This window comes from Stylophora pistillata, chromosome 3 (genome assembly GCF_964205215.1).
Source record: "Stylophora pistillata chromosome 3, jaStyPist1.2, whole genome shotgun sequence".
NCBI classification, from domain to species: Eukaryota; Metazoa; Cnidaria; class Anthozoa; order Scleractinia; family Pocilloporidae; genus Stylophora; species Stylophora pistillata.
This window is the reverse complement of record NC_142521.1, coordinates 32,503,968-32,630,131: the sequence shown is the minus strand read 5'-3', so window position 1 is coordinate 32,630,131 and position 126,164 is coordinate 32,503,968. Positions and strand designations below refer to the sequence as shown.

The 126,164-nt window shown below is 39.4% G+C and overlaps 7 protein-coding genes and 2 long non-coding RNA genes across 15 annotated transcripts; 4 read left to right on the top strand and 5 right to left on the bottom strand.

Annotated features, from left to right (window-relative positions):
- The first annotated feature begins 11,848 nt into the window (after positions 1-11,848).
- LOC148735677 (uncharacterized) lies at positions 11,849-36,993 on the top strand. The gene is made up of 8 exons (XM_088752147.1): positions 11,849-11,955; positions 13,324-13,427; positions 15,401-15,478; positions 25,504-25,713; positions 26,186-26,305; positions 28,787-28,996; positions 29,468-29,725; positions 35,365-36,993. Exons 2-8 carry the CDS (start codon positions 13,400-13,402, stop codon positions 35,526-35,528), a joined length of 1,068 nt encoding a protein of 355 aa, XP_088608273.1. The 5' UTR covers positions 11,849-11,955; positions 13,324-13,399; the 3' UTR covers positions 35,529-36,993.
- LOC148735678 (uncharacterized) lies at positions 23,541-25,140 on the bottom strand. Its single transcript, XR_015998438.1, has 2 exons — positions 24,718-25,140; positions 23,541-24,429 (listed from the first exon to the last, which is right to left on the bottom strand). It is a non-coding gene; the product is annotated as an uncharacterized LOC148735678 (long non-coding RNA).
- Positions 36,994-39,449: 2,456 nt separating the features above from the next.
- Positions 39,450-40,631, top strand: LOC148735676 (uncharacterized). The gene has a single exon (XM_088753581.1). It carries the CDS (start codon positions 39,591-39,593, stop codon positions 40,482-40,484), a length of 894 nt encoding a protein of 297 aa, XP_088609707.1. The 5' UTR covers positions 39,450-39,590; the 3' UTR covers positions 40,485-40,631.
- A 1,753-nt stretch (positions 40,632-42,384) lies between these two features.
- LOC111340568 (rho GTPase-activating protein 5) lies at positions 42,385-60,848 on the bottom strand. The gene is made up of 19 exons (XM_088753580.1): positions 59,008-60,848; positions 56,860-56,968; positions 55,994-56,132; positions 55,320-55,527; positions 54,549-54,716; positions 54,102-54,274; positions 53,667-53,751; positions 52,849-53,030; positions 50,726-51,780; positions 49,839-50,061; positions 49,276-49,503; positions 47,775-47,881; positions 46,913-46,963; positions 46,427-46,474; positions 45,665-45,944; positions 45,386-45,463; positions 44,397-44,528; positions 43,971-44,076; positions 42,385-43,458 (listed from the first exon to the last, which is right to left on the bottom strand). The coding sequence occupies exons 1-19, from the start codon at positions 60,747-60,749 to the stop codon at positions 43,278-43,280; spliced, it is 5,295 nt and encodes a 1,764-aa protein (XP_088609706.1). The 5' UTR covers positions 60,750-60,848; the 3' UTR covers positions 42,385-43,277.
- Positions 60,849-67,220: 6,372 nt separating this feature from the next.
- On the bottom strand, positions 67,221-77,698 carry LOC111340573 (uncharacterized). The gene is made up of 10 exons (XM_022947434.2): positions 76,965-77,698; positions 75,775-75,883; positions 75,177-75,326; positions 74,151-74,256; positions 72,050-72,105; positions 71,874-71,956; positions 71,161-71,281; positions 70,496-70,557; positions 69,851-69,938; positions 67,221-69,432 (listed from the first exon to the last, which is right to left on the bottom strand). The coding sequence occupies exons 1-10, from the start codon at positions 77,351-77,353 to the stop codon at positions 69,316-69,318; spliced, it is 1,281 nt and encodes a 426-aa protein (XP_022803169.2). The 5' UTR covers positions 77,354-77,698; the 3' UTR covers positions 67,221-69,315.
- Positions 77,699-86,879: 9,181 nt separating this feature from the next.
- Positions 86,880-93,016, bottom strand: LOC148735674 (uncharacterized). Its single transcript, XR_015999495.1, has 2 exons — positions 92,861-93,016; positions 86,880-87,910 (listed from the first exon to the last, which is right to left on the bottom strand). It is a non-coding gene; the product is annotated as an uncharacterized LOC148735674 (long non-coding RNA).
- On the top strand, positions 87,822-92,363 carry LOC148735675 (uncharacterized). Its single transcript, XM_088755684.1, has 2 exons — positions 87,822-87,942; positions 88,444-92,363. The coding sequence occupies exons 1-2, from the start codon at positions 87,851-87,853 to the stop codon at positions 91,379-91,381; spliced, it is 3,030 nt and encodes a 1,009-aa protein (XP_088611810.1). The 5' UTR covers positions 87,822-87,850; the 3' UTR covers positions 91,382-92,363.
- A 25-nt stretch (positions 93,017-93,041) lies between the features above and the next one.
- Positions 93,042-97,478, top strand: LOC111340574 (ubiquitin-conjugating enzyme E2 T). Its single transcript, XM_022947435.2, has 6 exons — positions 93,042-93,277; positions 93,744-93,813; positions 94,379-94,484; positions 95,073-95,171; positions 95,347-95,448; positions 96,697-97,478. The coding sequence occupies exons 1-6, from the start codon at positions 93,169-93,171 to the stop codon at positions 96,871-96,873; spliced, it is 663 nt and encodes a 220-aa protein (XP_022803170.2). The 5' UTR covers positions 93,042-93,168; the 3' UTR covers positions 96,874-97,478.
- A 776-nt stretch (positions 97,479-98,254) lies between these two features.
- On the bottom strand, positions 98,255-125,784 carry LOC111340572 (uncharacterized). 7 transcript variants are annotated; one of them, XM_088755682.1, is made up of 17 exons: positions 118,381-125,784; positions 117,734-117,805; positions 116,900-116,957; positions 116,483-116,494; positions 115,034-115,084; positions 113,595-113,734; positions 110,026-110,133; positions 109,146-109,288; positions 107,347-107,451; positions 106,400-106,551; positions 105,653-105,809; positions 104,863-104,944; positions 104,416-104,530; positions 103,312-103,422; positions 100,743-100,819; positions 100,405-100,516; positions 98,255-99,680 (listed from the first exon to the last, which is right to left on the bottom strand). In XM_088755682.1, exons 1-16 carry the CDS (start codon positions 125,388-125,390, stop codon positions 100,429-100,431), a joined length of 8,481 nt encoding a protein of 2,826 aa, XP_088611808.1. In that variant the 5' UTR covers positions 125,391-125,784; the 3' UTR covers positions 98,255-99,680; positions 100,405-100,428. The 7 variants fall into 7 exon arrangements, with proteins under 7 accessions (XP_088611808.1, XP_022803163.2, XP_088611809.1 ...); XM_022947428.2 differs by having other exon boundaries at positions 105,653-105,812; positions 118,381-125,782; XM_088755683.1 differs by lacking the exon at positions 116,483-116,494 and having other exon boundaries at positions 105,653-105,812; positions 118,381-125,782.
- Between the last annotated feature and the right edge of the window lie 380 nt (positions 125,785-126,164).

Genomic DNA, 126,164 nt, shown 5'->3' with positions numbered 1-126,164 from the left:
TGTAGTTATAATCTTACTTTGTCCGCTACTCATTAGTTGTAATTTTACATAAATGTAAAGTACGTCAGTTAGTTACAAGTGGTAGTGACCAACTCGAAAGCTTAAGGCGGCTCGTACTAGTTTCCACGCGCGGGGAACAAATAGCTCTTGCGTCACGCGCGAGAGAAACATGCGAAAGAAGCGCGAGATTAAAATACGAAAATTTAAAACAAAGGTGGCGGCGCGAGGAGTTTTTCCTACTTATGTGAGAAGTTTACCTAAGAGCTTGTATTTGATGCGTTGAGCGGCCACTGTGAATGCAGGAGATAGAAACTAAAATAAAGAAGACTATTTTCGGAGAAGTAAAGGTTGCTTCACTTCACATTTAAGGTGGCTCGTAGTAGTTTCCTCGCGCGAGGAACAGATAACTCTTGCGTCACGCGCGAGAGAAACGTGCGAAAGAAGCGTGAGATTAAAAGACGAAAATTTACAACAAAGATGGCGGGGAAGGATTTTTTCTACTTTTGTGAGAAGTTCACCTAAGAGTGCGTATTTGATGTGTTGAGCGGCCACTGTGAATGCAGGAGATAGAAACTAAGATAAAAAGACGATTTTCGAAGAAGTAAAGGTTGCTTTACTTCACATGTAAAAGAAATAATCAACCGATATGAAATCTTGCGACGGCGAAAAAAGAAGAACTCAAGTGAAGGATAATCTACCTGAAGTGGAAGAAGACTTTGAAACTTAAAGTAAAATAATATGATATAGCCAGAAGTCGTGTGTAGGATTTTTAAGATGAGCCCGGGAGGCTGTCTTTGACAGCCGTTTAATGATTTTCTTAGCAGTAAACGTCTGTAAACATCAGATCGTAGGCGCTCGCGCGAGCACACGCAATTTTCAGTGGTAGCTATAACAGATCATGAGCAAATGTCGATCTTATAGAATCCAGATTTTTAAATGCGCGAGAACGCGCGTGGAAATTGCTAAACTTACGAAAGCTATTGCATGAAAACCAGTCCGGTGACCCCTTCTTTTTATTGTTCCAATATGATAATAACGTCGAAAGGAATCATCAGAAAAAAAAAAATATAAAATTCTACGGAAGGAAATTTGCGATGTGTAAAAATTGCCTTTTTTCTAGATTTTTTGAAATTCCGCTCCGTAGAGTTTTTTAAAAATCTTTGTGCATTTTCCTTTTCAAGTGCCAAAAGCAATCACCGAAAAATATCACGGTGTCACCGGATTAGTTTTTGAATTAATTAAGCCACAAGCAAAAAATGCGTCTCAATACGCCTATGAGAGCGTTGCCATGGAAAATGCTAGTGACGAAATGACACCTATTTTTGGATAACCAATTATTATATAATTCAACCCCGTAAAAGTGTTCATCTGGCCTTGGTTAGTCTTTCTGTTGTATTCTTTCAAAGTTACAAACCATCAAAAAGATGAAAACCGGTACGAGCCACCTTAACTGCTTTGGTCACTGCGCACTGTTTATTTTTTTATTATTTATGTAATTTCTTGTTTCTTGTTTATTTTTACTTTTGTAATCTATAGTAATCTTTAAAGGCTGATAGTTTCGAAAGAAACTGTTTGGGGCTGCGTCGGTGGGAGTAACGAAATAATTTGGATATATCAACAAAGTTGAAATGGTAAATTGGCCACCGTAATGATTACAAAAGCTGACGTTTTGAGCGATAGCCCTTCGCTCCGACGAAGGGCTAACGCTCAAAACGTCAGCTTTTGTAATCATTACGGTGGCCAATTTACCATTTCAACTTTGTTGATACATCCAAATTATATAGTAATCTTTGTTGCACTCTCTTGAGATAGTGCAAAATAATTCTGTTCTGTTCTGTTCTGTTGTTTACTTGCCTTCACGGCCAGAAATTGCGCAGCGTTATGTTGAAAATTCTGAAAAAACTTCGATTTGACGCAAAATCTTCTATTAAACAATACTTTTTGAACACATTGTTACTCGAAAATAATGTTTACCGGGCCATCGAATCGTCAAATTGTCGCTAGGCCCTGCTTGAAGTCCGAAAGTTCGGTTTTCAGTTTGCGTCCATAATTCGCATAGCCTTAGAGGATCGTAGTGTCGATGACTCGAGAGCTTATTTTGTCACCTTTAAGACCTTGATATCCATTCTTTTCCAAGCAGAGTATTCTATAGCATTGTAACTTTACATTCTGAGTCTCACAAGGTCTAACTCGATCGCAAATAAACGAACAATCCGACCTGAAAATTTTGAGAGTCGGCCGCTTAGAAGCCATATTTTTAAATTTGATCACAGGCTTACCATCTTAAATATCCGTGGTTTCGGGTTTTTATGGTAACGGGTCCTGTGGCATTTACATGGCCGTTATAAATGTAGTTCAAATATATTGCCTCTAGAATCTTTCGCTAATAGTCAGTCTTCAAAAAAACTCAGGTTCGAATAAAGCTTAATAGTTCATTACTTATTTGGAAGTGTTTTTTTTCTGCCAGAAAGCCTCAAAATCTCTCGTTTGGGGCTTTCAAAGTTTGGCGGTTAATTCGGCTCGCTCTCCATAGTTTAAAAACGCGACAAGGCAGGGAGCTTCTGTATCCAGATCACACACCACCTCGTACTCGAGACAAAAATGTTTTACCTTCTAGGTCTTATTTTCCCACCGAAATTCAACAGGCCACAGCAGGATTACCCAGCTGTTACGGTGACTCGGTTTTGAATCATTCCATTCATCGGTTTACGAGAAAATGGAACGCAAAGTCGTAGATTTGGAGCTCTTCTAAAGATCCGGACATTAGAGGTCATCAAAGGAATTCCAAACATGCGTTTCAGTTATCGTATCCAACACTTAAAGGGTTTTCCTGAGAATGTTTACTAAAAATTTCTCGATTCTTATTGGTCGATCTTGGCTACGACATCCGCCGGAAGTACAAAGTAGCGCTTTTGGGGTCCCGACAGGGGTTACACTTTTGTACAATTTTCACATTTTTGTACCTCGGGCAGGGTGGCTGGGTCTGAACTTCGATAACCGAAATGCAGTACTGGGTACTCTATGGCAGGGTTCGACACTTGGCTACCTGCATTACTAGCCACCGTGCCCGTGATTTCTAAAATTTACTAGCCCGAAACACAATTAACTTGGTAGCAAGGATCAATTTCCCTCGAGGTCTACTTCAACCCCAAACACGCAAACCTTCCTCTAAACTTATTGGCAAATTTTTACTAGCCTCGGGCTACCGGGCAAGCGGAGATGTCGAACCCTGCATTACATGGTAGGGTGTTAAGACTTGGACGGTCTACAGGGTGCAGGTACAGATACTTCACGCCTACATGATGAGAGGAAAGCGAAGGATAGAGCTGTTGAAGTCCTAAATGTATTAACTTTCCTAAATTTAAAAGTCCTAAATGTAATAACACTTGGTCCTAAATGTAATAAAGTCCTAAATGTAATAACATTTGGTCCTAAATGTAATAAGCCTCTAATACAATCGTTCCACTGCGCTAATGCATTTTAGAACATAGTTAGCAGAGTCGCGCAATCAAATTCATTATACGTAAGCGTGCTCAAAATCCCGATAGTGCACGCTGATAGCGTCAGCAAATCCGACTTCGCCAGAAATTTTTTTTTCGCGCGAGCGGCCATTGTTAGTGCGGGGAAAAATAAGACATTTCGCGACAATAATGGATACAAACAGAAACTCGGCCTGCTAGTCCGAAAACGAAGACAATGTTTCGACCTTTGCCCATGGGCTAGAGTTCTTAAATGAGGCAGAAAAAGAGAAAAACAAAGGAAAAGGAGACTCGGCATCAGCGCCGTCACGATTCGCTTCAACTGATATTGTTGTCCGTTTTTCGCGTCGCATTTGATGCACAATTCCACCGGCTATGTTCTAAAACAATTGGTTTATGCTTTCAGCTGTGCATTATCGAGTTATGGAGCACGTGGGAAGTTTGGAGAGCACTCAAGAAGCTAGAGTTGCCCTCGGCTATCGCCTCGGGCAACTCTTACGCTTCTTTCGTGCTCTCCAAACTTCTCGCGTGCTCCATAACTCGATAGTGCACGCTAAAGCATGAACCAATTGTTAAGTTGTTAAAGCGGACATCCATACTGAGGTGTTAAAGTGACAGCTGTTGCACCAAAATATCCTCTGACCAGTATTCATGTAACATTGCGGGCTCGCTGATATCAACCAGCATCTTTTTAGTTACTATTCGCAAGTCGACTAGCATTGGCTGGAGTCCGTTATACTGACAGCATCCAATGACAGCTGGCAAAGCAATGAGTACGCTGACCAATACCACTATGTATCACTGGCTCAGACTCTTAAGTACAATAGATTTTGGAAAAATGTGATAACGTTATACTTGTGTGATTAGTAATGGAGGTACAAGTCATAAACCAAATTAAGGTTACCATGCACCTTCAGGGGTGTCTCAAGTGTAAGCGATGTAGCGCGTCCGGTTTAAACAGCTGTAGATATCTAAAACCCTATATCAAATTAAAGCTTATAGGACTGGCTATCAGACTATATCAAAAATTTTGAAAAAAAATGAATCGTCGAGTTTTTCACGACTTCTAAATGCGAGCGCCCGAATCACCTTTTAAACGTTACATGTCACTGAGCGAATTTTGTTTTTCGCTTATTTAATGTCTTCCTCCGTTTCCGGGGCCAAAGCGCTAAAAAAAACGTGTCTGCGATTCGCCATATTCAATTTCAGTGAAAAGTTACAGAACATTTTTGAAATAGGATTAAAAATATGTGGAATGATCGTACAATAATCGCTCTTGAAAAAAAGTATTTAGAAATAAAAAATTTGGAAACACATTTTTGTTGTTTATATGTAAAACTAGTTACTGTCAAAATCTGAGAGCAATCGAACAAATTCCCTTTGACTTGTAGCTCTCAAAGGGTGATTCGGGCGCTCGCATTTGGAAGTCGTAGGACTCGTAGGTCGCACAATTTGCGGGATTTGATATGAATCTTTTGCCTTTACTTTTTAGACCAGGACTTGTTAGCAGGCACATTTTTTTTCCCAATTCGGACCTCGTGACAGCTCTCCAGAAAGTTATTGTTTTCAAATCGTTGAATATTTCTTTCGTTATATGATTAGGGACGCGATAATTTTTCTCCCCGAGCGAAGATAATTGGGAACAATTGTGTTTTCTTGATCTTGAAATGCATGCAACAAATCCAACAAACAAAAAAGGTACTGCGTGGATCTGCATCAAATTATATACTCAGTTACTTACATTTAACAGGTGTAAATGTGCTGACCAGCACATTCAAAATGCTTGTCTATGTCAAAGGTTGTTGATAATGTACCGATCCCCAAAAACTCACGCAAAAAATTGTGCTTTTGCTTTCTCTGAGATGTGAGTAAAACTAATCGCATGAGCCGTTTTTAATGGTCTAATAATTGATTTCAAGAAAAAATAGAGAAACATGGTTCTCTCGACGCGCTGATCTCCTTAACGATCAAGCATTAAATAAAACAGCATAACCTGACCCTGAAACGGACTTTTCGTCCACTGAATCGGCACCGTGAGAGTGACATGCGCGTAGAGAGCATAAATTTTCCGTTTCAAATTACCTGGCAGTAACACAAAAGACTTGCCCATTAACGTTTTATCGACTGGTTTAACTGACTTTGAAAAGATTCTTGAGTTCATGTAGCAACAATTGATTGGTGATGATAAAAATAGTAATAAGTGCGAAAAACATTTCAAGAGCCTGTGAAATATTTCCGGAAGTTTTCTTTGAGATCTACCTCGAATGTAATACGCTAATACTTGCTTTGATTTAACATAAGATTGAATATGTTAGCCGTTATGGTTTTAATAGCGTTACAAGCATTATTGCGGGATAGGTCTGTGGCTCATAAAGATCGCGAAAACTCCGAAGGGAACAGGAAACCCTCTGCTTTAGCAGACGACGTCTATGAAGCCCTGCTCGACCTTGTTGAATACGTGTAGCTGCCCTGCGATACTGGAAAGCCGGCGAAAGGATATCAGTCAAAGAACTGAGACCATGGTGATAACGCACAATATTACGAGGGGCGTCGAATGTTAAAATCCTCTGAGGTGGACAAAGTAGAAGTTGAAGAATTTGAAAAGGCGAAAGAATCTGGTGCGGGGATGCTGGCTTTCTCTCTGTGGGACAATAGATAGACAGATAGACGTTTATTAAGAAGAATACCTTGATAGCAGCTGGAAGCTGAATTGCAAAGGTGTACAAATTATGTAATAGAACTATACAATAAAATCAAACCTAAAAGGGAAATAATTTACATATACATTTGTAATAAATGTTAGTTAAAATGTCTTGCGCTTGCTGGAATGAAAGTATCTCTAAACCGATTTGTTTTAAAGGAATTCTAAATGATCAGCGTCCTCGTAACTCCATAAGTTGATCTCGGTTATCAAAAGGCAGTAAGTGGTACAAACAATCCAAGGGATTGGAGACGATGTTGTTAAAGAATTTTAAGCAAAGGTCTTCTCTCCGATCCCTTAGGGTTTTCAGTTCTGCCATCTGAAGCACTTCTATATAATGATTATCATAACTGTATGTAATTTTCAAGGCTCTTTTTTGGACACGCTCTAAACTTAAGCTCAAATAATTGGGGAGACTATAATGGTAGACCTGACATCCATAAAGTAAGACAGATTGAATACAAACAACATAAAAATTTACTAATTCTGCTGATGGTATCTTAGCTCGCTTTAACTGAGTTAAAAAGTAAAGGCGCTTAGCGGCCTTTTTAATCGTGTCAGTAACGTGAGTGTTCCACTTGAGGTTGTCTTGAAAATATACACCCAGTAATTTCACGACACTAACGGCACTAACCTTAGAGCCATTAATTTCTATGAGATCGTAGGAAGGAGGGGAGCGCACAAAGGAAACTCTTAGCTCATTACATTTTTTCGGATGGAGTTGAAACGAGTTGAGTGTTGACCAGGTAGCTACTTCGTTTATTATAGACTGAGCATTGCTAGGACCACCCTTGCTTATGATTTCATACGCTGTCGTGTCATCTACATATTTTATACAATCACTAGCTGATGGTACTTTCAAATCGTTTATCATAACCAAGAATAGCCACGGTCCCAATTTTGTTCCCTGCGGTACTCCTGCTCGGACCGATCCCCACTCTGAGAGACAATCATGTGCAAGTTTGACCCTTTGTTTCCTATCTTTAAGAAAGGCTATTATCCAATTAATGATGTAAGGGTTGATGTTGTTGGTCGAGAGTTTCGATAGCAAGAGGCTGTGATCTATCAGATCAAAGGCTTTTCTATAGTCCAACGCAAAGATCCGCACGGTGTTCCCTGTTCCGTCTGTTGCTTGCGCCCAATTGTGCATCAGATTGATCAATACGTGCGCAGTGGAGGATCCTGGAATACACCCAAATTTATCGGGCTCCAGGCGTTTCAGAAGTGCTGGTTTCACGTGTATATGGACGACGTAGTGCTCGGCAATTTTTGACAACGTTGGTGTCAATGAAATAGGTCTCAAATCTTTCGCCGCATCCTCAGCTATCTTTTGTTTTGGAAAGAGGGGTGATGCTTGCACATTTCCAAATGTCCGATAAAGTCCCTTGACTAATAGAGGAATTGATGATACAACGAAGGGGTTGAGCGAGCTCAGGAGCGAAGTCACGCAAGACCCAGTTTGGGATATTATCTGGGCCCCCAGCTTTGGAGGAGATAACCGTACTAAGGCATTTGAAGGTAGCTTCCAGTGAAATAATGGGAGTTTTAAAATCCTCAGTGCTCAGAGTTTCGATATTATCTAAAAGTGGGTTAAACGAAGCTTGAGGTTCTAGCAGAGCTGTATTGATTTCATTAGCCAAGATCTTAAGGTTGATTGAGGTAGCTGGTTTACTTGTTAGGAGCTGATTTGTGACACTTGTAGATGTTTTGTTCATTCCACATAACCGCCTACATTCGGACCACCACATTTTAGGATTGTTTTTGGTCAAAACGCTGACTTTAATGTTGTAATAAGAGCGTTTGCAGAGCTTCCGTTCCCTGTTTACTGTGTTCCGGTGGTGGTGGAACAATGGTTTGTTGTCTTGGTAATATGCTCTTTGACGGTGTGCTATAAGTGCCTTGAGTTTGGGAGAAATCTAGGGTGCGTCGTTTCGGTGGAACTTAACTCACTTTTTGGGAAGGATAGAATCTAACCCTATGTGAATTAGGTGACTGAAGTGAGCATACTATTCTTGGACCCTATCTATAGCGTCGATTAATGACCTGTCGAGCCCCGTCATATAACGACCAAAAGCCTGTTTGGACTCAGCGTTAACAGCAAGTGTAGTAACCATTCTGTTTGTAGGAATATTGGCCTTCGATCTAATTTTGGAAACAAACTAACAGTACAATGATCGGATAGTCCGAAGGGCGGGAATGGAGAAGGTTTCTCGTAGTGTTCTGTAAGATTAGTTAACACTTTGTCGAGTGTACGATCCCCTCTTGTTGGAAAAATGGACGACTTGCGTGAGGCGGAACTGCTTAATAACTGGTGAAACATTTGCCCTGTTCCAGTCGCCAGCGAGAATTATACCTGCGCCAGGGATATCACTCTCTATCCTAGAGAGAGAATCCATCATGTAATCAAGGAGGGGCTTATCTTTGGCAGGCGGTGGAGGGTGGTATACTGTACCAATGATAAGGCAGCTATAACCCCGGGGCAATCGGTTGAGCGTGACTCACGCGTGACTCTTGGCCCACAAAACCTCAGGGCCCTCGGGGTCGGGGAACTCATAGTCCCGTAGAATTGAGAATTTGATGGAATCTTTTACATATAGAGCCACACCCCCATGTAGCCTGTGGGTCCTATCTTTGCGTAAGATGTTGTAGCCGCTAATGTCAACTACGTATATGTGCACGATCCTTCGCAGTAAAGCACTATTTAAGCAATAGTGAAAATCAGACCTGAAAAAAATTCAGGCCTGTACGGGATTCGAACCACTGACCTCTGCGATACTAGTGCAGCGCTCTACCAATTGAGCTAACAAGCCAACTGGGAGCAGGCCATCAAATTAATTCGACATAAACCCGTAGATGATAAATCAAACAACAAACATATGAAATACATATATATGAACTGCGGTTATGAAACGTATATGTGCACGATCCTTCGCAGTAAAGCACTATTTAAGCAATAGTGAAAAATCAGACCTGAAAAAAATTCAGGCCTGTACGGGATTCGAACCACTGATTTTCACTATTGCTTAAATAGTGCTTTACTGCGAAGGATCGTGCACATATACGTTTCATAACCGCAGTTCATATATATGTATTTCATATGTTTGTTGTTTGATTTATCATCTACGGGTTTATGTCGAATTAATTTGATGGCCTGCTCCCAGCTGGCTTGTTAGCTCAATTGGTAGAGCGCTGCACTAGTATCGCAGAGGTCAGTGGTTCGAATCCCGTACAGGCCTGAATTTTTTTCAGGTCTGATTTTCACTATTGCTTAAATAGTGCTTTACTGCGAAGGATCGTGCACATATACGTTTCATAACCGCAGTTCATATATATGTATATCATATGTTTGTTGAATGTCAACTACGCTGTCATCAATAGAATCTTTCAGCCATGTCTCCGTTATACAACAAAGATCAAACTTGTGAGTGTTAAAAAAAAAATACGAAGTTCGTCTATTTTTGGCGCCAAAATCATTACATTAGACACAGCTATTGACCGTACGAACTGCAAGGTGTTTTTGCTGGCGTCGATGTTTCTCTTAGGCTTGATAATAGCCAGATTATTGAAATTGACGGCTCTTTGTTCTCTGTAACGGCTGGAGGAGACACGCGTAGTTACACTCACGGGGATTGTTGAAGGTCTTGGTAAAGTGTAATTATTGAACCGTAAAAATTCATTCAAGGTGGAAGAGTTCTAGCAATTAACAGTTCTTTGTCTTATGTAACTATTGGAGATGACGCGTGTATTTGTTCTCACGGGAATTACTGAAAGCCCCGGTAAAGTGTGATCGTTCGACTGTGAATAATTATTCAAGGTGGAAAAATCATTCGTTTCTGAAGAATATTTGCTTCGGCCTGTATTTAATTGTGTTTTAGTAAGTCTTCCAGACCGTTTTCCTCGGTACTTAAAAATTCCATCCGCTCGAATGTTCTTAAATAAAACTGACCGTCTTTCCTGAAGGCTGTAATTTTTCCGGAGCGACACCAGTTCACGCCGAGAGTACTGTAGGGTCGTTGTTTGGCGAACTGGAGAACCAAGTTGCCGAATTAAATCTCGAGTGGCTCTCTGCCGGCTACAAATGGCGATAATAGATTGAGCAGGACCGGGGTTGGTCGAAATATCACCGTATACCGTGATGTCCAATGGAGGGTCGTGGCCAGGGATGACTAAGGAGACAAACCCGTGTTTAGTGTGCTTCTGCATTGGAATTCTTGATCGATGAAAAACATTTTTGACGATACAAGTGCATTTCTTCTTGAGTTGAACACAAGTGTGCAGGGGTTCCCACCTTGATTTAAAAGTAGCCACGAAGGATAATGAATGGCTTAGAAATACAGCGTTTAAACAGGATAAAATAGTGATAGAAACTAGAGCTACTCTAAACGCGGCCGCCATGATTGGCGCCGAGAACTAGACAATAAAGCCGACAAAGGCATAGCCAACGATGGTGATGAGCTAGTAGATGTTTAGTTTATTTTAGACGCAGACATCGACTTTTTTGGGGCGAGAAGAGATGTGGAGTGTCACATTGCAATTATGCTTCTTTCTAATTGCAGTCGTAAATGTGGGGCTTGGTGGTAACTAAAATTAGACGCAGGTGGGGCGGTAGGTCCCGAGTATTCTGACTGTACTGCATAACTGCACAACAATTGAAACCAGCGGTCAAACGTTGGGCATGTGCTAGGGGATCGATCTGGCCAGCCGCGCACAAATTCTCCGCGCAAAATTTTCAACGAAAATATTAAGAATCAACCGCTGTTGCCTAATAAGTACAAGAAAATTGATAGAAATCTGCAAAAGGAATTAAAAGAAGGGAAAAGAAAAACTGGAGACTTTTCAAACGCAAAGCTTATTTAAATACTTCATCCTAAGCTTCACTATCAAAACGCCTCTGCGCTTCTAACACACAATGACTTACTCGCTTGTGTGGTTGATTGTAACTTTTGGACAATGTCTGCGACGAAGTCGCAGAAAGCGGGAGAAGGGCTAGACAGTCAAAACAAAGTAAAAATTTTAAACGACCCTCTTGGGTTTATTGTGCTACAAACACAGCTGCCTCTCTTTCTCGATCCTCAAAATAAACAAATCATTTTTGGTTCTTATTAGAGCGAAATCTTTTTGCTTTATATTAAATCCCTCATTGACTATGCCAAAGATAAAATCTATCTTAACTCGACGTCGTTTACCGTCGTTTCTTTCAATTTTGGCTAATTTTCTCACGTTGAAATTATCATACCCACTCAAGCGTTAATCTGAAAAAGAATACCTTCCCCACCCTCAAAATCATCTGTTCAAAACATCAGGAACATTAGTATAGCGGACGGTGCTTATTTATCCCGGTGATGACCTAGTGTCTAAAATGTTTGGTTTTTACTTTTCAAACTATATTTTTGCTTTGTAAACGGCTCATTTTTAAACCCGTGCTAAGACTGAAAGGTTTTAAAATAATTTTTTTCTTTGAATTTCTGTCTGTCTGTTCTCAAGGTCATATTTCAGAGTATCCGACGCGGATTGTGTAATACCGCTAGGATGAATTGTCTTAATTCAAAAGGCACATCACGCTACCTTTACTCTTTCTCAAGAACAATAGAAACCAATGCTTCTCGGTCGGAGCGCAGCCTCAGTCGCCTTCCTATCATTACGCTAATCAGTCTCATTGTGCGCCGCAACAACAATAGTAGCCAATGCTTCTCGGTCGGAGCGCAGCCTCAGTCGCCTTCCTATCATTACGCTAATCAGTCTCATTGTGCGCCGCCAAGAAACTTGACTTTCAAGGTAGGTATATAACAAGGCTAACCACCATTTAGATGCATCTTTCTTGACAGAACAAGAAAGATCGCTACGTGTTGTCGCTTTCTGATCGATGTCCCTTGCTAGTCCCTTTTTAAACAATCTTAATAGAAAAGAGAAAGCAAACACCTTCACCAAATATCGAATGTGACGATGGCTCATCGCGGAAAACAAGCACATTTTCCAACCTTTTTCACACAGTAAAAGAAATATCTCTCGAAGTCTAACAGTAGAGGCAAAGAGTTGCAGTTAAGACCATTTAATGAGTTTTAAGACTAAGGAAAGTAAATATACTGCAGGACTTTTCAAAAGCCCTCAGCTGCCAATATTCCTGCGTCATCACTTTCGATTTCTTCCAACATATGTCCACCGCAGCTTATGGTATATTTTGGAAGACGGTAAGGAGAAATTAAAATATAATGTCCAATGTATTGAGAAGAAAATGAAAAGAATACGCCTTTATCTGCTGTCGATTAACGGGTTGTATCCCTGAATATAGGCAATGTTGAAGTTTATGTAAATTCTGTTTGGAAACAGCTTCCGCTTCAGTTTTTTCACACGTCCTAAATTGTTCCTAGTCTGAATGGGTAAACTACACTAGTGGTAATATTAAATTAACTACATCGTTCGTTTATAACTGCTACAATGCATCCGCAAATTCGGATTTGTCTTCTCATAAATTTCTTAAGGATCCCAAGGTTAAGAGTTTTCAGTTTTCATGCTTGATTCTTCGACAACTAGTCGCAGGTTTTTGTCTTTTAAATCTGCATATTTAAATGGTCAGACAAATAATTTCGTCTCGTCCGTCTCGTTTCAATTTTTAAATGTAAATGTGGGAGTTTTCAGAGAAACGTGATTGGCTGTTTTTAATTGCCGTGACTCGTGATTGTAGAAAGTTAAAAGCTGCGAACTGTGAATGATATGCCAGTCGCGATATGTGAAACATATGTGAAACATATGTGACACTATTTTCCGTTAACCGTTATTACTGAAAAGAAAACGCACTTTTTTCCATGAAAAATTACTTGCCGAAAATACAAAATCTCTTCACCAAGCGTGTTCGGTCAAGATGGTCGGATTGCTCAGCGTTCTATTGTTTTGGGATCTGTCAATTTGATGTCAAAAGCACATCAACATGAAGGTTTGTAGCCAATGCTTCTGGGCTTACATCTCAAGCAAAAAAAGACCCTGATTAAAATCAGCAAGAGAGCCCACAATACACCATGAATTTTGGTCAGAGGATTCTCTGGTGCAACATTTGTCACTTAAACATCGCAATTTGGATGGACAAGCACAGTTAAACTATTGCATTGGAGGCTTATTACATTTAGGACCAACTTTTATTACATTTAGGACTTCAACAAGAGCTGCGTGGACGAATTTGATCGGGCCTAAATGAAATAGTCACTGTCGCCCCTGACAGACTACTATGATGATGATAATGACTTCAATTGCAAGTAAGTCCGCACATGAAAACTGGGATAATTTCGTAAATGTCCCTTTTAGTAATTTTTAACTTAACCACTCGATATTCACTTTAACAAGTCAAGATTTATTTTATTTTCATGTCAGAAAAACACGATCACTTTTCAGACAAACAAGTTTGTGTAAGAGCTGTGATGAAAAGTTAATTCAAAGTCGGCGATAGCTAAATAACTCATCATGTCTAATCTGTATTGATCAGTTGATTAGCCTATTGTTGAAGTTTCAGCGCGCTTTTAGCGAGATCTGAGGCACACAGGAAGTTTGGAAAGCGCGAAAGTTGCGTTAGAGTTTCTCGAGCCACAGCTGGAGGTGACTCTAACTTCTTTTGTACTCTCTAAACTTCCCAATTGCCTCATATCTTTATGAAAGCACAATAAACACATAAACTAATTGTTTTACAACATTCTTAGAACGGTAGTTCTAATGTGGTATGAAAACAAATGTACTTTGATACACTTCAATACCTACGAAGGTCAGCACGCAAAGCAATTTTAGTTGCACAATTTCACAGGCTGTGTTGGCGCTTTAATCCTTGACATTAATATCCACATTCTCCACACTCTTCTCTTCACATTTCCTATGGTAGAGGAGAACTTGTTTGACTATCATGAGCTTCTTAAATTAGTGACCATTTCCTTTATTTTCATGGCCTCCACAACTGATTCAAGGGTAAAACTGAATAATGGTAAGGGTAAGATAAGAAGCCAGTCGCGCTAAAGGCTAAAGCTATTGAATGAAACTTTCTTTAACTATACATACTTCCAATTAGGTTTATCATCTTCTTGGATCATTAATTTTCCAACGATAGAGGGCCGTTATAACGAGCTCTATGATTGGTTAAAAAAGAGAGTGCTTCATCGAAATATATACACAATTGGTCATGAAAGACGATATTCTCAGTTGAATCCAAGAATTCGATTCTTGAATGCGAGCAGTCCCTCATTTTCCGCGAAGTCCTTCGTATGAGGCAAAAAGAGAGCGAAGCAAACGCAAACGAGGCCTCAATCTCGGAGTTCCGAACGATTCGCTAATGTTATAACGGGATAATGTTGGCTCACTTCAGCGTGTGCTCTTGCAACGTTATCTTTTAATCCTGTGGCAACAATGCCGCTTCAACACTTGGACTTAAAGAAATTACTTTTTCAAGCAAATTCGTTGACTCTTAATTATTTTTGCGCATTCGCATCCCACAGACTTACCATAATCACTTTATTAATTCTGATGAATCGTTTTCATCCTAGTCAATTACATTTCTCATGCTTGTTACCTTGGTTACCATAGTTACAACCACAGTTTACGTAAACAAAGCCGCATAGGGTCCCTGGAAATAACCCATTTGCGAATTACCCTTGGCCTCATTTTCAAAACGAATCTTTGTGCTAATCCTTTCATATGATAATAAGTTTCCATTCACATGCAAATTAAACTCATTTTCACAAGGATAGTTGAGCACGAGGACTCGTTTTGAAAATGAGGCCAAGGGTAATTCGCAAATGGGCTATTGGGTTTCATTAACTTTTCGCTGATGGCCACAAAAAGCCGGTGTATTTTTGCTCAGCGTTAAGAAAACGAAAATTTTGCTCAGGAAGTAATTGAAATACTCAGTACACACCTGCATAGAGTCTCTCCGCTAACTCAGGGTTTATCAGTAAAAGGGAGAAACGAGGCAGAAAGGAAAAAAATAGGTTAAGCCATTCAGTGGGCATTTAAAACGCACGACATGTTGGATGCCAAAAAAGGTATGTGTAACCTCTTCGCGTCCTGTATTTGCCTCTATAAAGTATCTTGTCATCGTAAAGTAGACACATTGAACCTTTATCAGTAGTTTATCTCGTATCTAAAAAAAAAATGTTTAAATATATTATTTAATGTTTCATTGATTCGTAACGCCGTATCATGGACATAATTGCTGAAGGAGAAAAACTTTTGCCTTTCTTTATTGTAGTTCTTCCTCTGTCGCTAATGGTCAAGATATGGATTTTTAACGCCCTCTCATCTACGGCAAATGGTGACAGCTCTTCGGGTAGGTATTAAAAGGTTAAAGTCCACCATACACCGAATGCAAATACTGCGTCCAATGGCAGATATTAGATCTGAGCCCGCGTAAAAGCGGTTTTGTTTAAAGGTGCATGGAATCGAGGCACTTGAGCCAAATGCTTTGTAAATTCTCAAAGGTATCACTGTATATTTCAAAACAACTCGCATTTTCCGCCATTTTTTTACTTTTATCGACAATCTGAAGCATTCAAAAGGTAAAGATAACAACGGTTAGAAATTGTATTGCATTCGGATGCAACAACCGGAGCGATAAACCACATTGCAAGAATCTTTCGTTGCATTCGCTGCAACTGAACAACAAGAAGCTTCTGGCGACTTGGCTAGTCAAGATCAAACGGGAAACCACGCCCGTAAGTAAAAAAATTCCTTTTATACAGTGAACATTTTGAAAAGTAAGGCTTTTCCAAGTCATATGCTGGCCGGAAAGTAAGTCTTAAGTCAGACTCAGTTCCGACAATATTCAGTTTCTCCGAAGAGAAAACCAAAAGGAAGGCTCCGAAGAAAAGACGTTCGATTGATGATGACTTTCCGGCCAGAATATGACTTGGAAAAGCGTTCCTTTTCAAAATTTTCACTGCATAAAAAGGCATTTTTACTCACGGGCGTGTTTTCCCCTTTGATCTTGACTAGCCAAGTCGCCAGAAGTTTCTTGTTGTTCAGTGCATAGTTAGTAGAGGGGACTACCTCTACTAACTATGTTCAGTTGCAGTGAATGCCACGAAAGATGCTTGCAATGTGGTTTAGCGCTCCAGTTGCTGCATCCGAATGCAATACAATGTCTAACCATTGCTATCTGTGCCATTTGAATGCTTCAGATTGTCGATAAAAGTAAAAAAAAAAGCGTAAAATGCGAGTTGTTTTGAAATATACAGTGATACCTTTGAGAATTTACCAAACCTTTGAGCCAAGTGCCTCTATTGAGTGCATCTTTAACCAAAACCGCTTTTACGCGGGCTCAGATCTAACATCTGCCATTTGAGTTGCCTTTGTTCTGGACTGACTAGCCTCTCACACATGTAATAATCCTTTTGTATTTTCACGTGAAGACGAGGCTAGTCAGTCCAGAACAATGGCAATTCAAATTGGACGCCATATTTCCATTCGGTGTATACTGAAAGAAAATCCACCTTTCATTTAAACTGTAGTCACTCAGTCAGACTTCCTTTCTCACTTGCAATTTATTCCTGAGTTTGCAAATATTTGTTCTACCACATTCGAAGCGGAAACTTGTCTTCTGAAACGTCTTTGCCCAAGGATTGATGATTCGTCAGAATTTATCGAAATTCATTTTTAAGTTCAAACAGCTGCCTGCGTAGTATATTCATCAATATGTTGATTTAGAGTAGTCACTCAGTCAGACTTCCTTTCTCACTTGTAATTTATTCCTGAGTTTGCAAATATTTGTTCTACCACATTCGAAGCGGAAACTTGTCTTCTGAAACGTCTTTGCCCAAGGATTGATGATTCGTCAGAATTTATCGAAATTCATTTTTAAATTCAAACAGCTGCCTGCGTAGTATATTCATCAATATGTTGATTTAGAGATATGTCTCTATCTTTTGAAAATAATTTTTTTAACAGGTTATATTTAGATGCGTTTTTTTGAACTAGAACCTCCCCTAATGTTTCTTCTTTTTCTAAATCTTAGCTGAGGCTGTTATTCGGTTGAACTCAACAAGCGAGAAATGAATTGATAAAAAGGAATTGAGCACCAAAATTACGCTTATTTCAAATTCTTTTTAATCAAGGCCATAAGAAACTAATGGATCATGAAATTAATTGTGGAAAGCAGTCAAAATAAGGCAACTGTGAAATCGGCGCAGCGAAGCAGTTTCCGCACTCAGTCTAATTCAAAGAATTACACAACAATTCAGCAAGAGCTGTAACCAAAAATTAACACGACACTAGAGTTGATTGGCAAAAAAATGTAAAATTAAAAAAAAAGAACCGTGAAAGATACACTTGACCAAGTTCTTACAACTGCTCGGTAATTTGAGTCAGTTACTACAGTTACCATGCCCTCGCATTTCGTCAATACTATGGGAAATGAATTAAGAGGGACTTTCTGTAAATACCACGGATAGGTGTGCAAGATGGAAAAAATAGAATCTCCCAAACTATGTCACATTAAAGCCCCTATCAAACTATTTTAGAAAACGCAAGATTCAATTTCTTGTGATTGATATTTTCCAAAAAAATTATTTTTTTGGAATTTTCACCTCCGAGAGGTCCTTAAACCACCGAAAAATGTGCTTCGCATCCTCGCTTCGTGAAAAGAAACGGAATCAAATAACATGACTATCGTGATATAAAATGATTTTATGACCCTTCCTTTGTATGAAAACGTTGTTGCAATTTCAAAAGATTTCAATCTGAAATTTTAATTGTTTTTCAAAATTACCCTCTAAAGCAGTTTCATCTCGACTATCAATTTTGCCATTTTTCAACGGCAAAAAATCCTTGCTGGTATATGGCTTTCGTTGTGCAAATGCTATTTAAAGGAAAGAGCAATCCTTTTCATTTAAATTTATGAAATAAAATTTTGGGGCAATTCAAACGGCAAGTTTTGAGAACTGAAAACATCAACGGTACTTGCGTGAAATTTACAACTTTTGAACATGCAGTTGCGATGACGATTACAAGCAGTACGAGAGTGAACTTGGACAGCAGTTTAAATACTTCGAGAATTCGATCCTTTTCGACCAGTTGAAAAACGAAACAAACGATTATGACTCCGTAGTGGCAATTATCTGAAAGGAAAAACATTTTTATTGCGCGAAATTGAGCTGCAAACCTCTCGACAACACTTCCCGTATCTGAATATGAAAAATATTCATCAAAATGTTTGCATTTCGTCTGAAAGAAATCGTACAAGCAATGACGGAAGAATAGGACAAACATTTACTCACCTCATATGCATATATTGTTGAAAAAAGTCCAAAATCCCTCAGCTAAACTAGATTGCGTGACATCCTCTTTGATTAAACCCAGGTAGGAGGGTGGGGGTGGAGGGGGGGGTTGGGCTTGGGCTTGGGCATGGGTCCAAAGCAGACAAAAAACATTCCCTAGTAAATCCGGTAATCGCAAAAAAAAAAAATAGAAAAAAAGCTGTGTAGGGTTTTCGAAAAAAGAAAAACAAACAAGATCAATCTTGGGACAGGAGCCGATTTCTTGTTGGGAGTTAAAATAGTGACGATGATTTATCTTAACGCAACCCTAGTGCGGACACGAAAACATAGCGCTAAGGTTTCGGTCCTTTTCCATCTCATGGGTTTTGGCTTATGGAACGTCTGAGATACTTCTATGAATAAAGGCTGATAGTTTCGAAAGAGTCTGTTTGGGGCTGCGTCGGTGGGGGTAACGAAATAATTTGGATATATCAACAAAGTTGAAATGGTAAATTGGCCACCGTAACGATTTCTCAACACTGAGAAAATATCGGGACCCAAACGATCCATTAAGATCACCGATCACTTCACGTGCCCCTCCGCCAATGTAATCTACTGCATAACTTGCACTTATTGCAAAAAGATATACATCGGCGAAACAGGCAGAAGACTAGGTGACCGATTCCGAGAACACCATCGAGACGTGGAAAGGAATGACAGGGACACATCGAAACCAGTCGCTAGACATTTTATCTTACCTAACCATTCTAAGCAACACATGACCATCTGCGGTCTTTCCTTACACTTAGGTAGCACTGAAAGCCGTAAAACTCTTGAACAAAAGCTCATCTTTCAAACCGGCAGTCTAAATCCCACAGGTATCAACGAACACTTTTCATTCCACTAATTTATTCGTGTTTTTCTCGTTGCCATGTTCCCACCAATAACGTAGCTCCATTTCCTGCCTTTAAAAGCACATGCAACCCGGCACAATTCCTCTATTCACTCCGACGAAGGGCTAACGCTCGAAACGTCAGCTTTTGTAATTGTTGCAGTGGCCAATTTACCATTTCAACTGTGTTGATATATCCAAAACAGTTTTCGGAGGTTTAAGGGCCTCTCAGAGGTGCAAATTAAAAAAAATATATTTTTTTCGGAAAATATCAGTCACAAGGAACTGAATCTTGCATTTTCTTAAATAGTTTCATAAATATAAGGGCTTTAATGTGACAAAGTTTGGGAGATTTCAATTTTTCCATCTTGCACAACTACGGTGGTATTTATAGAAAGTCGCTCCTAAGTGTTAAAAGAAATTGGCCCTTGGTAAGATATTTTGCACCATACCATGATTTTAATTTTTACTCAATTAGACAGATACGTGGTACGTGGACAGAATTTAATAATCATTTCATGTCATGTCAAGAACAAAAGTTTCATAACGCAAGCGACTGTCTGACAATTTTTGTGTCATCGTCTAGGGGTAAAATGCTGAAGTATTCAATGTTTTGATAAGATCTGTTTGTACAAACATTGAAAATTGTTGGTTTTATTCAAATTAAAGTTTGGCAGATTCGCTTTTAAATTTGTACAAATCTCAATAAAGGCTTGGCAACATTTGGACTACCTTGGCAACGCCAAATTTTTTCTTACACAGAGTTTTTAATGAATAGGGATAGCATATCAGTAAATAATGCGAAGGAAACTATAGCGAGAGGCAAACGTTATGTCGGGATGAAAAGCTCTCCAGTTTAAACCAAATCCGCTAGTTTCTAACAAATAGGTGATCACTAAAGCCGTCACTTGAAATGCAAGAGATATCGGCATTCATTTAATTCGCTTTGAAATCTGTTTTAGACGTAAATTTGGAATTCACAAATCTTTTCTTCAGTGCTTTCAGAGAAGGAGTCATTGTAGAGTTCATTAATACAACGTTTTTGAATTGTCACCCAACTCTATGCTGCCACCTTGAAATTGTGATCGTTTCTCTTATTTTATTACATAAATCTTTAAAGAAAATTTCCTTGCGCTCGGTAACAACCTACCCAAGCTCGTAATACCAATTAAAATGGAAGAAAAGAATTACAACCAGACTTTAAACTACCACTTCTCCTCACAGAGACCCAAAAAGTGAAATAATGATTTGATGCTTTACCTTGATGAAACTCAAACTTGGATTGACGAGAGCTTGCACACTAAATTGGCTTTTACTATATCCTAAGCAATAATGAAAGATCTGAAAGGCCAGCTGTGAATTCACTAGGGTTGAAATAATTCTAATTTCTAAGGAAAAATTGTGCTGACAAACAGTGTGTCATGAAACTTAAGTTCTCTAAAGTACCGAGTCAATTCGAAGAAGCATCGCCCTTGAATCTTCATGCGGTGCTCCAGCTAGCAATCGGTTCTTGTTCAAAAAGTCAGAAATTGATTGATTGGAAGGAATTGAGTAACGAAATTACGCTGATTTAAAATTCTGTTTAATCAGTGCCTTAAGAAACTAAAGGATCGTGAAATTAAAAAAACCCAGTGTTCAAATGCCTGTTTCAAGAAAAACTGCTTTAAAGGGCTCGAGAAGCAGATTTTCTTTCTAAGTAGCCTGCAGTGCCGGCGTATTTTGGGCGCACGAGTGCACATTTTCGTATTAGGCCGCCATCTTAGATTTGGTAACTGTGGAGGATTGGGGCGAGGAAATATTTGCCGAGGGAGTAGGTGTTAAGTGGAAAAATGGGCAACGGGAGAGAGGGAGGGGAAGGAAAAAATACGCCTGCCCGCAAAGCCTGTGAGTTTGCAAAACCCGTACACCAGATGGACGGGGCCTCTGATTGGTGCTCTAGGTTGAAACTGGATTGATGCCTGTCATCTAAAGTAGTTTTCTTCCTGTTGTTCTGCGATTGGGAGCGGGAGTGATTTGGAGAGAAAATGGCGGATACGCTAAGCTTTGATGCCGCTCTCACAGAAGCGCTTTTATTTCTCTGTGAACTGGTATGTCACTTGTATTACGGCCGGAACAAAAGGAAGCCATTTCTTCTCTTGTTAATGGAAGGGATTTACTAGCAGTTCTTCCGACGGGCTTTGGTAAAAGCCTCATCCAGTTGTTGATCCGCGTGAAGCAAATATTATCGTTGAAAGCTGCGTGTGTGATTGCTGTCTGTCCGCCCAAAAGCATCGTGCAAGATGGCGGAAGCATCTTTAATGGGTTTGACAGCGACATCCCCTGCTGGTGCTAGTTTACAAGATGTTGAAAACGGCAAATAGCAACTGATATTTGCGTCCGCAGAAGAAATACTAGCGAAGCCTTTTCTCTCTTCCCTGAAAAAGAGCACTTCACCATTGCACCAAAACCTTGCTGCAATAATTGTGGACGAGATTTTCTTGATTTGCCAGCTGACTGCGGCGATAGCGTCTTGGCTGTTGGCGAATTAACCCTACCAAGTTTTGATTTTCTCCATGAAGGGCTCGCTTTCTCCGGAGTTGCCAGTGTGCGTTTCGTGCTTTTAGATACGGAGTTTACCGTTGGAGTCGTGCCCACTATGACAAACTCGAACAACTGGCCAAGACTGCGAATTTTCCGACCACACGGGTTGCAAACGCGATCAGAATATGTTGCAGGATCGTGCAACAATACTAATCCGACACGACTACAAACCTCTGCTAAAACAATTCCAAGGCTGTCCTTCCTCTGCGATGTCTAAAAAGGTTTTCCGGAGACGAGTACACTTGTTTGCCGGGAATATTCCCAAATTTCACTTTAAAAGAGCTTTTGCAAATCCTACAGCTGTCGTTAGGACGTCTCTCTGACATAACTTCTCTCACATACTCTCTCGCTCGATCGATTCTGTTTCGCACGAAGTTGACAAATACACTTGCGTCAATGTTTTTGTCGGAAGTAAATTTTGGCTTCCATCCGGTAAAAGCAAAAATCGATGTTCATTGGCTGCTTGCACATTTCCGGAAAGGCGGTCAAGCGCTGATAATTAGGGGGCGTTTTGCAAAATCACAGGCTTTGCGGGCAGGCGTATTTTTTCCTTCCCCTCCCTCTCCCCCGTTGCCCATTTTTCCACTTAACACCTACTCCCTCGGCAAATATTTCCTCGCCCCAATCCTCCACAGTTACCAAATCTGAGATGGCGGCCTAATACGAAAATGTGCACTCGTGCGCCCAAAATACGCCGGCACTGCAGGCTACTTTCTAAGTTGAGATTTTAACAGATCTGAAACTCAAACAATAAAGATCTCGCACAAAAGAAGGTGGGATGGACTGGTGCGGAGATAAGACTTGCATTCATTCCTTAAAGTTATTGCGGGAATGCGGGACACTCGAGAAACGAACATATCGTATAGGTAATACAATGTCCCACGCTATTTCCTGGGCAAGTAATCCTTTGCAGCCGTAATGTGCAAGGCCGTGGCTGGCGGTGGAGCAAAACTATTCGAAAAACTTTTTGTCATATCTTTCAGTCTCTTCCTTTATTTTATATTATCTTTCGAACTCTTCGCTAACAAAAAGTTCGTCTTCACCAAATGACAAACAAAAGCAAAGCAAATACAAGGAAAATCGTCCTTTCGTAGTTCATTTTAGTTTTCCAGTCATTTGCAAGACCCACGCCTCCTTGATTGAAAATTCTGGACGAATCTGGGGACTGGGGAGAGTGCCAAACTCCAAGAGCTCCGGCGAAGGAATTATAGCTCTCGCTTCATTGTTTCTCCTGCCCCCTAGCCAAAAATTTCAAGTTACGGTCATGAGGTGTATACTAATAGCAGAACGTTTGAATAAGCAGGAATAAGTCGTCAAATAAAATTATTTATTTCGATCTCAAAACATAACAAATCTAAGATGGCCGCTACAGTAAAAAAAAGAAAAAGTATCGAAGCCCGCGGTCTCCAGCGGAAGACCACAAAAGGGTGGGAAAACGAGTAACACTTCAACAAATCCTTCTTTTTATGAGGTGTATGACTCCACGTAAGGACTCTGTATGAGGTGTATGAGTCCACGCAGGATTCCACTTAAGGCGGGGGTAAACCTGAAAAAATGCCCATTTTTCTACCATTTTTCATGGCTATGATTTAATTGAAAATTTAGGCAAACTAAATAATCTATGGAAAGCTTATGACTCATGAAAAAAATATTTCACACTCCACATGTCAATTGCAATAGGATACCACTCGTTTTATTGTGCCACCTGCTGGGTTCTACCAAGGGTTACTTAAGAAAAGATAACTCCTTCTGGAATTAATGAAAAAAAATGTTTTTAGTGTCAATTCAAAGAATACATGTTGCTTATTGTTATAAGTGATGGATTTTTGATATGTTGAAAACAATTCAAATGGTGATAGATTAAATTTGACAAAGGAAATCGAAGTAGTGTTTCACTTCATAACTTTGAGTACATATATCATGTGGAAAATTGCTCTGCTCATAACACAAAACTTATCAAGAGGAACAAATGCTGAAAGTTTCAGATCAATCGGATAAATTGTTCTCAAGATATCTTTTCTTGAAGACAAAATTATTGCGTAATGAGAAAATAGCCTTTAAACTTACAAATAGCAATCACACTTAGTTTTTTAAATTATGCAACCATTCTAGTGGCCCAAGTGTCCATATTTTGTCCCGAGTGTCTAAAAGTAATTTAAATCACTCCTGGTTCATATATTACTCCTTCTGCTTCTTGAAGGGCTTCCTACTGACGAGTCCTCAGAAGTTGCTCCCCTTGATGCTCTCTCTTTTCCTTCTACGTAGCCTGTAAATCAGACTCCATCAATCGTTTACTGTCTTTTGCATGTGCTGCCTCTCTGGTGCTTACACCACCAAGGATAGATATAGCCTCTCCATAATTTTTAGCCTACTACTGTCTTCCATGCTACAGCATGGAAGACAACTCAGTCGTTAATATCATATTATTCCCCTCACTGGGGGTCACACAACTGGATGTTGGAAGTGGACTGGATTCTTCAGAGGAATTGCACTGAAGGGAAAACTGTGACATCAGCCCTGCTCTAGCACTTTTATCCTCCTTAAGAGTTAAGTTGCCTAGAAAGACAAATCAAGTAAAAATTTTAAGATAAATCAGGCAATTTTATCATAAATAGAGTAAAGACCTCAAGTCAGAAATATACATTCTGTGATTTTCACCCCATAATTTTTTTGTTTACAGTGTATATGCACAAAACCTAAAAATCTTTCTTGTACCTGATCCAAGATTTAATATATAAATCAGTGAAATTGAGCAGGGAAAACTGGAACCAAGGGCCGATATGGTATGGGAAATAGGTCATAATCAATGACAGAGAACGACATAAACTTCAAAAAATTTCTCACCCATCTCACACACGTGCGCGTTTGAGACCGCCGTGGATAAATTTTTCATGTCTGTTAATCTATATCCCTCGCTTTCCTTGGTATCAGAACTGTCTGAAAGAAGCTCATCGGCATATTTCATTTTCTCTCTGGAGGAACCAACAGTTTCTTTAGAGTTCGAGTTGCAAAATTTTTCCAATTATTGGAAAGCTGATTTTCATCCAGGGAAGTGCTCGGAGTTAAGTGGGCGATTTGGTTCTTCAAACTAATCTTCCTGTTTTCGTCTTCCAGAAAAATGTCTTTCTTTTCTTCCAGTAGACAGATCTACTTCTCTCTCCAGCCATTTTCGATAACTTTTCCTTTGATTTCCTGCTCTATGTACGTTGAACATCACATTCGACTGAAACCCGGACTACAACTGCCTCTATCTATTCCTTAATCGTTTTGTCCCAGAAAAACTGTTCAAATAAGACTAAATAAAGTGTGTCTTGTTAGCTTCTGCCCGCTTGGCTTGGTTGCCAGAACACCAAGGCAAAAACAACTAATAAATTTTGAAAAATACTATTCTCGTTACCATGGTAACCAAGCCATTAGCCAGAGCGGGAATTTTAAAATGGCTTAAAAAGGTAAAAATAATGAAAATCGATAGAAAATTATTTTTCCATAGTAAAATTAAATACCCAAAGCTACAAATTCTAAGGAAAACAAAAACTGAGTTTTGGAGCAAATTTCAGGTTTACCCCTGCCTTAAGAATAGAAATCTGGTGAACTCTGTCTGAACTGATAAACTTGTTTTTTTTTTTTCAGTGAGTTACTCCATGTCTAAAGGAAACTTTTCTACGGTCACTGATTCAATCCATTGGTCAGTCAATGGGTCGGTCAATGAATATTACACTGCTAACATTTTGAATGTTACAAGTACAATGTCCCACGTCATGAGCAACTCTGTCCCAGTTTCCTCTTCGTCTATGCTGCCACCACACTGTTACCATGTATGCAAATGCAACTATTCCGCTGGTGAGTAGTGGAGAAATACAACTGAAAGACAACGATAGAATCCAAATTCAGTTTTTCTCCTAATAATTCGACCAAAATGATTTGTTTTAAGTGAGTTATTTATGGAAAAGAAATGCCAACTGTTGTTACAAAGTGGACCTGTTGCCTTAGGGAGAGAGTTTAAGAAAGTAACATTTTACTGTATTTGGTGTTAAAAAACTCTAATGGACTGAAACATTTACGCATAACGAGGTTCTTAAAATTCATAGAAAACCGTAAACAGTTGAGATAAAGAAACTGGAGGATTAACCGATACGTAAAACAATATTGCGAATGCAGCAGAGAAGAGGAGTGCGAAAATATTCTTAATAAATGGAAAATTGTATATTAAGTTGTGTTGGAGACTCTATTAAGCAAGGCCGTTCTCCTCACAATAGAAGCGTGTAATATCCGCCATGCGAAAGTATTAACAATTAATTTCTTTTAATTAAAGGATATGCCACTTCTTCCAAGATGTACAACATGTCGTCAATGCCCTCCCCAGTTCATTACAACATGTCTTCAGGGTCCATGAGTGTATCACTTCACGTGAACCCCTCCCCATCTGGTTCAGGTATGGCGTACACGCAGAGCGCAAACATCACGCCAGTGAGCTACTCTTCGACTCCATGGCTCGCACCGAGTTCTTCAGTGTCTGAGCCTTTTTATTGTTCAAATGTGCCTTGTTGGGTGGAGATTGAGTGCATGAACCATGAGTAAAACTTTTTATAATTATAGTTTGGAATTCCTGCCTCTAATCTCTTCAGGAATGAAAATGAGCTTTACATTCTGTAGATTATCTAGCTTTTATTTCATTTGAGTAGATCTTAACGATGCCGTTTTGGTCAATTTTCAGATAACCATAGCATCTCTAATCTGAAATATACCTGGGAAATTTCTGACAATTCTTTATCCTTTTTAGACATCAAAGTTTCCATTGAAGGCAACGGTTTATGCACTAATGTGTATTACAAACCTACCGACTAGCATAATTACTTGTTGTATTCGTCTTTGCATCCATCTCAGTTCGTAAGACTTTGTCGTTTATGTAGTGATGACTCTGATTTCCACCACAAACCAGAGTCAATGTGCCATTTTTTCGATAAACGTGGTTACCCCGATTCTGTCGTTCAAGCGGGCTACTACCGCGCCCAACTTATTGATCGACATTCAGCACTACAAACGTCATAAAAGGAAGACTCCAACCGCATTCCATTCACTCTCACGTTTCACCCTCACAACCACTCAGTTAAATCCATCATTCTTAAAAACTTTCAATTACTTCAAAACGATACAGAGACAAGCACTATCTTTTCGCAGCCTCCGCTCATTTCATTGAAACGCGACTAAAACATAGGCAATGTTATAGTCAGAAGTTCTTTTCAGACTAATTACCAAAAAGACACTTTTAAATGCGCTCGTGCATGATGCAAAACGTGTCCTTTCATTCACAACACTGAAAAAATATCGGGACCCAAACGATCCATTAAAATCACCGATCACTACACTTGGACCTCCACCAATGTAATCTATTGCATAATTTGCACTTATTGCAAAAAAATTTACATCGGCGAAACAGGCAGAAGACTTGGTGATCGATTCCGAGAACACTTTCGCGATGTAGAGAGGAATGACAAGGACACATCGAAACCAGTCGCTAAACACTTCAATTCACCTAATCATCCTAAGCAACATATGGCAATCTGCGGTCTTTCCTTACACTTAGGTAGCACGGAAAGCCGTAAAACTCTTGAAAAAAAGCTCATCTTTCAAACCAGCAGTCTAAATCGCACAGGTATTAACGAACGCTTTTCATTCCACTAATTTATTCGTGTTTTTCTCGTTGCCATGTTCTCACCAAAAACGTAGCTCCATTTTCTGCCTTTAAAGGCGCACACAACCCACAATTCCTCTATTCGCTCCGACGAAGGGCCAGCGTTCGAAACCTCAGCTTTTATAATCGTAACGGTGGCCAATTTACCATTCCAACTTTGTTCATATATTCAAAGCATCTCTTTAGAAGACGTCTTATGTATGAACATCATCCATTCCACCCACAAATTGTCCAGGGGAACTTAATTGCGATGGTAGGTGCTACATTAAGTGTAGGAAAAGTAGAAACTATTGCGTTTTAGACGGTTGACAATTAATATTTTGGTGATTTGATGCTTAACGGTTTTATCCGGCATTGAGACCCTCATTCATGCCTATCTTGCAAAGATTTTTTCCGTTATTTGTATATAACAATCTTCACGGTGGTTTTCTTTGTTTCATTCATTCGCTTGACAGCTTCGTGGCATAGTTTTCTATGCGCTAAACTCGCAATTTGGATCATTTAAAACAGAACTGAACGGCAAGTTCGTAATTAGTAACGAACTGGTTAGCGTTCAGCCGTGGCTGGCAGTGGGGCAAAAATATTCGAAGAAATTTTTGTCATATCTTTCAGTCTCTTCCTTTATTTTATATTATCTTTCGAACTTTTCGCTACCAAAAGGTTCGTCTTCACGAAATGACAAACAAAAGCAAAGCAAATACAAGGAAAATCGTCCTTTCGTAGTTGATTTTAGTTCTCCAGTCATTTGCAAGACCCACGCCTCCTTGATTGAAAATTCTGAACGACTCTGGGGACTGGGGAGAGTGCCAAACTCCATGACCTCAGGCGAAGAGACTTTAGCTCTCGCATCATTGTTTCTCCTGCGCCCTAGTCAAAATTTTCAAGTCACGGCCATGAGGTGTATACTCAATAGCAGAACGTTTGAAAAATCAGGAATAAGTCGTCAAATAAAATTATTTATTTCGACCTGTAAACATAACAAATCTAAGATGGCCGCTACAGGAAAAAAAAAATAAAAAAAGTATCGAAGCCCGCGGTCTCCAGCGCAAGACCACAAAAGGGTGGGAAAACGAGTAACAATTCAACAAATCCTTCTTTTTATGAGGTGTATTACTCCACGTAAGGACTGTGTATGAGGTGTATGAGTTCACGCAGGTTTCCACTGAAGAATAGAAATCTGGAGTACTCTATCTAAACTGATAAACCCGTCCTTTTTTTCAGCGAGTTACTCCATGTCTAAAGGAAACTTTTCTACGGTCACTGATTCAATCCATTGGTCAGTCAATGGGTCGGTCAATGAATATTACACTGCTGACATTATGAATGTTACAAGTACAATGTCCCCCGTCATGAGCAACTCTGTCCCAGTTTCCTCTTCGTCTATGCTGCCACCACACTTTTACCATGTATGCAAATGCAACTATTCCGCTGGTGAGTAGTGGAGAAATACAACTGAAAGACAACGATAGAATCCAAATTCAGTTTTTCTCCTAATAATTCGACCAAAATGATTTGTTTTAAGTGAGTTATTTATGGAAAAGAAATGCCAACTGTTGTTACAAAGTGGACCTGTTGCCTTAGGGAGAGAGTTGAAGAAAGTAACATTTTACTGTATTTGGTGTTAAAAAACTCTAATGGACTGAAACATTTACACATAACGAGGTTCTTAAAATTCATAGAAAACCGTAAACAGTTGAGATAAAGAAATTGGAGGATTAACCGATAAGTAAAACAATATTGCGAATGCAGCAGAGAAGAGGAGTGCGAAAATACTCTTAATAAATGGAAAATTGTATATTAAGTTGTGTTGGAGACTCTATTAAGCAATGCCGTTCTCCTCACAATAGAAGCGTGTAATATCCGCCATGCGAAAGTATTAACAATTAACTTCTTTTATTAAAGGATATGCCACTTCTTCCAAGATGTACAACATGTCGTCAATGCCCTCCCCAGTTCATTACAACATGTCTTCAGGGTCCATAAGTGTATCACTTCACGTGAATCCCTCCCCATCTGGTTCAGGTATGGCGTACACGCAGAGCGCAAACATCACGCCAGTGAGCTACTCTTCGACTCCATGGCTCGCACCGAGTTCTTCAGTGTCTGAGCCTATTTATTGTCCAAATGTGCCTTGTTGGGTGGAGATTGAGTGCATGAACCGTGAGTAAAACTTTTTATAATTATAGTTTGGAATTCCTGCCTCTAATCTCTTCAGGAATGAAAATGAGCTTTACATTCTGTAGATTATCTAGCTTTTATTTCATTTGAGTAGATCTTAACGATGCCTTTTTGGTCAATTTTCAGATAACCATAGCATCTCTAATCTGAAATATACCTGGGAAATTTCTGACAATTCTTTATCCTTTTTAGACATCAAAGTTTCCATTGAAGGCAACGGTTTATGCACTAGTGTGTATTACAAACCTACCGACTAGCATAATTACTTGTTGTATTCGTCTTTGCATCCATCTCAGTTCGTAAGACTTTGTCGTTTATGCAGTGATGACTCTGATTTCCACCGCAAACCAGAGTCAATGTGCCATTTTTTCGATAAACGTGGTTACCCCGATTCTGTTGTTCAAGCGGGCTACTACCGCGCCCAACTTATTGATCGACATTCAGCACTACAAACGTCATAAAAGGAAGACTCCAACCGCATTCCATTCACTCTCACGTTTCACCCTCACAACCACTCAGTTAAATCCATCATTCTTAAAACTTTCAATTACTTCAAAACGATACAGAGACAAGCACTATCTTTTCGCAGCCTCCGCTCATTTCATTGAAACGCGACTAAAACATAGGCAATGTTATAGTCAGAAGTTCTTTTCAGACTAATTACCAAAAAGACACTTTTAAATGCGCTCGTGCATGATGCAAAACGTGTCCTTTCATTCACAACACTGAAAAAATATCGGGACCCAAACGATCCATTAAAATCACCGATCACTACACTTGGACCTCCACCAATGTAATCTATTGCATAATTTGCACTTATTGCAAAAAAATTTACATCGGCGAAACAGGCAGAAGACTTGGTGATCGATTCCGAGAACACTTTCGCGATGTAGAGAGGAATGACAAGGACACATCGAAACCAGTCGCTAAACACTTCAATTCACCTAATCATCCTAAGCAACATATGGCAATCTGCGGTCTTTCCTTACACTTAGGTAGCACGGAAAGCCGTAAAACTCTTGAAAAAAAGCTCATCTTTCAAACCAGCAGTCTAAATCGCACAGGTATTAACGAACGCTTTTCATTCCACTAATTTATTCGTGTTTTTCTCGTTGCCATGTTCTCACCAAAAACGTAGCTCCATTTTCTGCCTTTAAAGGCGCACACAACCCACAATTCCTCTATTCGCTCCGACGAAGGGCCAGCGTTCGAAACCTCAGCTTTTATAATCGTAACGGTGGCCAATTTACCATTCCAACTTTGTTCATATATTCAAAGCATCTCTTTAGAAGACGTCTTATGTATGAACATCATCCATTCCACCCACAAATTGTCCAGGGGAACTTAATTGCGATGGTAGGTGCTACATTAAGTGTAGGAAAAGTAGAAACTATTGCGTTTTAGACGGTTGACAATTAATATTTTGGTGATTTGATGCTTAACGGTTTTATCCGGCATTGAGACCCTCATTCATGCCTATCTTGCAAAGATTTTTTCCGTTATTTGTATATAACAATCTTCACGGTGGTTTTCTTTGTTTCATTCATTCGCTTGACAGCTTCGTGGCATAGTTTTCTATGCGCTAAACTCGCAATTTGGATCATTTAAAACAGAACTGAACGGCAAGTTCGTAATTAGTAACGAACTGGTTAGCGTTCAGCCGTGGCTGGCAGTGGGGCAAAAATATTCGAAGAAATTTTTGTCATATCTTTCAGTCTCTTCCTTTATTTTATATTATCTTTCGAACTTTTCGCTACCAAAAGGTTCGTCTTCACGAAATGACAAACAAAAGCAAAGCAAATACAAGGAAAATCGTCCTTTCGTAGTTGATTTTAGTTCTCCAGTCATTTGCAAGACCCACGCCTCCTTGATTGAAAATTCTGAACGACTCTGGGGACTGGGGAGAGTGCCAAACTCCATGACCTCAGGCGAAGAGACTTTAGCTCTCGCATCATTGTTTCTCCTGCGCCCTAGTCAAAATTTTCAAGTCACGGCCATGAGGTGTATACTCAATAGCAGAACGTTTGAAAAATCAGGAATAAGTCGTCAAATAAAATTATTTATTTCGACCTGTAAACATAACAAATCTAAGATGGCCGCTACAGGAAAAAAAAAATAAAAAAAGTATCGAAGCCCGCGGTCTCCAGCGCAAGACCACAAAAGGGTGGGAAAACGAGTAACGTCTTGTAATCATACATATTCATGACGATAGGCTATGTATAACCTACATTTGATAGGTGGTCATCCATGAGGGTCTGAATAGGAGGGGAGGAGTTAAGTCGAGGTTGACAGTTGAAAATAAGCCCTTTTGACGGTTGACGGTTAAATGTTAGGTCATTTGACGGTTGTGACGGTTAATTTTTGGAAATGTCGCCTATAAAACAAACTAGACGCGCGAATTTGGCTGTAATTTTTCATGATGACGCATTTGTAAAGAACTGTTAATTTATGACACCTTTTATTAATAAAGTAAGTAAGTAAGACCTTTATTTAAGTGTCAATGTGTTTAGCCTGAGAAGACTAATTGGGGACACTATAATTAAAATACGCTTACAAAAATTATATATTTACACGAAAATGAATAAAATTTAAAGCTTAGAAAGCTAAGATAATCCTATTGACTACAAAGATTACAGCAATGCTGCGATTAATTACAATCTCGTCTAGGTTCAGTTTTCTTCTTTTGTTTATGAAAACACGTAAACTTGGCGAATCCCTTTGATTTTAAGTGAGTTTTGACCTCAAAAACGGCCCGAGATATCTGACAGAGGGCTTGCCATAGCAAATAGTTTCAAAAAGTGGTAATACAAAGTCACTATTCCGTAGCGAATGTGTAGAGCCTTTGCGAACAAATAATTCAGAAACGCAGTCGGGTACAAGACCATGTTTGACTTCGTACATAAGTACTGTGATATCCTGAAGCCGTCCATTATATAAAGAGGGTATATCAGCACCCCTTAAGAGTTCTTCATACGTAGCAGAGTGGGATTTATAAGTAACCCTTAGGGCTCGTTCTTGTAATCGTTCTAACTTTCATTTGTCCGATGATTTGCAAAAATGTCAGGTTAGATGGCAGTAAGTTAAATATGGCAGTATAAAAGATTTATACAATAGTAGCTTGGCCTTGCAGGGTATTAAGTTCCGAAGACGTGTGAGTACTCCAACTTTCTGGCTTACCTTGGTACATAATTTGCTAATATGTTCAGTAAAGTTGAGATTTTCATCTATATGAACTCCTAGTAGTTGAATTGGTTCCGTGTTTGCATTAGCTAGATCGTTTATACTCAGCATTTTGTCGCTCTTATCTTTAGCGAGTCTTCGTGGATTGATGTTTAGAGACTGAAACTTGTCTGGATTGGCCAGTAGAAAATTTTTCGAATGCCATGACAGTGCTTTCTGGCCCTGTGTTTTCATTCTGCATCTTACTATTTCATGTTCCCTTCCTTTGACGTACATTTGATGGTCATCAGCATACATTGTTAAATTTACGTCTTTGACATGAGCTGACATATCGTTCTGGTAGATGTTCCATAGTAAGGGACCGAAAGACAATCCTTGAGGGCATCCCCGTTCCATCTTTATGCAGTCGCTAGTAGCATCACACATTTTTACTCGGTTTAGTCTGTCCGCAAAAAATGATCGTATAAGGTTAAGTGATCGTCCTCCAAATTCATAAGCCTCTAGTTTCTTCACCGTCAGAGAGTGGTTGAGAGAATCAAAGGTCTTACTCATATCTGTAGATAGTACTGATACCAGTTGCTTACTATCAAGAGCCTGTTTCCGGTCCTCAATCAGCATAAGCAAGGTTGTCTAGCAACTGTTTTTTCTGTAAGCTGTCATTCTGTAGTACAAAGTTTCTTCATAATGGCTTGTCACCTGATTACTCAACAGGAGTTCAAATATCTTGTCGACAGCTATAAGGGAGGTGATAGGGCGATAATTTCTAGCATCCTGTCGATCTCCCTTCGTTTTAAGACACCGGAAGTGTTCCCACATCGGTAGTCAGTTCTGTCGCTAACCAGTTTTACCCGCGACTAGAAGTTTTTAAAAGGACTTGCATAAATGTATTTTTATGATATATCAAGGCTTTTAGTTATAAATAACAGAACTTGATCCCAATTAAGGCAATCGTTTAGTTCTTAATTAAGGATATCTGAGACATTTGACGATTGAAGCAATTCGATGATTAAAATTCGCATTTAATCCCTTTGTGTCTAGCTGAAAAGAGTCTCACTGCAACTTTTCGGTGGAAGAAAGAGATTTACACACACCATTGCAGAAAACAAACGAGCAGACTGACAACTCCAAAACAGACATTTGCATTCACCGTTACAATTTGACTTTCCGTGACGTTTCAAAACGAAACAGGGGTAAATCCTCGAAGATTAACCGTCGTTGGACATAAACAATACTTTCCGTAAGACCTCTGAGTGTTTTTTTTTTACGACAAGATCGGCGCATGGTCATTTCACTCGTGTGTGTTTGTCATACCAGTACTATTGTTTATTCAAAACCGTACATACGATTTTATTCTCCTTAATCGACAGCTGTCACATCATGACAGTTACTTAACAAGAACTGTTTCAAATTTTGCTTGGAAGCCTTTTAAGTTACCTTTACAAATAAAAAAGTTTCGTTGAAAGTTTTCTCTTTATTTTGAATAACGTGTTTTCTTTATCATCCACTTGCTAAAAAAATGTCAAGTTTATGGAGTATTTTCCGTTAATTACCTCGTGTGGTAATTGGTGCCTTACAGGTTCTTGGCATTGACTTAAAAGACCCAGTTTCAAAAAACCCTCTTCCAGTTGAGGGCCTTTCACAACCTCTTGTCCTGAAATTTACCGTGTCGGCCCCGCCGGTCGGTAAACGAAATGGCTGCAACTTCTTCAAAAAGGGTACAAAAACCTGGGACAAAAATGGAATGACTGCCGTCGATGTAGGAAATAACACATTAGATTGTCAGTCAACCCACGCGACATTCTTTGCTCCGTCCCATGATGCAAGTAACGCGACTAACGCGACTAACGCGACTAACGCGACTAACGCCACCACCACGGCAGCACCAACTGTTAAAGGTAAAAAAGGATTCTGCTTTCTCCTCCCCCCTAACAATAAAATTCTCACACACAAGTCATTTCAAGTTCCTCGCAAGGATCTCATTCACCCTCTTCTCCAGTTCCCTTCTCATAATGGGGTGTCAATAACCTTGTAGGTAGGGAAATAGATTACAATGCTAAGGGCATATTTGTATGGTGGCGGGAGACACCAGGTGGGTGAGTTAATCCGCCTAGGAGGGGTAACGAACCTGTCCTTATAACATTTCATATGACATTTGTAAGCGCGTCAGGTGTCATGTAATCTCACCACCTTCATGTAAACAGCTTCTAGGTCGCGTACTTATCGAATCAAAGACCGCTGTGAAATCCAGAAACGAATTTAACCGAAGACAACTCCTTTAGCAACGTGCATATCAGATCATCAGATGGGTTTGCTTGTACTCCTGTAGGCTACAATCATCTTAGAAGGCGCTACTGAGAATAATTTTCTCTTGTTTACAAGCGAACGAAGTTTTCCGATTTTCCTTATCTGACCTTAAACATTTTAACGTTCTTGTTTTGCAGCGATATTAAAAGAAAAAGAGGACAAAAGCATGACAGGGGCTATTGTGGGCGGTGTAATAGGCGGCCTTGTGTTTATCGCTCTCGTCATTGGTGTCGTATTGTATCTCAAGAAGAGGAAGAATAAAAACTCAGGGAGGATATCCGCCGAGGATCCATCTCACTAAGTGAAGAAATATTTATAGGTCTCTCACCATTTACTGAAGAACACGCAAACTATTTTGCTAAAATATCTTCTGCAAAATAAAAATTGATTATTGCGACAAAACGGCAACTCCAGACATAGGTTGACAAGGGATTTTCCATTAAAAAAAGCTGTCGCGGGTCGGAGGGAAACTCTGCAGGATCCGCCAGTATGCTTCGACATGAATTACGAATAGATTGAGTACATATGCATGAAACCGAATTAAAAACAAAACTAATCATCGACACAAGCAGTATAAGTCATTCAAAGAAATTTCCATCAGCTTTTGGCTATATTTTTTTTGGAGGCAGTTTATTCTAATTTTTTTTTTCTAACTGATCAGCATTTTCAGCTCGGTTTAGATTCGTAACTGACATTCATAATAGATCACCAGAGTTATCTTTGGCGTTCAAAAACATCCACCTTACTCTGTAAATAGTTAAATGTGTGTATCATTTACACAGATTTTTTAATTCGCTAGTATTCCAAGGCTTTCGAGCCATGTTGGTGGAAGTCATGCATAAAATGTTTCTATAAAGTCAACAATTTATAGTAAAACAAGACTTAGAGAGGATTGTAAATTAGGGAAAAAAGATGAAACGGATGCCTCAGTTGAAAAAAAATCTGCGTTAGGGACCGGTCGCCTGGGGTTCCCCTCTCAAAATTCTGCACCCGAGAGGCAATAAGAGGGTCTCAATGGATTGATAGATTTTACAGCTAACGGTTAAGGTTTTGGCTATTTTACGCCTGGCAGATAATATCTTTCCATTGTGATCACCAGAAACGTTTTTTTTTTTTCTATTGTTAACTTTTTTCACGAATAACGGTTAAAACTTGTCAATTTTTACGCCTAACAGCTGGTTTTTTGGCCGTTTTACGGCTATCGGTTAACCATATTAAGACTCTCATATAATGACTCAGGGGCGGATCCCTTAATTTTTTATTGGGGGGGGGGGGTCCAAACTTTGGTTCCGAAAGGACTGTTGGGCTCTTTTGAGGCAAATTACTTCTGCCCCACATCCCCCACACCCCCTCTCACCAGTCGCGGCTGCACGTTATAATTTCTTGGCCGCTTATCGTTTACTTGGATTCATTAAAAAGATCAGGCAGTTAAAAAGTGATATACGATCCTGTCGATGTAAGAATTTCAATTTCAAAGTTGTAAGCGTCAGGTCTGTTAATGGGGGTCCGGACCCCCGGACCCTCCCCCTGAATCCGCCACTGTGACTGGTCCCTTGTACGCTGATAACTTTAGTCAAGATTTCACTAGTAGGTTTTAGCGGTGTGAACAAGAGAGTTAAAGCCGTTTCGACCATCTGCATTACATGCAATCACCCTTAAACCAAGCATGCGAATATGAAGTGATCATAACCTTGAAGTTCAATAGACGTGCACCCTGTGTGTAAAATATCATTAGAAAACCTTTGCAATAAACTTTCAATAGTGTGGTTTTGCCTCTGTGATATTTTGCCACCGTGTAGCTTTATTATAATGGCCGTGATACGAACGGTAACATCAAAGAAATGGTGAACTGAAAGGGACTGAATCGCTCTTAAGCTCTAGGCCGCAAAATATTTTGTTGCCTTTACCGAAAACCAAATGCAAAATCATGATACTACCCGTTGTTGCTTGAGATTCTAAAGACTGAACTGATCGACTCTGCGGAAATAGTCTTAAGTTTCGCTAAATAAGACAACGGCGCTTTGAAATTGCTTAGCTTCCTGGCCACTTACCATGACGTAACGTCTTTCAGCCCAAACCATGGCTGCACTTAAATCATATCATTTCGAACCCAAGGGCGTCCTAAACTTAAATAGAGAGGCAATTACCAAGGTAGCAGTCATTTGAGAATTGTGTATTGTGTTTCCCAACATTTGAGCTGAATTTCGGGGAATTCTGCCTGTGCCGCCAGAATACATAGTTAGTTTCATAATGGCGGCGCCCTTTTTCAAATTGTTGGCACAGTTTTAAAGTAATTCTAAAAATGTACGATTCTTATTTGTAACCTCAAAATGAGGCATATTGCTCTTTGATTGAATAGGAATTTTTCAATGAAAGATAAAAAATTGTTTGGTTATTAAGAAGTCCTCTCCTTCAAAGTGGCTCACAATTTTAAAACAATTATCTCATACTTCAAATAAACATTTTTTCATTTATCTCATACTTCAAATAACTTTCATTTATCTCATACTTCAAATAACTTTCATTTGAGGTCTTGAAAATGGAATCCAGACCATCATCAAGTGAACCTAAAATATCATGAATACCTCCAGATTTCAGTTTTGTCGTTGTTCGATTTAGGAAACAACGTACTGAGAAAGTGAACAAAAAAATAGTGATGAAAACATTTAATAATACTTGAATTAATTGTTCTTATTTTTTTCTCAGAGGGCACGGTAACGAATCCTGCAATCTGATTGGTTCTTCGTGCGGTCCGTAATTTCCTATCTCTGCTTATGGGTGCCGTAACCCTTTCGTGAGTTGCCGAGAACATCCTTGCCTTCGTTACCATTTTTCATAAATGTATCAGTTTCGCTTCGGCTGGACAGTAATTTTAAGCAAAGAAATGGGTCACTACCTCAACCTGATAAATAACTTGTTAATCATCTTCTTTCTCTCTCAAATCAATTTGGTTGCCAGCGAAAAATTGGAAAAACTAATTGGTGGTAGGAAATGTGTCAATATCGAATGGGTTCCTACGCGGCCTGAAAACTGTTTTTAATTAATTTTGATCTTCACAAAAAGTAACTCAGAAAGTTATACTTGCAGATATTTGCTAACATTTGAATTGATGGATGGAACTTTCATTCGTTCAATATCTGAATTCAATTGCAATTCTCCCAAAAAAAAAAATAATAATAATAATAATAATAGTAATAATAATAATAAATGTCTTTATTAAGCACTCTAAACAACAAACGTGCTTAGTTACAACGATATGAACTGAGCAAGTATAAAACTATACTTCCTTGTAAAATGATGAGCGAAGTTTACTTCTGCGAATTCGCTTTCAGTCGGCCTTTGCAAATCCGTTCTCACAACTTCAAAACATACATTTGAGTTTACTTACCATTGCTTTCCTTGCTATTTATTGACTGGGCAGAGGTAAATATTCGTAGATTACTCGTTAGTGCAAGGGGATTATACTTTCTAAATAAATAAAAGTGTTTTTCATCAGCCTAGGTCGGTCCCTGTTGGGAAATGCTCTGGGCACTGTTGTTGCGTTGAAATGCCGAAAGCCCAAAACTCCAGGCTACTCAAGCCGGTTTTGGTGCGCACACCTTTGTTTTTCATGTACACAGATGACCAAATCTGCGCCCACAATAGTTCAAGAGGGCCTGGAAAAGGATCAGCTTCTAGGCAACCGCCGCGCATGTTCAAACGAGCAACAACAGGATGTCGGCAGAGCCTTTTTCCCTTTTCGATTCGAGGACTGGTTAAAAAGGCTCTGCTCGCAGGGTTTGCACTCAAGACCTTGAGCACGGCTTTTCCTAATACAGACCACCCGGTTGACGAATAGCATGTATCCACTTGGCCATGCATTGTTGTCGTAACGTTCTCGTCGGGTTGTTGTTGGTCGTCGTCACGTCTTCGTTGTGTCGTGTCATGGCAACCAATGACGAAGCATTTAATCCGAAGGGATTTGCCCCAAGTTCATTGCTTTTCGAAGCATGACAATAATGGCGTTTCTGGTTCGCTTTTTGTGGTCAAGATGTGACGATCAAAGACAACAGCTTTAAAGGAAATCATAATGCGTCTGTTGCCATTGGTTAATTAGCGGGACTGAAGCAAATTCAATTCTTATTTCATAACAAGATTTAAAGTTAACACGTTTTCCCCGCTGACAGCAGGTGCCGAGCAGGTGAATGGTCAGTTGATAAATAATGATAAATACCCCCACGTGCTAATAACCACAAGTCAAATTAGGATACAGATTTGCATTTGAACCTAACTTTGTGATGCATTTTCGTTCCATCAAGCGTTGGAGAACTTTCTCTTTGGCTAAACAGCTGCAGAATTTCTTAGCTCATGTGGCAAATCACAGATGGAAATCGTCCTCTGCTTGACACAGTCCTGTCTCCTTGCTATAGCTTTATTCTTTTCTCTTGGAGAAGAGCTGGTTTTAGATCCAAAAGGTAACGCGCTGTTTCCGAGGTTGATGCCAGTGCTCGATGGAAAAACTCGGCACCAGCCCAACATATCGCAATGCTTCGTGTTGGAGAAGCCAGCAAGGTGGCAGATTTCATTCGGTGTTCTCACCGCCGCACACACTAGTTTCATACTCATGCGTTTTGGACTGCGAAGCCGCAGGAAATCTCCCCAGCCTATTTTACCTGTTCTGTGTGTCATCAGCTGGTTAATGGTTGTGTTGCTTTTGTGCGCAAAGATCGTTATTTATCTAATAACGAATGTGACCATTGAAATAGACCCAAAAGGTAATTATATCACCATGCTTCTTACTATTTCCTGGGAGGCAACAAGAGCCGTTTTCGAGAGGTGCTGCCATAAGATTTTTCACGCTGTTGTACACTCGATACCTAGTAATTATATGCAAGAAGAGTTGCAAATGGATAAATTTTACATCTGCTTGCCCGAAGCTATGGCAATGGAAGAATTTGGGGCGAGTATACCTCGAGCTACCTTCATGTTGGTTTTAACATACTGTATTTCTAGTGGGTACGTGATATTTCTTGTCTTAAATTACGAGGAAAACAGCGTAAAAATGAACTGTGAGCAGTACAATAACAGTACACGAAACAGATCCTCAAAGCATAGAGGTTATGGATGTGATAGTTTAGACATGGAAGGAGAAGAACGGAGGCAAAGAAGAACAATAATGTATGAATCGAAAAATTGCCTTCGGGGAAAAGAAAAATTTAGTGTTGCTTTTCTGGAAGAGAGTGACGAGGAATCTTTTGTTTTCGGTTGGCGGTTGTGAAGGGTTGGGAAAATTTTGTCAACACAGCGTTGACTCACTGCGTCTCGTGAAAAACATCTCCGAGATGAGACTACTTCACACTTCTTGTGATCGAGCCAGGGTGATAGGGTGGGAAATGGAGAAAACACACCAGTCAATTTTAGCTAGAAGCCAGCTATGGCGGTTTTATTTTAGGAGTAAAAGCACTTTCTCTTCCCCCCCCCCCCCCTCCCCCTCCCTAATCACGTGACACCCGGTGGTGTGAGAGCGTTTTAACGTTTGACTAGAAACCGAAAAACGGAATTGATGGTGTGCCTGTGTAAGCTTAAGTTTTTACCTACCCTCAGTTTTGTATTGCCGCTTGCAAGGGATACACAAGAAATGATGATGATCCTTGCAAACGAGCTGCAAATGAAGAAATTGCAGAAAACAAAACCCTGAAAAAAGTTCATGCTTCGATGATTTCGGAACCGGCGCCTGTCAGAGACTGGTTAGGCGCAACAATTATCCGAGCTATGAAGCCACAGGCAAATGTTTTGAAGATTCTCCTTTGTCGCGAATAAATCTGATCTTAATTAAATAAGACGGAATGTATTTTGCTTGGAATTTTACAGCGTAAATGTGGAACGCTGTGTATGTCGAGTTCCAGCATCGGAATAAAAATATAAGGTGTTGTAGATACAAACGTCCAAAATGATCGCTATCACTTATCTAGGAGCCTACTACGTATGACAGCGTTTCTCGAACGTAAATAAGCTGAAGGATGCCTAAAGTTGACCTAACACAAAAAAGGGAAGGATAAAATCTCACATTCTAAATTATCACCTCAACAACTTTGCGAATTCTCGAGTTTTATTTTCCCCCAAAGTTAATTACACGTACGAGGAACCGTCTAAATACGTGCAGAGAATATCTACTTCTAGCAAACGCAGTTGGCACAAAATTGTCCCAAAGAAAAAGAAATATAAAGCCGGAAAAAGATCGAAACTAAGACAAAATGGAGAGTGTGCAATGATCTCAAGAATTTTACAGAAAGTTACGAATCAATGCCGGTTTCTAAGCAACTGCACACTTTCCCTTCCGTTCCCCTAACCCAAGATTAACCTAACATTGTAGACTTTCTCAAAGTCGTTCGCTTGGTTTTCTGTTCTGGTGTGGTAGGATCCGCTTTCGCTCGCTCGGCTCGCAGGCGCTTCGCGCTCACTGTCGCGCTACGCGCTCAAAAGCGCGACTTGTGAGCAAGTCTACCTACATTGTTATCAGTTGATTGTCATTGTGATGGGGGGGGGGGGGGTAGGGGAGGGGGTGGACGCGCCGTTGCTTGGATACTGACAAAAATCCAAAGATGCCAAAGAGAAAGTTCGACCGAGCTTCTGTTACATTGTGCACTAGGCATAATGAAACATTCTAAAACAATAGGAGCTGGCAATTGTTACAAAACTATCTCTCTATTAAAATAGTACTCTCTTTACTTCTCCTGGCTTTGAATTACCGTAATTCCTCTATTAACCCCCCCGGGAGCTTATTTATTTTAAGTATGGGGCGGGAGGGGGGGCGGGGGGTAGCCCGATGTTCACTACCAGGATACAATTGGATATTACGTACCGTATTTATTCAAAAATTGTTCTAATTTTACATTTTTTCATTTACCAAATGGGCAGATTCAAAATCCTCAGTAAAGTCTGATGAGTTGTATGTCATATCATCTTGATAACATCAACCAATCAATCCTCATAATCAATTTTAAGTGACAAACTAAAAATTACAGTACTTGTATAAATTTATCGTACTCATTGACATGAAGTGTTATTTTGAATTTCTGTTTTTTGAGGGGGAAGGGGGAAGGGGTGGGGGCCTTAACCCTTAAGAAATTTCTTTCTACAGAGCGGGACTGCTTATAAGAAGGGGGTTTAATAGAGGATTTACGGTAAATACAAATAATGTTTATTCCTTTTTTTTTTTAAATGAAAACAAACTTTAATTATTATTATAAAAAAGAAAATCATAGAAGCAGTTACCGATCAAAAGGTAACGCACTTATAAAATCATTTACCTCTAGGATAGCAGAATGAGAGAAAAAATTTCAACACCGTAATTTGAATTCTTACAAAAATGCTTAGCCGACAGCTTGGTATCCAGCGGAAGAGCTTGAGAGCGTCCAAATGTTTTCCAATTTTAATTTCAGCCAGTCAGCAAATAGCAAGATCGTTCCCAAAGTTGTCACTTGTAATGAAATCAAGTATTGCTTAGCAACTACGGAAACCGCCGACTCAGTCCAATTCAACCCAAACTCTTTCTGTCATTTGGAGAAGAAGGCATTCTTGGAGAGTAAACGTTTCTTTTACAACATGTTATTCAACATTGATAAACTAATTCTGAACAACTATTTCTAACAAAACAGGATACACCAGCGAGACATGTCCACCTTTAAAACGCTAAGACGTGTTCATTCTCGGAATATAGGCCAATATTCTTCACATCAATAACCGCCCTTACATATATGTATCTCCCATAATACACTGCCTCCGTCACCTATTTCGTTGACATGTTCTTCTTCTACCTCTTGGGTAGCATTGCAACATGGAAAAGCCATTGAGTGGACATTTCATGAGAAAGACATGACTGTCAAACCTCACTCGACGAAAAATCCTTGGCATCTTCACGGTTTACATCGAATTATTGAAGCAGTGGCATTCACACCAAGCCACGCTGTCGGATCGGCAGCAGAAGGACACTTCTTCCATTCCCATACCACAGGCATGTGGCAGGCACGTGGCTGTCAACTAGGACTTCACCGAAGTTTCCCAGTTTTTCTCAATTGTCGTCGGTGGAGAAGAGGTAGTCGCATTTTTCTATACACGTTTGAATGAAGAACAGCAAGTACATGTGTGTAGACATCTCCAGGCGGGTGAAATCCGGACGAATGATGGTCGGGAATAAAACCAAGGCTATGTTTCTCGATTCCATGAGATTGTCCTTGGAAAACTCCGTAACTCTGTAGGAAAGTGTTAAAAAAATTAGGTACTGTATCTACCTTGGCTTTATTGGATTAGCTGATCACGTTTTGTCCAATTCCCAAAGCGTAAAGTACAACTCTGAATTTTAAGCACATTGATCTTAGAGTCACCAAGCTAGATCGTGAACCAACAATTTAAGAATATTTGTGAAACTAATCTAGGAGAGGCGAACAGTATTCCACATTTTTAACGCTAAAATATCCACGATGGCAACCTTTAGGAGTGGAGGTAACGGCAGAAAGATTGCGATCACAATTAGACCAAGAAGTTTCGGTACACGATGATGTACATTAAATTCCTCTGAAGAGGAATCAACTGTCAAATCGCGAGGTAGCAACCCGCGAAAAGGAGTGCATTTAATTTATGTTATTGTAGCAAAACCAAAGACAGAAGCAAGCAAAACAAAATATAAATATGAATAACCATATTGAAGATATTGCCTGAAGGTGAGAGAAGAAAGGTCAAAACTCCCGCTTACAGTTCAACCTACCGATTAAGATGGAACATGATGCGTTTAAAGACAGCCAGGTTATGGGGTGGTATATCTTGTAGCAGCTGCTTGAGCCGAGCTAAGCGGCTGTTAGCATCAGGGTGAACTATATGGCAAGGAGAGACACAAAAAGTAAATAGGCATCATGACGAGCCGTTTCTTTTAACTGACACGCACGGACGAAAATTCTTGAAAAGCGCAGAAAAACGAGCGTTTCAAACCGTGGGCAAAGAAAGAAAAGTGAAAAGAAATGTTCCCCACCCTCGAAAAAGGAAAAGAAAAAACATAATAATAATTAACATTCTGCCAGAAAATCTGCACAATTTAAATGTTACTCTAATAGTTTTAGTTTCAGTTACCACACATTAGAGAAGGGTTTATCAGCATTTCCACTTTGTACTCTGTTAAAATTTTTGTTCCACTTACCCATGGCATCATGGAACGAGCTCTGATAGGCTCCAGGGATTATTGGTTCTGGGAGGAGCTTTAGGAATGACTTGAAGGCACCTGTCACTGCGTGGACCCCAACACCCAGCTCGGCCAACTCTAGGTTAGGATCTGGTTCAAAGAGAGAGGAGGGAACGTTTCCTTAATTTATCATAACCAAAAAACTCGATGAAATAATAATAATTCTGACACCAGAGATTGGACTTGTTTCCGGGCACTTAATAGTTCAACTCCTCGACCAAACGTGTATACGTAAAGAGATTATGTTTCTAGAGACACCGTGGTGCTCTGTCAGTTGAGGATATAGCAAGATAAATTGGTCTTAACAACAGACGGTCGATAATGTAATTTAGCCACGTAATGAGTTTCTGAAACTGACGTTTTCAGGGTTAACCTTTCGCCAGTGCCCTAATGAAGAGCTCACGCTCGAAACGCTAGCTTTAGAACCTCTTTGCGGCGGCCAATTTACACCCATGTACACAGCCAAAATGGTTTGCCGTCTGCCAATTAGGATTCTTGTTGAACTTGCGTTCGATTTGGATTATTATTTTTGACTAACTGTAAACTTGCTGGAGAAGCTTGGTGAGTTTCTTCTCCAACATTACAAAAATACCGCAATAATCATTACAATTATCGTCACCAACACTATCAAATCTTATAATGGCTGATAGTTTCTATAGGCTGATAGTTTTGATGGAAGATACTGATTGGGGCTGCGTCGGGGAGTGGGGGGGGGGGGGGGTGTAACGAAATAATTTGGATATATCAACAAAGTTGAAATGGTAAATTGGCCACCGTAACGAATACAAAAGCTGACGTTTCGAGCGTTATCCCTTCGTCGAAACGTCAGCTTTTGTAATCGTTACGGTGGCCAATTTACCATTTCAACTTTGTTGATATATCCAAATTATTGTTTTTATAGAATTGTCAGAAATTTCCCAGGTATATATCAAATCTTGACCACTTACTCTCTTCAACTTTCTGTTCGATGAGGTGTATGTCCGCTGAGTTACCATTTACTCTGTAAATTCCCTCTAACTGCATTCCTTTAAGATGATGAGGGAAAAAAGAAAAGTTCATTTTCTCGATTGTACCTGTTGATGGACGATTTATCAAGTACACACCTTTTGAAACAGCTGGTCAAAGTCTACACCTGATACTAACACACGTAACTTTCTCATCTAATAGCGAGTAAAAAGCAGACAGAACGCGCTAATGTGATTGCGTGACGGGTTTGCGTGACTCACCTGTGTTCTCAACAAATTCTATACATTTATCCAAGAATGCGGGAACAAGTGTTGTTGGATCGCAGATTGACTCGAGCGGCTGACCAAAATAAGTGTAATTGCTGATATTTTTCTGTCTGCTTTGAAAAAATTTGTCGATTTTCTCTCTATCCTTTCTCTTTTTCTTCTCTTCGCGTTTCTGACGTTTCTCGTCTTCTCGCGTCTTCTTCTCTTCTTTCTTTCTCTGTTTCTGAGCTTCGCGTTCCTCTCGACTGGGTTTCTTTCGGGACGACGACCAGGGCTGTGACAGTACGAAAGAAAAAGGTTAAAATGTTTGGAGGGAGGGTAAAAAAAAAAACAAAAAAAAAAAAAAACAACAACAACAACAACAACAAAACGAAAATAAAACGATATCTCTGAGAAATGTGAGCCCGTAGCCTTCGGTAAACCCTGGCCCTTTAAACGCCAAGAGTGACCAACATCTTATTTCTCCTTTCAATAATACTCCTGAATCATTCATAAGATCACAAGAGAATAGCGTTAATGATCCACAACTTGAGAAGCTTGGATTGCTAAACGAATTCTCCTGGACAGGACAAAAAGAAATGCGTAGAGAAAAGTACAGAGAGTGTGGATACTGACGGCAGGGTGTAAAGGGTTCACTTTCTTTTTGTCTCAGCCATTAGTCACATCGTCTTTAGTCCAATTCATAAACAATAAAAAGACATATCCTCCTACATATTAAAAAAAAAAAAAAAAAAAAAAGAAAAAGAAAGAACTCACCGATCTCCTCGGTTTATGACCAGGCGAACCAGGGTCATCCTCTGTTTCCTATGATAAGTAAATAAAAAATAGTTAAAAAAGCAAACGAACAGAGCTTGTTGGAGAGTACACCCAAACCGTGTACTCCTTTGATGAGCAATGGTCTGTTCTCCAGCCAAGTGCCCCATCCGGGCGGAGCTCAGCCTGGTTTCCATGGCATGAAGCGACTAGGAACACTAGGAGCAATATATGCACCCACCCCTCCCTCCCATATACCAAAACCAGTCAAGTGATAACAACTTAAGGTTAATGTTGGGTTAGGAGAGGGGTGGGTGAACAGGTGCTCAGATACTGACATAGATCCGAATATTACTACCACCCTTGGACAGGATGCCAGTTCATCGCATGGACAGAACCATTTTCAGCACAAACAGTGCAAGAACTGAACCGAACAGCTGAACCTTGTACAATAGTAGAAGGCTAGAGTCAGTCAAACTCTTTGTTTACCTCTTCAGTACCAGGATCTGACTGCCTTTGAGGTAAGTCTAAGAGGGCGGGCTGAAAGGAACAAAACATAGCAAATTATTTAAACAACTTCATATGTGTAAAAATTTGAATGTATCAACAAAGTTGAAATGGTAAAGTGGCCACCGTTACGGTTATAAAAGCTGACGTTTCGAGCGTTAGCCCTTTTCGCTCCGACGAAGGGCTAACGCTCGATACGTCAGCTTTTCTAACCATAACGGTGGCCAATTTACCATTTCTACTTTGTTGATACATTCAAATTATTTCGTTACCCCCACCGACGCAGCCCCAAACAGTTTCTTAGAAACTATCAGCCTTTATTCAAACGTGTAAGTCTAATTTCATCCCAAGGCACCACTTTTAGGCCTACGTACCGTATCAAAAACAACTATCACAAACTACATGCAGACTGAGATTTTTTCAAGTTCGGTTTCTTTTAACTGGGTCGATTAAGCTGATGCTAAATGGTAAATTTTCCTCGTAAAATGGAAAAAAAAAAAAAAAAAAAAAATCTCACATTATGATTTGTCCTGGTTGACCTTTACTGTAATTAATTAATCCCAAAGCAGTATTTCCTTTGTGCAATAGCGATTTTTTAAAAACATCAGTTAAGAAAAGACAATTTAATTGTTTTACATTATTTCCCCCTCAAGTTTTTCTCTGAGCCTCGAAGTCATTTTTAGTCTAATTTTTCTAGTTTGCTTCCGAAGAGGAAAGAAAACCTTGGGTGATGGTTGGCACTGTATTACCTAAAGTTGTTTGGAAGGGCTTTATCCCCTTCTACGAGCCGTTTGCAACTCTCGTCCTTAAGGAAGCACTCTTAAACCTCTTCCTATATACACACCCTTGCCAGTCGTTTATTTTTTCCTCTAGCGTCCAAGGTGCTACCAAAAGAAGATTCGTCTTCTTGACTGGAAGACATAGTTCCACCTTTCCTTGAGTCTTTCTTGCCTTTCAATCATAAAACCAAAAACACATATAAATAACTTGCCGCTGGAAATTACACGATTTCTCGGTTTTGTTTCGAAATGCAGTGGAACTTCTATTGAGGGGGACATCCTTAGTGCTAAAAAGCGTCCTTTTCTCCTTCAATGATGATAACAAATACAAAGGTCAAGGCAGTTTTTTTTATTGTAGTTGTTAATTAAAAACTTCCTTGTGGGACGTTTCTCCCGATGTGGCCGAAACAAGAGGTTCCACCCAACTACGAAGGCTTCTTATTCAGAGGATTAATAATGATAATAGGACCGAGTGGAGCCTTGATTCGGTCTGTTATCATACGAGTGGAGTCTGATTCGGTCTGTTATCATACGAGTGGAGTCTGATTCGGTCTGTTATCATACGAGTGGAGTCTGATTCGGTCTGTTATCATATGAGTGGAGTCTGATTCGGTCTGTTATCATACGAGTGGAGTCTGATTCGGTCTGTTATCATACGAGTGGAGTCTGATTCGGTCTGTTATCATATGAGTGGAGTCTGATTCGGTCTGTTATCATACGAGTGGAGTCTGATTCGGTCTGTTATCATACGAGTGGAGTCTGATTCGGTCTGTTATCATACGAGTGGAGTCTGATCCGGTCTGTTATCATACGAGTGGAGTCTGATTCGGTCTGTTATCATACGAGTGGAGTCTGATTCGGTCTGTTATCATACGAGTGATAAAAAAAAAAAAAAAAAAATCGGGCGAGCGAGAAGCGGGAGTCCGATTTGTTAATCACGAGTATGATTATTGACTGAATTAAACACGAGGTCCTGTTACCAATTAATTACAACAACAACAATTTTCGAGAAAAAACGAAACGTATAGACCACTTTTATAAATGGTTGCTCGATTAATATTCTTTTGTTTAAATTTAAATTAGCCCTACTGGCCTTGTTCTCCAGTACAAAATTGAAAAGAATACATTATCTCAAGCGAGGCCAGAAGGGCTAATTTAAATTTAAACAAAAGAATATTTATACGGCAGCCATTTATGAAAGTGGTCTATTCATTGAAGGAAGGCATTGTAATTCCAATCTTAAAACAGTTAACCATTACAATCTTAAACAAAAGCTCTCTAAAAGAGCTTCAAGAACAGCTTCCTATAGTTTGGGAAATCCCCAGTTTGGAAGGCTGGCCGTTGCTAAGGTTACTGTTAGCAAAACTGTGATTGGTAGATTCATTTCAGTGCCCTCAGTATGATTGGCTGATGTAACTGTCTGATTACAGGTATCTGAATTCAGCCAACTGTCCATTTGCACCGTCAGATTACAAATATCATTTCCTAACGGTGTGAAACAAAAAAGCAGTTCACCCACCAAACACATCGGAGGAAATATACCCTGCCCCCATCCCGTGTGCTCACCTGATTTCCTCCCAGAGAACAGCTGTTTTTTGTGTACCTCTGTAGGCACGTTAGGCGTGGACGACTTGTCGCCTCGTGTAGTACTCCGGGATCGTCTGATGATGATTTTCTTCTTCCCTGGGCGTTCGTCAGTTCGAGGCAAAGTGGCCTCGTCCCCAGTTCCTTGATCAGATGTGGCGCTATCTCCTCGCTTATCACGTCTTCCATTTACTGGTCGACCAAAGGTGTCTAGAAAAAGCCACAAATGTGCTATAAACCTGTTTACTCCGAGGAGTGATAAGCGCTCACAATATCGAGACAGAAAAAAAGCGTATACACATCGACACCGGCTTCTGAAAGAGGGTGTTGTTTTAAAAAAGGGAGTGTAAATTCTTTGAAGTTGTTGTTAACCTCCTCCTTAAAAATCAGCAGAAGATCCAGAAGAGAGTTGAAAGTAATTAGGAAGGTTTATAACCCTGGGAATGCTATTGGGATATGGAAATAAATCTTCCGATGTTTTCGTAAAAGAGAGAAGAAAAAAGACACCAAGTTAAGTGTACAATTATCTTTTCCATTACACTCACCTCGCCTGGATTTCCTCTCCAATGTACTAACATCTTCAGCCGAATGTGCCAGCCTCAATGAACTTTTAGCTGTGATCTTTGCATGTTGTTTTGGTTTCTTGTCAGAATCGCCGGGTTCCTCGACTACAGCAACAGCGTAAATGGTCGGCCGGGGTTTTACTGGTACTTTCAAATTATTTTTCAAAGCTTCCTGAACTTGGGCATATTCTGGGTCGCTGACGTCCTGAAATGATAAGAGAACCAGACAGATAACTGATGTGCTAAGTCATGAGTCACCCTACAGCCACGAGATGACCAACATGTCACTTTCGTCTTGACTACCGCACATGTGATAGGATGTAGGTTTCTAAAGAAACTGTGGTCCTTCGTCAGTGGGAGTAACAAAGTAATTTTGGTTTTATCAACTGCTAGAACGAATGACAAAGGGCTAACGCTCGAAACGTCAGCTTTGAATCTCTTTACGGTGCCTAATTTACATTATCAACTCAATTGATGAAACCAAAATTACTATCGCACGTGTAGTTCCCGCCAATTGCATGACGGACAAACATTCTAAGCGTCACACTTGTCACCCCCGCTAAGAGGAATGTAAGTCCGCTCCACGCAATTGTTTTCTTGTGCAGGATCAAAGTGGATAATCCCGAGCAGGAAAGATTGCGTAGCCAATCAGAACACACGGTGCACATAATGACATATATATAGCTTGATGATTTCGGGTTATTAACTCGCCTTCCATACTTATCTGCGTGTATTCTCACCACTACCAACCTTGTTTTGCGCGAAGGTGCCGCGCAGAAGAGATTCCACCTCGAGTAGCTACGATGCTATTTTGTAGTTAGCGTTAAGTGAAATTCAATTGCATTAAATTTGTGTTGCAAAGCTCTCACCTCTTGCTGAGCCAGAGGTGCTCCTGCATCTGGCTCTTTCCTTTGCAGATCAGGCACAGATGAGTGCTTCTCATCCTGTCTTGCATTCATCTTCACCCATACGTCTTGTTTCGGTGTGGCCATTTTGTTGTTAAAAAAGTTTATCTTTTCCTTTACTTTCATATAGTAAGGATCCTCCGCTGCAATAGACGAAGGCCTGGGTTGTACTTCGACTAAAGCGGCGTACGGGTTTTCTTCCTTAAGGTCCTCATTCTTGAACGTGTTATAGCCCTCATCATCATTGCTCCTGAGAGTGTCCATTCTGGCATCCGCGGGAGGGACCACAGGAGGGACTACGGGCGGGAAATCCTCGCTTAAATCGTAATTCCTCTTCGGGACGGGTGGTGGAGTTTCGCGAGCCGTAGGAGGGGTCTCTCGGGCAGATTTTTGCGACTGTACCAAGTTATTGTTGGCGTAGAGAGTGTTCTCGATCAAGTTGACCTCACTGTCGTTCATGGCGAGATCTTTGGACTTCCTGAACGAGCGCTTTCGAGACAAGTCAACTTGAGCGTAAAGGTCCTCCGACTTATTCTCTCTCTTCTGCCAGACATCACTGCTCTGCGGCGTATTATTGGGAACGCTATTCTGCTTCAGGCTCATAAATAGAGCATTCGGCGTCGAAGTAGCATAGGGTTGTAGCTCGCTGCTTCCTCTAGAATCCCTCGCCTCGCCGTTTTTCATCGCATCTACTGGCTTCCTGACGGAATCAAACACCGCGTAGGGATTAATTTCGGAGTCATCCAACGTCCCATCGGAACTGCGGTGGACTGACCTGGGGGAGGAAGGATGCTGTTGCTGGCGCTCGCTGAGACTCTGTCTCCGGTTGAATTCGTCTTCGCTGTTAGCCGGCCTCTTCCTTGGTGGCTCCGGTAGAGGATCGTACTTTGAACGGAATGAATTATTGTGCTGTTTTTGCGTGAGGCGAAGTTGTTGTTCGGCTAAGAACTTCGTGTAAGCTACCTCGCTCTCTCTCTTCTTTTCCCAAACTTGATTGAAAAACGCAGCGAACGCTCCAGCTGAAAATCAAGATGAACACGATTCTTTTAAACAAATCGTTTTACAAAGAAAAACCTTTGTCGATGAAAGCGCCAACCTAGTTCTCGCACTGCTTACAAAAACCTTCGTCGCTGCCACAGATTTTTAATGAGTTGTCCTACAAATATTTGAAAAAAGAGTTACTCTGAGAAGTTTGTTTAACAAAAAGAAAAACAAAACTCCGAGACAAGCTGCAAAATTGTTGCCTAGAAAACCAAGACATCAAACCATAGCAGTCACCTTGAACCTTTCTTTTCAAGTGTGTGCGCTGGTTTAGCTCTTCAAAGACCGAATCGTTTCTGCTTCATCGCATTCTTTCTGCGACAGGAATACGGCTAAAGTATTATCAAGCTTACTAAAGGTTTAAGGTTTAATCATACTTTGTCATGCTAACACAAGTAAATAAAATTACGGAAAACAGAAAAAGTGCGTTACTGGAGAATAACTGGGGGAAACTAAATTCTCATAAAAAGAATATTTTCCAATATTAAACACAATAAAAATTACGAAGTAAAATTCAAATGCGGCTCAAAACTAACCTAATTAAATTGCATACTAAAATTGACACTAAAAGTTAAGAGGTAAAATTTAAATGAGGCCCAAAGCTAATCTAATTAAATTGCATACTAAAATTGACACTAAAAGTTACGAGGTAAAATTTAAATAAGGCCCAAAGCTAACCTAATTAAATTGCATACTTGTTAGTAGATAGGACTTAAAACTGCTTAATGAAGGTGCACGCATAATGTTAGATGGAATACTATTCCAGTCTTTTAAGTAGCGATTGAAAAATGAAAATTTAAAGTAATTTGTAAGCGTCTTTTTAGGTCTTATCTTAAAATTATGATTCCTACGCGTTTTCGCTGATACATTAAAATCAAAAAACGTACGAGGATCTGTCACAGTGTACGAAAATAATCTTATATTAAATCAAAACTACGTCTATGAATTAATCGATGCCTGAGCCATGTTCTCTCTCCCGTCCACTCGGTAAAAGACACGCCATATAACACATGCTGCATTAGGTTTAAGTCGAACAAAAAACAAACCTTGGTGCTGAAATTGCGAGGAGGTGGTCTGGAACTTTGCAAACAGTTTACTAGCCAGGTTTGTGCCATCAGCCAACAGAGAAGCTGCCACATGGCTGTGAAACACTACACTGGCGCCAGATGCGCTGCCTGTTACTGCAAGCACCTGTATCGGAACTTGAGGGATAAATCCTGAGAAGCCACTATAGGAAAGGAAAAGAGCAAGTCAGAGGTTACTGACATTGCTGGAGATCTGTTCCAAAGTGCTAAGTACGTAGCAGATTGGGCGAGGATTTCTCTTCATAGGACTTTTCCGATCTTATCGTTTTCATTCAACCACTTTTTTCTTGTTTTTAAATGGCGCAGAGCGCCCACCTACAGCCATTTTTGTCGCCATAGCGAGTAATAATTAGCCGCCGATATGGTGACACGTGTTCGACGGTCAGGTAAAATGGCACAATGTTTTGTATTCCTCAATATTAACGTTATTAATTAAAACTGAGATAAAAATTTGCTTAAAATAGTATTGAAGCGCCGTCGATTTCTTCAAAAGAAATTTGCTTTTTGCATTTGGCCCTTTGTGGTATCCTGGCGCGCGTTTTTTTTGTTTTTCTTGATTCTAGCGACCACACTTCATTCTAGGCGGCCGTTTCACGAGATTAAGACAAAATATAGTGACCTTGGGTAAAGTGGGCAAGGATTCCTATGGCTTCTTAAGAAGAGGTAAAATTCATCTCAAATAACGTAAAAGTGGGTGAAATAGGGACGAAATTATTCCCATAGTTACAAGCTGCTTTTCTGGTATTAATTTTTACAAATAGTTTTATGTATCACATTACCTCAGCGTTCCTAGCGAGGCTTTTCGTATGGCTGAGTACACCAAGATGTAGCCATGATACATTTGGTAATTAAGGCTGTACGCTCCTACAAAAAAAAAAAAAAATATCAGCACTTGTATTCAGGCTTCCAATAATCAGAACCCTAGAAAAAAAAGGTGTTTCGTTGGGTAGAAAGCACCACAAAGGTGAGGGGCAAACGAAAAATAAGTGAGGAAGGGACATATCGATAAAGATCAGATGCTTTGCTACTCTTACTTTCAAATAAAAAATTAAAATAAACAAAACAGATCACAAACGGAGAGGAATGAGAGCATTCACAGTCTTAAAAATTTCTGGCTTCAATTTTTAAACAAGCACAAGCATTGACCTCGCACTGTCGAAAGGGTCAATGCTATCTGCACACATGTTCCACACAAGCTAAGGGTTTTTACTTACTGTGATAAGAAGTCAGAGTTATCTGCACCCGTCGCTTATCAAACCCAAGGTACGTTTCGAGGATAATTGTGTCCGGCCGGTTGGAACTTCTCCAACAGTTTTGATGATGAAGAAGAGGGCCAAGAATCAGCTCCACTGGATAAGGATCACCGCACATGGCACACAGCATGATCCTAAGATAGCAGTATTGGAGCTCAGAAAAACAACTTTCAACTGGGTGTGGGAAGTATAAAATTAGGATTCGGGGCTTGACACTAACGGTTGCCAACTAGCCACAGACTAGTAGAAATTCAGTTCTGGCTAGTGGTTTTCGATTTCCAGTCACCAGTTCACCCGAGTTGATAAAACCGAATTGCCACATCATGCATATCCATGAAGTAACAAACCAGGTAAAACGTTGGTTATACATGAAAATATCAACATAAAACTGATGACGAAAGCTCTTACTTCAAATCTGGATCACTGTCTTTCAGATCTTCTATAGACAGATTGGTACGAGCCTGTTGCTTTAAGTTCTCTACCAGTCCTCGCATGGCATCCACAACTTGTGTCTCATGAATCATTTTCCCGTGTGAGAAGCGAGCCACTGGTAAATCAATGAATGTTGCATTGTACCTGAATCACAAAAGAACAAATCGGAAACAAGAACATTAGATTGTACTCCCAAAGGATCCTGCTCGATCAGCTACACTGCACAGGGCAGGAAACAATCTTGACAGTTGTGAGACATGGATAAAAAGAATGTATCATTTTACACTGAACATCTATATGTGGAAACTACCACCGAGAAAACTTATTATTTTATGAACTGCTCATTAACTTGATTCAGCGTACTACATTTTCAAAATCAGATTACAAAAAACCCAGTCCACAGTTGTCCAAGTCATTGTTTAAAGTAACCAGACTCAACCTTATCATTAAATCAAATGGCCAGTGGTGTGGTTGCTTAGGGTTTATCCTGATATGGAAATTTTCAGATCAAGCTTTTCAGTTGTCTAAACCTTATGTAAGTTGACACTAAATTTATCTCACTGACACAAAATGTTCTTAGCTGGCTGAGGCTTGGATGAAACTCCACCAAACTTTACAATTGTTCAATAAAATAATTTCTAAACTTTCTCAAAAAGTGATGTCTATATAAACCCTGGACTCTTAAACCAGTGATTACCCTGGTACTTAGACTTTTGGTGAAATAGTCAAGACAACCATATAACATACCTGGAGGCCAATTCTTGACCTTCCTTTCTCAATTGATGGATAATATCATCATCACTAAGATTCCTTGCCAGGACAAGGAATGTTGGAGGAGGAAGCTGTACTGGGTTTGAGTCATCCACACTGTCATACTTACATCTCTCGCCCATTTCACTCAGACAATAGCGAATAAACTCCAGAGAACTGGGAGAACCATAGACACAGAAACAGCCTGGATAATAGTAGATGCATTGTAAACAGTATAAGATATACCGGTACATGTAAGTTGCAAAATAATTCTTAACTTTTCAGACACCATTTGTAGTATGCATAACGAACTCACTTGACCCTTTTGCCCCCGCGATCTTATTAGCAATTCTACTTACTCTCTGCTACACCACTCTTATGACATTACTATGAAGAATTGGGTGCTGGATCAATTAATAATCCCCTTGTTGATATTTTTCTATATTCTCATCACTTGTCTGCTTGATATCATATTAACATTGTTAGGAGAAATTCTGTCTCGGTCACTCAGAATACATGTTGCCATGGGTCTGTCCAGTTAAAAATCACAGCCAATGTCAAAATGTGGTTTGAAAATAAATATGGCACTCCAGGTGCCTTCTGTTTTTTAATTGCCTGCTTCTTTCTTAATTATTAGTAGCCCTACAAACTGCTTCACTCTTACTATTCACCTTGTGTAGTCAAGTCAGTCCCAGCGAGTGCATACTCTGGTCGATCCATGTCACCATCAACCACATGATAGTCCAGTTCATACATGCGCCCGTCAAGGGCAAATTCTAGATTGTCTGGATCTCCATATGAACACTGGGTCTGTAATGTCAGACAAATAAACATAACTAAATGATGGAAATAAATAAAATAATATACGACAGACCAGGGCTTGACACTAACTTTTCAACTTACTTGCCAAGTGGCTAATGACTTCTTGGATGTTACAACAATTTCAGTTTGTTTACCAGCCAAACTGGCTAGTGGAAATCAAAAATCACTAGCCAAACCTGAATTTCTATTAGTCTGTGGCTAGTGAGCTACCATTAGTATCAAGCCCTTTAGACTATTGAATTCCCCTAATATTAAGTAAAAAGCAGAGGCATAGATGTACAAACTTCAACATTACACTGAGGACCGTTCAGCTTCAATAAGAGCAAATTTTGGCTTTTTGAGAGCAAAAGTTATGCAGGACACTTCACACTTTAACCCCTAAGAGCGATAAACAGCTAATTACTCCCAACAGAATCACCTCTGAATCAAACAATTAAGGTCAGGAGAATAAAGGAAATGACTGCAAACTCAAAAAGCTCTTGATTGTTAGAAAAATTCTCCTTGCAAGTACCATAACAATGTATTAAGAACAGTATGGAGAAGATGCATACTGATGTTACAGTGGAAAAGGCTAAATGGTTTCAAACTAGGAATGAGTTATGGGTAGTTCTGTTTTTTTTTTCCCCCCGGTTATTTTTGTTCTTTATGTTCTTATTGTGACACACTGCAATCTGTTACCATGGACAATCAGGGAAGGAGGGCAACATGTACATACCCGAATTTCACTTTCCATGGCCTGAGCAAAACCTCCACTGCCAAGAATAAGCAGGTTAATTTGGCTGTCATCGCTGTCCAGTGTCTCACTGCTATCCATGAATGTTGGCCTATCAAAACAACATTACAAAATAAGAAACTAACCAAAGTCTTACTATCATGAAAAAACTCATAACTAATTACAAATATATTTGCTCAATCTCGTGTTGTATCTTCTAAAACATGTTAACAGGAGTGTATTACTCAGATAAACCCACAGAAAGACGATATCAGTGATGCAAATGAACAATCTTTGTTGTGTAAGCAAAAACAGATCCACAATGTTTACAAAGTGACGTTATGTCCATGTTAAAATTTAACACAGCTTGACTGATCTCAACAGTTACATGGCTCTCTGTAAAAGAAATCCATATAAAAACTGACAAAAAACAATTGTGATTCATGCTTTAGGCATTAGAAGAGTTTTCAGAATAATCTCCAACTTTCACAGTTAACCACAATCAAATTCCATTGTGATAAGATTAATTTAAGATCCTTGAAAATAATTGATGAAAGCATGTTAGTGGAATATCTAATAATTTCATCATTCTAGAAATTAAGCTGCATCAACCTTCAACTGTTTTGTTGACTTTTTTTCCAATCAACAATGAATCATCTACATGTAAATGCATGATATCATCTTTAACTCACTCCCTGTATCGACATTTTTTATTTTAAAGATACTCTTAAATTTAAATGAGACAAACACGTAGAGACTAAAAATACAAACTACCTACTAGTAAAAACAAGATCTGCATAATAACTGACATTCTAATGCATTCTGATTTTCCCTAGTTTTGGTAAAACAAGGATACCAGCCTAAACTTGTTTCAGACAAGTGTTAGGCATATAAATTTTCACACAATTATGTTCAACTGTTCAAATGCTTTTCAGTGACCTCAATAACACAGCACAAAAATAGCTTCTTAAATTAATTACTACTTGCTCCAAAACAGTAAAATAATGTTACTTGAATATATAATTATCTTAAAAGATTTTTGATCGACTTTGCTTTTAATAAAATTTTACTAGAAAAACAGATTGCATGCATAGAAATGCTACAACAGTATCTTGCTTTGTGTGATGAAAGGCAGGTGCACATGAAATTACATGTAATTTCGATAAATATCCCTGAAACAGCCAAAACAAAGATTACACCAGTCACTTGAGAATCTCAAAAAACAAATATTCAGCTCCAACAAAGAAGCTTATAAAAATGATAACATAATTTATTTGTCGGACTTAATTAACATAAGAAAGAGAAAAAAGTGAAGCACAAATTTAAAGAATTATTGAAGGACCATAGAAAATATAATTCTTGACTAGAAATTTAAAACTGAAATACGTGTAACTTGGATATTGCATCAACCAATTTTCTTTTTAGTTGCCTTTCTGCCCACATTTCAACTGCACCTGATCACTGAATTTCAAAAATCAACTAAAACAGTGCAATAACTCTCAACTCTGTTAACAACTTGGAGGTCAAAGTTTTCATTTAAGATAAAATGAAACCCTCAAAAGAGCACAAAAAAGGAAATTTCCGACCAAAAGAGAACAGAGAAATATTTTACATTTGAAACAGATTTTATTACATGCATGAGAAATCTCCAACTCAGAAATTATGTGCATATAATTTCTGATTATACAAAGGCCTTTGGATGAATGGACAAGTGTGAAAAGAAAGCAGACAACAAAACATTCTCCCTGAGGTTACAAACGTTGGAATGTTTTCTGTTTCGCCAAAATAAGTGCAAATATTTTGAAATAAGACCTGACAAATAAAATAAGCGGCTCCAAATCTCTGTGTACTTAGCTGAAAATTTGAAGCACGAGCAGAACGCTTGACTTGCATAAAATTACGACGATGAGCTAGGTGAGGGATATGTCTTCAGTGTTACGAGGAGTGAATAAAAGCAACTACTGATGATTTAAATCCGATTAAAAAAAAGCCAGCAAAAAAACAACACCCCAAGTGCAATATTCCAATGTGATTAAGCGTTACTCGTGATTACCCAAGTTAAAATTGGCCCCAATGGAACTTACAACCTTATATTTCATCAATTATTTGCGAGGACAAAGCAGACGATTCTAAAATAGATAAAAATTATACCTGTATGTGGTCGTTGCTACAATCTCTTGCATGAGTCGATCGCGGCATTTCTCCGCTCCACTAAGGCATCTAGTAGGGCTGTACAGCAGAGCAATATGATTTATCAAGCCAATTTCGCGATCGCTGTCCAATTTATCGAGCCGTTTGAAACGGTCGTCCTCGCTCAACGCCTCTTTGATTACCCTTATGTCTTCGTGAGAAATCGAGGGTCGCGTATTGGGTTCAAGTTTTGAAAACAACCCTGCTGATTCGAATAACAACTCTTGAAAATCGGCTTTGGCTTTCTCGGTTATGTCACGACGGTAGGTGTCAAAAATTTTTGTTTTGTCTGTGTCGTTCAAGTACTGAAAACTTTCCTCGTTTTCCAACAGCACAGCCGCGTCTACCCACGTTGTACCCGGCCGAATTTGCGGCGTCAACTCTAGCAGTTTACGAAATTCATTCATCATACGGAGCCGTTTTTCCGCGGCTTTTAACTTTTCGGCATGGTTCTGAAATACTTTCTCAGCCCGTGGGAGAGACAAAATGTCAAACGGAACACGTGGATCGTCTTGGAGTAGATGATCGCTTTCATTCCAAGCTGTCTCCTCCACTATCATCCACTTTTCAAACTGTTTGTGATTTCGAATCGCCTTTTGGCAATTTTGCCAGTTCCAGTGGCATAGTTCCATCGAAGATGCACTAGGTATAAGCTCATCTAATGCACTTGGAAGTCTAGACAAGTATCCATTCAGCTTCCTTTCTTCGAATTCTTTCCTCAACTTTCGAATGTGCTTATTAAAAAGTCGCTTGCAAGCTTCCAGCCCACAAAGATCGCGGTGGATTTGAAACTCCCTTTCATTTTCCACCAACTTTTTCGTGTTTTTCCAGATCACACGAAAATCGATCACTGTTCTATCAATAAGCCTTTGAAAATCCTGAACGGCTTTCTCTAATAATTCTCGTTGAGTTTTCTGCGCCTCTGTGAAAGGAATAACCTTAGAACGCGCCCGTCCGCGTTCGATGAGTTGTGCCAAAACTAAGAACGCCAAGTCCACATTCACATTTTCGTGAGCTGAAGTTTCGATGATCGGAACATTCAACTTTTTAGATTGAGCAAAACGATGAACCTCCTGTAGTAAATTAAGTTGTGTATCGTCGCATTTTGTTGCCACAAGCACAAAAGGTTTTTTACTTTTCTGCACATAAGTGAGAATGGAAGACAACAAACGCTCTTGTTGCTCCTCGAGTCTCTTCGACTGCGTCGCTTCGGCGTCGTAAACGACAAGAAAACCATCGATAGCAATCTTTCCTCCGGGTAGAATGACTTGTTGGTAGTCGCTCTGTAAAGCTACTTGATCTCGGCTGATATACATCAACTTTTCAGGGGACGAGAGTTTTGAAATTGCACACCGTTTTGGGTATGGTGTAAGCTGCCCTCCCCGAGATAAAGGCATAAGAGTCGCATCGTCGATAAACTCGGTCTGCTCAATAACATGAACAACAAATTCGCTGCCATCGTCTGCTGTCTTTGTCGAATGTCCCCAGTACAAAAACTGATCGGTGTTCAACACTCGTCCGCCAAAATCAGAGGAACTAAATACTGAAGAATGTTCTGTGAGATAGTCGTCGGCCAAGGGCCGAACAAAGCGGTTACACAAACACGACTTCCCCACTCCGAAAAAAGCTTGATCTCTGTCTAAGCCAGACAAACCAACAACAGCAACGTTTACAATTCGTGGCTCGTTCCCCTTCTTGGACATGGCGTGGCTTTCGAGCCGGCCGAAGATAAAAATGTTTAATGGCGCGACCTCTACCGCCAACAATTGGCCGCCATTTTTGAATTTTTGTGACTGATTACGAAGTCACGTGACCAATGTTGTAATATGAAGGCCGTTGCAAAAATATCGCTGAGGTAAGTTGAGTCATATTTCCCCACTTGACAGGCTATTGAAATACCCTTGGGCAAATCTCGTCAATGAGTCATTCACAAAGGACAAAAAAATAAAAGTGATTGCTTATCAATCCACAAAGTGCCATTCGCTCGTCAAAGAACCGGTTTGAATTTTCCGGAAGTTTACGAGCATGGCGCCACACTGTGTGATGATGGGGCGTCGTAGCACGGGCGAAAGCGGTATTTAGTGCAAAGGCGCGTGGTTTTTCTAGAAATAAAGTTGACTCTGACCTTTAGATCTGTGTCCCACTCTATGCTCCTGAACTTTGTGTGTTATTAATTAAGATTCCGTTCGTTATTCAATAGATTAGGGTCCATTTAATCAAATTTGAAATTCCAATACACTTGAATTGAGGTGTTGTGCTGTAAATCAATTGTTTGCATTATCGGTTTTGGGTTGCAAGGACAACGAACCGGAGTTTCGGAATATTGCTCTTTCTTATCATGTTAATCATGTGGTCAAAATCAAACATTTATCTTGTCTTCCGAAAAATAGGATACTTGACAGTGTAGACTGGTAGCTAGCATCTCCAAGTAAGCTAAGTAAGACGGATCGATGGATCAGATAAGTTCGCGGTCCAATAATCATAATCTACGTTAATCATAATTATCACAAGGGACTCCATTCGTTCGTATACAGTTCCACCGTCGCTCTTCTGGATGCTGATTAATTAATAGTTCTAGGCATTTTTGGAAGGATGTTTTCAACGCTATGTTTGTGAGATCCTATGACCCCTGGCTATATCAATAACTCGTTTCTTTACCGTGAGACTATTTTAGTAATGTGCAATCGTCACGTTTTGAATTGGTCATAGATATCAATTCAGATAACTGCAATTCGATGAAAGACAAAATGATGTATGATACGGTGATTTAAGTGAATCGTTCCTCTGCCGGCCATTCTGAAATTGAAATTTTTGAGGCGACTCGAGCTTTGCTCTGACCATTCAGGCCCGCCAAGGAACAACGGCATGTAAATAAAACGTCAACTGTTTTTTATTTTTTTATTTTTTTTATTTTTTTTTATATATAGATATACAATTAAACGTTATATATTGCTGTTTACATCGATCACTGGAGGTTAGAGAGTTCTGTTCGGCATACAAGGTATTCGGCTCGCTAAATGACCAAAACTTTTTTAATTATATATTTTTTCCCAAAAAGTAATGGTTATGCTCCCCTCAATAAACGTTCTCTTGTAAATATCACATATCTGTCAGTTATCTCTGATCTAGTGATAGCATATCAATGCGGAGGTTACTATACTCAAGGCCAAACTTCTTAGCTTTAGTAGTACTTGGATGCATTTGAACTGACTCTACATTGACTCAATAACTTAAAAACAGGAAACAGTAGGGGAAAGTTTTTCCGTTCGACTCAAAGCCATTTCCCTCATTACGAAAACTCTGGTGGACTGGAGCACTACCAGGGGGTAGTGCAATATTACGCTGAAAAATGAAAAAGGATTGGGACCAGCTAGCGTAGGAGTAAAGAAGCTCCCATATCTTAAATTACTTTCCAAACGTACAGGTTTACCCAGGCCTGAGATCGCCTGTTGCAAGCGAAGCTCTTTTGTATTTTATTTTATGGAGGAGCCGATTCGGTTTCTATTTTTGCCCCTATGGAAGAATATATGGGAAAAAAACCGAAGCATTAAACAATACCCTCGCTGTGTTGTCTCTTGGAATCGAAACATCGAAATTCTTTCAAAGTGTTATCTAACATCTTGACAAGAGAAGTATTTTATTGACTTTCATATCCAGCGATCATTAAATCCGCATAATATACGATGGCCTTACTTTTTGTATGCTTGGACTGTTTTCGTGAAAAGAGATAATATATCACATATGCCCAGTTTGAGTCTGAGGGGAATAACGCGTCCGTTAGCTTTAATTTTTCACTCTTACATACAGATTACGTTTACAAACGGCCTCGAACTCAAAACAAAAAAGTTCTCTGCTTGTGAGCCCGAAATAATTCCTCTCTTTCGTTTAGTTACTGCGATTCCAGTGTTAAATTTTTCTGTCAGAATTTCCTATCACCTACACCTTTTTGACAGTGTTAGGTAACAGTCGGGGTTTTGTAGCTTGATAACGTGGCCAGGACAAACCAGCAAGTTTGCTTGGCCAGCTTTACGCAGCCGACCTTTAACCGATAAAACCCTCAAACTATGGCACAGAAAGATAGGGCAGAAACTCTATGCTAATTCAATCTCGTACCCAGGACCTTTACCCTTAGTTGTGGGAAAAGGCCCTGGGAACAAGGTTGTGCATGACAGTTATCATGCAAAAGGAGGGCGCGAATGTATGGATTATCGCGTGCTATTATAAGGAACCTTTTGTAGCATTTTATCTCCAAAAAAATGTAAGGTAGAATTGCTTGAGATCTAATCCACTTTATAAGTCATGCAATATTTCAAAGAAAGAGCAATATCCCTGCAAGAGTTAAAAGCAATTTCGCTCTAACCTGCACCTGGTCAATGTCAAGCTTCCTGGGTGCCGGTGCTTTAATAGCATAAAATCTCATTTTGATCCTGACAGATTTTATACTGACTTTGTAAAATAGTACAAGTGTACTAGTGTATGGATATTAGCCTCAGACATAATTAGCGTAATTTCCATTCCACCTTATTTTCGCCTTTCTTTATCATTGTGCAAATTATCTACATTTATTTTGGTCGAGCGTTTTGGGTCTGGAGACTGGGCGACCCACATTTTCGACTTAAAATAATGTTATTTATTCCTATCTCACGGTTAGCCAGTCTTTCGCCAAAGATAGATACATATTATTTGTTCTTATTTTTTCTAGATCATATCATTTAGCACTTGACAAAGCATGGCTCAATATTTTTCTCTATGACAAACATTGATCATGAACATTTTTCGCTCGACCTCGGCTCAGTGACCGAGAGCCATCACCGGCTATAACTTTTAGTCTATAAGCATTAGTACATCATATCACTAGCTCCTAAATTTTCTCCTAATTTTGAGGTTTAACACGCCGCAGTAAGCTTGTTCTAGTTACTGGTTCACTCGCGCAATCTACCCGCACACCCCTTTATAAGAACGTCGGGGTATGACAAGACAAGATGGAAGAACGCTTGCTTGCACCGCCTGCGTGAGAACGTGCTGAAACTACATATCACTAAGTACTGAGAAAGCATTAAAAACCCTCCAGCATACAAATGTACATATTTTTCCATTGTCCAGTCATTATTCAATGTTTTACATTCAAAATACAGTTGAAGGAAGACGATGCCTCTGGAGGTCATGGACATCGTAGAGCCACAACACGTGCACCCCCACCCTCAGGGGATACTTCAGTATAAATCCTACGACGATGAGGACAAGGGAAATCCGTCTGATCAGTTTCCACCCCCTCCCTTTACACCTGCACGTCCTCCTGGGGTACAATTTGAACAGCGTTTGCTTAGGGGTAAGATGCAAACTGCTTTCGAGTTCTTTAAATTATTTTTTACTGTTGAACTGGCGAATGATGTTGTTGAGCACACCAAAACAGCTATGCTGTTCAATGCATTACTGAACGTTCCCATGAAAGTTACACTCAAGCGGATGGATGATGGAAGGACACAACACCGGATGAGATATACCGCTTGATAGCCCTTCTGATCTATTTTGGTATAGTGGAAGTTGGTATGACTGCAGAAAAGTATTGGAGTACTAAGACCCTCTACCATGGTCTTTGGGCAATGTCTATCATGTCCAGAACCATCACGATTTCAAGGGTTCATGGCCTTTTTGCAACTTGTATCTCCTGCAGCTGAGACTGCCCGTAACAAGTTACATAAAGTAGAGTCCTTTGTTGATTATTTTAAATCCTGATGTGTTGCTTTGTATCAACGTAGAAAACGGGTGGCCATTGATGAGCTTATGGTCAAGTCACGTCACAGGTGTGGCATCAAGCAGCACATGAAGAGTACACCAATTAAGTGGGGAATAAAACTGTGGGTACCGGTACTTGCTGATAGTTCTAATGGTTATACCATAGACTTCAACATTTACATTGGGAAAGCTTGTTTACTTCTGTTTCAAATTACTGATAGCTTACTTCCCTGGTGTAAATACTTGGTGAGGAAAATTTTTTTCAATAATCTGGGTCAATTTTTAAGGTTTTGGGGTACAGTTTGACAAAAAAATTGTAATTCTGTATCTGTTCTTTTTCAGAAAAATTATCTGGACGTATTGCCAATAAAATAAGAAATATTTTTCTGTTTTTAATGGTCCTTGTAACTCCACTCCATTTAGGCCCAGGCTGTTTCAAAGTCAAAAGTTGTATGATATGTTATGCAAATTTTATGCCATTTTCTGCGCAGAAATTAAAATACATGCATTTTTGGAAGCAAAATATTTTTTCTGTAAAGCTTATTTTGTCTTCTTTTGATTGAGATATAGCACCACTCGCCAGTGTGAATACCTGTAGACAAAAAAAACTGAAAGAGAAAAGGTTGTCGTTACGTGTCACTTTTTGGGCTGTTGGAAAAGAGTGCGCGCGTTAGTGACGTTGTATCAGCCGAAACATCGCGACTTTATTTTCATAATGGATAAAATATGACAACACCCCTAAAGACGCTCTTAGACGTGAGATCTGTTCCGGAAACATATAGGGTCAGGTCAGAATTTGTTTCTGAAGTGTTTGGAATTCGGAAACAATTCAAATCCTATTAACTACTAAGACATGAGAATATTTCAGTTTATATTAGGGTTAATCTTGCATGGTGGTAATACTGCTTTCGCTATACGATCTTCAAATTCGGGACTGGTATTAGTAGTCCAGCCGAAAAAAAAAAATAGATCCGTTCGAACAGCACAGTCCAGCTTAAAGTAATCTTTGGAAAGAAACCTAAAACGCTTTGAATATTAAATAATCTGTCGTTTGATAGGTTTCCAGTTACACTGATGATTAAAATTTAATTGGTGACTATTTGTGGTAGACAAAGGAGGTTGACGAGTCTAAAGGTATGCCGGCTTCTTGAAAACGCTAAAATTTGCAATTCAAAATCTGCAAAACACAACGGTTATGATTCCTTCCTAATCCAAAGTAAGTCGCAGTCTTATCTAAAAAGTTGTTTGTTGCGTGCAACTACAAGATTGACACAATATTATGACCGGATTGTCGCTCTTCACGGTAAATCCGTTATTATTTATATTCTTCTTTCAAGAACCTACCTAACTTTATTATGATTCCCCAATGGATTGTTTTTCACCGATCGACATTGTCAGTTCTATGCTGAATATCCCTGTCAAAAAGGTTTTTACCTCACGTCTTCGCGATATAACAGATTCGGGTGTTCTAAAGAGAGGAAATGAAAACTAGCACCTTTTTGCAGAATAATCATGAAACGTGAAGTTGTTTCTCGGTAAGGTGAGATGAACTATAGCAGCATAATTTTGGGTATGATGCTATAGCCAAGGCATCGAGAAAAATGCCGGCATAATATTACCATACTTCTTCAAAATCCCTTGATGTTACAGTTCGACAAAAGCTAAATTCTCTGGTCTGAGTCACGGTCTGAACAGAAAGCCTGCTCTTAATTAATTTTTCGCTTGCACTGATCTAGTAAAATGTTGTTCTGAACTTCGATTAGCCTTTTCAGTTCTTAAGAAGTTTTCCCTGTTGGTAATTAAAATGAAAAGGGGAGTTCAGGTGCAATGGAAAGCTATCATTCTTAATTATTGAAATAAGCAAAAGGAAAAAAAGTTGAGCCTAATTTTGGGCATGGTGCCATATTCTCAGGGGTGACACTCAAAGATTATATTCCAATTTTTGAGCCTAGTTCATCTGACCCTTCCTAGTGTCAAACGTGACGAGATAAAAATACTTGTCAAGAGAAAAAAAACTTGATATAATGAGCAATGACCATCAAATCGTTTCGACAAAGGTCGGTAAAGAAAGGGACAACCTAAAAGCAATAAATTTCATGAAAGTATAAGAAGCGTCCTGAAAGAAATCTTACGAAACCCGCAGCACGAGAGAGTACAGCGGCACTTTCGTTTTACTGAATTACCGAATTAATTCCGTTGAATTTTGAACGTATTGTACACTAGAAGTTTCTTGATTTGGCAAAGACCTTCTAACACAAAAAATTGACTGCTAAAAAAACTTCCTGGGGGTGCATGCCCCTGGAAAATTCGGGTAGGCGTCTCCGGGATATATCTTCAAGCTTGGGTCCTAAGAAAGCGTCTTCCCATTCTACTTCACACCTGAATAACAACAAAAAAGGAGAGACACAGCGTTCGCTGAGAAACATACACGATCGAGGGATTGTAAAGCGATTATAATTTCTTGACCCGATTAGAAACCCAGAAAGTGGGTGAAAAGATCTTGACCACATTACGAGAAAAATGATCGCAAACATCTGTTCTGAATATTTCAGACCAAAAACGACGAAACCTACGACAACTAGCCCTGTACACTGCAGAGAAAAAAATTACCCTTTCGCTCTCGCCGGCAATCTAAACTGCAAGAGTTCCGAAAACTGTTGTCTCGAGAGTGTACTAAACTTTTCTAAACTTTTCGCAAGGAACAACTGTCAATAATTAATGATCCCCATGAAATTTTATTGTTCTCTCTCTGCATTAAATCAACGATTGTAGTCTTTAAGATGACAAAACAACTGCATGAGGAAAACGGAGGTGGCTCTTTTTGTTAGCAGGGAAATTATCAGGGGTAATATAATTAAACGCGCTAAATAAGCATGCTGCAATATTAAAAATATTGAGACTGATAGTAGTGGAATTAGTGCTAACAACCACTGACTGATTACTACCCTCTTGATCACATTTTTCCGGACTCACTACTTTAACCTCTCGTGCAGTATTATTTTCCCCAGCACCGTTTTCTTCCTTTTTCTCGACATCAATTACAGCCTTTTTTGAAAGAAAACACTGCAAAATTTCGCTTGCTTCCCTTTTGAGTGCTGATGAGGTACATTTATATGCTCTGACACCATCGGAAGACCGATGACCAGTCGTTTCTTGGATAAGTTGTTCTGAAACACCACCACCATACAACCGTGTGGCAGAAGAACGCCTGAGAGTGATTAGTGCCCTTCGATTTCTGCCGAAATATCTGCCTTCGTGGAGCTCTGTGTAATAAATAATCCTTCGTATTCCGACGAATCCATCCTCTTTCTAAACCTAGGTTCGCACTAAGTAAAATGACTGAATTCTCTGGCTTATAAAGTATGCAAATCATAGGCAGCCCAAGCTCACTACAAGAAAAGCGGACGTGACTCTTACCGTGTTGCGCAACGTTTTATATTTATAAAGGTTTGTATGGGATGTTATCGGTTTGCCTTAAAAGAGAGAAAAAAATGTCTTGTTTTGAAATAAAATGGGCTTACCTTATTGCTTTGTTGTTTTCTTTGTTTCTAACTCGCCGAAAACGCTTCAAAATGGCCTGAGACGCTCGGAATCAACAAAGAAAACAACAAAGCAATAAGGTAAGCCCATTTTATTTCAAAACAAGACATCTTTTTCTCTCTTTTAAGGCAAACCGATAACATCCCATACAAACCTTTATAAATATTAAACGTTGCGCAACACGGTAAGAGTCACGTCCGCTTTTCTTGTAGTGAGCTTGGGCTGCCTGTGTGCAAATTAGCAGTGTTACACGCCTTGCACGAATTAATTCCATTATTAGAACTGTTTTGAACAACTATAACAACGAGCTACAATAACAACCCTCGGCACAATTAAAATCTAAGATATATTCATCACAATAAAGAACAATTATAGCAATGAGCATCACAATTATCACACATAGGTGCGACTAAAATCGAAGATCCAATACAGACACAGAACAAAAGGATTTCATGGGGATCAATAATTATATTAGATAATTACTTCGGCACATGGCATTATGGCATTAATCATCCATTAAAGAGCAGTCGAAAGAGAAACAGTTCCCCTTTAAAGATCGGTTTTTCTGCAAAATTCAAAACTTCAATAATTAGTTATACAGTTACGCTTACTCTAATATTTCTGACCCCTTTGTTACCTTAATTATAACGTTGATTTTCCTGCTTATCACCGTATACTTGTAGTAATCCTAAAAAATTTTCTATTTACAAATTTGTTCTTCAAAAATGTGCAGATCCAAGAATAACCACATGCAAAAAGCGGAAAGCAATCTGCTAAGCTTTTCAGAAAGTTCCGACAAAAGACTGTTTGATTTTCCGACTTTCACCGGCCAATATCAAAGCCATCTCGAAACCCCGAGGGACCGCCACGTAATTGGCGCAATCACATGATTTCGCGTGGCTTGGCGACACATCAGTGAGGTGAGCCTTACGTGCAATTATTTCCATGTTCTTAGGGCAGGGCATTTTCCTAAAAAAAATTTACAAATAGCGTTCATTTATTGCGTTGTTTTGTCTTCCCTTTCCATTTTAGTTGATCCAGAATGTTATCTGTTACTCTCTTCCCTTTTTCCATTACGTCCTTAGGAATAGTCTTCACGACCGCTTCAACCTGGAAATGGAAAAAGTATACTCTGTGTTTTAGGACAATTCCTATCCGTAACACCACCCCGGCCACTAGCCTAAGATAAATTATGTCTACCTCGATATATATTGTCGAATGGCTTCCCGAGCGGTCTAGATAAAGGGAATTCTTAAGGTGTTGTGATCAACACAAGTTGACCAACTGCGGGTGGGCAGAGGAGACTAATCTTGTCCGCTCAGGAAAACTAACAGATTAGCCCCTTTTATGTGTCATTTCCTCTCTCTAAGTGTACAAAAAAGTCCAATGTTTACCCCTTTAAACCATTAAGTCAAAGACCGCTTTAGCCACATCATTCATTCCAGAAGATTCCGCTGGATAGAAATTACCTTATCGACGTCTCGTTTACCTAGCAGCGCAATATCAATCCAATATATTTGTCTTTTACCTGTTTTAGCGCAGATAAATTCTCGAAATTTCTCGGTAATTTCCGTGCATCTATTTCTCCAGCTTTGTAAATCTCCTCTAGCACTAATCTAATTAAAAAAAAAAAAAACCAAAAACAAATAAACAAGCTTATTTAAAGTCCAAGTTTTATGTCCAGAGTCCAAAGGCTTGCCAGATTAAGAAACAAAATTGCCGATATTGAGTGTCTGAAGTACGATTTAATGTTCATGTGGGGGCTGTGTGAGCAGATTCTTGATTATTCTCTTTCCGTTTTGGTTCAATTTTCCCATTTTGGTATTTCATAACTGTACCAAACCAATATTTTTTGGTTTTATTCAAATTTAAGACCAGTTTGCGTGTTACATCAGGAGACTTGAAATATCGCTTGCTCAGCTCTTCTGGTATTTGAAAAGCGGGGAAGGTCTAGTTTGCTAAACTATACCATGATCGGGTTTTGTTTGTTTACACGAGTAGGAAACTAATGGAGGTTTCTGCAAAGGGAAAAGTAGCAAAGTACCTCCCAAATGGTTTATGATAACAAAATGGAGATAATCTCTAACACAGTGGGTTGTCTGGCTTATATGACAACTTAAACTTTTACCTGAGCGTAATATCAATATCAAATTATCAAATATTGACGGCTTACTTGTAATTTTGGGAATTCATAACCTGGCTGCTAATGGCCATAGTTTCAACAAGGTTATATGCCTGCAGGATGAAAATAACATGAATAATAATAATAATAATAATAATAATAATAATAATAATAACAATAATAATAATAATAATAATAATAATTATTATTATTATAATTATTATTATTTGTATAGCGCAAATTCCACACAATGTTCAAATGCGCTTCACAATCAAATAACACAGTAACAATTAATACAACTATTAAAATAAAATAAAATAAATACTAGAACTACATACAAATATTAATGTTATACTACTGCTATAATATCGTGTTCAGGCTAAGATAAAAATGTTAAATGAAAAGGTATGTTTTTAACTTTGACTTAAAAATATCCAATGACTTAGAATTTCTAACTTTGAATGATAATGCATTCCAGAGTTTAGGTGCTGCGCAACAACAATGACGACAACAACCTAAAGTGTATTACGTTATCCTTGAAGTACACATGATTTTGTTTTTAACAATGGATGATCCTCTTCTTTTTATTTGTTTTGTTTTCTTCTGTTTCCTTTTTTATTTTTTGGATTTGGTTTTTTGTCTTGCTGTTCACAGTTTTGTTTTGTTTGCCTGATTTATTATTAATCAGAATTATGCAATATAATTATTGTGTTTACCTGATGAAACCAGCCAGTTGGAATTATTAACAATTCTCCTGCCTCCTGAGTAAAAGAAATAGCTTTTGCTCTCTGGAACTTTGGATATTGTTGGTAGTCAGGGTTAAAAGCATCTATTGGGCTAATAAGTAAAAAAAAGAACAAAACAAAAACAAAAACAAACAATATTTGGGATACAGAGCTTGACAAAGAACAACTTGAGGTTTCACAAAGCCTCCAAATGACTCTAGTCAATCAAATTGCAAACCTCAATGTGAGCCATCATTTGGGACTAAACTAATAATGCAAACTACCACGTAAGAAAAATCTCCAACACAATTGGATATTAGCAATCCAAATATAGAGCAGGAACAGGCAGTGATTCATTGCAATGGTGACTCCATTCTTGTAAATGGACAGCTCATGTGTTAAAAAAAATTGTGAAAACGTTTTATTTGTATCTGATCAAGTCAACTAAGATAAATTTAAAAAAAAAAGAAGATAAATTATATTTGCATTTTTGTGCCTATGGGCCTTCCCTCTCGGAAGGCCTTAAGCATCATGCACTCGTTTGATTTTGTTTCTCCTCAGCTTGTGATGATTAATATACGATAAACTGAATTGCAACATGATTAATGGCCAAATAACATAACTTAAATATCCTGCACATAAAAATTTATAGGAACCATAAATCTATTACTAGTAATAAAACATTTATTTTTTGTAAATTGTACCTGTTGTATTTCCAACAGTCCAGAGGAAACCCACATCGCTGATTTCTGACATATAATAAGTCATCTTGGCCTGGAGGAAAAAGCTACAGGGAAGATGAAACATTGACAGAAAATGAAAGTTACAAGGGGTTCCAACAGAAACTCATTGCCAATCATCAGACATAACTTATAAGTACCTTCCACATTTTCTTTCCACTCAAGACAGCATTTGTACCAGTCCAGTTGTAAGGATCTAAATGAAAACCACATATGCTTTCAAATTAAAAATGCAGCCATCTTGGGTGTTTACTGTTGGGAATGTCGACTTCTGTGAAAACATTGAATCAAGTTCACTGACTCATAATCGACTGGCCTAGTGGCAAAATTGATGTATGCAACATTCTTTCAAATGTTATGATTTTTCTTATTGAGTACTCAAGCAAGAATTCCTAGGGCATCAAAGTCTTGTGACATGTACATGTCATTAAGGCAACCAGGACCTCTCAAAAAGGCTTTTTAGTAATCTGTCAAATTAAATTCCTAGGCTCTACTGGGTTGTCATTTGGAGCCAGTAGGCACTGGAATTCCATTGGCTATCAGCTAGACAATTTTTCCCAGTCTATTTTTTAAATTGCCATCAAAGGCATAAAAACGATTTTTGAACTAGTTCTAACATCAATGTCTGGCAAATAAAGTTTACTCTTTATGTCCCAGAATGCTGAAAATATTATGTCTCAGAGAGCATGCTCCTCACATCCCCATAGTAGGGTATGCTTCTAATGCAACACACCATGCTTGCTAGGCAAGCAGAATTCAGTTCAACCACCTTACCCTGTTCAGATCATACATCTATTAAATTTCCTAGAGACAACCCTGCCACATATTGCATCTACACATATCAGACAAGGAATGTGATAAGTGCCATCCCTAACACATCACATATTTTGTAAATACAAAGGAAAAATGAGCACCAAACAGTTGTACCTTGTTTTAATTGTATCTAAAAGTAATAACAGTGTTGACAAAGAATAAAATTTATGATGATTGAAGGGGGTAAGTTTCTAATAAAAGTAACTGTGGCACTGTGTTGTTGGGGCATTGTAAGATAATCTGGTTTTCACAACTGATTTCACTGAAAAAGTAAGTTGACCACCATAAAGAGCCTCTAACTTAAGTCAGAGTGTTGCTAAGCTTTAAAATAATAATAATAATAATAATAATAATAATAATAATAATAAATCAACTTTATTTAAAGAGGGTAGACACATAACAGCTTGCGCTGATGTACCAGTGGCCCTCAAAAGGAGTCAATCAGTAGTTATCCTCAGTATTGTTACCCTCATGGCACTGACTTAGGAAAAATTAAATTAGATTAAATCAAAAAGGCTTGAAATGTCAGCTATAGAAACTTTCTACGGTGGCCAATTTATTCAATCAATTCAGGGGCATTGTAAGATAATCTGGTTTTCACAACTGATTTCACTGAAAAAGTAGGTTGACCACCATAAAGAGCCTCTAACTTAAGTCTGAGTGTTGCTAAGCTTTAAAAGGTGTCAATCAGTAGTTACCCTCAGTATTGTTACCCTCATGGCACTGACTTAGGAAAAATGAAATGAAATGAAATTAAAAAGGCTTGAAATGTCAGCTATAGAAACTTTCTACAGTGGCCAATTTATTCAATCAATTCAGTTGTGACGTCATGAACATGGCAGCCTGACATGAATTTTGCTCGTCTGTTAGATCAGCTCATAAACATTTACTGCTGATTTATTCATAGTATAGGCTGCTGTTGATATGATCATTATGGTGTCCAACTAGAGAGCTCCTGCTACCTCTTATCAACCCAATTGTGACGTCATGAACATGGCAGCCTGAAGTGAATTTTGCTTGTCTATTAAATCAGCTCATAAATGTTTACTGATGATTTATTCTTATTATAGGTTGCTGTTTAATAATATGACCATTACAGTGTCCAACTAGAAACCTCTTGCAACCTTGGACAATGCGCACATCTCAACCTTATTTTTACAGCCAAATATTACCTTAGTTTATTTTTTTCTCTTTCTCTTATCTTTAATATAAACCCTGTAAATGTCATTTATAGTCACCGTGTGAAATAAAGGATTGAATTGATAAAACCAAGTCATCAATGATGCAACCTTGGTCAACCTAACCAAATTGCTAAGCTTGAAAAGGTGCCAATCAGTATAATTGTAACCCTCATGGCACTGCACTGACACACGCAAAAAAAATTAAATTAAATCAAGAAAAACAAAACAGAATTTAATATCTTCATACCAATGTGAAGAGATGACCTTGAGTAGGCTGTACCCCAAAGGAGCATGGCATTCCATGGCCGAATCTCTTTCGGTAACAACTGGAAGAAGTCTTCTTTCAAGTACACCTAGTTAGTGAATGTATTTGAAGTTAAGAGATTCTTCAAAAACAAAAAAAAATTGTCATTACTCACACATTTCTTACTGTACTCACAACTGTACAGTCTAAAATAGCAGGCAGGTAGCTCAGTCTATTAAAGGCCTGGAAGGCCTTCCATTTCTGGGGGAGGGGATCATGATCTCTGGAAAATTTAAAATTCTGAAGTTTTGTAAATCTGTTTTTCTGCATATAGAAGTCTCAGGTGACATAATGTTGCATGCCTTGTTTTTCCAAGAAGTCAATCTAGACAAATCTTAAGAGAATTATGTTAACGCCAGTGCAACAGCATCAGTGTACAGATTTCAAGTGGAGAGTTCACTCAATACAAACTAGAAGATCTACCCACTACCCAGCTACTACTCAAACCCCTGATTTAAATATAATTTTTTTTCTATAATTCCATCCTTAACAGAGGCCATGTTACATTCACTAAATAAACAATGAAAAAGATATTAGCCTTTTTGCTAGTTAATAATTAACAAAGCGACCGTGGTTTAGCATGGTCTGCCCTCTTAATGACGATAATATTCGTCATCAATGTGGCTGCATCTCACGAGTCCACAACATTCTGATCACTGTGATTGATGTCAAAAAGAGAGCAGACCCTGCTGAACCTGACTGTCAATTTTTTTAACCACAATATCAACGTCAAATAAAATAGTTCTTTACCACTGCATGACACATCGGCGCAATCAGCATTGTCTGTACTCTTATCAACTACATCAAATTGGCCAATCAGATTGCAACATTACTGCCAATGATGGTAAAAAAATTAATCTAAAGATGGCTGTAGCATTAAGCCAATACTGCTGATACACTTACCTGCCACAGTGACTATATATCAACAGGAAAGTTCAAATTCATATATACTACACTTAAACTACTCACTGGCTGACCCAGGTCTTCTCTCAGTTCTGGATTCATCTCAATAAACAGTTCATCTTCCAAGTAAGTCCACAGCTCAGGTTGGCCTTCATGTACATGTTCAGCAAAATTCTTCAGGGGAACTGCAAATCCCTGGGCTTTGTTCAGAGGACCCTGGAAGGAATATTCAGAGTGAATAATTCAGTATCAGTTTTTTCATACTTGTAAGCAAGTGAGTGGAATTTACTAAACCCTGGTCCATGCAGCAAGTTGAATTTTTCTCACCCAACCTTGTACACAGTTTTTATCAAAATAGTATGTATTCAATGTTCATGAAGATATTGTGGAGATTTAAAGGGAGTGGCTGTGGTAGATTATGAACCATTCTCCACCCCTCCAAAGTGGCCTTGAAAATGGTTTGCTTTGAGGGGAACACAGTGTTTCAACAAAACCAGTGAGGGTTTGTAGCATACTTTCCAAGAGATGTCCACACACTTCTTGTGACTAAGTGGCATAGAAACTAAGGATAGCAAAGCTGTAAGACTTAAACTTCATCGGGTCTAATTTTGCACCTATACATGAATTGCATTCATTTGTGTTGTACAGCCATACACCTCCTCACCTCAGTGCCTTTCATTGACACTCTTTTGTCTCCATAGCTGCTCACAAGGAATGATTTTGTCCAGTTCATTGCTTTCCAGTTTTGCAATACATCAGTTATCACAACTGGTCTGAAAGTAAATTAAATATATAAATATTAAATAGATGAATATAACTAAAGTCAAGTCAAAATGACTCAGACCTCAGCTCTCTCTTAGACGATGGCTGCAGGGGCTGTGCTCTATATAATTCTTAATTCATGCATGACATGACTTAATTTTATTTTTAAGTAGGTAATATTCTTTGTAAATATGTTTATACATTTTATTTGTGTCACCACATTAGTATGGGATATCTCCCAAACTAGAAGGTTCTTTGACACGTTAATAAAGTTTCTATCTGTCTAATGCATCATAGTGAGAAAAAACAGGATGGAATGTACATATAGCCTCTAAGGCTTTTTTAAATCTGAAAATTGAGGATATGAAAAGGGGATCCAAGCTGCACTCTTTATTGAGTCTTAACCCTTTGAACTTACTAGGTGACTAGCATGTAATTTCTCCTCACAGTATCCCCCCTGAATCACACATTCAGGTCATGAGAATAAAGAAAATGATCACCAATAAAAGAAGCTCTTGATTGTTCCACAAATTCTCCTTGCTAGCACCCCAGGAAATGTATGAGAACAATAACAGTAGGGTGCAATGGGTTAAGGGCTGCTTGGTCCTAAAGCGGATAGTAAGATGTGACTGCTGCTCCACCCTCAGCAGAATGTTAGCTAATAACAGACACATGCACTCTCCTGTGATTTCTGGAATAAGTTACCCCAATCTAGTGCCGGTACCCATACACAATCGTGGGTTGGTAGGAGGCTGTCAGAATTAGGTGTTTTACCATTATGAACATGGCACAATGAGTCAGCTAAGGGTTAAACAGACTCCTAGTATCTCAAACACTAGATCATTAGGTCTCTCCCTAGCCCCCCCCCCCCCCCCTTAAAAAAAACAACTGATGAAAATGAATCACAATGACATGCAACCAGAGTTGCCCTTCCATATTTCTCACTACACCTCGAGTTCGTGTCATGGTCGCATATAAATATATCGATCGAAAGCTTTAGGAGAAAAGCTGCCTATATATATATATATTAATGATCAAGTTTCGGACACGACTCTTTTTCATTCTAATTTTCTCTTGACAAACGAGGCGTACCTTCTTGCGTCATAACAACGAATAAACTCCACTAGAGTTAGATTTGAACGGTGATCGATGGTAAAGTCGTTCCCAACGGAACACGGAAGTTCCGCATGTTGCTTTAAAGTTCCAGATGAGCCCGCCATGATGGAACTCCAAGTTCGCGAGAAGAATTTACTATTGCTATCAAAACACAACGAGACTATTCCAATCAGCAACAGAAGAGTAAAAATAAAACATCCCCAAAGCCACTGATTGTGTAGAATTTGGCTGGTTTTCCCAAGTGTCGACGATAGGTCATCATTCAAAGTTGTAGACGAATTATCAAAATTTGATTCTTTGAAATAGGTCGACGAGGAAGATTTCTTTTTCTCCCGATGTCGAATAGATGAACCCTTAGCCATCATGCACAGCAAAACAAAACTCTAGCCATTACATTCTGTTCAATAGGACTTCTTCTCGTTGCCCTCCATATTAAATCTAACTCGATATTTTTGAAGACAAGGTAAGGACGAACCCTCTGTCAAATTACGGCGATGTTGATTTCAGAACCAATCGTGACTGGAACCTAGTCATATGACTACAACAAAAAGTTGTGATTGGTTCAAATTCTCTCCTAGTTTTAATCTATTTTCGCGCTTATTTTCAAACATGGCGGTGTCACAGTGATATGTGTACCCCCGTGATATGTGTACCCCCGCACACATATCACTAGTGATATGTGTACCCCCTCCAAGATGGCGGCCAGTGATATGTGTATCCCCCACCCCCCTCCCCTCCAAAAAATAAATAATTACGGCTAACTTGTGTTAATGGACGCAAATCGTTCACTGAACCATCTTCCACAATCAGAACTGTAAAGGCACGACTCGCAAGTCCGACAGTTCTTATGGACCAGTAGCAAACATCAAACAATCTATTGGAAATATAAAGGAATCGAAATTGTCATGTAAACAAAAATATATCTTGGGGATACACATATCACTGGTGACTGCAATCGTATCGGCTTTGTCGCCTGTCTAGCACTGAAATTACTTGCTACTAGCTCCTTTACTGGCTAGTACGCAAGTGCATGAAATATTTCACCAACTGACAGCAAGTTTTATTGATTCCCAATGGGAATATATATAATGACATAATATGTTACTATCACGGTCTGTTTATTGTGAGATTTTAAGCCACTATCCCGGTCGGTATGATAATTTCGTAAATAAAAAAATTAATAATATATATTTTTTAATATATATAATAAAAAATATTAAATAACTATATTCTTATTGTACGATTTTAAGCCGTTAGTTAACGGCCTAAAATCGTACAATAAACATAACAGACTGAACGAAATTAAGCCGTTAGTTAACGGCCTAAAATCGTACAATAAACATAACAGACTGAACGAAGTTAAGCCGTTAGTTAACGGCCTAAAATCGTACAATAAAGATAACAGACTGAACGAAATTAAGCCGTTAGTTAACGGCCTAAAATCGTACAATAAACATAACAGACTGAACGAAATTAAGCCGTTAGTTAACGGCCTAAAATCGTACAATAAACATAACAGACTGAACGAAATTAAGCCGTTAGTTAACGGCCTAAAATCGTACAATAAACATTACAGACTGAACGAAGTTAAGCCGTTAGTTAACGGCCTAAAATCGTACAATAAAGATAACAGACTGAACGAAATTAAGCCGTTAGTTAACGGCCTAAAATCGTACAATAAACATAACAGACTGAACGAAATTAAGCCGTTAGTTAACGGCCTAAAATCGACAATAAAGATAACAGACGGAACGAAATTAAGCCGTTAGTTAACGGCCTAAAATCGTACAATAAACATTACAGACTGTAGGAAATTAAGCCGTTAGTTATCGGCCTAAAATCGTACAATAAACATTACAGACTGAACGAAATTAAGCCGTTAGTTAACGGCCTAAAATCGTACAATAAACATAACAGACTGAACGAAATTAAGCCGTTAGTTAACGGCCTAAAATCGTGCAATAAAGATAACAGACTGAATGAAATTAAGCCGTTAGTTAACGGCCTAAAATCGCACAATAAATATAACAGACTGAACGAAATTAAGCCGTTAGTTAACGGCCTAAAATCGTACAACAAATATAGCAGACTGTAGGAAATTAAGCCGTTAGTTAACGGCCTAAAATCGTACAATAAACATTACAGAGTGAACGAAATTAAGCCGTTAGTTAACGGCCTAAAATCGTACAATAAACATAACAGACTGAACGAAATTAAGCCGTTAATTAACGGCCTAAAATCGTACAATAAACATTACAGACTCAACGAGATTAAGCCGTTAGTTGACGGCCTAAAATCGTACAATAAACATAACAGACTGAACGACGTTACGTAAGTAATAAAAGAAGAAATGACCTAAAACCATCGACAACACCCATCTAGGACCACCGAAAACCCACTTCAGAAATCAATTTCAAGCGTAAAATAGCGCACGCTGAAGCTTTATTAGGGCGATTTTCGTGGATATTTATTTACGGAAATGCGTGACAGCAGTTTCTCAAATCATTAATATATCATCAAGTTACAAACCAATCACGATACGCCAATTTGGCCACATCTGTGCGTTTAGAATCCCCGATGAAACAATGGACAGAAGGTTTTCCACTGTACTTTGATGAAATATCAAACCCTGGGGCTTGCTAAAATGTCATACCCTGTGACGTTCCCCAGGGACTTGTGACACTGCTAAAATATTTGACAACAAAGGCCAATAATTACTAAAAAACAACAATCCCGCTTACGCTGCCAAAATCTTGGCTAATGATGCACGATTGAAAAGCAATTTCAAAAAATCGTAGTGTGCTTCGTGTTTCATCGGGGTTTTCCCGTGTTTGGAAACCCCGATGAAACACACGCAATCGTTTTTGCAATATTACATGCAAAGCGGAGCGGAATTGGCGCGTTGTCCCTTCGCTATTTTCTTTAATTGAGTGATGACATTTCATAGTCGTCTAACGGCTTTTTTTCATTCCATTAATCTCATAAACTTAAGTCAATATTCGTCAGTGTCTGCGTTTTTTGGCTCTCAGGTCAAAAAGACACCAAGGAAGACCCTCATTAGTTGAAAATTTGATGAGGTTGGGTAAGGAGGGGGGCACTGGGGCCTCTGGGAAACCTCAAAACCGGAGGAAAAAACCTCCAAAACCGGAAAACCGACGGAAAAAGCAGCAAAACCGAAAACCCATGCAAACCTGACAAAAGCGCTACATTTTCACCGTTAAGAGGGGTCAAAAAGGAAAAACCGACAACCGCCTCAGAGTTTTCGTGAAAACCAAATGCAAAAACACGTAAAATCCGCAAACCGCTCTGAACATCAAAACCGAACAACCGAACCTTTTTGGCCCAAAAGCCTAAAAAACGATCCAACAAACAGTGAAAACCGCAAAACCGAAAATCCCAAAGCCCCCCTCCTTAAGCTAATATCTTACCCTTTGCTAACAAATCGAAATCAGAGCCACCATTTTACATCATGACTGCTTCAAATTGCGCTGCTTAGTGAGCTTATAACAAAGCCGAAAAAAGAGAAACAGGGTGAAATGAGATGCTATTATTCAGAGAAACATGCATGATTGAATTGCATCAAAACAGGAAACCGCGAAAAATTAATTTCCTTCAGTCTGTTATGTTTATTGTACGATTTTAGGCCGTTAACTAACGGCTTAATTTCATTCAGTCTGTATGTTTATTGTACGATTTTAGGCCGTTAACTAACGGCTTAATTTCGTTCAGTCTGTAATGTTTATTGTACGATTTTAGGCCGTCAACTAACGGCTTCATTTCGTTCAGTCTGTTATGTTTATTGTACGATTTTAGGCCGTTAACTAACGGCTTAATTTCGTTCAGTCTGTAATGTTTATTGTACGATTTTAGGCCGATAACTAACGGCTTAATTTCCTACAGTCTGTAATGTTTATTGTACGATTTTAGGCCGTTAACTAACGGCTTAATTTCCTACAGTCTGTTATATTTATTGTACGATTTTAGGCCGTTAACTAACGGCTTAATTTCGTTCAGTCTGTTATTTTTATTGTACGATTTTAGGCCGTTAACTAACGGCTTAATTTCCTTCAGTCTGTTATGTTTATTGTACGATTTTAGGCCGTTAACTGACGGCTTAATTTCATTCAGTCTGTTATCTTTATTGTACGATTTTAGGCCGTTAACTAACGGCTTAATTTCGTTCAGTCTGTTATTTTTATTGTACGATTTTAGGCCGTTAACTAACGGCTTAATTTCCTTCAGTCTGTTATTTTATTGTACGATTTTAGGCCGTTAACTAACGGCTTAATTTCGTTCAGTCTGTTATCTTTATTGTACGATTTTAGGCCGTTAACTAACGGCTTAATTTCGTTCAGTCTGTAATGTTTATTGTACGATTTTAGGCCGTTAACTAACGGCTTAATTTCGTTCAGTCTGTTATGTTTATTGTACGATTTTAGGCCGTTAACTAACGGCTTAATTTCCTTCAGTCTGTTATGTTTATTGTACGATTTTAGGCCGTTAACTAACGGCTTAATTTCATTCAGTCTATATGTTTATTGTACGATTTTAGGCCGTTAACTAACGGCTTAATTTCGTTCAGTCTGTAATGTTTATTGTACGATTTTAGGCCGTTAACTAACGGCTTAATTTCGTTCAGTCTGTTATGTTTATTGTACGATTTTAGGCCGTTAACTAACGGCTTAATTTCCTTCAGTCTGTTATGTTTATTGTACGATTTTAGGCCGTTAACTAACGGCTTAATTTCATTCAGTCTATATGTTTATTGTACGATTTTAGGCCGTTAACTAACGGCTTAATTTCGTTCAGTCTGTAATGTTTATTGTACGATTTTAGGCCGTTAACTAACGGCTTAATTTCGTTCAGTCTGTTATGTTTATTGTACGATTTTAGGCCGTTAACTAACGGCTTAATTTCCTTCAGTCTGTTATGTTTATTGTACGATTTTAGGCCGTTAACTAACGGCTTAATTTCATTCAGTCTATATGTTTATTGTACGATTTTAGGCCGTTAACTAACGGCTTAATTTCGTTCAGTCTGTAATGTTTATTGTACGATTTTAGGCCGTTAACTAACGGCTTAATTTCGTTCAGTCTGTTATGTTTATTGTACGATTTTAGGCCGTTAACTAACGGCTTAATTTCGTTCAGTCTGTTATTTTTATTGTACGATTTTAGGCCGTTAACTAACGGCTTAATTTCCTTCAGTCTGTTATGTGTATTGTACGATTTTAGGCCGTTAACTAACGGCTTAATTTCATTCAGTCTGTTATCTTTATTGTACGATTTTAGGCCGTTAACTAACGGCTTAATTTCGTTCAGTCTGTAATGTTTATTGTACGATTTTAGGCCGTTAACTAACGGCTTAATTTCGTTCAGTCTGTTATGTTTATTGTACGATTTTAGGCCGTTAACTAACGGCTTAATTTCGTTCAGTCTGTTATTTTATTGTACGATTTTAGGCCGTTAACTAACGGCTTAATTTCGTTCAGTCTGTAATGTTTATTGTACGATTTTAGGCCGTTAACTAACGGCTTCATTTCCTTCAGTCTGTTATGTGTATTGTACGATTTTAGGCCGTTAACTAACGGCTTAATTTCATTCAGTCTGTTATCTTTATTGTACGATTTTAGGCCGTTAACTAACGGCTTAATTTCGTTCAGTCTGTAATGTTTATTGTACGATTTTAGGCCGTTAACTAACGGCTTAATTTCGTTCAGTCTGTTATGTTTATTGTACGATTTTAGGCCGTTAACTAACGGCTTAATTTCGTTCAGTCTGTTATTTTATTGTACGATTTTAGGCCGTTAACTAACGGCTTAATTTCGTTCAGTCTGTAATGTTTATTGTACGATTTTAGGCCGTTAACTAACGGCTTAATTTCCTACAGTCTGTTATATTTATTGTACGATTTTAGGCCGTTAACTAACGGCTTAATTTCGTTCAGTCTGTTATTTTTATTGTACGGCCGTTAACTAACGGCTTAATTTCGTTCAGTCTGTTATCTTTATTGTACGATTTTAGGCCGTTAACTAACGGCTTAATTTCATTCAGTCTGTTATCTTTATTGTACGATTTTAGGCCGTTAACTAACGGCTTAATTTCGTTCAGTCTGTAATGTTTATTGTACGATTTTAGGCCGTTAACTAACGGCTTAATTTCGTTCAGTCTGTAATGTTTATTGTACGATTTTAGGCCGTTAACTAACGGCTTAATTTCGTTCAGTCTGTTATGTTTATTGTACGATTTTAGGCCGTTAACTAACGGCTTAATTTCGTTCAGTCTGTTATTTTATTGTACGATTTTAGGCCGTTAACTAACGGCTTAATTTCGTTCAGTCTGTAATGTTTATTTTACGATTTTATGCCGTTAACTAACGGCTTAATTGCGTTCAGTCTGTATGTTTATTGTACGATTTTAGGCCGGTAACTAACGGCTTAATTTCCTAGTCTGTTATCTTTATTGTACGATTTTAGGACGTTAACTAACGGCTTAATTTCGTTCAGTCTGTTATGTTTATTGTACGATTTTAGGCCGTTGACTAACGTCTTAATTTCGTTCAGTCTGTTATGTTTATTGTACGATTTTAGGCCGTTAACTAACGGCTTAATTTCGTTCAGTCTGTTATGTTTATTGTACGATTTTAGGCCGTTAACTAACGGCTTAATTTCATTCAGTCTCTATGTTTATTGTACGATTTTAGGCCGTTAACTAACGGCTTAATTTCGTTCAGTCTGTAATGTTTATTGTACGATTTTAGGCCGTTAACTAACGGCTTAATTGCGTTCAGTCTGTATGTTTATTGTACGATTTTAGGCCGGTAACTAACGGCTTAATTTCCTTAATTTCATTCAGTCTCTATGTTTATTGTACGATTTTAGGCCGTTAACTAACGGCTTAATTTCGTTCAGTCTGTAATGTTTATTGTACGATTTTAGGCCGTTAACTAACGGCTTAATTGCGTTCAGTCTGTATGTTTATTGTACGATTTTAGGCCGGTAACTAACGCCTTAATTTCCTACAGTCTGTTATCTTTATTGTACGATTTTAGGCCGTTAACTAACGGCTTAATTTCGTTCAGTCTGTTATGTTTATTGTACGATTTTAGGCCGTTGACTAACGGCTTAATTTCGTTCAGTCTGTTATGTTTATTGTACGATTTTAGGCCGTTAACTAACGGCTTAATTTCCTTCAGTCTGTATGTTTATTGTACGATTTTAGGCCGTTAACTAACGGCTTAATTTCCTTCAGTCTGTTTATTGGGAGATTTTAAGCCGTTAGTTAACGGCTTAAAATCGTACAATATACAGACTGAGTTAGTGGCCTAAAATCTCTCAATAAACAGACCGAGATAGTCGCTTAATAAGCCGTTATCTGATCGCCCGCCGTTCAGTGATATGTGTATCCCCAATACATCTTGGGGATACAATGTGGATACGCATATCGCGGCAATCGCAGTCAATATGTGTATCCCTTGGTAAAGCAAGTGCTTTTGTCTGTCCAGCAAATTACTAGCTAAGCTTATATATGGCTAGTAAGTGTGTTATTGATTCCAAATTGACAGACGATAGCGAGTTAGTCAGGGGATACACATATCACTGTGATCGCCGTTCAGTGATATGTGTATCCCCAATACATCTTGGGGATACAATGTGGATACGCATATCGCGGCAATCGCAGTCAATATGTGTATCCCTTGGTAAAGCAAGCGCTTTTGTCTGTCCAGCAAATTACTAGCTAAGCTTATATATGGCTAGTAAGTGTATTATTGATTCCAAATTGACAGACGACAGCGAGTTAGTCAGAGGATACACATATCACTGCGATCGCCGTTCAGTGATATGTGTATCCCCAATACATCTTGGGGATACAATGTGGATACGCATATCGCGGCAATCGCAGTCAACATGTGTATCCCTTGGTAAAGGAAGCGCTTTTGTCTGTCCAGCAAATTACTAGCTAAGCTTATATATGGCTAGTAAGTGTGTTATTGATTCCAAATTGACAGACGATAGCGAGTTAGTCAAGGGATACACATATCACTGTGATCGCCGTTCAGTGATATGTGTATCCCCAATACATCTTGGGGATACAATGTGGATACGCATATCGCGGCAATCGCAGTCAATATGTGTATCCCTTGGTAAAGCAAGCGCTTTTGTCTGTCCAGCAAATTACTAGCTAAGCTTATATATGGCTAGTAAGTGTATTATTGATTCCAAATTGACAGACGATAGCGAGTTAGTCAGGGGATACACATATCACTGCTATCGCCGTTCAGTGATATGTGTATCCCCAATACATCTTGGGGATACAATGTGGATACGCATATCGCGGCAATCGCAGTCAATATGTGTATCCCTTGGTAAAGCAAGCGCTTTTGTCTGTCCAGCAAATTACTAGCTAAGCTTATATATTGATTCCAAATTGACAGACAACAGCGAGTTACTCGGGGGATAGACATATCACTGCGATCGCCGTTCAGTGATATGTGTATCCCCATTATATCTTGTGGATACACTTTGGATACACATATCACGGCAATCGTAGTCAGTATGTGTATCCCCTTACTAAAGCAAGCGCTTTTATCTGTCCAGCAAAACACTAGCTAAGTCTGGCTTGTAGTGTATTATTGAGTCAAAATTAATAGAAGTGTGATCTAACATCACTGCGATCGCTTTCTGTGATACGTGTATCCCCTGATGTTTATTGATATATATCACTGGACGGTGATTGTAGTGATATGTGTATCCTGGCCTCTCTAGCCCAGTGCAATTTCTAATCAATAAAATATTTCAAAATCGCACTCATAGGCACAGTGGGAAGCAAACGTTTGTGATATGTTGGGATACACATATCAGTGAACGTTGATCGCAGTAAAATTGGTATCCCTGGCCTGTAAGCGCTTTTGTTTGGCTAGACACTTCACCAAAAACAATTTCTAATCAATATATCAATTCCGCACCCATGGGCGCATATTTATAGAACCAGGAACCCTTTCTTAAATACAACAAATTATTCCATTAGGCGTAGATGCTACGTTGATTTAACTGTTCTCACGCAACGCTTCTACCCACCGGAAATTCCTCTATTAAACAATGCCCAAATTAGGAAGTTGGACCTTGTATACTTCTATTTATGACCTTTCTTTCGCGGGAAATTCGCATCTTACGAGAATTATTAAGATGGATGCCACAAAATATTCAAATCTGGTTCATTATTTGAGAGATAAAGAGTATCCAGAGGGCGCAAGCAAGCGTGAAAAAGGAGTGTTACGGAGACTTTCGAAACAGTTCACGTTTGATGTACAATCAGGCTCGCTTTTCTACGTCGACCGTGGTAACGATGGATTAACCTTTAACCGCATGGTCATTTAAGAGGAGGAAAAGGCAAGGGTTTTCGATGAGTGTCACTCTTCACCTTTTGCGGGCCACGCCGGGCGGGACAACACCATTCAAAAAATTAAGGAGCGCTACTACTGGCCCTCTTACTACAAGGATACTGTTGAATTGGTGAGTTTAATAAAATGTATACACGTAGAGGCATTGGTGTTGCGTAACATTTGATACCATCACGGTCTGTCACAATTCATGCATCTTAACACTAGCGTTTCAGTGGCAATTACTATTTTGGATTTTTTAAAGCTGGCACTTACTCAAATCAGTCTGTCAAGTTTATTGGTCTTACTATGTAGATATTTGCAATGTAAAGTTGATAAGAGTAAATAAAAATAATAAGATCGGCGAACGGGAGAAGTAACCCATGCAAAGTGCAACCCTGAAATGTAATTATAAATCTAAAAGGAACTATAAAATTTAAATAAAAATAATAAGATCGACGAACGGGAGAAGTAACCCATGCAAAGTGCAACCCTGAAATGTAATCAAACATCTAAAAGGAACTATAAAATTTAATGTATCGCGATAGATCAACTCAATAACTAATTAGATCAATAAAATTAAGAACGATGGCACCTCAGAGGTAGCATTTGCAGGGCATGTCAATATAATAAGTGGTGACCAGCAAAGTTAAATCATAGTTCTACTAAGTATAGTTAAATAAGTGACTAGTAAAAAAATTTTAAACGAACTTAAAACGAGACAACTTGTCATAAGAAGCTAGATTGCAGATAAAATTCCAAGGTTTTACATTTCTATTTAAAAAAAGAGGCCTGAAAAGTCGCGGTTTTGCAAAAAGCGGGCTCAAGTAAAGAGCATGATTCTTTCAGCGAGATCAGCCATGTGAAATAATCAGTCAAATTTGTGAATTCGGTAGTTCCCAGTACTTGTGAGACACAGCCATATAATAAAAGGCATTTAACAACAATAATGGTAAAATATTTATAAAACAATGACTTTTCTTTACTTCCAATAGATGTTGTAATAAAAGAATCTGAGGCTTCTCTATGTTCTCTCAATGCTTCTCTAAGTGTGGCCTTCTCTTACACAAACAGATTCGAAATTGTGACCGGTGTCAACGTAATACCAGTGAAAGCAAAAGTTACGACGTGCTGCATCCCGTGAAGGTGGTTTCTAAAGTTTGGTACCTAGTCGGTATTGATTTAATAGATGCCGGCAAGGTTTCTGCCCAAGGAAATCGCTATCTTCTGACAATGACGGATTACTTTAGCAAGTATGTAGAGGCAATTCCTCTGCCAGACAAGAGTGCCGTAAGCGTAGCAAAGGGCCTTTACAAAGCATATTGTCGCCATGGAGCCCCAGCTCACATCATTTCAGACCAGGGTAGAGAATTCGTTAACCAGGTAGGTCAGCGTTTTATACAACGGAAACCTTTGACAGACATCTGTGTAGCGGCTTGCATGACGTTGCTGCATTGTCTCTGTTGCAGGTGTGCGAGCGCTTCATGACAACATTTGGTGTCCACCAGAGGATCGCGTCAGCATATCATCCGGAGTCTAATGGCCTAGATGAGAGATCAAACCAGTCAATAAAGAAGTGAGCGTTGCAATCATTTTCTGTCTAAAAATAACTCTTAACTCCTATCAGTGACATGAAAGAGGGCATGACATGCTACCTAAAATATCATTCAGCTAAGCTAGTGCTTTCAAAGTTTATTTCCATTCGGTAATGTGCTTGGGATTCCAGTGTTAAAACTACGGACTGAAGCGAATGCAAAGATGTTAAATATTACATATTATCTGAATTACAAGAGGAGGTAATACATCATCTAATGTTCTTACCTACCTAATGTTCTTATTCCAGTTCGTGTAAAATGGTTGGTGCCAATCATTTTCCACGAACTGGAATAAGAACATTCTACCGACAACAATCATTCACTTGACTCTGATGATGACTTCCGCACAGATTGTCGAAACGTCAGTCACTGCCACCGACAACAGTCCTTCTCAGGACCACACTCACCCGGACGATTAGCCTCCACTTTCACATGTTACCCCTGGGTTCAAGCCATTTACTGCACTTGTCACTTTTGTTTAGTACCCTTAGGAAGATTGCGGATGACCACGATCGGGATTGGGACGAGTACACGGATGGTGCTCTTTTTGCAATTAACACCAACAGATCAAACACCACCAAGTTCAGCCCATTCTATTTAATGTATGGTAGGCATCCACGTTTGCCTCTTGAAGTCCAAAAGTATGTAAAGCACGTCGATAACGACCCCAGCGAAATTGAAAAACTGGCAAGGGAATTAAACTCAGAGGATGTCCTCCAGGAGCATGTGCAACAAATGACAGCCACAAGAGATGCACTTTTCCCAAGAGTGCAGGGAAACATAGAAGCTGCACAAGAAAAGCAAAAAAAGCAGTTCTTAAAAAGAAAAGGAGGCTTCGACTGCACACTGAAGAAGGGTGATGCTGTTCTACGCCGCAATATGCTCCAAAAGACAAAAAAGGGGCACAAAATGGAAGACCAGTGGACTGGCCCATACACCATAGAAGAGGTTGACTTACAAAAGGGAACCTGCAGGTTACGTGGAAAAAGTGGCGAGAAACTAAGAAGGATAGTGAACATGAAAGACCTCAAAGCGTACAGGGTTCAATCCACAGCTCAGCAGACAGCACAACCACCATTGCAGCATCCTCACTGTTCTTCTCAGCATTCAGCGACAGCACCCCAACATCAACAACAGGTGCCATCGCAGCAGCCAGTACCATCTATGCAGCCTGCAACACCATTGCAGCAGCCAAAACAATCCCAGCAGCTATCGCCAACCAAAACGGCCACAATACAGCAGTTAATGTCATCCCAACAAGCACCATCCAAGCAGCCTACACCACACCAACAGCCAGCACCACACCACCGGCCAACACCAATGCCACGGACAAAGGTACCCCAACCAAAAGTACCACCCAATCAGCCAACACCAATGCCACGGACAAAGGTTCCCCAACCAAAAGTACCACCCAATCAGCCAACACCAATGCCGCGATCAAAGTGCCCCAAACTTCAAGCACCTTCCAAGCAGCCAAAAGAACATCACCAGCCAGCACCTTCCAGCCAGCCAACACAACCAAATCAACCTACACCTTCCAGCCAGCCAACATCACCTAATCAGCTAACACCTTCCAGCCAGCCAACATCACCTAATCAGCTAGCACCTTCCAGCCAGCCAACATCACCTAATCAGCTAGCACCTTCCAAACAGCAAACATCACCTCATCAGCCAGCACCTTTAAACCAGCAAAAATCACCTAATCAGCTAGTACCTTCCAAACGGCAAACATCACCTCATCAGCCAGCACCTTTAAACCAGCAAAAATCACTTAATCAGCTAGCACCTTCCAAACAGCAAACATCACCTCATCAGCCAGCACCTTTAAAACTGCAAAAATCACCTAATCAGCTAGCACCTTCCAGCCAGCCAACATCACTTAATCAGCCAGCACCTTCCAAACAGCAAACATCACTTAATCAGCTAGCACCTTCCAAACAGCAAACATCACTTGATCAGCTAGCACCTTCCAAACAGCAAACATCACTTAATCAGCCAGCACCTTCCAAACAACAAACATCATTTAATCAGCAAGCACCTTCCAAACAGCAAACATCACTTAATCAGCAAGCACCTTCCAGGCAGCCAAAACCACCTAATCTGCCAGGGGCTCAGCAGCCGGCAAAATACCAGCCCTTTGAACCAAACAAAAAAATACAGAACATTTCAAAGAGGGACATTGCTTCCTGCTTTGACAAAGTAATCAAAGATCACCTTTCAGAAGTACTCAGTGGCACCAAGGAAAGCTGGCGACATGAAATTTTCCATGGAAGAATATTATCAGACAAAGATAAAGAGATGATCGAAAGGGTAGATCTCAAGTTCAATGTGCCATTTGGGGACTTTGAGGAAAATCAAACATATCACATGGTAACTCTAATAGCAAAGCACTTCCCAAAGGTCAGTCAAAAGTACTTAATGGAGGTACTTTTACCAGAGGCTCTAATTACCCTATGTTATCAGCAATTACAAATTACACACAACCAGGCTGAGGATCTCCTAGAAAGTGGTGGAAAGCATGAGGCAGATGCATTCCTGCAAAAAATACAACACAGAAGTAAAGGAAAGTTCTTGAAAAAGACAAAGGCCCCGAAAAGAAAAATGCAAGGAGCCGAAGAAGCTGAAGACGAAGTTAAGTTTTTGAAACAGGCTAGGATGGACGAAGCATCTATTGCTAAAATGCAAAGGCCTACATTTAAACTGAATCAAGAAGATGTAGACATAATTGGCAAAAATGCAATGCTTACAGACCATCAAATACAAATGGCCCAAGAACTGTTGCATCGCCAATTTCCTTATATCGAGGGGCTGCTGTCTCCAACAATTGGGAAGGCAGAACAGTTTCCAGTGATGCGGAACAGCTTCATTCAAGTGCTACACACTGGTGGTAATCACTGGGTTTGTGTCAGTAATATTGGATGCAGCCACAACAACCAAGTGAAACTCTATGACAGTCTTTATAGTGGAATTGCGCCATTCACCAGAGAGCAGATTGGTGCCCTTCTTTTCAACCAAGACAGCAATGTCATTGAAATTTGTGTCCCTCCTGTTGACCAGCAAACAAATGGGACAGACTGTGGAGTTTTTGTGATTGCGTTTGCCACAGCACTCTGCCATAATATGGACCCCACATCACTTAAGTTCAACAGGCGGGCAATAAGGGCACATCTCTTAGATTCCCTTAAAAATGGATACATTGGCATATTCCCCTTTGAGGAAAAATCAAGCGTTGGTTATGAAGAGACTGTTGCCATGCCAGTGTACTGTGACTGCCGCCTCCCATACAATCCAACCAAAGACCAGATGGCAGAATGCACCAATTGCAAGAAGTGGTTCCATCAAGCTTGCCAAAAAATTCCTGACAAAGTTTTCAAGTATAAAAGGTTTCAATGGAAGTGCAATAACTGCCAAATTGCTTAGATACAGACATCTAGTTTTTAAGGCAAATGGTTATTGAAAAGATTAGGGACTGTCAATTTTTATGTGGTGGGGTGGTAGATAGTCACTATAATATGTGATGACTTCCCCTTTTCATCAAAATTTTTCCCTGCCCCCACCCCTTGTTACCATAATTGTGTGATACTTAAGAGTAGTTATTTGGGTTAAACCCCTTCCTCTCCAAACTGACCATTTTTATTTGGTTGGCTCCACTTTCAAACCAACTGTTCTGGCATGACCCCCCTGAAAACTATTAAACCCCCTACCTCTTAAAACTGAAAAAGTCTCACCACTCAACAAAATGTCAGGCCAAAACACTTCAATGTCAACTCGGGCTAAAATACTAGTACAAGAAAAAGGAAAAGTAAATGATTTTGGCAATGGTAATTCAATGAAGCCATTGTGCTAATTGTCAACTACATAAAATACAAGAGGTTTACAGATGAAATCAATACCATGGAATAAATCATTAAAAAGTATCACAATTTGAAAAAGAAAAAAAATCACCATTTGTTAGTCATTGTTAACAAGCCTATCCATAAATGCCTTTTTCCAGCGGGTACTTCCCTTCTTGGAGTTTGTTGATATTTTTTTGCATTGTCTGATAGGTTTCACTTCTGTAACAAACCCAGTTTTAGAGTTTGCCCATTGATTTACAGGTGGCTTGTTCACAAATTAATCAGCATTATTAGGCTTTGAAACAATGTTAAGTTTTTTTGTAGTTTTACTGCTATTTTACAAGAATATGTGACATTTATAAAGTAGAACAAAAGTTTGCTCTGAAATATTTATTTTGGATAGTACATATACATTTGAGGAACACTGAAACATTGCAAGTAGATATCGCTTACCATGCAGTGGATATCACTTTACTAGTAGATTAATATTATCAGTTAACAATCATTTTCATAATCTATGCAGCCATGTTGACTTATCAATAAAATTACCTGATCTTTCGCATGTAGTTCAAATTAGTTGGCCTGTTGTTTTTATGAGCACTTATTAGACACAACAAAAACAGTGCAGAAAAATATCCAGGCTGTCCATACTGGCAAACACTGGAAAAGCAAGACTTCGGTTACCATGATAAGGACTTGGTTGTCCAGGGCCGTACAGATTTCAAAACAAAAACAAACAAAAAAAAAAAACAATATCAACAACATAGAAGCCCCGTTTAAAAATGAATTCAAATGGTTTTGATGTATAGTGAGTGATTGATGTGAACTACGGAACGTGAACACGAAATAGTTTCCAAACGCGGTAAAGTTCTAGACCTTTAATCCACCAAAACAACTTATTGCGCAAACACACTTTTCAGTTGTCGCAAACGACAGGACAAACGCTAGTTTCGAGCAGTGGCTCGAGCGAACTAATCGTTGGTACTTAAATTAAATGCTGGCGAAACGACTGAAATCCATGTAACTATTTTAAAGGTTTTGGAAATATAAAAACACCTCTTACCTTGTTATTCAGTTGCATTGTGATCTTCTTCCGTTTATATTTTGGATCGGAAACTTTAAAATATAAAACCACAAAATTTGTTCCTCGTAGCCACCATGTTTTCTTTGAAGCTCTAAGAGGCCCGGGTGCAAAGCTTCAGTGTTTTGTGTATCCCTACCAGGGGTACACATATCACTAGTGATATGTGTGCGGGGATACACATATCACGGGGGTACACATATCACTGTGACAGCGGCTTGAAGAGGCACAGAGATCTTAGCCCACAACAACAAAAGTAGATAGCTTGTGGATAAATTCACCTCGACGACATGCAGAGATCTTCTCGTATGCAGCGTGAACTGAGCATTCTAACGAAGGAGCCACCGCCAGGAATCTCTTGTTGGGCGGTAGATCATCAAATTGACAAACTTAAAGCAGGTTTTTGAGCTGAAGTCTCTCTCCCTTAAGGCGGCGAAATACGAGATACAAAAACCCTCAACTTGGCGCGCAACATTGTTTCGTTGCAAGTTTTGGTCGATGTTTCTCGTTTTTCACCTTGCGTGATCAACTTGTCTCGCAACAAAAACATTTTTTGCAGGTTGAAGAAATTTTGTCGTTCAAAGTTGACCCGCGCTCTACTTTTCGCAACAAATTTCTTCAACCTGCAACAAATGTTTTGGTTGCGAAACAAGTTGATCACGCAAGGTGAAAAACGAGAAACATCGACCAAAACTTGCAACGAAACAATGTTGCGCTCCAAGTTGAGGGTTTTTGTGTCTCGTATTTCGCCGCCTTTATGAACAAAAAGCTCCCAAGCCTTCAAGATTTATACAATCCTGAAAACTTGACGCAAATGTAAATTCCCTACGAAACATTTGCTAAAAGACGTTTTTTCTTTTTTCAGAAATTTTAGGTTCAAAAGACACCCCTTATACTGGAGGCTGCTTTAGGCTGGAAATACAAATTCCCGAGCGGTTAGTGTGTGGAAGTGGTATTATTTCTTTAAGGCCAGCAGTGTTCTCGTCAGAAGGGGGTCCCAGCACCAGGATACGCAATTGTCAGTCCCTTCCTGTCTTCACATGGGACATTAAGGTGTTCACTTTCAGTTTTAATCGTTTACACCCTAAGATTGGCATTTATATTGTCCAAACTTCTCTCTTTACATTTCCTATGGCAGCAACAAGGAGAATTTGTTAGACAATCAGTGGCTTCACTATATACTCATGACCTTTACATTTGATCCAAGACTGATACTGTAAGTAGAAATTAGAAGCCAGTCATTATTAGGGGATAATTTTCACTTGGCTACTTTCTTAAGAATGCTTTAGCACTTAAAAATGCAGTGAAACCTCAGCACCAGACTCTTGCACAACACAAACAATATTTTGGGCCTTCTTGTGAAGCATCACTTTTTCTAATTTTTCTATACTCAAAATCTTGCACCAGGCAAGTCAAAACTACGCACTTTGTGACTAATTGTGCCACAATGTAAAGGATTTGATTTGCTGATGATAATTGATTGACCTACATTACCTATAGGTATCCGTTTCAACCTCCTAAAGTTCGCTTTGTCACAAAAATCTACCATCCCAATATTGATGGAAGCGGTAGGATCTGCCTGGACACTCTTCAGATGCCTCCAAAGGTGATTAGACAATAGGAACAGATTTATCTTAACCATGATAATACCAATTTAACAGTACCACTGAAGCTCCTCCCTAAAAGAGATGCAGCGTGAAAGATTGTGAAGCTAAAACCATATAGGTTTTATCTCTTTCATAACAATGCATACTTGAAATTTTGATGCCTGCATTTTTAGACCCCAAAACTTATACCCCATTCACACCAGAAAACTTGTTTAGTTAAACCAGGTTTAACTGAATAAAAATCAGAAGCAGAGAACTGAAAAACTAAATTTTCCACAAGATTCAAGCAATTGCTAAATTGTATTTTCAATGTGCCACATTTGAAGTCAACCAAATATTGATTTGAGCAGCTTCTATGGAGCTGTTGTGTTAAACCATGTTTAACAAAACAGCTTTAAAGCATGTTTAGGCTTTGGTGTGAATGGGGTATTAGCTAGTCATTCTAAAATTGCTCTTAAAATTGCTGCTTATCTGTGTAGTAACGAAGTCTCATTTTGAGAGCCACTTGTAAGGTTAGCTCTTGGTTATGAGTGTTTCATCAAGAAAGCTGGATATTTCATCATTTATAGCTTTAAAATGTTTTTCAGGGAGCTTGGAAACCAGCTTGGAACATTTCTACTGTGCTGACATCAATCCAGCTTCTCATGGCAGAACCAAACCCAGATGATCCTCTTGTTTCAGAAATTGTAATGAGTGTTAATTGCTAAAATACACAGTTTTTAATCAAATTTTTGTTACATGAATATCAATCCAGCTTCTCATGGCTGAAATGAATGTTGCAAAATACACAGTATTTAATCAGTTTTTTCTTGTAGAATTGTACATATCATTTACAGTGGCTGTTTTGGTTCACTTTTCTAGTCTGATGAATACAAGTACAACAGACCACAGTTTATTAAAAATGCAAAGGAATGGACTCAGAAATATGCAACTGGTCAAAAAGTAACTGCTGCATCAGTTAAGGTGCTTGCTACCAAGAACATGTTAATACTGGTAATAGTATCAAGCAGAGTCTCACTCAGTTTGTAATCTTAACAGTGATTGACAAAATAAGAACAATGGAAAAGGGGGAGTCTGATAATGACAACCATGGATATTTGATTACTGACTGCATTGGACTTCATGAAATTCTGTTACCAATTAATTTTAGGTCTTGCAATTTCTGAGAAAAACGAATTGAAAGAAGGAACTGTGATTACAATTACAATCTTTGAATAATTAATCATAACAATATCGCCAATGAAATATCAATTTAAAGGAGAGATGGAAAACAATGGCATCTTTTCAACAATCCTGTTATATTATCCTGTCTGATCTCAGGAGCAACCAATGAGTAATTTTTTGAGAACAATATCAGTATTTTGCCAAGCAGACAGGTGATGACAGTGAAGAAAAGAGTGCATGGACTATGAGGCAGTATGGTTAATTACTCTGACACTAAATTATCAGCACCAACATTGTAAGAAATATCAGGCAGAGAGTAAAGAATATACACCGAATCGAAATATGGCGTCCAATTTGAATTGCCATTGTTCTGGACTTACTAGCCTCTCACACATGTGATAATCCTTTTGTGTTTCCACGTGAAGATGAGGCTAATAAGTCAAAAACAATGGTAATTCAAATTGGATGCCATATTCTGATTCGGTGAATAAGTGACAAAAAGTATTTAGAATCCATTCCATCAATAGCCACGGCACTGATTTTATGCTTTGAAATAGTGATCGCTGTTTTAGTGTTGTTCCACTGATCACTGAGGGCCTATTGTGGTAAACACCTAAAATTAGAGATGATCTTGGCAGGGGTTTCATTAAGGGCCTGGGCACCAGGCAAATTAACTGGTCTTGAGGACAGTTTTGCCCATCAGGAGGAAAGTTTTTCTTATGAAGAAGTTCAGTTCAAAACGTTTTGCCTGCCTGTGAAAACCAGTTGCCCTCCTGGTTAGAGGGTTATCATCACTGATGTTTTTTTTTATTTGGCTATTAATGTGAACATTTTTGTACCAGTTAACACACCAGGCTTGATTTATTGTAGAAAAGCTTTGTGGGAATCTCTTGAGGTTATGTTTGTGTATTGCACTGTTTTATTTATTTTTTGGATCTGTCTAATTCTTCTTGCAAGCAAAATCCTAAATAATCAGCTGCCTGAAGAATCCTTAATGTATTTACCTCAATCCAGAAAGAGTGCCTTAAAATACTGTTTTATTTACAGGATTCCCTAAATCAAGCAAACAAAGAAGCTGAGAAAAACAGTGACTCGGAAAGTGACACCAGTGATGAGTCTGAAAATGAAAACAAGCCCCATACCCACCCCACCCAGGGTGTCAAGAGGGCATCAGCTGCACAACTCCCTGGAAAAACCAAGGCACTCAGACCAAATAATTATTAGACAGGCTTGCAAGCTTACAAAAAGGAAAAAGAAAAAAATTGAAATGAATGTTGAACAAAATTATCAATAAGGGGTTACATGCCTTTGCTTTTGTAACCCCATAATAATGCGTGGTTTAATGTACATGTAAAGTGTGGTTTTCTTGCAAAAAATACAAACCAAAGTTCAGCTGAACAATGGAGATTTAGTTATTTTATACTGCAAAAAAGTAGGCCACAGATAAGGACCAAAACCTTGGAGAGAAACAAGTGACCTTTCTGTTTACCATTTGATTCAAACTGCTTGTAGTGTCGCAGTTTTTAATTGTACTGGCACAGACTCAAATGTACAAGTAGAGTTTACACCGAAAGTAGACAGATCCAACGTATCCAAAAAGTCTTTAGGCTAAGCAGCCAAGCCTGAAATATCCAGGGATACCCGGATATAACACTGCTTGTCATGAAAATCAAGTTAGAGAAAAGTTTTCTTGTACATACTTGAAGAAGTTGCTAGAATGCAGTCATGAAGACATGAAATGGTGAAGAGGACTGTAGTATGCTCAAAGTTGTACAGAGGAATCCTGTTCTGATGTTGTAGTAACTAAAGAAAGAAAGAAAATGACAAAACGCTGTTGACTCGTGTGTTCACTGAAAAATTGGAGAAGCAAAGTACATTTTGTGAAATGCTATATACTGTTTGTTAGTGTTGATCTGATAGTGTAACTGAAGTGGCAAGAGTGTACTCGTTAGTTTTAATGGTGTTTTAATTGAAGTAAACTTGCCTCACACCAGCCTTTGCCAACTAAATCTTGTTGGCAATTCACAAGGCAGAAGCAGCTTAAAGACTGCAATCACTATTGAAAGTGGTGGAGATTTTTTCCAAAGGCTAGGTTAAATTTAAATCTTAAGGGCAAAAACCAAACTTAGGTCCATTTTTTTCCAAAGGCTTTGCTAAATTTAAATCTTAAGGGCAAAAACCAAACTTAGGTCCATTTTGAGGGTAGGCTCTCTCCTCCAGACTTGTCTCTAATGTCCTGGGCATGGTTGTTCAAAAAGTGGATAACACTATCCAACGGATAAATCACTATCCAGCGGATAAGTTTTACCAAAACGTACTGCGCTATCCACCGGATAGAGATTTTTCCATTGTATAGCGTTATCCATCCTTCGAACAACTGGGGCCTGGTGGGCAAAGAAACATTTGTCCTGATAAGGGCTTGCTTGCAGGCTAGTTTGATGCAGCACATTTCTAATTGTTATGATTCTATCTTGTTTTGTTTTCAATTTTATTTTCCTTTTTCTGCTTGCCATTAAAACATTTATGAGCTGTAAGAGGTAAATGGATACAGCTTTTTATAAAGATGCACATGGCCATAAATACCAAAAACTAGACGACAACAGACTTTAATTTAAAATACTTCTTTATTGTGATCTTACTGATGTTCCTTATCGAAGATACACCCCCGCGGAATAATTTATATCTACAGAACGCAACGCTAGAAAATATGACAATTTATCTCTCATTTCAAAGTTTTTCAGTTCAAACCAACTAAACTGAATTCTATTTTCCCCCAAAACCAGCCTCACCTCATTCAACTCTCCTATAGAAAAAAATTGCTCTTAAACTGAGGTTTAAATAATATTATGATTTGCATTTCCCCCTTGCAAATATGTCCTGAAATTTCTCAAATAAGACAATGCACAGCCAAAAATCTGTACAACTTTGCTAATTTATCGGATACATAACAGCTCTATACTTGCAAACAAACTCAAGTGCTAGAAAACAAAGAAAACGTTTTCAAATGCCATTGTAGAAAAACTTTTGCAGTTGTACTGCTCTAATTCGACTATAGTTATGTCTATAAAGATGTGAAAAAAAGTACAACTTAGCTTCATTTTCACCTTGTAATTCTATGCTAATTCTTCGCTTCATTAACCAATCAGAATGCGAGATTTTATTTAACTGTGCAATTCTAATTTGAACTCTCATTGGCTCTTGAAAGTATGTTCCTTGCTTCTGATTGGCTGTTGAGGTTGCTTTGGTTTTGCTTTCATAACACTTACTTGAAAAGCTCTCTAATGAAAAGATAATTAAAAACATAAATTAAACATAAATAAACTCGACTTTCCTCCATGACAACTTGATTTGCACAATAATTCACTATCACTTTCTTTGGTTATAGCCCCTTGCGGGCTTATCCAGCACTTGTAGACAGAAATTTATTTTTGGGGTCTAAGACCCTAACAAAATAAGATCGTCATGAACAATCAACAAACGAAACGTTTTCAACATTCGTCTTTACAAATATAAACGTACAACGCTATTACCTCCTCAATTTGTTCTAGTCGATATCTATACTATTGCTTATTTTAAGTTACACTATAAATAATTATAATACTTATTAGATAAATAAAACATTAGTCTTTTGTCGTGGTTTGATACCAAATTTGGACATTTTTTTCCCTTGGTTTCCGTAATGGAGATGGTCACATTTTTATCGTTTTGTACATCACGAAAGTGTGGCGGGACGAAGAGCTAACATGCGTAGAAATTGTCCCTGAAAGGAGGCAAAACGATCATTGGTCTGGCATCTGGCATCCAATCAAGTACTTTGGCTTCTCATAGCGATTCACAACGGCTTTCAGCACCAGTCAATTGTCTTCGCCGAGGCTCTACCAATACTGAACTTGGTTCCAATTGGGTCATGTTCCCCAACTGCGACTGAGAAATAGTCAGGTGATCATCGTTTGTACATTCCAGCAAGGGACAAGGATTTGACTTCATCATGGATGGAGTCTGATCTTAGTAAGAATCGAAGGTCCTTATACCTGTGCACACGAATTGGAAGTTGATAAGAAAAGAAAAGAAAAAAGGAAAAAAAAACTCGTGTTTTACACTTAGTAACGAATGGTTCACTTGAAAGAGTATTCTTGCCCTTCTTCAACAGTACGTTAAGCAAATTGAAAATAATGACTCCACGTAATATTTGCTGACAAAATGGTTACTCGCATTAACCACTCGTAAATCCAAAATGGTCGCTCATGCGCATCTCGACTTCTCTGGCATGACGCAAAAACTACTTCAAACTCCCACACTTTGACAGCGATATTGGTAAGTTGTAGGATTCGTCGATTATTCAGAACGTTCACGTTTACAGGGTTAAAGGTTTATAAGGTTTGAAGTCAACTAATTATCAAAGATGTCAGAATTGGGGGCACAAAGGCGGACGGGAGAGCTCGCACTTCACGCCCTAGTTTCAAGGTATACGCAGATGACACTGCCCAGGCGAAAGCTTGGGGAGGAGGCTACAAGTCATACCGAATGCAAAAGCAGGATTATGAAGTCTTGGGTATTCCCCGATTAAAAGTAAGAGACCATCAACAGAGCCTAACAAACCGATCTCCTGGCGTATGATTCAACCAAAGAAAGTTTGAGAGAGGTATTTCAAATTACAGGGAATAAAATTGTTCCACCACAGAAATTTTGACAGAGAAATTTCAAATTACAGTGACAGGAAAAAATATATGAGTAAGGGTTTGAAGATTAGCATACCTGACGACACGACACCAAGAACTATTATTTACAGCATTTCTTTTTCCCAGGTTTTTCTTCCACGAGATTCAAAACACTCTGCATTAATTCGTCTTCCCTTACTTGCAGCATTCTAAAGCAAGAAAGAGATGCAAGGGTTATTCGAGACAAGAAAACGGATTCAGAAATCAATACGATAACGAAGATTCCAAACTCTCCACGAGATTCAAAACACTCTGCATTAATTCGTCTTTTCTTACTTGCAGCATTCTAAAGCAAGAGAGAGATGCAAGGGTTATTCAAGACAAGAAAACGGATTCAGAGTTCAATAAGATAACGAAGCAAACTGGTGTACTCACTTGGAAAATTCCGCCATGGATTCTGGGATATTATACCCCGTTTTAGCGCTTGTCTCAGAATACAAGGCTTTATATTCCTGTAAGGTAAGTGGATGAAGTGATAAGGCAAAGGATTATTCTTTAATAATTTGTAAATAAGCTGGTTGTTAGGACGGATAAAATGATGGACGGCCGGTCAATCAGACAAAGTGGGTCAGCCAGGCAGCAAGTCTGTCTGTCACTGACTCTGTCAGTCAGTCAGATCATAGTCTGTCTATTGTTGACTCTGTCAGTCAATCAGATCATAATCTGTCTTTCTATAACATCAAGAAATTGTTTAGATATTCTAGTCATCTCAGATAGGGACGAATAAATGGAGGTCCCGTCTCCTGCAGGGTTGGGGTCATCCTCGGAGACCCAGGGGCTGTGGGTCGATTTCAAGTTAGGGCATGAAGAGCCCCTGGGGACATTGTCTTACAAGACTAGTTCCAAACGGTCGCAATCGTTCTGCCATCTGATTGGTGCCAGAAAATCTTTGTGTTTTTCTGCCCAATCAGAGTGAAGTGTACTTTAGAGTCCCTTCGTGTGTTTTAACACGGGCAAATTTGTTTGGGCTGTGTGACGGAGATTTGCTTCAGGTGAAAAGTTTCAGTCTCAGCACACAATGTAAGAGAAATCGATCAGATTATCCGCGAAAACCTTACCGGAAATTATACTGAGTACTTTCGCAGGTATCACTAGAGAACGTGTTTTAATGTTTGCGAGGTTTGTATACAACACGGTGGTTGCAGTCATTGAAATGTCGCTTTAAACGTTAAACGAGATTTAAGCTTAAATCCTAGATTTTTTGCATAATTTGCTGTGACTGAAACGTTGCCAATCCCGTGAAGTTATTTCGTCGCACGGGCCACACAGGTATGTCGAGCAACTGGCGCTTTCGCCTACGTAGCTTTCTGCTTTCTGTGCGCGCCAAAATCTAATCTTCGCTTTGAAGTAAAGTCGTTCACGGTACGGCTTAAGTTCGTGGACGACCCCCAGCAAGCGCTTAGATAAAGCTTAGCAGTGTTTGCGGTTAGCTAATTAAAACCTGAACAAAAACTTATTAACGAGTACATAGTGAGAAGGAGAGATTTTTTCGGGCAGTTACCGAAGGGGTTTGGAAAGAGTTTAATCTTTCAACTGCTGCCTAGAGTGTTGAAATTCTTGAGCTAGGAAGGCCACGGATTCTCTTCTAGTCCCTTGGTCATTGTCATTACCCCTCTTCTGTCGATTGTTGAAGACCAAGTTAAATACCTTTGATCATTGGGAATCGATCCGATGCTGCTTTCAATGGGAAAAACAAACCCAAAGACCAAGAAATATTGGATGGAAAGGGCGGGTTTGCCTTATTGCAAATGTCAGCTTAATAGTACAGGGTCATCTACCCACATCTAATGAGCAAAAGCTTCCACGCTTAGCTTTTCTTTTCATTCAAGCGAAGATGAGATTAGATTTTGGCACGCACAGAAAGTTGCGCAAGTACCAGTTGCTCGACATACCTGCGTGGCCCGTGCGACGAAATAACTTCACGGGATTGGCAAAGTTTCAGTCACAGCAAATTATGCAAAAAATCTAGAAGGATTTAAGCTTAAATCTCGTTTAACGTTTAAAGCGACATTTCAATGACTGCAACCACCGTGTTGTATACAAACCTCGCAAACTTTAAACACGTTCTCTAGTGACACCTGCGAAAGTATTCAATATAATTTCCGGTAAGATTTTCGCGGACAATCTGATCGATTTCTCTTACATCGTGTGCTGAGACTGAAACTTTTCACCTCAATCAAATCTCCGTTGCACGGCCCAAACAAACACAACGAGCAACTGAGCAATTGGTATTTGTCCGTGTTACAACACACGAAAGGACTCCAAAGCACACTTCACTCTGATTGGGCAGAAAAACACAAAGATTTTCTGGCACCAATCAGATGGCAGAATGACTGCGACCGTTTGGAACTAGTCTTGTAAGACAATGTCCCCAGGGACTCTTGATGCCCTAACTTGAAATCGAGCCACAGCCCCTGGGTCTCCGAGGATGGGTTGGGGTAGGAGACGTTAATTTCCCACGCACGAGATAACTGTGTGATGGATGTCCTCCCCTGGGGTGGGATGGGTGGGTTGTTGTCTTGCGTTTCATACATGAGCCTCTGGCTCGGGAAATATGGGTAACCATGCCCCACGTAAAGACATTAAACTTTGATTACTACTGACTCTGTCAGTCAATCAGATCATTCAGTTTGTCAGTCAATGACCAAGTAAAAAGTTACTGAATCGGTCCTACAGTCAGTCAGTAAAACAGAGAGCTAGCAAGTCAGCAAGTCAGCAAGTCAGCAAGTCAGTTAGTCAGTTAGTCAGGAAGTCAGTTAGTCAGTTAGTCAGTTAGTCAGTTAGTCAGTTAGTCAGTTAGTCAGTTAGTCAGTTAGTCAGTTAGTCAGGAAGTCAGGAAGTCAGTTAGTCAGTTAGTCAGTTAGTCAGTTAGTCAGTTAGTCAGGAAGTCAGTTAGTCAGTTAGTCAGGCAGTCAGTCAATTAATGAATCGCTTGAGAATGTACCTCAGCTAACTTCTTTCCTTCCTGACTCTGCACTGCTCGGTGGGTGTCATCCTCTACCAGATCAATCTTGTTACCAACAATCATGATTGCTGTGCCGTCATCCGTTCCTTCCTGACACACGTGTACGCATATGAAATAATTATGAATAAACCTGGTATGTGGTCTAGTTTGCCAACGATTACTTTGTAGTTCAGTTTCCAGGCGATTCAAACAAGAAATCAGAAGTAACTAAAGCCCAAATCCGACGGGGAATCGCATTTTTGTTTTTGTTTTTGTTTTCCCGTATTCGTGACAAATCTCCAGCATGTTTCTTCTTAGATTAACCCTTTCACTTCCAAGAATGACCTTAACCCTTCAATATCCCTGTAAGTGAGTAGCATTTCATATCTCCTTTTAGTATAATTTCAGACCTGAGCAAAGAGTTCCCAGCAATCTGATTGATCGAGCGGTTCCTTATATGACGTTATATAAATCGCTCCGCGCGGTTTATATAAAGTGTTAAAATAAAATGTTAATAAATGTTACTAAAATGTTATGATTTTAGAAATTTCTTTGTTGTTCAGCTCTGAAATTAAACTAAAACAATTATTCGCCTCAGGTTCGGTGAATATTGCCGAATAATCCCCTCGACTTCGTCTCGGGGATTATTCGACGATATTCACCTCGCCTTCGGCGAATAATTGTTAAATATAGTATCATCCTTGAATCAGATATAAAGGTCACGAGAATAAAGGAAGCGATCACCAACAAAAAGAAGCTCTTGACTGTTTCACAAATGCTCCTTATCAGCACCTTCAGTAACACAGAGAGATCAGTACAGAGAATATGCATACTGATACCAGGGTGTAAAGTATTCAACGATATTGTTTGACTCTACGACAACTTTTTCTCGCATATCAGATTATAAGAATTGTATGGCAGTGAAAAGAATTTAATCTTCATTGTTACTTGGTTAAGATTAAGTAACGAAACCAGCAGTTCGCTAGTGTTTGTGACAAAACAATAATCTTAGAAGAATTAGGTTATTTTCGAAAGCCTTTCTATTCTAAACCATCACACACCATATTGACCCTCTTCTTCCTTAAGGCAAAATAGACCAATTACCTCCACGCTTATCATCCAGTTTTTGATATTCAGAAACGACGTTTCCATGGTGATGTCATAAAACACAATCACTCCGTCTGCCTTCCTGAAGTATTGTTTTGTGATGCTTCGAAATCTGCCAGATAGAAAAAAGATGGTATAATATCAATCTAACACTAATTGTTTTATGCCGCAAGCTTAGACCTGAATTATAGGTGGCATTCTAGTGTCGTAACAGTGTTCTCTAAGTCAGAAACAAACATCAAACAGATTCAATGAGGTCGTGCATCTGTTAACTAATAGGTGACGTCTATTGTATCAAGAAATTAACACATAGATTGTATGTTGCCCTACGTCTATTCAGTGATAGATCAAAGTGTCAAAATGTAGTAAGAACCAAAAGGTAACAATCGAGGCATATTCGGGTTTGCCATAGACGTTTTGAGGGAACATTTATCAAGTACGCACCTCTCCTGGCCTGCAGTGTCCCAGAGCTGCAGTGCGATACATCTGCCATCTATATTCATCGTTTTGATTTGGAAGTCGACCCCTGGACAAGTCAAACAGCATGGTGTGAATGAGTTACAACGCAATTTTGTCATCATATTAATCATAAGTAAACAAAAAACCACCCTTTGCTGGAAAAGATAGAAAAAGGAGCACTTGGTGCAGTCATTCCTGAATCGCCCAAAAGACTCAATTTACCGAAAAGAAAATTCAAGGTTTCAACTCTCTTGTGGCAAAGTGCCTAGCCTTCTCCAGACCTAGTTTTTTTTTTTCTTATTTACACTACAGGCAACGTTGGAAAGCTTCTGTACAATGTGGTAAGTTATCACGAAATAGATCCGTGTGGAAGGATCATTCGGATAATTAAAACTGTCTTCTTTGGAGTGCATTTCGATTTAGCGTTGTGAAACCATACCCATAAAAACGACAACAGTCAATAAAAAAAAAAAAAAAAAAAAAGAAAAGAAGAAAATCTCAAGAGAGCACTGAAAACTCAAAGGAAAAACAAGCAAACTGCCAAACGCGCGCGAAACTCGAGTGACCAACTCTTGATTCGTGTTAGTTTTGCATTTAATTGGCTGAGAGGGTAGCAAAAGTTTACTAAGCCAATCCCAGAATTAAGTAGCACAAAACCCAAGCAATCCTAGATCACTTTCGACACTCAATGAAGACTGCTCTCCTTTTGAGGGAAAAGCTTACTTGACTTGTGATTGGCAGTACCACACTGCAAACTGTGTCATCAACTCATTACCTATTGTTGCAGTGAATGAAGGTCTCCAAGCGTCATGGCAAAACCGGTGGATAAAACTCGACTTTCCTACACCAGAGTCGCCAACAAACACCACTTTGAACACTCTCTCTGGTGTGGCATGTTCACTAACAGCTGATACACCCGCTTCACTCATGTCCTGCTGTGAGTTGAGTTGAGTTTCAGAAGGAAAAAAAAATAGCAAGCGTCGGTAAGAAAAAAGGAGGTTATTAAAATCATTCGGGATGAGGATTATGCAAACGGAATCTTTAGGAAAGAAACCAGAATCAAGGAAATAATCACACACCAATTGCTTGTGCAACATGAAAAAGTCGCTGACCGTTGAAAAGTTAGCTGAGACGAGTGTAACTAAGATTTGAAGTAAAACAATTGCATAATAAGAAAAGGTCACTTTCTCATTAACAAAACTCCATAGAAACATATCAGTATTGTTCCACCTTCCTGAGAAGTTCAAGGTGACTTTAATTTTAGGCGAGTTTTGGCAGAAAAGGTAGTTTAAGAAAATTCTATAAAAATTCAAAATTGAGTTAAAATATCATTGCGAGCTGCAGACGAGCTCTAAGGACAGGCATACAGAAAATAAAAAATCGGAACCGAAGAGCGAAACCAAAACTGCAGCTGAATGATTGGAAACAAATTTAGGGGAACTTAACAGATATGAACTATAACCAAAAGAGGGAAAAAAACCTTCTAAACAATCGCCAAACTATGAGATGGTTACAAACTTACTGATCCTACTCGACTCATTTCATTGTCCTTTCCGACAGGCGCAGCGCGCGGGGAGTTTGGTCTGTCGTCTGTCTCACTGCCAGTTTCCCCGCTCATTCCCTCAGAATAAGACATGTCAGAGTCATCTTTACCTTTCTTTATCCTGTTAGTGGCTGCAACAGGAAAGCATGCACCGATTTACAACAGCCGATTGACAAGTAGTCCTTGGTTTTAAAAGCACAATTTGTTACAAAGACATGAGCGCAAGGAGTTCAGTGCTGATACAAGAAACCTGAGAATGAAGTCTTAGTTTATGATACTACAAATTCCACACTGCTTTACGTCAAGTAGTGTTCGTTGCAATTGAGAAAAAACGAACTTCAGCTGTTAGACTTTAAGGAGTTTGGGCATTAACAGGGGCGGACCCAGGAATTTTTGATTGGGGGGGGTCCAAACTTTGGTTCAGAAAGGACTGTTGGACTCTTTTGAGGCAAATTACTTCTTCCCAACACCCCTCACACCCCCTCCCACCAGTCGCGGTTGGACGTTATAATTCCTTGGCCGCTTACCGTTTACTTGGATTCAGTAATTAAAAAAATCAGCCAGTTAAAAAGTGATATACAATCCTGTCGATGTAAGAATTTCAGTCTCAAAGTTGTAAGCGTCAGGTATGTTAATGGGGGTCCGGACCCCCGGGACCCTCCCCCTGGATCCGCCACTGATTAAGTAGAAAATATTTGTACTTTCTGTGGAAAGGAGGTATTGTATTTTTCTATATTTCCGACAGATCTGTACAGGAATTAAAGGTCAAGTAGGCGAAATCAGAGACAAATTTTCCCGCCGTTCGCTTTTGCTATCAACTTGGTTTAAAATCTGTCCGCCATCTAGATTATAGCAATTGAAATAAAACCAAGCGAACAGCAATAAACTGTTCCTGATTCATGGATACACGTGTAAAAATATCTTACCAGCCCCAGATATCAACTCAGTTTTTCTTGTTCTGAACACGTCCTCTTCGAGTTCTTCGTCGTTTGCCCTCATTTGTGAATCTTCTCTCTCTTCTTCGACAAGTTCTAAAATGTAAGGTGTTGTTAGATTGGGTGCAGTCGGTTTTCCTCGATTCTCATTTTTCACTTTTGAAAGCAGCAGTGCAGCACAAATTCGTTTTGCGCCCCGATAGCATTTTTAAAAGATTGGTTTTCCTTTACAAGGAGGCATACCGGCATGCTCACCGACCACCAATACGCTCACTAGCAGAGACTGAAACTATATGGTATACCATCCTAATGTGATAATGATAATGAAATCTACATTAACCACTCCCAAAGAGGGCTGTTATGGCCGTTGCACATAGAAAGAGGAATACGAATATACTAAATAGAAAGTGTACTCAAAAATTCCAACTGGTAGAAGAAGGTATACTATCAGTTGAACCATGGCTAACCGAGAAAAAACCATTAACTACTAGGGAAAAGGTATTGAACAAAGGACCACCAGACGAAAGTCCAATCCCCTAAAACTTCGGTCACTCTTCCTCTTCATAACATGACTTTAACTTTGTTTCTGTCATCACACAATTTCATTGGATCGACTTTCGTTGGATCTCAGCAGCATACTGGATGTTTGCTTAGGCCTAAGATACCAAGTTGCATGGCATGGCTACCTCTGAGGGTCATAAAAGTCTCACTAGCTCAGTGGCAAAGCATCCAAAGAACAAACGCGATGAAGGTAGGTTAGACTCCTCGCGGAGCTTTTGGAAATTTCATTTTCTTACCAGCGAAGGGAGCCTTCATTATTTATGGCGGGGGGAGGGCTGGCAAGAATAATGAGTGGGGGGGGGGGGTCATGATAAATTCAGGAACTAAAATGGGGAGTCATTAGAAAAACTTGGGAATAATGTAGGGGGGTCAAAAGCTTTTTGTTGTTACATATCATCTACAAATGTGGGTTTAAGTTTGTAGAATATTTCTACTACCCGCCATACAAGATATAGGGAACAATAGCTAACTTTGCATACACTGGAAAGCTGTTCTTCTTCAAGCTATACACAATACCATACCAAGCTGGACACAGTACCATAAGATATCTCTTATATTGTTACCCAGTTTGTATCAACTTTAGATTTTAAACACTAGAACTGTATTGTTAAGGTGTTTTTGCAATAAAATTATATATTTGAAAGACATTTTTCACTTCTAGCTGCTTTGATAGTCCTAGGGGGGAGGGGGGCTAGCTATTTTTGCAATTACAACTAGAGGGGTCATGATATTAACCGCCTCCCGGTTAGCTCAATGGATAGAGCGCTGGACTGTTGTGCGGGAGGTCGAGGGTTCGTGCCCCGGCCGGACCAACACTCAGGGTCTTAAAATAATTGAGAAGAATTTGATACCTTTCTATAACATCAAGAAATGGTTAGATATTCTAGTCTTCTCAGATAGGGACGAATAAATGGAGGTCCCGTCTCCTGCAGGGTTGGGGTAGGAGACGTTAATTTCCCACACACGAGATTACTGTGTGATGGATGTCCTCCCCTGGGGTGGGATGGGTGGGATATAGGGCGCACTTAATTTGGAGCCTCGCTCTGTTGTGCGACCCTCACCACACTCTGGTGAAAGTGATTAAATAAATATTTTTAATTCTTATAGAGCAGGATCAGGATATTTTGCTTAGTCTCAATGAAAATCTTGCCAGCCCACCCCCTCCCATAAATAATGAATGCTCCCTAAGTATGGCTAAGTCACTTGAAGGAAAGGATTGTTTATCGTACCTTTAGGTTGCACGCAAGACAGTATCTTTTGGGCCCAAGCTGGCCTCTCGTCCTCTTTCAGCTTTTCATCAGAGATGAGTTCAAGAGTTGGGTCTCCGTCAAATTCAGCCTCTTCTCGTATGGAATCGGGGAGGGACACAGAGCTGGTAGTAAAGAAAGACATAATAAACTGTTTAAAACAGGTATGTGTTTTCGCATTCAAAAGACCAATAAGATGTCTCTGTCTCGGTGAGAGTCGTCCTCCAAAGAACCCAACCACCATTTAAACAGAACTGATTATCGGAATTAAGCATGGAATGGTTTTTCAGTCGAATGCTAGAAAAGTCTGAATTCTGATAACTGACGAGTACATTTTATCATTATTTTTATTGTTTTTATTTTATTACAGGCTTGAATCTGCCTCAGTTTGGACACCTGCCATCGGTGATAAAAACAGAACAGCACCTTAGTTGAACGGAGTCAAAGGACAGGTGCAGACTTAAGGAAGATTAATAAACTACTAAGTCACTCAAACTGTTTCCTTTAATTAAAACGACGTTCTTAAAGGAGAGACCAAAAAGTACACAAGGTCCGCGATAAAAAGCTGCATGCTAACCTGTTTCCTGAATATTTTGCGAAATGCTACATCCATGCATAGCGGTAACAAATCACGGCCGAAAAACATAACATCACCCAGTCAAATGGCCGTTAATCTTTCAAACGTATTAAAACTCTTATGTGAAGCATTTAATTAAATCCTTGAAAAAATAAAATTATAGTCGTTACCGTGCTTACTTTTTTATAAAGTGTTAGCATGATTTTGATTTCAGAAGGCCGGTTTGAGGTGACCAGCTCGGTTCAAGATCAGATTGAATTTGTAATAGCTTCCATTTTTACCTACCTTTGACTACCAGAACCTGTATTTGGGAAATACGAATGCAAAACAGAGCCCTGTTTCTTCATATCGCGTCGTTTAGATCGCCTTCTGGCGGGAGGTCGTGCGGAGTCACTTAAAAGATAGGTTTAAATCACGTTTAACCATAATTGAGAAAACTACTATTTACCACGAGGTTACAGATAGGCTTTTAACTTTACATCTTAAGATTTTCTGCTTGTCCTAGCTTAACCCTTTACTCCCTAACGTCAATATGCATTTTCTCCATACTGTTCTTTATATATTTCCAAAGGTGCTTGCAAAGAGAATTTAACATTAAAGAGCTTCTTTAGTTGGTGATCATTTCTTTTATTCTCATGACCTTGTGTATTATTCAGTGTGAGATCGTAAAAAGAAATTAGATGCTAGGGGTAACTTATCTAGGGGCGCTTCTCATTTAGTGGAGATTATTATTCAGTCCCAACTGACCGTCCAAGATCGGTTCATTTAAAATTCCATCATAATAGTGGTGAAAATTCAGGAATTTGCTGACTTGGGCAAACAGATGTGAAAAGAAAAATTCCTTCGCCGCGTTCAATTAAAAGCCTTTTTTCACGACAAAGAGGATGATTCTAACACCTCGAACAAAGACACTTTCGAAACACTTCAGACTCGAAAGTCTAAATGGACTCCCCCGGAGGGCAGTTCGCATCATTAGACTTTTTTTTATCAAAAAATGCCGCCACGATATCAACAAACTTATTTCAATCGTATCACCAAATTTTCCAATCTCTCTTCTGAAGAGAGGTCGGCTCTAAAAACCCTTAGAAAACGCAAAGACATAGTTATCAAAGCGGCCGATAAGAGCGGCTCAGTCGTTGTTTGGCGTACCGACCTCTACCAAAAAGAAACTTTGCGGCAACTTTCTGACACCTCTTCTAATCAGAAGGTCGACAAAGACCTCACTGCCAGCAATCAAAACACCGTCAAGAATACGATCAACCAACTCATAACTAAACCAGAATTGCCAGCCACAGCAAAAACTCTCCTCATAACTACTCCTAGAACTTCTTGTATTTACTTTCTACCTAAAATTCACAAACCTAACAACCCGGGTCGGCCCATTGTCTCGGCTTGCAGTTGCCCTACCGAACTTATCTCCAGGTATCAAAACAAAATTATGGCTCCCATCGTCAAAACTTTACCATCATATATTAAAGACAGCCAACACGCTCTTCAAATTTTTCGCGACTTTAATTTCCTTGGCCGAAACAAACTTCTTTTCACCATGGATATTACGTCTCTTTACACTATCATTCCTAATGGCGAAGGTCTTCTGGCCCCTAAACATTTTTTTGATCAACGTACTGTTAAGGAACCTAAATCTGAAACACTACTACGCTTAGCCGAACTAGTGCTCACACTCAATTGTTTTTCATGCGGGAACAACGTCTTCAAACAAACCAATGGTGTAGCCATGGGTACCAAAATGGGACCTAGCTATGCCAATCTTTTTGTAGGTTTTGTCGAACACCAATTTTTCAGCCAATACAACGGCTCCAAACCTGAAATCTACGGTCGCTACATCGACGACTGTGTCGGCGCTACCTCCTCTACTGGAGAGGAGCTGACTCAATTCATAAACGCGGTCCATTCTTTTCACCCGGCTCTGAAATATACCTGGGAAATTTCTGACAATTCTTTATCCTTTTTAGAGATCAAAGTTTCAATTGAAGGCAACGGTTTATGCACTAGTGTGTATTACAAACCTACAGACTCGCATAATTACCTGTTGTATTTGTCTTTATGTAGAGATGACTCTGATTTCCACCACAAATCAGAGTCAATGTGCCAGTTTTTCGATAAACGTGGTTACCCTGTTTCTGTCGTTCAAGCGGGTTACCACCGCGCCCAACTTATTGATCGACATTCAGCACTACAAACGTCACAAAAGGAAGATTCCGACCGCATTCCATTCACTCTCACGTTTCACCCTCACAACCACTCAGTTAAATCCATCATTCTTAAAAACTTTAAATTACTTCAAAACGATCCAGAGACAAGCACTATCTTTTCGCAGCCTCCGCTCATTTCATTCAAACGCGACAAAAACATAGGCAATTTTTTGGTCAGAAGTTTTTTTCAGACTGATGACCAACCAGGCACTTTTAAATGCGCTCGTGCATGATGTAAAACGTGTCCTTTCACTCACAACACTGATAAAATATCGGGACCTAAAAGATCCATTAAGATCACCGATCACTTCATGTGCACCTCCGCCAATGTAATCTATTGCATAACTTGCACTTATGGCAAAAAGATATACATCGGCGAAACAGGCAGAAGACTAGGTGACCGATTCCGAGAACACCTTCGAGACGTGGAAAGGAATGACAAGGACACATCGAAACCAGTCGCTAGACATTTTAATTTACCTAATCATTCTAAGCAACATTTGGCAATAGGCGGTCTTTTCTTACACATAGGTAGTACGGAAAGCCGTAAAACTCTTGAACAAAAGCTCATCTTTCAAACCGGCAGTCTAAATCCCACAGGTATCAACGAACGCTTTCCATTCCACTAATTTATTCGTGTTTTTCTCGTTGCCATGTTCCCACCAATAACGTAGCTCCATTTTCTGCCTTTAAAAACACACACAACCCACAATTCCTCTATTCGCTCCGACGAAGGGCTAACGCTCGAAACGTCAGCTTTTGTAATCGTTACGGTGGCCAATTTACCATTTCGACTTTGTTGATATATCCAGATGTGATTGGTAACAGAGTTATGTATATCAAAGGACCGATCTCGTTAGTCAGTTAAGAAGATGGCGAGTACCCCGAGATGAATTTCAAGGTTTTACTGAGAGGTCTGCCCCGCAAAAATGGAAACGTTTTCTATTTCTGAGGTTAAGTTCCTTTAAATGCAAAGTTCGTTTGTCTTTTTGTTATTGGTTTTTTATTCTAACCAGTTTATGTTTATGTAGAATATTTTTCTCATAATTGTATTGTGGTAAGTTCTTCTTTTTTCCCTATTTTTAAGAAATGATAACAACTTTATATCAAGCGAGTATGAGAGCGATCTTCGCAGTATTGAACACTACTTAGCAGTAGTGAAAATAGGGCCTGAAAGAAATTCAGGCCTTATTTTCACAACTGCTTAAGTAGTGATTAAAACTGCGAAGATCGCTCTCATACTCGTTTCTCTAACCGCAGTTTAAATGTATGTTTTTCATATATTCGTTAACGTTAACTTTATATCAATGACTACAAGTTCTGTAACTGTTAGACTTATTTACAGAGTATTTCTCTTCCACAAATACGCTGTAATTGCTGGACTTTAGATGGTCTTAGCAGTTCAAATAATTAACTGTGTTTGCTGGAAAAATCAAATTTCACTAAGTTTCCCCCCCCCCCCCCCCCACTTTTGTATTCCTCGGATACCCCGAGTATTTATATTCCGGGGAAATACTTTTAACATAACAAGTATTTATACCTCGCCTGCCCATTTACACCCAAAAATCGTCAATATCACCTCCGCGCCCCCCCCCCCCCAAGTTGAAACTGAGATGTGTACATTTATATCCCCAAACAAACCTATTAGGTCCGTCTACTTCCTCTTCACTTAACGATCCCACGGAGCCTTGGTTCCCCCATGTGTCCTCCGCACCTGGGGTACGTCTCTTTCTCACATACTTGGACATCTGGGAACCTTGCCGTGAAACTTTGGTCTTTTTCTGCAAAACGCAAGTAAATAAGCAATAAGATATCATGGAGGAGATGTTCTGAGAGTGGCGGGCTTCAAGCCGACATCGTGACAAATTCAGTGTCGTAGAGAATCACGTTCGATCGAATGAAGTGTTTTTTAAGGTGGGAGAACACCAAAGACCCGAGACTAAACAGAAAAGGAAGCAGGATGGCTTAAGATCGAAAATATTTACACATATTGCAAAGGACAATCTGGTGAAAGTTAGGCCCACTAACCGAGAAGATGAAGTCAGATTTTTAAGATGAATACAGAAAAACCTTTTCCATCGCTCTAAACAATTCCACCCAAAAGTAAAGAATCACTAACTTGCACGTCCTTTATTTATAGGTGCTAAAGTGACAAGGATTTTTAGAGCTTCGAACGGTTTAACACGTACGTGAACGGCAAAAACGAGTACGTTAAAAATGTGAAATTTAATATCGAGTCCCGAAAGAGTGTCCTTTCATTCGAAAGCAAACGTGACAATAAGCTGGCTTCATTCTATTCCCAGTTTCGTGCACATCATCGCCAAGAACTGACGTTATCAAGTAGAGGCTCTGTAGAGTCGAATGATGTTTATCAACTTCATTGATTTTCACTTTCTTAACCACATAAATATTTCTTCAATTTGCTGTCCGTAGGGACGTGACACTCTAGTCCGCATAGCTCTAGGAAAAACCATCTCTTTTGTTTGCACAGGAACTCATTTCCCTTCATGCTTTTTATATTTTGTTTGTATCACGAGCCAATCAGGAAGTGAGGAGAAGTTTTTATATTTGACGAAACCATTCCCTTCGCTTTCCACTGGGTAAATAAGGCCCTGGGATCAAGATTTTTTTTCTTCTAAGCGGTTAAAACGTTTAAAGATGTTTACACTTTTTTACATAAGAGAAGCAAATTGTTGTAGGCTCTCCATTTTTTTTTTTTTCCATCAGTGAAAATATGCCTTCAGAGCAAAATCACTTTAACAGTTTCTTCAGCTCCCAACAATCAACTTGAAGTAACTAATAGTGTTTTAAATTTCTGTTACGTTAAGCAGCCAAAATTGTAAGGTTCATTCTAGTAGATCTTTGATGACATCGTGTGCGACGTTTAAACTTAACTGCATTAACCTCCTTTTTTTTTAACTCATTGTTCACTTTTACTTTACACGCACAATACTTTAAAGTCAAAGAGTGAGTTTTCACACGTTATTTGCACAAGATCGTTGGAAGTCAACTTACACTATGACTGAGAAATGGTAGTTTAAGTAGAAAGTGAAACTTTTTAATTTAGTATTTTATCTTACCTCGGCTTCTTCAATCTCATCACTGAGACTGCCATATCCTCTTTCCTTTTTCTGTTTAATAAGCAGTACTTATTAGGCCACTTTAATCCACTTTATGCTTTATGACAGACTCTTACATTTCGCAGTTTACTTCGAATTTATTGTAGTCTGCAAGTTTGTGCTTATGTAAATGCAGAAGCCCTCCTCAACAGCCCAAGTAGATCATAGATTTTGTCAGAGTTATTGGAGCGCATTTCGATTGAGCGTTGTAAAACCAAAACCGAAATAATCACAGTGGCCAATCAGAAGAAAGGAATAGACCTTTCAGAGCCAATGAGAATTCAAAGTAAAACCAAGCAAACTGCCTAAAGCGCGGGAAAACGCGAGACACCAAATCGTGATCTGATTGGTTGAGAGAGTGGCAGAGCTTTTCCGGACCAATCACAGAGCAAACAAAGTAATTTCGGTGAAATCCCGGATTACTCTCGACACTTTATCAAAAATTTCTTTACAGAAGGAAAATCAAAGTAAAAGGTGAATTAGGTTACACAACCTTGTGTTTCAGGAAAGTTACTTCGTATGTTTAAATGGTACACCATGTTTGCTTACGTTGGTGAGGTTAGTTCAGCGTTTTTTAGCCTGATGCCTGTTAGCGCGAGAGTTTTAAAAGCCTCATCGCAGCCGCTTTTTGAAGAGTCACGCAACAGTAGGAGGAAACTTTTCTCCAAAACGGCGCACCGATCAACAATGAATGGAAAAGAGGCCTCGAAACAGGGAATCGTGTAGTCCAAGTACGAAATACCGCGATGATGGAACGTCCATGATTTGAATAAATGAAAATGTGACATTGCTCATATTTAAATTTCTATAGATTCCACATTCATTTCCTCTTCTGAAACAACTCTATGCAAAATGAATCTCTGGAAGATTACAAAACGAACATGCTTATTTTGAAGCTGGTATAAATTTCCGATAGAAATGAATATTTGCTGCCTAAGGTTGCAGCTGCCATCCTGGAGAAGGATCTCTTGTGACATGACTATTTAAACAGCGGCCACTTATGAGAGATGGTTACGAGGTAGCCCATGTAAAGTGGCCCCCTAACCTTGAAGGTTTTGGGGCTGCTGTACCAAGACTAGTAACTAAAAGAGTTTAAAATAATAAGAAGCCATTAAAAAATTAAGCCAAAATAACATCGAAACTCAACTCAGAAAAATTAAAACTTCAGCTTTAAGATTTACTAGAGAAATCAAAGTATTTAACTTATCAGTGTAAGGCAAAGATTAGTTGTTACTTCTCAGCAAAAAATCATTTAATTCCATGAGGTATTTATCTCCCATTGAAAGCTAATCAAAACACCCTCTAATACTCGTGGACGAGTTAATGAAAATGTTAAGGTTAATGAAATAAAAGAATAAAGTAAATAAAATAAAAAATTAAACAAAGCCAAAAAAATCAAGAAATACGTACAGCCATTAGCATCTGCGGCGAATCCCATGGAAAGGTCCAGCACATGCGCATTTGGTAGGCATTGACAAAAATAAGTCAGTCAGTTAGAGAGAATGATTATCATTATAAATTATTAAAATCTCGTTAATTTTGAATGTATGCTTCTACAAGTATTATATCTAAATCATCACAAGTCAAGTTTAGTTGGGTAACTGTGCCATAGTTAATAATGTAAGCATGTTGGCAGAGTCAATTTCCCTTTTTTATCATTCACAGCTTCTCAATATATGAGTAGTAATTATGAGAAAGGGTAAGTGAACGGCGAGATGATGCCTGATATTTTACGAAGCTACTTAAGATAATATGGAAAGTCATTTGGTCAAGTTATCAAAACAGCTTTGTCAACTTCTCAACGGGTTAAACCAGTTTACGGCTTACCGCTTGATGTGCAGCCTCGATTGCATCCTTGTCATCTCTGAGCTTCTGATTCATATCCCTTTAACAAAAAGTAGCAAAAATAAACAAGGAGTGAGTTTCAGGTGTAAGTAACAAGTTTCAAAGACAAACAAGTATTGATCGCAAAGATAGCTAAAACAATATGGCACAAAGATAGCTACAAAACACGATGGTATAATAAACAACTTTCTCCCCACCTATGGCCAGTTTTTGGTTCCGTCTTAGGGACAAACAAAGTTTTTCAGAAAGTTGTATTTGGCCCTCTTTCCCCAAAATGTCTACAGCCGAATGGCTGCGCAACGTTAGAATGGCCAACCTTCGTTTCCCTTTTTTACTTCGAAAGAATTACCAAAAACAAAAAGGGAAAGGGAGCGTAACAAATCTGAAGTACATTAACTCCGACCACAGCGTACCCCAGAAAACTGCTCCTCATGGAGCAATTTATAGCAAAGGAGTTCTGTATGTTGCAAAGACGACTCTATTACGCAGCCCCTTTAATGACAGTAACTAAAGGGTAGGCTTAACCCTTCACATCCTAGCATTAGTCTGCATATTCTCCATGCTGTTCTCTATACATTTCCTAAGGTGCTGACAAGGATAATTTGTTGAACAATCAAGAGCCTCTTTAGTTAGCGATCATTTCTTCTATTCTCGTGACATTTACGGTATGATTCAGGGGTGATGTAGTAGGGAGAAATTAGACTCAAGTCGCTCTTGGGAGTCAAAGAGCTAACCGCATCTCAACGAGAGACATTGAGCTTTACTTGAATTGCTGTAATTGAACGTCGTCTTAAATAAGCAATGTAGCTGTGTTACCTGAGCATATCCAGCTGCTTGATGAGACTTGCTTGTTCCTTTTGCATACCTTCTGACACTCGCATAGCCGCCCTAAAACGCAAATGTGAAACTCTGTTATCGAATATTCAACCTCTGCCTAAACAAAGCGTCCATTGCACGGCTTCCTACTTACGAGCACCCACCAATTGCAAAATTGTTGGGAACATAAGCCTCTCATCTTACAAAAATGAGCTATCACTTGCAAATGTACTTGGCCGCATTCCCTAAACCCCATTTACTGTTATTGATTTACGTTTGGAACAAATTTGTAACCAGAGGTAACTTTTACATGGAGCTAGAAGAGAATTAGGTGTCCAGATTGACCGATGCATAAATGTCTCAGAGCATCAATAACGTAGGACATATTGGTTACTTCTACCACGATTTATACGTTATAATAACATTTAGATTAAGGCAAGATGACAAAAAAAGCGCTCACTGATTGACTGAACCGCTGGGACGACATGTTTCTGCATCAAATAAAGTTACACCCAGAAACATTAATGACATTTTTCTCGCAAATGAAGTTATCACTTGCTTTACTTCTTACTAGAAAGGCGGACAGCCATAATGATATTTACGTTTGACAATTGAAAGAAAAGAGAGAAAGAAAGAAAAGAAAATACCCTCTCTCAAGATCACTTGACACTTCAGTAGAATTGCTCACGAGCGGATGTTGTTCAGCGCAATTTCCACAATCACACAACATGGCTTGACAGCCTTTGTCTGAGAAATCTACAACTACAGAAGAGCCTACTGGCGAAAGTGGTTCCACAGCTTTACTTTTGCAAAGGTCTGTTTCGTCCATTCCATGGAACAATTGAAATTCCATAAAGGATTCCTCGGTAGTGTCGGGGCTCTTGCCATAAGTGGCTGGACGATGGCGGGATGCCATCTGATTTGACGGACTGGAGATCTCTAATTGCCGTTCACTGCTTGCAGCAAGAGATAATTCAAAGTCTTGAGAACCAATTGGCCCATCAATGGAAGACTTCGAATCCGTATCGTCCAAACCATATGGTGTCGTTTGGCATGCTTTTGACAAAATTAAGAGGATTTCGTCATCCAATTGCGTCTGGCTTTCTTTATTCTCACAGGCCACAGCTGTGTCTAAAGTTGTCGTCTGGCAGAGTTTTGAAGATGTAAGGAGGATATCTCTCTCAGGCTTTGTTTGACTTCCTTTGTTTTCACAACTTATAGTAAGCTCATTTCGATTAAGAGGGTCAGAAGACTTGTTTCTCGGCTCATCACCAACCACTTTCATCGTCTCAGAACGGTCCCATAATGGATGATAAAGCTCATTGATTGAGTCAGAAATTGTTTGGCACTCTACGCTGGTATGACTGATGCTTTGATCACCTTTAGAGCTTCTGGTAACATCAGCAATGTCCAATGCTATTTCGTCCATTGTCTGGCATTCCTTTGACTCGGTTCGACCGACGGGGAGAGTTTGACATCCTTTGCTGACGATTGTTGGTTTACTTTCGTTCCCAGCGCTTGTAGTTTCGAAAGAAAAAGTCTGACAATGTTTGGACGTCGCCAATAGAAGTTCAAGGTCATGCACTGTTTGACACTCTTTTGTAGCGAAGGAAACAAGCCGTGATGTCTCGTTTACTCGTGCAGCTAATTCACCAACACAAGTGAAGGGAAGTATGTCGCACTGGGCTGATGATGATACGAGCACAACATCGGATGATGTTTGGATTTCTTTGTCCGAAACGACAACCTGATGATGTGATCGTAACACCTGAAAGACCTCTGCTCCACTAGTGGATAACAAAAGGCACTTCTCAGATGTCTGACATCCCTTGCTTTCAAAGGAAATTTCTCTAACTGCTTTACTTCCGATAATCGTGGCACTACTTTGATGAAACAGTAATTGTGAAAGATCTTCACTTGATGGACTTGTCTGACATTGTTTTGTTGACGTTGAAATATTTCCATCTTCGGAAATGGTACGAGATTCTCTGTTAGTGTATCGGCATTCCATAGATAGCTTATCTTGGAAGTCGAATGATTGAACTATGCCTCCGCACTTGACGCAACAATTTGTAGGTACCTCCGTTTGACATTCGATACTTTGGTTTTGCAATGTTCCTCTTAGATTAGGTAAGTCACTGACCATATTAGTTTGACATTCCTTATTTGTAGCACCGTTCAAAAAGGAGGTCTGGCTTTCCCTTGATTCATACTTCCGGAAATTTTCCTGTAAGAGTTCTACTTGGCATTGCTTGTCAAGAACCTGCATGGCTGAATAGTTTGTATAGTGTTCATATAATTGTCCAGTTTCAGACTTTTCTTCCAAGTCAGATAGCAAGAATGTAGCTGGATTGGCTACAGGTCTTCGATCAGGAGCATCTTTTCTCTCCAAATTGGCATCTGTATCATAAGAACTCTCATTTTCATTTGGTGATTCAGTGCGATCACATCCAAATGACGAACGTCTGCTTGCGACGTCTGCTGGTTGCACCAGGTATATTTTTCTTGTTTCATTTGGTCTAAAGATTTTCTCACTCAAAAAATTGGTTGTCACATCTGCTTGGGCGTCACCTTCAATTTTCATGTCGACCTCTCCTGAACTTGAGTGGCTGTTTCCAGGATATATCGGGTCCGTTGCATTGTTGCCATAGCCCTCGAACAACTGATCTGCAGAAGAGTAAACATCCTCTTCATGAGTACAAGAAATCTCCTCTACCTCATTGCCTCTCATTTCCTCGTCGCGGACTGGACTGTCATCTGTGCTTATGATTTCTGGGGATGCAGAGGGACTTGAACCTATATTCTGTTCGAGGAATACGACGTTTCGTTGGACTGATTGATCCCTGTTATGCTTCACGCTCTGAGCTCCGTCCTCCCACTGACTACAGTTGTCAGTAGAAGCTACAAAACAAACATTCTCAAATACGCAAGTTTCGTTATTGCTAAATTCACTGTCTTCGTGATCAATTTTAGGATTAAAGGAATTTGCATCTTGCTTGTCGTAGCCGCCAAATTCGTCCGAAGAGCTATTAATTCTTGGTTTATCATAAGAGTATCTATACGGCGTGTTGACGACCTTCTCTGGTCGTGAAGTTTCTGTCGAAGTGGAAATTACTGTTGACAAAGTTAGGACTTTTCTACTATCATTCGTCTTAAGGACAGGTTCTGTGAACGAATTGAGTGATTGTAGCTTTTTCTCAACATCTTCATCAGTATCTCGCACTTCATTGTCATTATTTAAGATTAACGAATGGCCTGTGGAGAAAGCTTTAGACTCAATGTCACACCACGCAACTTCTTCTTCTCCTGGAAGGACATGGCCATCCAGGTTTTCCTTTCCGGTAGAGTCGAATAACTTGGGGTCCTCCCCATCGCTATTTTCACCCCCATTTTCTGAAATCAGTACTTTTTCCAGAATCTCGCTTTCCAATTTTGGTTCTGAAGAGGCGTACGTCTCCTTAGAGGACACATTCAAATAACTTTGAGGGTTTTTAGTCTTGATTTTCGATATTTTGTCCGTGTGTACCAACTTTTCGTTGCCTCCGAAATCTGGCTCTGAAGGTGCGGGACTCTCTTTAAAAGGAGGTGTTGTTAAGGAACTTTGATGATCTCTGGCGCTAGTTCTCGGGTTTTCCTCTATCAATCTACTCAACTCTCTTCCTTCCAATTTCGGTTCTGAAAGTGAGGACGTGTCGATAAAAGACGGCGCGGTCCGAGAACTTTGATAACGGCTAGAAAAGGATTTCGGCAATTCAGCAGCAGTCAATAACACGTGTCCACTGGCTTCCAACTTTCCCTTTGAAAGCGTGACACTTTCCTCAGAAGATGACGCTGTTAAGGAGGTGGGATGACTGCCAGAACTAATTTGTGGGATTGCTTCTATCAATCTTTTCCGTTCATCGCCTTTTATCGCTGGTTGTGAAAATGTGCTTCTCTCTGGATAAGTAACGTCTGCCAAAAAACTCTGATGGTCGCTACAACTGATTTCCAGACTCTTTTCCGTTAATACACTCCGTCCACTGCCTTCCAATTTTGGTCCTGAAGATGCGATAGTCTCCAAAGGTGCTATCAAAGAACTCCGAGAACTGATGTCAGGGATTTCTCCTTGAATTTCGCCATGGGATTTCCCCTCCACCTCTGGCACTGAAGTGGTGGCCCTCTCCATAGAAGGCGGAATCAAAGACCTCCGATTATTGCTTGAACTGAATTGCGGTATTTCTTCTGTTAATCTCCTCTGTCCACTTTCTCCCAACTTTAGCTCACACGTTTTGGCATCCTCTGCGAAAGAAGGACCGGTGAGAGAACGCTGAGGTTCCTTTATTTCTCTCGATATCCCCTGTGTTGATGCAAAATCATCCTCTGACTCTGGAATAAAAGAGATACTTTTTTCGTCATGGTCGGAGGCAAGGGCTTGATCTGTCGTCGATTCCTGTGATGAAGTAGATCTCAACGTTCCTTGACTGCTCGTCGCTTCTACATGATACGAAGCATTCAAATGGTCGCTCTTCACAAATGTTACTCGGCTAACATCTCCTTTTGAAGAGTTCGCACTTCCATGATCTTTCTCTGTGTGGAAATGTCTTTTCGAAGCTTTCTCTCTGCTACAAGACGTTTCCTGGTACAAACGTCTAGGATATCGAATGGTCGTTGTCTGGTGTCCTTCTGGTCTGTCGATAGAGTTCCGTTTTAAATGTGGTACAGTCGCATTGAAAGGTTTCAAAGAGAATTCACTCTTTACCGTTGGACGGCGCTCGTCTCTCTCAGAATAAGTTTTTGAAAGATGCTTTATTTTCCTGGAGTGCCCAGTTTCACGTTTTTCTTCCTCGGCCGCTTTTTTCTTAGTTTCGCTCTGTGAATCAAGAAAAGAAGGGAAATCCTTTCTTTTACGTGGTTGCTTTGTAATTTCCATATCGTTTTCAGGACTATTCACAGAAGCGGTGTCCTCCTTTGGTTCCAAACCAATACCTGGTGTCCTCTCAGGTTTTGAGCTGGCACTGTTCACTTCATCTCTCTGATATCTCGTATCATTTGCCGTCCAGTTATCATCTGTATCCATCCTCTCTTCTGTTGTTCCACATGAAGGAGTTGGACAGCCTTTTTCTTTTCGGGTGGCCTTAGCAGCGATGTCACCAGCATTTTTAGATGAGCTATCATATTCAGTGAGATCGGCACCTTCGCTCTCATTAGCTGCATCTAGCGCAACACCTTGATTCATACGCCAGTTTTCTGTCGTAATTAAGGAGTTTTTCCCTAGCCTTTCAGAAGAAGGAACTTCATTATCGTGCCCTGCAATTCCTTCTCTCAAATAGTTACGAGAAACTTCGCTTGATTTGAAAACATCTAAACAAGCTTGATTGCTTTCAGAAATCTGGCTTAGGGTGCACTTTTCTTCACTGGAATGCTCGACATTGTCCAAATCAGATGCGAGCGCCACGCCCATTTGACCTTCTGGATACGGTCCACCATTCTTTTGCAGACATACAGCTTTCCACTCAGAATCACTATCGCTGCCGACCAGGAGGGAAGTCCTAATAGACTCATTTATAGTCTGTTTAACAGGGGTCAGTAATTCAGTCTTTCTTGAGACAGCGCTATACTCAACTGGTGTACTTCCCTGTACTTTGTCAATTTTCAACTGCGCTTCTGGAATGGAAAATTCTGTTCTTGATTCAAGACTTCCACGTTCTGTCCGATCTTGCTGATCACTACTGAGATCTAATGAATAGGTTGCAGAATCAAAGGTTGAAGAGGGTTCCTGAATATTGACAAATTCATCTGTATGTAGCCCGGACAGGTCCTTTGATCTCCCGTCTCCCATTTCGTGTTGTCTTTCCGGATATCTCGCATACAATTCTTCTGTTGAAAATTTTGAAGCTTTCGTTTTGTCTTTTCCGTTCTGCAAACCCTGTTGCTCTACTTCACTCGGCTTCCTCCGTTGTCTTCGCACTTTTGGGGTCTTACCTATGGCCTTAACACTGACATCTATCGGTCGTTCTGGAGCACCTGAAATGCGCGACTCTAAAGCGGTGCCTCGTTCATCTTTTTCACCGGTGATCGACCTCGCCATTGAATGTACAAGGAAGTCTTGGTCCTCTTTTTTCGCATTTTCCAGCTGTTTTTGCTTTACTCGTTCGTTTCTTGCATCAGTTGAAAATCGTTTCCAGGCGCCACTTGACGGAGTGACTTCCACTGATTTAGAAAAGGCTTTTATCCTATCTTCCCTGGTCAAGTAGCCATCATTTTCACCACCACCATCATTTTGACTTGCCGTTTGAGAGAGATGATCTTGTACAAAATGTTTCTTTCCGTCAAAGGCTGTCAAAGTGCCGTTATAATCATTGGAGTTTTCCATGTTATGACTGAGGTTTTCTCGATTAGGATGAAGCTCTATTGTATTGCAGCCTATTCCACTATCTTGATCAACGTCAGGAGGATTTCCTTGAGTTCCAAACACTCCAAATACGATCCTACCGCCACTCTCTTTGCTTCTTTTGTTTTTGGCTCGTGTTCCCTCCGTGCTCTCAGCACTTTTTGTTTCATCTCTACGAGTCAGAGCTTCTTCCAAATCTCGTGGATACTGTGGATAGCTCCTCGACCTGGGATACGATTGCTGCGAAACATCATTGCGAAACACTCTGACAGCAGGTCCACCAGAAAACCCTGACACCACACAAGCCATAACTCCTTCGTCACCTTCTTTTCCTCCAGATTCTCGTCTCTCTCGGGAAGGCTCGTTGCTGTGCCTTTTATGGCGATCCTTGTGGCTGAGCCTGGTGGGAACGTTTCTTTTCATTCTTTTGCTTCCACGTTTTCCAACAAGCGCGAAACGCACAAAACTACTGTCAGCACTGCTTGTAGATGAATAGCCATCTTCAACAACTTCCGGGCTGTCACGTAATTCTGAATCTTCCGAAAACAAATCATCCAAGCTGTCATGTATTCTGCGTGACGTCTTTTGTAGGCCGTCAGGAATGACCTCTTGACCATGAAACCAGGGGACTGAGCTAATATTACCCTTCTCTTCAATACAGCCCGAAGGAGCAGAAGTTTTGATGCCTTCTATATGTTCCCGAAAATGTCCAGTCTCGTTTTGGTGTCTGTTATTTCCTTCTGAGCCGGCTTCGCTTGAAAAGGACTCAAGGGTCGGCGCATTTGAATCACTCTGTCTTTTCGAGCTTGATCTCTTATGCAAATAGTAATTAATCTCATTTTCTTCGTATAAACTTTCCTGGCATCCATCACTCAAAAATACCGAATCTTCTAAAGAAAAATGGCTGGGAATTCTATCTCGGTTGTAGCGTTGCTCGGAGTTACTGGAATGACTTCGACTTTCCGGCCTTGATTTCGCAATTTCCTTGTCATCACTCGTGAATGAAGTTTCACTGCCGCTGCTCAGAACATTAACGTACTCCAGATAAAATTCAGAAACCTCTCGCTGACCCTGAACTCCAGGAGAACCGTCATCGACATATGCGTCAATCGCAGTAAATTCTGGAGATTTCTCTGAAAACGAACCAGATTGCAGAGATTCCGTCGCTGCCTCACTCAAGTCGTTCATACTAGATGTGGGCGACTCATGGTAGACAACGTTGACGAAACGGCGAAACTGGGAATCCAGTCGACTTACGTAAGTTGGAGCAGTTGGCGAATAAGACATCTGAGCTGTTCGTATACCAATCGCACAAATACAAAGACGACAAAGCTTTTAACAAACTGTGAAGTTGTTCATACTTCTGTGGCGAACGAAACACTACAAAAGATTGTGTAATCCAAGGCTTTACATGGCATTTATCAATCAATCAACTTTGATAACGTTTTGATGAGATTGCACGAACAGCTCTGACTGTGCAAACAACTCGCAACCATAAATTTGCAAACGCAATTGTAATTCCACGTAACCACTTAAAATCCTTGAATAAATAAATATTCCATGGTTGACAGCTGAATGAAATTATTGAGATTTTTCCTCAGAGAAAAACAAAGAGTGACGCTAGCAGCTCGAAAGAAATCAATTGGATGTCAACAACGATATTTCATAAATTTTTCCAAGTTAAAAAAAGGCTGGGTGATATTTTTATATTGAGATAATAGCCCTAACTTTTTTTAGTTTGCCCAACTAGAAAACATCTGCAGGGACTTTAGACCGCCGTCGCGACAAAAACCATTAGTGTCCTTTAATGACAGGACGGCACAAAAAGAAAAATTTTGGTTAAACAATGCAGCAAATACATTTCAACAGTGATACTTCACTTCATAAAACTAATTTCCCCTCTGCTTAAAAGTAAACAAACAAAACTGCCCCTATCTCATTGATATTTTGATCGGTTTGGTCTGTTATCACTGTAAAGAAAAAAAAAAGTCTTGAAGGCGATCATTTCTCTTGTTTTCCTTATAATTAATCACAGTCATTTAGCGGAGACGCAGTCAAAAC

Excerpts from the sequence above, each read along its gene's own strand:
- LOC148735676 (XM_088753581.1), top strand. The coding sequence starts at position 39,591 with ATGGAAATCGTCCTCTGCTTGACACAGTCCTGTCTCCTTGCTATAGCT.
- LOC111340568 (XM_088753580.1), bottom strand. The coding sequence starts at position 60,749 with ATGTCCAAGAAGGGGAACGAGCCACGAATTGTAAACGTTGCTGTTGTT. Across the intron at positions 53,752-54,101 it reads AACTCTGACTTCTTATCACA|GAGCGTACAGCCTTAATTAC; the intron begins GTAAGTAAAAAC and ends TTTTTTTTGTAG. Across the intron at positions 53,031-53,666 it reads GCCTCGCTAGGAACGCTGAG|TGGCTTCTCAGGATTTATCC; the intron begins GTAATGTGATAC and ends CCTTTCCTATAG.
- LOC111340572 (XM_022947428.2), bottom strand. The coding sequence starts at position 125,390 with ATGTCTTATTCGCCAACTGCTCCAACTTACGTAAGTCGACTGGATTCC. Across the intron at positions 104,531-104,862 it reads GACACTGCAGGCCAGGAGAG|ATTTCGAAGCATCACAAAAC; the intron begins GTGCGTACTTGA and ends TCTATCTGGCAG. Across the intron at positions 100,820-103,311 it reads AAGGAAAGAAGTTAGCTGAG|GAATATAAAGCCTTGTATTC; the intron begins GTACATTCTCAA and ends CTTACCTTACAG.
- LOC111340573 (XM_022947434.2), bottom strand. The coding sequence starts at position 77,353 with ATGATGGCTAAGGGTTCATCTATTCGACATCGGGAGAAAAAGAAATCT. Across the intron at positions 74,257-75,176 it reads GAGAAGACCTGGGTCAGCCA|GTGTACTTGAAAGAAGACTT; the intron begins GTGAGTAGTTTA and ends TTCACTAACTAG. Across the intron at positions 69,433-69,850 it reads ATTTATCTGCGCTAAAACAG|GTTGAAGCGGTCGTGAAGAC; the intron begins GTAAAAGACAAA and ends TTCCATTTCCAG.
- LOC111340574 (XM_022947435.2), top strand. The coding sequence starts at position 93,169 with ATGCAGAGATCTTCTCGTATGCAGCGTGAACTGAGCATTCTAACGAAG. Across the intron at positions 95,172-95,346 it reads ATCCTCTTGTTTCAGAAATT|TCTGATGAATACAAGTACAA; the intron begins GTAATGAGTGTT and ends TCACTTTTCTAG. Across the intron at positions 95,449-96,696 it reads TAACTGCTGCATCAGTTAAG|GATTCCCTAAATCAAGCAAA; the intron begins GTGCTTGCTACC and ends TTTTATTTACAG.
- LOC148735675 (XM_088755684.1), top strand. The coding sequence starts at position 87,851 with ATGACAACATTTGGTGTCCACCAGAGGATCGCGTCAGCATATCATCCG. Across the intron at positions 87,943-88,443 it reads TCAAACCAGTCAATAAAGAA|TACCCTTAGGAAGATTGCGG; the intron begins GTGAGCGTTGCA and ends ACTTTTGTTTAG.
- LOC148735677 (XM_088752147.1), top strand. The coding sequence starts at position 13,400 with ATGATGATGATAATGACTTCAATTGCAA. Across the intron at positions 15,479-25,503 it reads AAATGGTGACAGCTCTTCGG|TGAGTTACTCCATGTCTAAA; the intron begins GTAGGTATTAAA and ends TTTTTTTTTCAG. Across the intron at positions 26,306-28,786 it reads CCCCTCCCCATCTGGTTCAG|CGAGTTACTCCATGTCTAAA; the intron begins GTATGGCGTACA and ends CCTTTTTTTCAG.